The sequence below is a fragment of the Thermobia domestica genome, chromosome 3 (assembly GCF_964235325.1).
Source record: "Thermobia domestica chromosome 3, izTheDome1.hap1.1, whole genome shotgun sequence".
In the NCBI taxonomy this organism is placed as follows: domain Eukaryota; kingdom Metazoa; phylum Arthropoda; class Insecta; order Zygentoma; family Lepismatidae; genus Thermobia; species Thermobia domestica.
The window spans coordinates 47,051,348-47,160,837 of record NC_137456.1 but is presented as its reverse complement, the minus strand read 5'-3'; the positions used below and the strand labels follow the sequence as shown (position 1 = coordinate 47,160,837).

The 109,490-nt window shown below is 36.0% G+C and overlaps 3 protein-coding genes across 7 annotated transcripts in view; 2 read left to right on the top strand and 1 right to left on the bottom strand.

Annotated features, from left to right (window-relative positions):
• The first annotated feature begins 10,847 nt into the window (after window positions 1-10,847).
• On the top strand, window positions 10,848-82,264 carry LOC145680359 (ecto-NOX disulfide-thiol exchanger 2). Its single transcript, XM_081750769.1, has 13 exons — window positions 10,848-10,979; window positions 15,916-15,981; window positions 18,831-19,067; window positions 23,700-24,055; window positions 26,634-26,832; window positions 28,465-28,590; window positions 30,669-30,902; window positions 32,806-33,018; window positions 42,738-42,844; window positions 58,837-58,977; window positions 63,217-63,357; window positions 72,419-72,617; window positions 77,916-82,264. The coding sequence occupies exons 1-13, from the start codon at window positions 10,931-10,933 to the stop codon at window positions 78,128-78,130; spliced, it is 2,283 nt and encodes a 760-aa protein (XP_081606895.1). The 5' UTR covers window positions 10,848-10,930; the 3' UTR covers window positions 78,131-82,264.
• An 11,995-nt stretch (window positions 82,265-94,259) lies between these two features.
• Window positions 94,260-95,826, bottom strand: Alg2 (alpha-1,3/1,6-mannosyltransferase Alg2). The gene has a single exon (XM_081750768.1). It carries the CDS (start codon window positions 95,748-95,750, stop codon window positions 94,521-94,523), a length of 1,230 nt encoding a protein of 409 aa, XP_081606894.1. The 5' UTR covers window positions 95,751-95,826; the 3' UTR covers window positions 94,260-94,520.
• A 1,072-nt stretch (window positions 95,827-96,898) lies between these two features.
• The window catches only part of LOC145680357 (winged helix repair factor 1-like), a 23,619-nt gene continuing 11,027 nt past the window's right edge, over window positions 96,899-109,490 (top strand). The window contains exons 1-4 of one of the 5 annotated variants that reach the window (XM_081750764.1): window positions 97,279-97,498; window positions 98,807-98,927; window positions 102,479-102,759; window positions 107,633-107,862. In XM_081750764.1, coding sequence (XP_081606890.1) covers window positions 102,499-102,759; window positions 107,633-107,862 — 491 coding nt within the window. In that variant the 5' untranslated portion in view covers window positions 97,279-97,498; window positions 98,807-98,927; window positions 102,479-102,498. Of the gene's footprint in view, window positions 96,912-97,278; window positions 97,499-98,806; window positions 98,928-102,478; window positions 102,760-107,632; window positions 107,863-109,490 lie in introns of those variants that run through there. The other 4 variants (XM_081750766.1, XM_081750763.1, XM_081750765.1 and 1 more) reach the window with 4 other exon arrangements.

Below are 109,490 nucleotides of genomic sequence, written 5' to 3'. Positions count from 1 at the left end.
CCTAGTTTGTTGAAAGTCCAATTTCTATGACAGAAGTTATGTGGTAAGATTAATTTAGCTTTATTAAAGGAAGAGCCAACCACATTTGATTTATTTATTTGGTATTTGCTTGTAACTTTTTACTTCTTTCCTTTACTTTTTTTAAATACATACAAATACACTCAGCCAGCAACAATTTGTATAATTTGCGCAAATTATAATACTTTGAACACACATGCTCACACACAGGAAACATACACAAACTATTGCTATTGTTTTGCTTTATTTCTGAAGATCAAGAAAAATTTAAGTATTTATATTGGTCAATCTGTCAGCGCGAGAATTTCCCTGGATTTCTCGCGTTTTATCGAAAAATTCCCTTTTTACTAAATTTACCCATGAAAGTTCCTTAGGTTAGGGAAATTTCCCTCGAACTACGAACACTGCTGGGCACGAGTACATTAACATTATAATCTTATAAGTCTCATTGCGCTATGCTAATAACTTATTGCACCAAATGAGCTGTGGAGTGAATAAACAAGGTGTGCGTGGTTTTTCTCGGGATTCTGTTTCCTTCCACTTTCTTCATTCGCCATTTCATACAGTATCATCATCATCATACTGTCTCCCTTAGTCCCCGTTATACTAGAAAGAAAGAAGAGGATAATATATATACTGTAATTAACGTCAACTATGATAATAATGTATATATTAAGGAGAAATGATGACTCAGTGGTAGAGCACTCATCTGTCGTACGAAGAGTCTTTATTTCGATTCTAGACCATTGAACAACATCGTCCTGCCCGTTGGTTTTGTTGACATTCTCATCTTTCCTCCCACATTCTCATTCACCAATTTTTTAATGAGAGTTCACTTTCATTAACCATCCGTCACCTTTAGACTACAAGGCCTTGTGGGACGGTAAACTAAATATTTTACTTCATTTCGTTTGAATACATCTACATGCAGGTAGTAGCTAAACGGTGGCCAGTGACTATTCTCAGTGGGGCACAGGCTCACTATTCTTAACAAACCTCAGGCTCACTATCCTCAATAGGGCTGCCGTGTCGCGACAAAACGCTGTAACTTGAGTTACATTGTTTTGTCGCTATAAGCATTTTTGAATTTCCCGCCACCGATATTTATGTTCACCAGGATCAGCATTGAGCTGAGTCAAATACTTTTGAAAATATACCAAAGAGAATTTTGATGTAAGTAGGAAATTAGCTGGTCTGTAGCGACTTTACGGCTCTTTTCCTCAAAACTGCTCCGCCAAAGTTACAGCGTTTTGTCGCGACAGGGCAGAGGGCTCAGGCCCACCATATCCATTGCGGTTTCGGTCCATTATCCTCAATAGGGTTCAGGCTCACTATTCTCAATGGTGCTCAGGCTCACTGTCCTAAATGGGAGTGGGGTCCACTATCATGAATGGGATTTAGGCGCTCTATCCTCAATTGAGCTCAGTCTGACTGTCCTAAATGGAACTGAGGCATACTATCCTCAATGGGGTTTAGTTTCACTATCCTCAATGAGACTCAGGCCCACTATCCTCATTAAGACTCAGGTCCTCAATCCTCAATTGGGCTCAGGCTCACTCTCCTAAATGGAGCTGGGACCACTGTCCTCGATAAGGTTTAGTCTTACAATTCTCAATTAACTCGTGCTCATTATTCTAAATAAGTCTCAGGCACACTATCCCGAGTGGCGCACAGGCAGAGCCGTAGCTAGTGGGGAGGGGGGCGAGCGGGACGGTCGCCCCGGGTGCTGATAGCAAGGGGCGCCGAACGAGCAAGAAGAAAGAAAAGATGTCGGAAAAGAGTAAACGCCGTGTTGGCGCCCTGTTAAATCAATATTGTTGGCAGTTTGCAATATTGTTGGCAATATTGTTGGCAGTTTGCAAACAATACAATTGTTAACAATTTTCTTTCTCGCTCCGCTCGCAACTCAAAATTTTCAATAACAATCAGAACAAGCTTTTACTTATAACTTAAAGAAACTTATTATATACGATTTGTTAATGACGATGTGATAGGGCCTATACAAGATCTCAAGTAATGACTTATAGTGTACGCAGAAGCCTTTTCGAAATCGGAAACGGTCAAACTCTGAAATACGTGTTCAGTTTTGTGATGGTGATGAGTTTGCTTAGTTAATCACGCTTTTCTACTCAATTGGATTATTCACGATGTTGAGAATGAAGGTATGAAAATGAGAGGTGTGAACAGACACGTAAGCTGCTATTTGCGCGGGAATATTAAAAATGAAGGTAAGCAAGAGAATAATAACATATTCGAAATCATAGAGTAGGAGCTAAAAGAGTCCGAACTTAACCCGACGAATTTCGTCTTTTTCAAAGACTATTCACTACAGTATCAGTGATTTTTTAAATTCCATGACATACGGAATGCTTCCAATTTAACGGAATTTATTGGGATCATTTCTTGATCAACTAATTGTATCGCCAGGATATGTTTTTGTGCATACGTATCAGTTGTGCTCTATTTTATCTATCTACATACAGACAAAACATAAACATTCTGAATTTCCAATATTTCACAAAATATTTTTTTTTACCGTAAAATATCAAACTAACTAATTCTATGGTGTATAGAACCCGGAGGTTCATAAAACTCCAGTGACTTCTGTCCTTACCCAACTGAATCCAGTTTCTACTTTGTATTCATATTTCTGTGAGATTCATCTCAATATTATCCTCCCATCTGCACCTAGGTCTTCGTAATGGACGTTTTCCGATTCGATTTCCAGTCAAAACTTTCAAAGCGTTCCTACCTTCTTTTATTCTGGCCTGCCCACCTTAGCCTCCTACATTTGATGATTCTAACTATGTAGTTCCTCGTTATGAAGTTTCCGACATTCCCGATTGCCGTTTCTCTTGGGTCCGAATATTCGTCTCGAGCTCCTTCGTGGCTAAGCGGCTAGCTTACGCGCGTTTGGCGTGCGAGACCCGGGTTCGATTCCCGGCAGGAACTCATGTGGTTCGGATTCCATTTTAATCAGTAGGTCCCGTCTCATATAGCCTCACTGCTGAAAGTGATGTTAAACTCAAAATCTACGCCATCAACTCAACGAATATTCGCATCAGGATTTTATTCTCAAATACTTTCGGTTTGCGTTCTTCCCTTAAGGTATGAGACTATGTTTCGCAAAAATACAGTACAACAGGCATGATTATCGTTCTACATGTTTCGAGCTTCAAATTCCTCGACAGAATTCGAGACGACAAAAGATTTTGAACTGAATAATAACACGAATTCCCTGCTTTCAGTCGACATTTAATTTTTTTCGTGGATATGATTTTAGTCTGTTAAATACTTGAAAGTATCCACTTTATCGAAAATATTGTTTGATACTATGACACATCCATAAGTTACAGTATTACGTCCCAGTGAACTTCCATGTATTTTTTTTCTGCATTTACTTCTAAGCCTGCAAGCATGTAATAATGTCTCTGCATTTTTTCTATTGTTCTCCTATCAGATTTATAACATCAGCATACGCCATAACCTGGTGATTAGCATTCAGCTCCAGGCCTCTATCTTTGATCTTCCTTATATCATACTCCCAAACAAATCTTTATCTGATACAGGTAACATATCTTGGCGGCCATTTTGAATACGGTGACCGATATGAAAAATATTTTGCCACATCGCTTCTTAGTTTTAAAGATCTATCGGAGGAGGTGTCACATTCCTCATATTTCCATTTAAAATTTTTAAAAATTGGGCCCCGGGCCCCCTTGAAGAGCGGCCCTGGAGGACACCGCGACATCACCATTCGATTTGCCAAGTGGTATTTCCTATTTGAGTTTTTGTTCAGCTCATTTATGTTCAACCGTTTTCGAGATATTTCCGTGGAAAGATTAAATTAAAATGAGCCACCCTATATATACAGGGTGTTTCAGATAAAACGTCCAGTGCTTATAAATCCGAAACGGCTGAGAATAAAAAGATGAAACAAAAACTGAGATAGGAAAATATCATATGGCGCATCACATGGTGTTGTCGTGGTGACTCACAGGGCCCTCCTTCAAGGAGGCCCAGGGGCCAACTTCAAATTTTCAAATGGGAACACGTATTAAATCATACCTCATTCAATAATCCTTGAAATAGGAAAAAACTTTTGTAGTAAACAATTTTCGATTTGGGCCACCGTTTTCAAAATGGTCGCAAAAAGTCCTGTATCAGTTTGAAGTTGGCACCTGGGTCCCCTTCACGGAGTTTCCTGAGGGTCACCACAATAACACCACTTGATATGCTTTATCATCGTTTCTATCTCAGTTTTTGTTTCATCTCTCTATTCTCAGCCGTTTCTGATTTAGGCCTATAAGCACTGGACGTTTTATCTGATACAGGACCCACTTTTTGCGGGTATTTTGAAAACGGTGGCCCAAATCGAAAATTGTTTCCTACAAAAGTTGTTTCGTTTTTCAAGTACTATTGAATGAGGCATGACTCAATACGTGTTCCCATTTGAAAATTTAAGGTTGGCCCCTGGGCCCCCTTGAAAGAGGGTCCTGGGGGTCTCCACAACAACACCATGTGATGTGCCCTATGACATTTTCCTATCTCAGTTTTTGTTTTATCTTTTTATTCTCAGCCATTTCGGATTTATAAGCACTGGACGTTTTATCTGATATAGGACCCACCTTTTGCGGCCATTTAAAAACGGTGGCCCAAATCGAAAATTGTTTCCTACAAAAGTTGTTTCGTTTTTCAATTACTATTGAATGAGGTATGGAAACACCCTGTATATATATATATATGAAGTTCGTTGAGCGATTATATTATTTGCAGGTGCGAAAACTCTTTCTACTACTCTGGAAGTAATTTGTACTCAAGTGTAATATTTCTTTTCTCAATAAATGACGTCATAAGTTTAGGTACCCAATTGCCCAATAATGGAGAACATTGAGCTATTTGACCTCAAGCCAGGCCCGGACTGGCCCAGATGACTAGGCGGCGATCGCAGCCCAGACAGGGGCCAAATCAAAAGGGGACCAAATGAATATCTTAATAAAGAGAGGTCAGAAGGAAAAAAAAAATAAAATGTGGAAAACGTGTGCGACCACAAATATTCTTGTGAACAATCACTCCGAAATATTCATACATCAAGCTCTTTGAGCGTTTCATTCAAATTTTGTTGCGACTCGTGTCCCCTAAAAGTAAGAATGGACCATGCCGCCTTCAGAGTGTTGTTTAAGGTTTAGTTTCTTGGCCTAGGAAAAATAATTTGAAACCCAGCAGAAAGAGATCTGAGATCATTTTCATGATTTATGATATCACGGCGTCGAGTCGCCGCCTCTGAAATAAGATTCCGTGGTTTTGGCACTGTTTAGTCACTCATGAGTAGTCATCGGATTTTAATGTACTTAAAATTCTTGAAATATATGAAGAAAAATGCTGTTAAATGTGTTAAAATATGTATTTAATATGCACTAACAATACAATAAAAGAGAACACTTTCAAACATACAGCGAAGATGTCAGAAGTTTTGTAGGTGAAATGTACTATGGGAAGTATACTTTACGTTTCAGCGACTTCTCTTCAGAATTTATTATTATATTTACAGTGTATTTATATTCTAAATTTTTTGAAGCATATATAGATGAGATTAAAATGAACACAGTGATATCAAAACACAATTTCTGGTTTTTCTTCACAATTCTATTTTATGTACAAAAAGTATTATACAAGGATTGTATAAGTATTGTATATACAAGGATTTATTTCTTCCCGTAGTTAGCCCTACATCACGAGACGCTTCTTTACATTTTCTGGTGTCAGTTTGTGACATTTATAGCCAGAAAATGACCTGTCAACCACGGGCGTCTCTCCCCCCCCCAATATTTTGGAGTACAAAATATTCGATATTTTATTCAAATTTAATTTATTTACTAACGACAGAATAACATATAAATAATAAAATATATTTATTTGGAATCTAATATTTAAGCTGTGAAACGATTATAACAGAGTTCTTGTTATGCCACAGGGGATCCTTGAAGGTAAGCAGAAAGATAACCAGTGCCGTGCCGTGAAAAATCAGCGCCAGGAACGAGAGTATACGACGGCGCCCCGCCCCCCTACATATGAGTGAGGTTGACAACCAGCCGCGAAGTGTTACCATGGTTTGCGCAAAGCGTAAGAAAATTTTCAAAAATAAACCCTGCTTTTCCTTGATTTTGAGCATTTTTACTACTTCTTCCTTCCATTTTATATATATATCTTTTTTTCCTCCCGAATTTTGCGACCCCTTACTTCGGCGTCCAGGGCAGTTGCTCCGCTCGCCTCCCCCCACGGCACGATATTGAAGATAAGAAATGGAATCGAAGATAATAAACAGGTTGAGCTAGGTAGTATCACTTAAATCACTTTCTTTGATGCCCCACCCCTACATTTTACATGCCAGTGCTGTCAACATGAACAGATGTTACCGAACAACATTTATAGGGAGGAGCAAGATTAGTACCTATATTTTCTGGCAAATTGGGATATACCACGTTATCCTAGAAGGTATATTTTCCATGGCTTCAATTGTTTTGTAGTCGGGGTTTCTGGTAAGAACATTTGTCAATTTGTTTTCCACAGAGCGTCAGAATTCACCAGGAACTGTTCTTCAACTGCATTAACTAGAAGTAAGCATTCACAGAGCAGCATTCCTCACGTCTCTTATTTCTGAATTGATGTCGACACTGCAATTGTAAGCGTCTTTGCTCTGCTGATCGGTTGCTAACAATATTAGTCCTTTCATAATCTAGTTATTCCTCTATCCTCTCATCTAAAAAGCAATTCTGTTACATTGACATTTAAATCCATTGAAAATACAATCTAAAATCGGATTTATTGCATACTATAAGCGTATATCTGAAATAAAACTTACAGAATATGCTGTATATGCTCTTAAGCATTAATATATGCGTTAACCTCCAAAATATGCATTTATATGCGCTATAAAACTTCAAATTCGAAATGTATTATTGTTGTTAGAAACTCCTTCGAGGTTTAACAGAGATGCATATAAGTAAACAAAATATGTATTTGCATAAAAAGCTGATGTATACTCATGAGTATTTGCTTTCATCTCCCAGTAATTGCCAATTTTATTAGGCAGTAAGTCGAGCCGCGATCAGTTAATCAAAGTCACACTGTGAGGAAATGTATATCCTTATTGTTAGGAATGCGCACGAGACGGTCGAAACACGGCTCTTCCAATAGAAATTTTTCGAGTCGAAACATCAGTTTTACAGCACATTTTCGAGTCGAGACAGCCATAAATCTTGTCTCGTGTGCATCCCTACTTATCGTATGTTTCGAAAATTACTGTGGGAATGGAAGTTAGTGCTGTTGTAACGATTGGATTATAAATTCGGACTTCTTGAATCTACAGCATTGATAAAAGAAAAATTAGTAAATTCTTCGTTCGTAGGTGTATCTTTTAAATAAAATTTGGTTGGTGTTGAATCCGGCTTCATGTTGTGTATTCATATACTATAATTCAAGGGCACCTATTTCTCTGTAATTTTTTTTGGGGGGGGGGGGGCATTCAGAAGCAACAGGTATATATATGAGGATGTTAAGACAAATTGCATTCAAATTATGCCAAATATTGTATAATCGTAAATACAATAGAGGGCCCACATGAGTTTTGGGGGATCCCGGACCCCCAGGATCGGCATCCTTACTATAATTGTTATTACAATAAGAACTGGATATACACATAAATTTGGAATAAAATTACGTACATCGAAATGAAAACTCATTACACCAATTTCTGGTAGCAATATAAAGATTTACTATTAATGATTCCTTTCCTGATATTTGATCATGTAATCATAGTAGGTAATTCCATTACGACTACCCTGTAGGCCTATATGTGCACACAATTTGCATAAATACATCCAATTTGGGTACTTGACATAGTTCGTGGACCACAAGTGGTTACTGATATTTACGTCCTTACAAGAAGAGTTTTGTCGTGCTTCTTCCGGAGGGTATATCCTCCCCCCGAAAATGAGCTCCTCCGTGGCTAAGCGGTTAGCGTACGCGCCTTTGGCGTGGGAGACCCGGGTTCAATTCCCGGCGGGAGCTCATGTGGTTCGGATTTCACGTTAATCAGTAGGTCCACGTCTCGTATAGCCTCGCTGCTGAAAGGGACGCTAAACTAAAATCAACTCAACCTCTCCCCCCCCCGAAAAATATTTGAGGCTACATACAGGGACACTGTTTTGCAGCTTATCGTATCCCTAGTTCACGAATACTGAAACCGCCAGTGCTAACTTTAAATTAATTTGTCCATAGTTCTTTATCAACAAATTACAAATTTCACCCATCCCAAAGCGAGATAAAAGAAAAACTATGCTAATGATTACTCTCTGTGTTATTCTCATAAATATCGTCACATAACATATAACCTGATTCTATTATGATCTTTATGGTACAATGTACGGTGTGGCTGTTAAAGAAATGTGTGCTTTATTTCTCATACTATAATCTAAGATTATAGTGTGCTTTTATCGTGAGAAAACAGTAAGCAATCGGGGTAGTGGTAGTTGGGGGGTTTGAGAATTTGGGGCCAATACGTCAGCCGCCGGGGCTAACTAGTAGCCAGTCCGGCCCTGCCTCAAGCTTCATATACTATACATACTTTAAAGGTAATGTGAAAACAAATTATGTCATTTCCTTAATCTTAAAATTTTATTCAATTTTATTTTTTATCTTTAATTTTTTTTATCCTTGTTTTCATAACCTCAATTGAGGCTTTTATATATTTAGGTGCAGATCTTGGTCCTAATTACCTGTATCACTAAATAATTTACTAATAATACTTTCTAGATCAAAAGATCCAATATATTTCAGGCAAAACTTTTCTTGTACACCTTATATCAGGAGAACTACATATAATGTAGCCAAACCCAAGCTGTCACTTAACTCAGTATGATGTGCTTATTCCATAGAAAATACGAAAACTCGATTTAGGGGCCACTCAAAAATTTTTTGTGGTCCCTCATCCAAAAGCTAATTCTTGGCCATGATCGCAATCTTTTGATGTATTTTTTGGGATCATTCCTAAAATCCTTGTTTACCTTTGTAAGTTAGTCGCAAAAGTTGATGGAAATAATAAGTGATAATGAAAGACGGAGGATTAAGCCTTCATTTCTTTTGTATCCTTATGTACAATGAAACTCATCCAATTCTGGCCAAACCTGGCGCGGTGGTAAAACTCAATAACCTTAGAACGTGTATGAAATAGAGATCCTTCTCAGTTTAATGGAAGCACGTGAGAAAAGTGACTCTTACCAGATTAATATGGCGTTGGATCAATAATCGCCCTTAAAACAGCTCTGATGCGACGTAAAATGGACTCATAGTGGTAGCAAGTGGAAAATGACACCATTCCGTGTGCAGTACATTACTCAGTTCATTGAGAGAGGATGGAGGTGGAAATCTCTGGCCTATTCATGTCTCCAAAACGTACTGTAAATGTTCAATTCTGTTCAGAAATGGGGCGGTCTAGAGGAGATGATCAACTTCATCCCAATGTTTCTCAAACCACGTTGCAGTAGCTCTACCTGTGCGAATAGGTGCGGTATCATCTGGAATATGGCATTATTGAAAGAAACAACACCTGAACTATAGGAGCACATGGTCCCCTAAATGGTGAATAATAATCACAGGCAGCGGCGCGGTCGGTAAGCGTCAGCATAGGATCCACTGAAAACGAGGATATTGCGGCATACAGCATCACAGCCTGCTGTCATGTTTCACGCTTGGGTGGAGATATCGTATATCAAACACTTCTTTGGGCGTTTGCCATACTGTTGACTTTCCTAATGTGGTTTTACCATGAGTTCTGTAGACAAACATCACCTTGGGCATTGCCTTTCGCGACACACCGAACACTCTTTCTCCTGTCTTCACGCTCCACCCGAGCACTAGTCTCTTTAGAAATCAGAGATATCCCCCATTTTACACAATCAATTGCTTAGTTCTCTGCACGCTGTCTGATCCACACATGGAATTTACCATAACACGCCACTAACCAACAGCCCGGCACTGCTTTAGCTGACCCTTGCTAACCCAGACATTTGACGTGTTTCCAACTCCAGCTGTTGTCATAAACTTGATAATTCTGTGTATGTTTGTGTAAGGTTGTCAGATTTTGTACACGAAAACTGGCACACCAATCTCAGACTATATATAAGGTCAGGTTTCCTATTTATTTGATCAGAGCCAATTAATTACCTGTCTTTTTCCGGTTAGTACTCACAATTTTCTAGTTCATTCTATACATAGTTAACACAAATGAAGCCCTAGGACGAAAGAATGGATATGATTTCAAACTCCCTGTTTTTTGTTTAGTAAAATTAATTGGCTACACAAATCTTCCGAAAACCTTCCGTTTTTAGGTGATACATACTACTTCTTGCAGGTTGATTTTTCATTCTGAAAAAGGAAAACCGGGACAAACAGGCGTCCCGAAAGCCTTTTTCGGGGCAGTTAATTCTTTCATTGAAAAGGGGACTGCCCCGGAAAACCAGGATGTCTGGTAACTCTGTGTTTGTGTGTGGTCCGTTGTAGTGTCTACCTAATTTTTCATGGCACGGTTCGCCACTGCTCAAAATTTGCAAAATTCAATTATAACTGATATGCCTATTAAATATTATACAAACATATTTTACATTGCGTTGACACAAAATCTGCATTTTAGTTTGTGATAATATGTATAGCAGTTATAATTCTTATGTTTTGCTGCACTTTCTTGCGTTACACGTCGCAGTTTTACCGATGGCTACTATGAATGAGCCAAGAACTCACAATCTTGCGAATCCGATTCATAAGTCAAGTTCATGAACGTCATTTCCGTCCAGGTCTAACAGATCGATAATCGTCTGTTTGTGAATGTTGTCTACTGCGAGTGTGCGTATTGTGTATGGCACGTAGCCGAAATATTTTAAGTGCTGTTCCAGGGCATGCAATGAGTAAGTTTTAAAAATACATTGATCAGTTTCCAACGTAATTGTGCCTAGAAGGTTTATAATTACATAATAATAAGTAATTGGTAGGCATTTGGCGTATTAAGACAAATTATTTGTAGAATTTTTTTTTAGTGGAAAAGCCGACCGGTTAAGTAAACATCCAAAGAATTGTTTTTAACCATTTACAAAATTCCTGTTCGTGTATTGTCTTTGTATTATATATAATTATTGGTACTGATGAAATATGTTACCACCACCAAAGAATAGTCCATCAAATGCAAAATGGATATTTCTGTCACCTTTCCTGCTTCATATGATTCCCTAAGGTGTTCTGGTGGGGCACGGTGGCTCAGTGGTAGACTGCTTACCTCTGATGCGTGGGGTCCATGGTTCAATCTCCAGCAAAGTAAGTTTATGATGGACACCGTGTCGGTGGGTTTTCTCGGGTATTCTCATTTCCTCCCACTTTCTTATTCCACCATTTCTTCCATCATCATTCACTTGCTTTAATCGTTGTCTTCTTTAACCTAAAAGGCATAATCGTGGAACGTTAAACTGAAAGATTTCATTTTCATTTCCTAACGCGTTCTGGACAGTTATTACTCGAGGGAAAATTCGGCCTAAGGGGGGTCTTTTTTTTTTTTTTTTTTTTACAAAAAAATGTCATTTTTCTTTTAAATATTGATTAATTTTGATCAAGTAAGGTTAGTTTATGTTAGGGTAGGTTCGTCGTTTCAATGTAACTCACGTCTTTCCTTAGCTTCAAGGTTTGTATATAGCGTATTTACCGCAGCTTGTAGGAATTTGTGCACTCGGCCTCAGCGGGGCCATCATTTTTAGTATTATTATTTTTACAAAAAATTGTTTTTTTTTTTTAAATATATTTTTTAATTTTAAATAATATATATTTGATTAGGTAAGGTTAATTTTATTATTTCAGTGGGCATTACTGCTGTATCGCCGGACCAATTTAAAAATCTAAAAAATGGACCAAAATATACTGCATTCGGTTATATTTGGTTGGATTACATTAAGTTACGTTAGATTATATTATTAGGTGTGCGGTTTTACCATACGGATCCATAGTATAAGTAGGAGTAGGAGTAGCAGTAGTGATAGTAGTAGTAGGAACGGGTTAGAAGGCCCACAGGGGGTCGGCTGGGTTCTGTTCTCGACATGAAATGGGCAAATTAAATACTTGCCCAAAGTTTTCTGTACATTTTACAATCTATGGATCCGTATAGTAAAACAAGTGTACCTCTTGGCGAAATAGTCCATCCTTCTCCACATACAGTGCTGATTACAACATCAAAAACAACCAGAAAATACAATCACTTCCTGAGCTTTTACTATTTTCGTTACCTGGCTTTCAATCACTCTTCCTCATAAACTTAAATAAATTCTCCTATTGACCCGGTAAATTTCCTAAAATTGGTCCGGCGATACAGCAGTTAACCCTTTCAATATAACTTATGTTTGTAATTTATGATTTCTCCATTAACCTTTTTTTTTTAAACCTATTTTTGGCCCGCCTCTGGAGCATGTACACATACTTGCCTATAGACTGATAATATGTGTTCAAACTGATATACCTTGGGAATGATAACATGCTATCCTATTATATGCAGTTTTATTGTGTTGCGAAATCTATTGGTGGTGCCTTAGGAATTGGGTGCTGGTCAAGTTTAGCAACACCGCATTTTGAAAAATGTATAGGTAAATTTCAATACTCTGCAGCAAAAGACGTGTTTATAGGGAACAAATTTCTGCAGAAGGTCAAATTAAATAGTAAGTAGCACTTAGTTTTTATGGCATATGCCTAGACGCTATATTTATTTTTTACAGCATATGTCCAGACACTATTTATACGGAAATCATGAAGGAAGTCTAATTCTTCAATAATTCTGGTAGGTCTGTTGAACTTCATCGGTGCTAACTGGAATATCATTATAGGGTTCGCTCGAGCAGAAGGTTCTACCAAATAGAAAATTTATAGGTAAAATACAATGTGAAATATTTTTCATGAAGAAACGAGAATGTGAATATAAGTATGGCAGTGTATAGTATGTTGAAATGAATTTTAAGTGATAGTGAAAATATTGCATGTGTAAGTGTAATCTTTTACTATCCTCGCTTATGCGTATACCCCTCGTCTCACGCGCCTGCCCCCTACGGACGCACCCCCTCGCTACAGCTCGGGAATCCCGGTTTCGCTCCGCCCTGACTCGGTTAGATATCATTCATGTTTTTTAGTGGCCTATATAGCACAATTTGGTTCGTGTTTTATGCACTGTTGTTTATATGCTATGTCCATACTGTGTTTACACTGAGCCCTCCTGAAGTCAATCTGCAACTAATAATGCAGCTCCTCATTTAGTGCATACTCTGCTACAATAAATTCAAAGCTTTAACCTAACTTGAAAATGTAAGAAATGTGTCAAAATGTGGTAGAACCCTCTGCTCGAGTAATGCTTTATTATATCGCTCAGCGCAAATTCCTTGGATGACAATACGAAGGAAATTAAAGGAAGGATTTTAATTTTTCAGCAATTATTTCGAGTGGGATACGTAAACTTACTTGTGCCAAACTACTATAAGGATTATAGGCCCACTTAGGTTAAAATAAGTAAGTGCATGTCAAAGACGACTGTGTAACATACTAATTTCGTCATCGAAGTATTTCTGTACGCAGTATTAAACCTGTATTTTGTATTTACAAATATAGAGTTAGTAATGCGATACCGTGTAAAACTATTACGAGTGATCATTTTTTTTTTTATTTTATTTATTTATTTATTTATTTATTTATTTATTTTTTTTTTGCGATATCAGGCATTTTTTACACTACCATTTATGCACGTACATTCCGTTGCTGACTAGCTTGCTCCCTCAGGGTACAACCTGCCACGTTCCTATTTACTACTCGGTTAGATAGCATTTTCGTGGCATAAATTTAGTCAGGGTGCATATTTATATCCGTAAGGGATAGCACATCAGTTTGCACGCATATTATCAGTCTCTACGTAATTCTTTCGGCATGCGCCAGAGTAGGAACAGTCTAAAAAGTCTCAGGGAATCGCTTGAAACAAGAGATTTTTTTTGACGGACTATTGTACACCTACACCTGAACAATTGTGTATTCTTTGCAAGGTGGCGATTAATATACATAGTTCAATATGTATTTATATCTTTTTAAATCTTTAATTTGTGTATATATAAAAATTTGTGTATATATATTTACAGGGTGTGACAATTAATGAACTATATGAAATAAAACCGTCATAATTTCTGAACGGTTCGCATGATGACATCCAAACTGCGTGACTGATTACAGGGCATGATGGAAATTCGTATATGCATACGACGAAGCGCACTTTCATTTGGATGGGTTCGTCAATGAGCAAAATTGGCGCATTTGGGGGACTGAGAATCCGCATTTCGCAATGGAGAAGTCTCTCCACCCTGAACGGGTGACGGTGTGGTGTACAATGTCCAGCCATGGAATAATCAGTGCGATGTTCCTTGACGGCACGATACGTAACGGTTTTGGAAAATGAGTTCATACCCACTATCCAAAGTGACCCTGATTTCGAAGATGTGGTTCATGCAAGACCAGAGCTCGACCTCATCGGACCATGAGTGTTTGACGTCCTGGAAGAGTATTTTGAGGACCACATTCTGGCTCTGGCCACTGAAAGGGGACTCGCTTGGCCGCCATATTCTCCGGATTTGAATCCATGTGACTCATTTTTTGGGGGGCTATGTTAATGACAAGGTGTACAGCAATAGACCCAAAACCATTGCTGAGCTAAAACTGTCATTCAGGAGATCATTGACAGTGTCGATGTTCCGACACTTCAGCAGGTTATGCAGAATTTTGCTGTTCGTCTGCGCCATATCGTCGCCAGAGATGGCAGACATATCGAACATGTCATAACCTAAATCCGAATGTCTGTAGTGCCGTTTACATGTGAAATACAGTTTGTGTAATACGTATTTTGTCACTAATTTCCGTTTTATTTCATGTAGTTCATTAATTGTCACCCTATATATATATATATATATATATATATATATATATATATATATATATATATATATATATATATATATATATATATATATACACTTTTCTTGATAAAACCTTTTGCTGTATGTTGTCTTAGACTAATAGAGTATTCTATTCTATTACATGATAAATTGTATACAACACATATTCTAGATAACTAAACATCGTCCTTAGGAGTCAAAAGTGTGTTGTTGTTCAGAGGCTTAACGGGTAACCCACTAACACAGTGAGCCCGGGATCCTGGTTTGATTTCCCAGCTTGATCGTACACATTTTGACTGTTTTGATTTTAATGAAATTTCCACCTGTAGATAATGACGTAAGAAAGATATAAACGCATTAATGTTGAAAGAATCTGACTTGTAAAGAAAGTAAAATAACTACAATCTTCTGACCCAGCTTTAAAAGAATATTCGGATTCTTTATTTCATTTGCAACAGAAATTTGATATTGGAAATCGTTAAATCAGACTGAAATGAAATAAATTCAATAACACGTTTCAGAGTACTTAATTTATATACTATAAAATATTGTCGACAGTGGAACATAAATATGCAGTTACATTTAGATTTAGTATATACGTATTTCCTAAAACAAACGGATTAAATATAAAATGTTAGCTTAGAACCTAAATGCATTGCTCCTATATGTAAGAGTAGAAATTTTACATTTATTCAATTTTACGTCAAAAGTCAGAGAATATTTTTCGTCAAACTCAGCGTCCTCTTTCAGTGTCAATTGTACAGACTTTCTCTTTTAAGTGGAAAATTAAATTAATTGATGGAGACCTTACAACTAATTGTGAAGCACGCAAAAGTAATTCATATTTTCAGTAGATGTTCATTTTTTTTTTCTTTTCTTTTTTCTTCAGATCCTCCACCACCTCCACCTGCAGTTATGGGACCAGTGCCAATGGGTGTGTTGGGTCCGCAGCCTAGTAAGTATTTGATTTAGTAAAGTGAAAGAAAATTACTTGTCGAATGTATGAAATACACAGTAAAATTACAAATTACTCACCTAGCAATGTTCCAGAGTCAATTTTATGTAATTAATTCTCATTCATATAAGTAAGAACGTAATACATTAATTAAAATTTCAGGTTTGAATGTGGTTACAAAAAAATTGAATAATAGTTTGACTTCGGTACTTTGTGCATTCTGCGATTTTAAGTAGTTGTCTTTTGAAGGGATAGAACTATGTGCTGATAAAGAAAGAAAGAAAGAAAAAACATTGGATGAAAATCCTTAAAACTAAAAATGGTAAAGTAAAGAGGTAGTGCACTATCGTAGGGCATAAATATGTATTGTGTATTAGTCAAATAATAAAAGCAATCTGTAACATATTAGGATATGGGGGTACCGATAAGTATAAAAATAATTACGATATTTTAATAAATTACCATTGTTGAGACACGAAGAAATAATATGACTTCGTAAAGCGTAGTTACTGACGCTCTTACCTTTGGTGCAAGTGGTCTCGAGTTCGGTTCCCGGGTGGGACACTCGGTCGAAAGAGTGTAATAGCTTTCCCAGTCATCCTAAGTGAGGCAAAGGGACATCATACCTCATATAGGACGGGCTGACATGGCCATATTTACCGAAAGCCAAAAATCTTATTCCTAATCCTACGAAGAAATAATCATGTTGTGAGAAGAGATTTAAACCATTGTGTGCGTCTGAGAATGAGTGTCACACCCGAAATATTGAAAGAAAAGTTGACTGAGAAAGGAATGTTGCCTGATGAGTAATTTGAAATCGAAACACAATTGTTTTCTGGTTTCTTCCTGAAGAAGCAGTCCACCAATGCCATATCGGATCCGACTACGAAATTATCATTGTCTTTCCCTTTTGATCCTTTCCTAATCCTTTCGTTTTGGCTCCCAGCGCTCAGTTTGGTGTCCTATAATCGCTCTGTCTCCTCCTGCGATCATTTACACTGCAGTAGACCCATGGGGTTACGGACTGGTTAGTTTACGAATAAATCAATTTTCGAACTATGTTCGTAAAGATAGGCACATTTACGGACAGCATTACAAAACGTATTTGAACCGTATGATACATGTTGAATATGACGAATAAAATGTTTTTACCTTGTGTATCCAGTTCGATGAACTATTTATTAGGTAATTTCAGCGTGTGTTGACGTTTTCTTTACAATAACACTTTAAACCTATCACAACAGACTCATTGTTTATATCTTTCCTTTGTAGAATTATCCTAGAATAATTAATGAAACATGATTAACCGGAAAATAGTTATAGTTGAGAAAAAAATCATAAAGATTTTAAAGAAAACTGATGATCACCTTGTACGAGGAGGTATCGTCAAGTTTTAATTATCACCAGAAAGTTATTCGCACTGGGTTCCTCGTTTGCTGACACCTTTCCAGAAGCAGGCACGGCGTGATCTCAGGTTGTTGGCGACAAAACAAGGGCGTGCGACTTCCAGGTATTGCAGCATCCACCTTTTTTCTCCCGACCTCGCACCCAGAGACTTTTTCTCGTTTCCCCAAATGAAGAATCCGTTGCGTGGTCGCCATTTTGTCAACACAGATGACGTCATTCATGAGGTGAGAGAGTGGTTTAAAAAACACAATATGCAGACTTCTACAATGACGGTATTTGTAAAGTGAAGGAACGCTGGGAGGAATGTGTAGATCTGGGAGGCGACTACATAGAGAGGGTTTAACAACTACAAATCATAACAATCTCTGTATTTTGATTTTTTTTTTTCTGTGATAATTAAACTTTACGATACCCTCTCGCACGGCTAAACCGTCTATTTGTGGAAAACTATAATGTGCAGCTTTAATGCTAGCAATAGTAAGTAAAAACTTTTAGAGAGAAGACAATCGAATAACCAGAGAACCGTTGGTGACGATCCACACACAAAGGGTATTTTTCTTGTCCTATATACTGTAGTCCACATGAGTCTGTGGGGGACACCGTCGTGTCTCTGGGTTTTCTCGAGATTTTCTCGTTTCTCGCTCATTCTCAAATTCACTAATTATTCCATTATCATTCACTTTCGTTAATTATCTGTCTCCTTTAACGTACCGGACACGACGGGACATTTCTAGCCTAAAACTAGAAATTTCATTTATTTCCTGTCGTCCTATATAGAAAGGAGACTTGCTGTTGACAAAGGATAGAAATAAAAAGCAATCAATTGGTTGAGATGAATGTGCTCTTATCATGGCAATTATTGCTTGTAAATTGAGTTTGCTTGATGTTACCTTGTCACTTTTGTCTTAGTCTGCAACAGTGCACTGCGTGATTTCTCTGTCGAGTATTTCTCCTACTCGATTTGTTAACTGAAAAATTTAAAATTCAATCCAGGACAACGCATGGCAGATACGCAGCCTAACTATTCGATGCATATGAACTTACCACCATTTGTAACATGAATAATAGTAATAATAACAATGTTTTACTTTAAACGCGTTAAATTTGAGAGAAGTATATAATACTAAGTGTTGGCCTTCTCATGTATAAACCACTTTATTTTAACGTCTCACGATTATGCACCGAGGCTAAGAGAAACAGTAATAAGGTGGGTGATAATGTTGGAATGACGAAAGTGGGAGGAAACTGGGAAAACTCGAGAAATCCCGCGCATACGGTGTTTGTACACTCAAAGGCCATTTGACGGGAACTTGGATTAGACCAGGGACCCGATTCACCAAAAGTGAGCTCTTTACCACTGAACCACCGCGGCCCCATAAACCTCATTGATTGTCAAGTGCTGTAAGTGTTATAATTGAATGAATATATATTTTCTTTTTCAGGTTTGGGCCCTCCAGGACCACCTGTTAGTATGCCTACTCCTTTGGGACCACAGGGTCCGCCCATACCTCCTCACACAGTGGTGCCACCAATTATTCCTGGAGGTCCACCAATTCCTCCACAGCCAGCACCGCCAGGAGTTCAGGGACCTCCACAACCTAGCCTCGTAAATCCAGCAACAAACGATGCTCCACTGGAGTTTAATTTAAATAAAAACAAACCCCCAATGCCAATAACGGGTAAGTAATTAATAATAATTAAAATTGATCATAACGTGACCATGTGAAAACGTTTAACACAAGATTAAAATGTACAGAGTACCTTGGATCTTAAATACTGGATTAGAGATAAAGGACTGAAATACGATAAAGTCATTGATAAACACACACAACGAAACCGTTAAATAAAAAAAATAAAAAAAATCTTGATTGGCAGGTACTCGAAGGTTTCTGTATTTGGAAAGGAAATTATTGAGGGAGTTTGGGAAAGTTAAGATTATTTTAAGGGACTTGGATGGCAACATTGAATCCCAAATTTTTCTTAATAACTTCCCTTCCAAAGACACTAATGCACATGTTGCATACCGTTGGAAAAACCTTCATCTTTCAAGTGCACTATGTTTCACAAGTAGAATAACTACAGGGTGAGAAGTAAGCGACATAAGGTCAAAAATAGTTTACAACGTGTAGATCTCAAACCATTAAGAATAGGATCCATGTTCATATGAATTTTTTACTTACAATCACCCATGCTACAATTTCCTGGAATATTGCCCCCTTTTTCCTGGGACACGCTGTATATGTATAATCAAAAGCAGGATCTCATCTGTTAAATCCTTTTCGAGGATGAATATGTAAAGAAAGAAGAGCAACTAGAGTTAGGGTTGTTCAAGAAGGCGCCAGAGAAAGCAGAAATGATATAAACATCAAATATATTTTTGGGTATGAGGTGAGAGCCTGGTTTTTAGAGCCTTTCTATTTGAACTGTGCCCCTGCTGGCGCTACTGTCGATATGTGATTTCCCGTACCTCCCTCGAAAGAGGAGGGACAAGTTGCTCCGATATCTTTCAATTGTTGAATGCGGAAGCGTTGCCACAATGAATTATTTCACGAACTTTACTATGCTCTGTCTTGCTAGGTATTCTAAGTAACCTACGATCTTCACTCGTCAAGACCATGCGACTGAATGACAAATTGGCAACACAGCTGAGGTCATTCACTTCTTTTCCCTAAGCAAAGGGAGGGTTTCATCCGCCAGAGGATGGCGAGGGTGGTGCCGAAGTATAGTTCACATAGTTTCCGAGGGCACAGGTGGAATAGACAGGCTCTAGTGAGCAGAACAGTCGCCCAGCAAGCAGGGAATCATTGTTCGACTCTTCGCCAATTCAGTAACTAGACTTATTTTCTTTTTTAAATTTTAACTCCTTTCAAAGTAGCTGGTTTTAAGTTTTTTTTTGAATCGAAACCTAATTTATTTTATAATTATATTTTTGATGTTACGTACTGTATTAATTTATGGTAGCTTTCGGATTTGAATCTTTGATCTTTTTGTATTTGTTTCAAAATATATTTAGTTGTGATATAATACGATTAAAATTAGCAATGAAAGTAAATTATAAAAAAAAAATAACATATTTATTTGTTATTCTTACCATTTTAACCTTATTACATTATAAGTTTCTTTTGCAACAATCTTCAGGGTTACACCGAAAAGTTTTGAAAGTATAAACTAGTGAAAACATTCCAGAAACAAGTGAGATATATTCTAATGTACTAATCTGGGACTTGTAATCGTCCAAATTTGGTGTGTACTAAATATTTCGAATCCAGCACTTTTCTTCGGTACTAATACTAGTTTTACTAAAATCACAATAGCGAGCCTTAATGAGGTTGTAATGTCCGTTATTCCATACCGAAAAGCAATTTTTGAACTCTATTTTTAGCAATAGATAGTTAGAGCGATTATCTCGACCGGGTTCGTTAATGGAATCAATCCGTTAACATCTTCACGGATAACGATGACTCTACATCCGTATCCCATCCATTAACATCTTCACGGGTAACGGTGACTACATCCATATCATCCGTTAACATCTTCGCATGTAACTGTAACTATATCTAGTGGCCCCTCGTAGCGTAGTCACAAATGTTCTCGCCTTCGGTGCGAGCGATCTCGGGTTCGATTCCCGGTGGGGGTACTTGGTCGAAAGTGTAAAAGCGCTTTTTCAGGTCAGCCACCCTGAATGAGGTTTTCCACATTCACACCAGGCAAATGCCGGGGGTGGTACCTAACTTATGGGTCTCAGACCGCTTCCTTTCTTCCCCTTCCTTTCCTTTCCCCGGATTGTGTGACGTCATCCCTCAAAAGTGAATGCCTTAGATGCAGAAAGCCCAGAAATCTAACTCCTGTAACTGTATCCCTGTCCCATCCATTAACATTTTCACGGATAACGGTGACTATCTATATCCATATCACATCCGTTAACATTTTCACGAGTAACGTTACTATCTATATCAATATCCTATCATTAACATCTTCACGGGTAACGGTGACTATATCCATATACCATCCGTTAACATCTTCACGGGTAACAATGACTATCTGTATCCATATCCCATCCATTAACATCTTCACGGGTAACAATGACTATCTGTATCCATATTTCATTCGTTATCATCTTCACGGGTAACCATGGCTATCTACATCCATATTCCATAACTTCTTCACGAGTAACGGTGATTATCTATATCCATATCGCATCCGTTAACATCACGGGTAACGGTGACTATCCATATTCCATCCGTTAACATCTTCACGGGTAATGGTGGCTTTCCATATCCCATTCATGGAAATGGGTCATGAGGTTAAAGTTTTTTGTGAGGTTAAAAGATAAAATATTTATGAGGTTAACATACAAAAATATTTGTAAGGTAAACCTCACATACTTGGAATATGTGACGTTGGAAGAAGATGGAAAAGATAAACTGGACAGAGAAAGTGACAAACGATGTTTTAAAAAAGAATAGGAGAGAAGAGGACATTTTTAGTCAGTAGCATTCGTAGAAAGGCCAACTGGATTGGACATATCTTGCGAAGAAATTTTCTTCTTCATACCGCCATAGAATGAAATATGGGAGGAAAGCAAAGAATAGGAAGAAGAAGAACGTAACTAATCGATGATTCGAAAAATAGAAGAAAATATTGGGAGTTGAAATAGGAAGCTGAAGATCGAGAAACATGGAAGAAACATTTCCAGGGTTAAACAAACAAACAAAACGTTAGTCCCAGGATCTGCCAAAAGGCAGAATACTTAATAATAATAATAATAATAATAATAAGAAGAAGAAGAATGATAATAGGGTATGAGAGATCCTGACCGCTTCAACTCCCAGCATACATTCATTCATAAATGTAAGTTTTCGCGTGTTCCTCTTTAATGTCTTTACCAGAATTTGTTCCGTCTTGTGAAGATAATTGGTCACATATTAAGTTTCTTCAACACCTGTAGGATTATGAAATGGAAAATTATTTAAACTAGGATAATGCTACGTAAATGTGCCAACGATGCAATCTATTATAACGAAGAACATTAATAACTTATCAATACTCTAACAAGAAAATTAGGAAAACCAAAAATGGATCAAAGGATTGCGGTCTTGGCCAATAATTAGTTTTTGGATCAGGGACCACAAAATTTTGAACGGTCCTTAGATCGGGTTTTCGTATTTTCTACGAAATAAGCACATGATATTGAGTTAACTGATAGTTTGGATTTGGCTACACTATATGTAGTTCTCCAGATATAAGGCCTACAAGAACATTTTTGGTTGAAAATTCTTTTGTCCAAAAAATATATATAAAAGTACACTTTTCCCCTTATATGCTCAATACTCTATTAAATTACTTTTATATATTCTTAGAATGTTGATAAATTACCTTCATTCTTTGTTATGCTAAGTGGCTTTATTAGCGTATTGACGCTGCGGTATTCTACAGTTTAAATACATTTTTGATTTCGTATCCATACTAAAGTTCAAGCAACTTAATAAGTGACTTATTTTCTTCAGAAGGTGGAGGAATATGCCTAGTAATACTACGGAATAAGAAATTTCGATTCTAATTATTTAGTATATTCCAATTTTTTGGTGGTTACGACAACATGTCATAAGTAAATACATTAAAATACAATGTGAACAAGTATTCCTTACGTTCTATTAACATGAGAAAGCTATAAATAGATACTATGACGTAACTATTGAGTTGTATTTCTTAAAGCAAAAAGTTATTTCTTTTCCTAAAATACCGAGTGTTACTTCATTAACCGGTTCATTTTACAAGTGACTACTAATGAATATAAAAACCGTTATCCTCTTTCTGTCCACCTTTAATATTTCAATAAACTTCAGATACTTAAGGGAACCCTGTCGCAACCACTAAGGTTCAGTAACACATACTTTCTACAAGCTTATTTGTTGTATCATACAATTCCACAACTTGCAATATCATCCACATTTAACAGAGCAACTATGACTTTAATTTCAGCCACTTTTGGATCTTTTTCCTATAATCCCATCAGCTTCATATGGCTCAAATTCCGATATGAACAAGGGTTTCACTATCATTCATACATACAATAAACATAACATAGTAACGCTATTCACTTGTCATTCAATATCTCAACACTTTGCCCGATTACTCTTAATTAATACTTTGGAAACTGTACAAACCCTTACAATAACTTCTTTTCGTTTGCTTATTTTAGTTGAGCTTTTCAGAATACTTATTTTAAAATGTGTACTACAATGCAAGTTGCTAGTATTGACGCTACCGTGATGTAATGTTTTTGCCATTTTTGTGTCTTTGTGATGTAGGTAAGATTGATTCAGAGGACAAGAGAAATTCCCGAGAGAGCGAAGATGGAGGACGTGATCGTCGTGACAGAGATCGTGATCGAGATCGAGACAGAGACAGAGATCGTGATCGAGATAGAAGGGACAGGAAGGACGAAAGGTGTAAGTCGCAATCGCTGTCGCCGAACGCGAGTGGCCCAGCTCTACCTCCTCAGTCGACAACAGCCCCTGCTACTGTTCCTCCTGGTGGCGCCATGGGGGCTACTACAGCAGCCACCACTAATATGTGGGGTGGCATGATGGGAATGGGGTATACTATGATGGGAATGCTTCCAGGAACTGTAATGGGCGATCCGAGCCTTATGGGAATGGGGCAGGTAATTGTTTAATATTGTCTAGTTGTACTGATAAACTAAATGATATATAGCGTCGACCACAACCTACAGTGGTCCAAGTTACGAGAAAGAAATATTTGCTAGAAATACATCACTTTGAGAGTGAATATTCGACCAACGAGCATGATAAAATTTGTGTGTGAGAACGCATTTTTCGTTATTTTATTTACAGTACTTTTAGCATGCATAATTTTTCTTCAGCATGTGTTAAATTAATAAAGATTACCGTATTGACTGGGCATATCTTAGTATGATATTTTTAGTGTAAAAACAGCCCATCTGCCTCTCATAGGGTATGTGAAGCTGTTAAAAGTATTACTACAAAATACTATTATTAAATATAAATATTTGAGATCGATTACGTGTAGTTTTAACTGAGCGATTAGATTGTGGAAAGGCAGCGTACCCTATAAAATTGATGCATGGCTAAGCTATCTTAGGCACCCGCTGAATTTAATTCCTGGTTCAGTCGCAAAATGCTCTATGTATAATTTCTTTTCTTCGTAACAATTAAAATATATATTAAATTGCATCGTATTAACCAGTATATAGCTTCACTCTTCAAAAATAGTTTATTTCATGCCACACCGGACTAATATCTGTCACTTTCGTGTCGTACTGTGCAGTTGCGTGACGTGTCAAAGTCAGACTGTATAGAAAATAGGTAATGATGATGCGTCATGTTATGGTTTGATATGATTTGACATCTAAACTTTGTATTTTCACTACGCTTCCACGGCGTATTCAAATCAATCAGATTACACACTTCCTATATTCAATACGGAGTTTCAATAATGTTTCAGTGCAAATTAAAATGCCAGATTTCGTTACCTTTTCATATATTCGTGTTATTAATCAACATATTAAGGTCGAGTACTCTTATATATATATATATATATATATATATATTCGATTCACGACGGGAGCTCACGTGGTTCGGATTCCACGTTAATCAGTAGGTCCACGTCTCATATAGACTCGCTGCTGCAAGGGACGTTAAACTCAAAATCAACTCAACTCGTATATATATAAAAGAAATATTTAAAAGGCCTACATTAAATTTTTAACTTTTTAACATTAGAAAAATTACCATATTATGATGATAGCATGCAAAAAAATTAAGGTCTCAAAGAGCAAAGCTATTTTATTCGATCCTACTTTCTAGCTAGATAAGAATTATGATTTAGTATGATTTAAATCTTTGTAAAGAGTAATTGTTAATTTTTCAATTAAAACCTGCTTGTATTATATTCGAATTAATCCGGTATATTGCATTTTATTTAATGTACTCTGTCTGTCTTTGTTATTGTAAAGAAAATTATCACCTGAATAAAATACCAAATTAAATAATTTTTATATTAACATTATTTGGGTGTGAAACGAATTAATGGAAACTCCATTATTTTATATGGGAAAATTTGGTTCGCAGTAGAAGATTTGCTATGGTGCAAGTAATTTTCTAGAACTGAATCGAGTCTCATTAAGTTGAGATAACACTGTGTTTATGTAATAGTGCCTATCGTATAGTATGTTAATTTGTTCCGAAAATTCCCTTTCTCCAAGGCCAGCTGTACTTAACCAGAGACAAAACAGCCAACCGAGTCGAGGTAGGAGAGGATGCAGAGAGAGAGGCATACACCGTATGGATCAGCCACAACGTTGGAGAGACCTTTGTCTAGCTCATGCTTGAGTGAATATGCAGTATGATTATTTGTTTCATTGCTCACAGTGCTGTATCTGTCAATCACAGTGTTAGAGAGAGACCTTTGTCTAGCTCGGGCTTGAGCGAATATGCGGTACGAGGCTTTGTTTTATTGGTCACAGTACTGTATCTCAGTCAATCACAACGTTGGAGAGACCTTTGTGTAGCACGGGCTTGAGTGAATATGCAGTACGATTCTTTGTTTCATTGCTCACAGTACTGTATCTCAATCAATCACAACGTTGAAGAGACCTTTGTCTAGCTCGTGCTTGAGTGAATATGCGGTACGAGGCTTTGTTTCATTGCTCACAGTACTGTATCTCAGTCAATCACAACGTTAGAGAGACCTTTGTCTAGCTTATGCTTGAGTGAATATGGTACGATTCTCTGTTTCATTGGTCACAATACTGTATCTCAGTCTATCACAACGTTAGAGAGACCTTTGTCTAGCTCGGGCTTGAGTGAATATGCGGTAGGAAGCTTTCTTTCATTGCTCACAGTACTGGATCTCAGTTAATCACAACGTTGGAGAGAACTTTGTCTAGCTCATGCTTGAGTGAATATGCAGTACGATTCTTTGTTTCATTTCTCCCAGTACTGTATGTCAGTCAATCACAACGTTAGAGAGGCCTTTGTCTAGCTTATGCTTGAGTGAATGTGCGGTACGATCCTTTGTTTCATTGCTCACAGTACTGTATCTCAGTCAATCACAACGTTGGTGAGACCTTTGTCTAGCTCGGCTGCACTATCCTGTCGTCAAGGTGCAGCCGGCCAAAAACAAGTATGATAGAATTTACTTTTTTTTTTTCGTAAAAGTTACTTTATTTTATTGCTTTTTTTCTCCTTCTCTTGTTTCAGTTTGGAATGATGGGAAGTATGTTACCTGACGGAGCCATGGTGCCAGCAGCACCAGCTGGATCGTTGGTTAAGGAAATAATTCACTGCAAAAGCTGCACGTTATTTCCCCCAAATCCAAATGCTCCACCACCTACGACGCGGGAGAGGCCACCAGGATGTCGGACGGTGTTTGTCGGTGGCTTGCCCGAAAATATTACAGGTAATCATCATCTTGAAGAAAATTATAGCAAACAGTCGAGGAGTTGTTTTCCATAGTGAAGAGTTTATTGTAACCACCACTCTCCTTTATATAAGATTAACGATAACTTGTCCGGCCATATCACACTTTCGCAGTCATCGGCGGTCTAGATTGCGTATTCACGGCACCATTGGCGTCGTGCTAAATCGTTTTGGTCCCTTATCAGCGGTTTCGCCTGTGTAACCCAACCCGTATGTCCCTGTGATACAACTCGCACTGAAATATGATTGTAAACACAGTCTGTAGGTTGTGTTGTTTGTTCAAGTTCCTCCGTCACTTGCACGGCACTCTGTCGAAGATTCTGAGTGACAGTCTGCTTTATTTATTGTTGAGTGGGACCTGTCACTGGAGGTTTTCTTCCGACCACTGCTCCTCTTGGCCAAGTGGTTTTGTAGGCGGCCATCATCTTGGAAATTCTCCCTCGCGATTCACTCATCACACTTCCCACTTTCATCACCACATAACCGAGCGCCAACAATTTGCCCTGTTAGAAATCAGAGCGGTCTCCCATTTTACACTATCACCGTCTGCTCAGCTCACTGTACATTGCCGTTCTACTGGTCCTCACGTAGTATATGGTTCTAACATACCATTCATTTAAAGCTTGGCGCTACGGTTTCTGCCTGACCATTCCCAACCCAGATCTTGAAGTTCTTACGGTAATTACCCTGAACAAGTGCGCCATATTGGACATGAACTTAGTGAAAAAGAAACTACTGCCTTTAACATTCAATAATGTTCACATAGAATTCAATTCATGTTCAAGAACAGCAGACGTAGAGCCAAACAGAGGATGAAGGTTCCGGAAATTGAGGGGAGTCCGACCTTCTTATGTTCGTAAATCATTAACAAAGGTTATATAAAACAAAGGGGCAGAAAAATAGGAGAGCCTGTCCCCCAAAGCTACAGGTCTGATAACCAGTGTAACCATTACTCCAGTCTTTGGATGTCCAAAGATGAATATGAACTCCCGGGAATTTAGATGTGGCATATTGGGAATGTACAAAACTGAAAATGACACTTTATTCAAGAAACATTATACCATGCTTATCTGCAGATAATAACACCGACACAACACAATCATAGGAACTTAAAACTTCTTTATCGATCACCATACACTTCCAAAGAAGAACATATAACTAGATTTAGAAAGAAAGAAAGAAAGAAAGACAAATAAATTTGTAAGGATTACTGGGTAAACTAAGGGAAAAGCTTTAGCGGACCTCTGAAATTATATTATGTAATATCATGATACAAATAAAAAAAAAATGTCTTATTTATAACAACCTAAGGAATAAATATGTTTTTGTGTAATATGATATAATTTCAGTCTTTTTTCTTTCTTTCTTTCTTAATATAGGTTATATATTGGTATAATGTTCTAACGTATATCAAATAATGCATTAGTCAAATACATAAATACCGCAAAGCAAGAGGTTGTAATTTTAATTAATATTTTTGCATTGTTAGTAATATGACAGAATAGAACTATCAAATTCTGTTGTTAAAAGAGTAGAAATCTCAGTGTGATACGGCAATTTTTTTAATACATATAGATTAATGTAGTTTTTGGAATGTTACTTCTATTTTCAGAGGAAATAATCCGAGAAGTATTTGAAAGGTGTGGAGAAATAACGACCATTAGAATGAGTAAGAAGAATTTCTGTCACATTCGGTTTGAGCTGGAGAGCTTTGTGGACACGGCCATTTACTTATCAGGTGCATTTTCTTATTTTTATTATTTCGTATTTCATGTGAGTGTGTATGTTGTAATGAAAAACAGTTTTAGTAAATAATCTATCTTATATTTAAATGAAACCTAGTGATGAGTTTTACTGCTGCGTTTATCAAACTTTTACTGTCTTAACGTGAAAGAAGGAATCGCATATTTTGAAGCTTTTCCTTCCTTCTAGGAGATTATCAATAAATCTCCTACACTGTAGGAGGACTTTAAAGTGATGTATCTCCTCCTTCAACTGAGAATATACTTGTGTACTATGGAAATGAAATCTATATGTTGATGTAACATTGCTCTGGGTACCCTTCATTCTACACCCGTGTTACTTCCCTTTTTATAGGTATTAAGGATCACTGAAAAAGTCACCAACATATTACATCACTATGCGAAACCTATTCATAAATTACCAGAATATTCCAGACCATAGGCGGCCGCAGTGTGAGTGCAGTGGGTGTGCAGCATCCACATCAACTCCGGTCTTCATTTTTCCCATAACAGTTCATCCAGTTTTTAATGTGTGTGCTTTTCTGTGTTTAGCTCATTTTATCCTACCATGTTGCTTTCTATTGAAACGTCGCATGCATTTTGAAGATGTCATTGAGGACCTTCTGGCTATGATTTTATTCAACATAAGAATGTTATAAAGTGTCTGGTACTTGCTGTGCTTACGTAGTTTACATTGTGAAACATGTACTCTTACACACTCAAGTTTTTTCAGATATTTCTTTGAATACATCCATAGTTTACAAATACGTGTATCCATGTATGCAGTTTATTTAAATATGTGCGTAAACATATTTATTACGTACATGTTAGTATTTTTGTTTTACTTAGTCTATAATTATTCCTCAATACACACCCATATTATCAAAATTCTGCATTTGTTACTGTTCCAGACTAGTGAGTACTCGGTTGGAATTGGAGCTTTTCCAATTCAGAAAAACGGTACTATGAATTGATTTTCAATGTTTTATTATTATTATTATTATTATTATTATTATTATTATTATTATTATTATTTTAAATTAAAAGATCAATTCGATGTCTTGAAAATCACTGAATCTTTCTCGAGGCCAAGGATACCTTTGAAGTAAATTGAGTTACCAAATTATAAATACTCCGTCTATGAATTTCTTCATCCAAAAATAATGGACTTGACCTCACTTGAAAACTGTAAAAATCTTCCAGAATTTCAGTCCATTGCAGTTATATTAATAGAAGCACTGGTGAAAATACAGAAATTCACGTGTGAACTATAACGAACTGAATTTCTTCTTCAAACCAATGATTTAAAGTTGCAAGTCACTAGATATGTTAGAATTTTGAGGAGGAGTGTGAAAAATTACTGGGAAGTCCAATATTAGAAAATTTTATGTGCGAGTACTACCAGATTATAATTTATTGATTAGGCAATTTTACATCATGTTACAAAGCTTGATAATCCCAATTGTCATCAAATAAACTGTGATCGAGATTGAGTTTAGGCTTCATAGTCTAATAAAGTAGGATCTTTCAATTTGCTGAGTAAACTTATGGAGCAATTCTACCTTTTTGATGGTGTGCGTAGAGATGGATAAATGCTTAGATAAGCCTGCTATTGTGATCGTAATCCAAACTATGATTAATGTTCTTTAATTGTAGTTTGTACATTCCGTTTAGTTATTTCAATGTAAGTTTGTAGGCATTGACCTGTTACTAAATATATTCCTGAAAGCTTTGATTGTCCAAATAATAATTATTACATTCTATTAAGTTACTTTCTAAATTCATCGTCGATTTAAAAGCTGCTTTAATACCATATTGATCAGAAACCTTCTAAAGTCTGCAAAAAAGATTTGGCCATAATGGAAAAGAAATCCACTTTATTTATTTATTTATTTATTTATTTATTTATTTATTGTTTTATTTATTTATTTTTAATTTTACATATCAGCGTATTATATAAGAAAAGAAAACCGTAATTTCTTCTCTATTTTTATCGGATACTGATTGTGGACAATTACGTATTGAAATGTTTTATTTGTCGTTTAATTTTTTCTCGTACATCGTTGTTTCACAGGGTATAGAATAAGACTGGGGAGCCATACAGATGCTCCTAACACAGGCAGACTGCATGTCGATTATGCTCAAGCAAGAGACGACCTGTATGAATGGGAATGTCGGCAGCGGCAGCTTCAAAGGGAACAACGACACAGGGAACGCTTGGAACAAGAGCGTCTTCGACCACCATCACCTCCGCCTGTGGTCCACTACACAGATCATGAGGCTCAAGCTATCGCCGAGAAAATTAAAGGTTTGTTGCTGTTTTGTACTTTCTGTGATCAAGTGTATGTACATTACAGAATTATTCTTGTATTTAAAATAATAATAATTTAACACCATTGCTATGTAATCCTCGGTGGAAGACCGGCGAATGTATTCAGTTATAATCCGACAGTGATTGTAAACTAAAGCCTCACAAATTAGAATCGGAAACAGAAAAGAAAAAGCGAATTATTTATTAATGAAGCATACAGAGCATAAGGATTAAATTTTTGCCAATATAAGGGGAGTTGTACATAGCAGTAGTGTGTGTTTCATGCTCATGTACAGTCTTACAGTTTGAGCACTTAAGAGTCTTCATCCCGGCGAAATTAAAATACCGCTAATTTTACAGTAATTATGTGATATCTTCAAATAGATAAAAGATAATTGAAATATGGAACAAGAGCGCCCTAGACAATATTATTTTGCGTGAGGTACCGTTATCACAAGTCACCTAGTGGCTTTCCGTTTTCAGCTGTTTAGAAACGCGAAAATAAATGCCGATTTTCAAAATGGCTCGAAATCGAAAGCAGATAAGTGACTCGTGATAACGATTTCTTATGTAAAATAATATTGTCTAAGGCGCTCTTGTTCCACATTTCGATTATCTTTTATCTATTTGAAGATATCACATAATTACTGTAAAATTAGCGGTATTTTAATTTCGCCGGGATGAAGACTCTTAAATATCAATTGTCCACTTTTCTGGATGCGTCAAAAGTTCTCGAACGATAGGTCATGTTAAGGTTCAAGGGTTAAGGCTTCAAGGAAACTTTGAACTTTGTAACGAATTTGTTATAATTTGTTTTTAATCCATTCAAGCATATAAAAAAATTAGAACTACTGTCAGATAAAATGTGGGAATATATATATATATATATATATATATATATATATATATATATATATATATATATATATATATATATATATATATATATATATATATATATATATATATATAAGACTCTAGTCGTTAGACAAATATGAGGGAGGATCAGAAACTAAGGTTACAAGGCCGATATTTCTAGAGTTTCGTCTGTTATAAAGGAATGAGGAATGTGCGGTAATTTTAATATATGGAGTTGGCAACTTGGCAGAGTTTCAGCCACCCGTCACCTACAGCGCTAGTTGTAGGTAAACACAAATGGCGACTCGTTTGGAAAACTGGTCTCGTCAGGAAGTCTGCTCAGTTATTCGATTTCTGTGGGCGAAACATGTAACCGCGGCTGAAATTCACCGGCAGCTGGTAGAGGTTTACGGGGAGACTGTAATGTCTCGTCAACATGTCGCAGAATGGTGTCTCAAGCTTACGGCTGGTTGAGAAAATGTCACCGACGTGGAGCCCAGAATACCACCACGCTGTTAAAGTAGTTTCACTGGGACATCATCGACCCTTCTCCCCCCTACAACCCAAACTTCGCTTCAAGCGACTTTCACCTGTTTCTGCACTTGAAGGAATACCTAGGAGGCCGGTCTCTTCGCTTCAGACGAGGAAATGAAACACTTCATGATAACGTGGCCGAACACGCAAGGACAGTATTTTTACCACAAGGGAATCTTCCAACTCATCCCATGATGCTACAAGTGCCTCAACTGATACGGAAATTATGTCGAAAAATAATCTGATATATGTACTATCTGTTGCTGTATAGGTTGTATGGAATAATATATACACGTTTCAGTGCAGGCTTTGTAACTTTACTTTCTGATCACTCCTCGTATTTAGAGTCGTCGCCATGTCAACCTGGCGCCCCGGATTTTTCGAGCTCTGTACGGCTTCATTAAAAACAGAAAGCAGTGCAAATACAAAAAATTCGACTAGATAATCGATTACACTATATATATAAAATTTTTCAGATATATAACCTTTTATTTTCTTGTATTTCTAGGAGACGATTCGTTCATAAAGGCTGTGCAGGTGGTGATTACGTGGCTGGAACGAGGGGATTGCAACAAACGCAATGCCAATCAATTTTATTCGATGATTCAGTCGACCAACTCTCATGTGCGACGGCTGATGAACGAGAAGGGTCAGTACGAAGAAGAACTCCAGAGGGCCAAAGATCTCATGAAGCAAAGGATGCAGGGCATTCTTATGCAGTGTAAGTAAAGCTTTATCGAGAACTGTCAGACGGCACAGGCAGCAGATGCTCGACGGAATTCTGCGTAAAAGTATCTGATAGGATGCTGATTTCATTGTGGGTCTATTAAGAGAGACAAATCTTGTAAATCTAGTGCTTCTTGCCAGTTGGGGAAGTGATAATTATAGCATGAAAACAGTATCCTGTCATTTACGTTCATATGACACAGTAAGTACCATAGGATGTAAATTTGGAAACTACAGCGCTGTGCATTACGACCTAGTAATTGCGTAATGCTTTACTTGGTACTTGTAACATCAGGTCAGCATGCAGTGGCGATTACGTATGAAGGGAAGATCCGTGGAAACTTTTTTTATTTTTTTTTCTTTCTAATTTTACGATAAACAAAATAATTTACAGTCTAAGAGAAATTATGAACTTACCTAACTTCCGATACGAGTAAACCGACTTCAGTACAATTTCTGTGACTTTGAGAAAATGTTATTGAATTATTATTTAGCGCAGAGCTGAATTCACTTGCAGATTGAGATTTAGTAGTTTTTGGCATTGATTAGCGTTATGAGGACAAGTTAGGAGATAACCAAATTGCTTTTTGGGTTGCAACGCTATAATGTATGTATTGTAATTGAGAACTTAGGAAATTTTGTTATAGGTATCTGAGGTTCAACAAACTCGTAGATTCAAGGCTGCAGCAAAGCTTTTTTTTTTCTTTCTTTCTTTCTTCACTCAAATCAAAATAGTGATAACTCTTCCTATAAGGACTGTTTTATACATGGTACAGTCAAAAATGAATTGAGCATCAGCATTTAGTATATATATATAGAAAGCGTAAATGCTCGTTCTTCGCATGGAAAGAATAGCTTTGTGAAAAATTTTTGAACTATCCCACTAGCCCCTAAAATTTCAGTCGAAGTGAACTGATAAAAACCATCTCAACCCAAGTGCTGTATTCAGAAATTTATTTCTAGCTGTATAGATTTTTTCTTTTCTTTTCTTTTTTTTTTTAAAAAAAAAAACAAATCCTCTTACCCCCATTCAAAATATTCAAAGTGTAATGATTAAAAAAAAAAACAGAGCTAATGATGATCAAAACTTCTTGTAAACGGTTAAACCGTTAGCTCACTTTTGCCATTTTGTGATTACAAAATAGGAAATTAAAAATATTATTAAAAGAGTGCGTGTCTTCCTCCCCCCCCCCCCCCCCCCCGTGGAAGTTAAATTTTCGAAAGCTCTATAGGGGAGCTAGCAAGAGAAGGTCTGTGACAGCTCGCAGTGACGTTGCCACTACTCACATGTCAAGGTTTTTTTCGGTGCATCAATATTGGCAATTTAATTAATAGTGTAAGGCAGAGTAACCGTGGTTGGTAATACTAGTACCAAGGTAGGAGCTGCATTATCCCTCCGCATATGGTAAGAAACTCAGAGACCATCTCTTGTTGGCCCTGCTATAGGAGATATCATCATCATCATAGGTATTCTGCCAGTATTAGGTCACTTGCTGCAATTGAGAAGCTACCATGCTCCACGGTCTTCCGCTAACTTCTCCGTTTTCACGTACAATTTTTCTATTTTGACATCGTCCTTTAGTTGTAGTCTCCTTCGCCCCCTCCCTCTCTTTCCTACCACCATATCTTCCAGAACGTCTCTCATGATACAGTTCCTACTTAACCAATATCCCAACCACTTTCGCTTCCTCTTCTTAATAATGTTTAAATCGTTCTTTCCTCCCCCACCATTTCTAACTCCCTCTCATTTAGCTCGATCCAGCTAATTCTCTCCATTCTCACCACACCCACATTTCGAAAGCTTCCAGTCCTTTTTGTGTAATGTTCATGTTTCTGACCCATACAGAACAATACTCCACACGAAGCATTTTATGAGTGTTTAACTCTTTGTTCAAGATGCCACAAAATATTATTTTCTTTCTCCTAAAGACTTCTTTCGCCATTCCGATCCGTGTTTTTATTTCACGTTCACACTTTATATCACTACTAATAAGACTCTTCACGTATCGAAAACTAGTCACCTGTTCTGTTTTCTCCTTCCTGCCCCCCCCCCCCCTTCTATATTTGACACTGACCGCTTTGTTGCAATCACCATGGCTTCTGTCTTTCTAACATTTATTTTCATCCCATGTTCTTTACAGATGTTCCTCAAGTTTTCTAAGATCTTATTGATTTTCTGTCAGATTCCACAACAAGCACCGTATGATCAGCATATTTTTAATAAGAAGTTTATATTCCGAGTTCCATCTGCCAGGTTTGAGAAGCTCGTAAGATGATATTTCCTTTTTTAAAAAAAAAAAAAATCTTCCGTTTTCCGTCTCCATTTCCGCAGGATACGCATTTTAGTGAGAGTGATACGGTAAGAACCCGTTCGAGATAGGTACCAATCATAATCGAAAATTCATTTCAAACGGTTCAGCTGTTTTCGTATGATATGATCACAAGCAAAATCATTTTCATATTTATTTATACGATTTACAGATAGGTCTGAAGTTTTAATACCTGTTAATTTAATATATATATATATATTAAGTCAGTTGTTACTACATTCGAGTACAATGTAATACAATTAGACATTACAATAAATCTTCTCTTCATCGTATTGCCACGGAATTATTGAAGTAGTGTTACTGGTTGTTTCACGGTTTAAAAAAAAAAAATCTTTTTAATACTTAGTTATGAAAATGAACAATACGAGCAAGGATATTCTAAGTTGATAGTCAGGTAAAATTGTACATCGATGATGCCCTTTGTTGAAGATAACAAAAAAATGTAATAGCATTATGATATGAAGGTAAGAGAAAATGAAAGTAATGTCTCTCAGAAAAGCTAAAAACGTCGGAATGAAATGAACTTATTTTTACTGTGATGAAGTAAAATATTAGTCTTACATCTTAAAAAGCTGATGAAACATTTTTCAGATTAGGATATATTTATTATCTCTCCTAGATCTTTCTGAAAACTATTCAGTTGGATACAAACTTGTTCTGCAAGTAATGAGTTGAAGAAAAGTACATGAAAAGTTACAATTGATATTATTGTTTAGACTAGATTCTTTTTCTCAACAGTTCATGTAGAAATCTTTATCTGGTAGAAACATTATGTACTGAGCAGAATAAATTGATAATCATTTTACTGTTCCGTATCCTATTATAGACTAGTTCAGAAAAGCATGTTAGAACGTCTGATTAAAACGCCGACAACTGTCAACATTTAGAAGACATAGATAAGGAAAAAAAGGTCTTAGATATATATGGTAATTACGTAGGAAGTAACAAAAACCCTTGAAAATATTTACACTATAGTCCGCATCACCTGAGTATGGCGTCAGCCAATAAGCTCGCAGTGCGTTGATTCTAATCCTTCAGTGAGGAATTTAATCTTTCGTAATTGATTTTGTTCATAATTGTGGTCATTTACGAATGGTTAGATACCTCACTAAAGATTTGGCAACAGCGCACTGGAAGTTTATTGGTTGACGCCATACGTCAATTCGAGTGACGCAGTCTATAGTAAACTCCTTAAGTTCTTGAGGCTTCACAATATACAAATCGTATATTCTCTTCAAATCTGTATACTGTAAAGGCTTAATAATTTAGTGTTTACTAGTGTGTGTATTTTCAGTCGTGTACGTTATTTCCTATATAATTAATTTCCGTTCATCTAAGACTTTTCCTTTTCATCTATGTCGTGGCAATGCTGGTTGCGTATTTTTTGAGTTTGTTTATAGAACTGCTCTTAAAGTTCTATATTAAATAGTAAATTGATAGTAGTTCGTAATTGAAGAGCATGTCAAGATATTGGACAAGTCTTGTCTTTCGAATTCATTAAATCGAAATACAGCAAAGCAGATCTGGAATATTGCGAAAACTTGATAACTTACCAAAGCTTAGTAAAGTTTTCTTGTTAGAAGTACTTTGTTTCTTTGTTTAAAATAAATTAATTAATAAATAAAAGGAATTAGCACACCAAAACAGTAATTAAGAAAATGTTTCCCTTTTTAAAGTGAAAATACATAATGTAAAGTGGGAATTGATTCAACATGTAGAAAAAGAATTTAAGAGAAGACAGCTGATCTTAATTGTATACTCATGTCCAAAAAAGGGGACCACCGTTCACTGCAGATGTCTGCAAAAAGTTATTTTTTTACTCATCATACTGGACTTTGATGATGAGTCATTTTCATAACTTTGCTCAGCAACTCACAAGATAATAATAATAATAATCTTGACGTACTTAACTGTACTTCGTAAATTTCAGTCTTGACGTCATATTCATCCATATAAATATCGTAATTTTTTCGTAGTCTAATATTTGAGGCCTAGTTTTCACTAAAAAATAATTTAACGGAAGATAAAACAAGAGAAATCATAACTCATACTGTGATGAAAATAATTCTTTCAGTATTTCACCATTCGTTGACTTAATAATATATTTCATAAATACTTAAAACTACAAAACAAACTGCTACAGACACTTCAACAAATACATTTGCTGTTTCTAAATTGAGAATAGTAGCGCTGTATTATTCCTAATGCAGTCAAATCTCTCGTAAATTGACTATTCACAATTCCTTCGAAAATCATTCAACATTGAGGACTTTAATTTATATAACAGTTCGTGTACGCTTACGAGTTTGCAAGATACCGTTCTAGTGAAAGGTTTGCAAGAAGTTATTGAACGTCAAAAGTATTCAGTTTTAGGGAAATTTATTCTACATAGATATTAATCATCAACAAGAACAATTATTTTAAAAAATTCGTTATGTTAGGCCGAATAGTTTAGTATTTTAGTATTTCTTACGCTAGGTTGCCATGCTGCAAGAATCTTGTAGCTGTCATTAAAAAAATCTTGCAACCCGATCTTTCTATTTACTGTTTACATATTACAACTTTCTAAAAGCAAGAAAGATATCATCACCCATGCAGCATTGCACTCTAGTGGACAAATAATGAATCTCATTAAAAACGTGTATTTTGGCACACCCCCTCCCCCTCCAAAAGAATCCGTCGTTTCGAAGAGGGCGACACTGTTTTTTTTTTTTTCCTTATGTCAGTGGGAGGGCGATAGCAGGTAGCAAGCAAGACGACCCAGAAAGTTGAACATAGTTTGACTCCTTGCAAAATGAAAAAAATGTTGCATGTCCCTTTCAAGATTATTTTTACATTGAGAAATATTCTAGGATTGCAAGATATTTTTAAATAACAACTACAAGATTCTTGCTGTATGGCAACTTCGCTTTATACGTGAGATTTCGCATCAGAAAATTCGTTCTTGTTAAATATTCGTCAAAATTAACGAATATAAATTTATAATTTACAAAGAAAGGTGGGTGTTCATTTTTGTACATGATTGTACAATTGTGGTACATTAAATCATAAGTAGCTTCTCAAAATGACTAGTATTAGTTTCTGTAGTATAAAAAAAGTGCTGGATGGTGTTGAATTGCTTGTTAATATATATACATATATAAGTATGTAATTATTATGTGTTTCAAGTATTTTTATTGAGACTTGGTGAGAGCAGACTAAAGGCTATTTTTTCTTTATCGATGATATTTCATGTCAATCATCTGAATTAGTGGTGAGTAGCTAGTAAGCAGATAACTGCATATATGCACTCTTGTCTCCATTGGCTGTTTATATGTAAACTATGAGGAGATTGACGGGAAATGATACACTTTTGCTCGGAATTTGAATTTGATTCCAACTTTTCGTCTCGTAAGTAATTAGTCAGTTTAGATGAGGCTCTACCGCATACAACAAAAATCATTCGTCTGCAATTTGCCATTATTTTGAGAGAAATTTAATCTACAGTTCTCATAGTACATGTTATCACTTGCCGAAATTCAAACTGAATTACTGTCCTCCGATTCCTCATTATCGTCATTCTGTTACCATTTCTAAGTACCTTGCTGCGTACTGGTATCTTCACTACAATTCCCTATCAGTTCTTTCTCTTGACTAAAGAAATGTTTTCTTTAACATTGTGTTGCAGGCTTATAGATTTTCTCAAGAAATATCTCGTTCAACGGCGAAATAGCTTCTCGGTGCAATATATAATAATTGAAAAATGGCCACATGAAATAAAATAATCTTGAGTCAACAAACGTATAATAACGTAACATTATTTCTAGGTTAAATGAAATTATTATTCCACATACGAAGAGAATATGTGGCATTTATAGTTGAAAATAAGAGAGATATCCAATCGTAAGTTTATAGGCCACTTCAAAATAATATTAAATATTACCTGGAAGCAATCTCCATTCATAGTAACTACAAAACTTAGTGAACACTTTCTCTTTTTCCAATTCCCATTAATCGAAATGTCATTTCATTGTTTTTCACTTTTCCCATTGATTTTCTGCACTTATGACACACAGACTAATGTTTACGTGATATATATTTTTATATATATATGTATATATCATTTATATGTAGATATATTTGTGTGAGATCACTCCGTCTTTATGTAGTCGAATGTTAAATTTCGTAGGATAATACTCCAATACAATTTAGTTATATGGTTTGCTAAGACGATTGATGTTACTTCGTTTATTACTCCATTCCGTTATGAAGACTCGATACACATTTCCTATAAATGTGAATCGTATAGATGTCAGCACCTGTCAGTGACAACCACCTGATTACTTGGAGGCCAAGGTCAGGGTGGTTACATAATAACCAAGACTGCTATTACAGAAAGTAACCAGAACTCTATATCAACTTGATTTTTTTCTACAGATGTTTAAATAAAATCACGTAACAATTGACACTGTAATATTTTTCGAATTTTTTCCTTTCTTGTACACTTAACCACATCCCATACAGCATCTTGAGGTAAATGAGCCCTTGTGCACTCCATGAATGAACAAATAGTGCACCAGTTAGGAGCCGAGTGGATGTTAAGTACATTAGCCTTCAGTAGTCCATACCTTACACGCATTAACTATCGAGAGATGCGCGGCAAAGTCGCAATTTTAATAGCAAAGGTATGCGAAGCAAAATTAACAACAGTCTTGTAGTTAAATATCTCAATTTTCGACTTCATTTAACAACTTCTTTAATGACTGTTCATGTTCGAGCAATTTTTTGAATCTCACGTGCAATACTTCTGAGTCCTTTCGTGAATATGTTAACAATAATATAAAATGGATTGTTTGATGGATGGATTTTTCATTACTTTCAGGACGTAATATCAGACTTTTCCTAAGAAAAGCCGCAGATCACTTATTTTGGAGTAACATGTGATATGTCTCTTCTGCTGGGACTTCGTAAAATGATTAAAACGATAAATTTGATAATGAGAATATTTAAGATTGGTGTAAAGGGACAAGTTTTGCCGATAGATGTCACTACAGCCTTCGTATCCCTCTCATATATTTTTTGCCTTTCACAAAAATTCATGATTCATTTACAAATTTCAACCTAGAAACTCCAAATTTTTAGAGAAGGAACTTCATAACATATCGAAGGCAAGAATCCGTGCCGATTTTTTATTTAGAATTTTCTTCATTGTTGAAATGGCTTGATTGTTAAAATGGACATCCAAACCTTTAACAATATAACTGTTTGAGATATTTAACAATATTACTACATAAAACATTGTAGTAATATAATAATGGAATAAAAATACTGTAATCATAACTTTACCATTTAAATCTAGTATTTGTTCTTACTGACTGACTGAAATGAGGCAGTCATCTTCATGACAAATTAGTTTTCATATTATAGTGTTACTTGTCTAGGTGGTGTAAATTATTTCGAAAACCTAAAATCTACGTTGATGTTTCGTAATGTAACAGATTTATAAATTATAAAACATATTTACCTGTTTAACTAATTGGAAACCTGCATTGGCTAGGAGGTTTAGATGAATATCGTCTATTTGATAATCATTAAAACCGAAGTCAGAATTGAAAACAAAAATATTTTCTTGAAGTTCAATATATGTAACACTAACTTGTAAGAATAAAAATATAAAACACTAAGAATAAAAATAGAACTTCCTTAAAATGAAAATATTTTAATAAAATTTGAATATAATTTAACTGGTCCCCAATATATGTAGAGCCCCAAAATTAAAATACCACTACACTTCACTTGTCTACCATATTCTATGCTTTAATGATTTACAACCAGTTAAGTCGAGTTGTGTCTTGGCAATAATGACATAAGAATGAATCAATGAATTAATAGTACTATTAAATAATATAAGTACTATTAAAAAAGGAAGTGATAAAATCACGTTTTAAACATTTTAAGAATATAAATTAAATTAACAATGTTTTGTTTAGAAGTATAGTTCAGATGGTTGAGCTTATTGTTCAGAGATATCTAAATCTACGTTCAAGTAACTGTCATTTCTGAAATTCATAAATATCTTGTTTGAGATGCAGTCGGCTAGTACGGGTAATGTTTAATATTGTAAAATCTAAAGGAACACATAATAGTCCATCTTAAAAATGGTATAACCACGATTCTATACTGATCACTCACTAAATAAAGATATTTAATTTATCTTCTGTACATTGAATATCTCGTTGATGTGAGTTTGACTGAAAACTTTAGTGTTATACTTAGGGTCCACTAAGATAGTTTTCAGTGATGATCCATCTATTCTTAAACTTCTGTTGTTCCTCTTGTCCAGTTTCATGAGTGTCCTGTTTGTTTCCTAACGATTAGAGCATATAGTTGTTATGTCTTCTTATGAATTTGACGTAAGACGTTCAGAGTTGTGAAGAATGATGACAATTTTTTTGAAGTTAAAAAAGAACTAAATTGTTCCTGGCGACGTGATTTTAGTAACTCTTCTCGGGCTATGAGCCAGGTGAAGATATTGAAATCCGACGTTTCAAATGCAGACATCGCATTCATTTTCACTGATTGTAATGATGTTATTACAATCCCTAAAGATGAATGAGATGTCTGCGTTCGAAACATCAGATGTATATACTTTCACCTGGCTGATAGTTCGAGAAGAGTTACTAAAATTTGTTCGACTTACCGGAAATTACACCAAAATTATGTTGGCCGATATTTCGTAAAGTGGGTGGGTTAGCGTAATAAAAGATGATCTAATTCTACAGATCGTAGACATTAAGGTTGTAGAATTTCAAATATCTCTTAGTACAAGTTTCAACGTACTATACTCCATATTATTGTGTGTCGTGTTCGTCACGTAACTTGGAAATTCTGTTGGGCTTCTTAAGAATTCGTGAAAGTTTCATCAAAATCGGTTAAATAATTATCACGGTCATCATTATATATTTATATTAAAATCGGAAGATAAGGAAAAAAGTCGGTGAGTTGAAAGAAAGCTTAATGCATATAAACAAGCCAATGTGAGAAAAAGGGGGATCTACCTATGTATGGCATATTACTACTATAAGCAATAACGTTAGTTACTCTATTAACTTGAAAGAAACAACCAGTACTTTTAAGTAATCCTTTTTCCGTCTTCTCTTTTTTTATTTATTCGCAATTTCTTATGTTTAGTAGTTGGCTATGGGTTCCTCTTTTAGTTACGTGTCATGAGTTGTGTGTGTGTTTGTATATACCAAGTGACAGGTAAATCATTTTAAAAACAACCAACACAGTAATTGTGAGGTGAAAATAAAAGAGAAAAAGAAAAATACCAAAACAAAACAAATCATCCCGAAAGGCATTTTTCCCCCTTTAGTTTCTAACTATGCTTGTCTTTTCACTGAAGTTGGTCAGATTGAGAGGGTTTTCATGGCCGCCAGTCACCAGAAGGTTTGGGACCATTTCACCAAAGCCCAGCGAAAGAATATAGACATGTGGAAGAAGCAAGCTGCGGTATGTACTTAGTCGGGCAGTGAGCTCTGTGAATATCATGTATTTTGTATTAGGAAAAGCAAGACCAATGATTACATTATTAAGAAAACGATATTACGCTTTTGATAATACATTTACACATAAACGAAAGTTGATTTAAAAAAATATATGGAGAACATTATAACTAGTTATGTGAAACACTAAGGTAATGATTTTTTTTTTTTTTTTTAATAGAAGGCATTATTTCTTTTAGCTTCAGATAACTCCTAAAATTTGTGTTTGTTTTCTTTGTAGATGAGACATAATGGACAGTCAGAATTTCATCCTGCTCCGTCAGTGATTTTGTTTCTTTACACTTTTGGGATTATGTTAGCCACATCAAATTGTAAAAAAATTTCCTTGTTAATATTAGATAAGTTCTCTGGTTTATTTTATCGCTAGCTGAAATGCCCGTTCTTCGCACGGGGAGAATAGGTTTATGGGAAATATTTGAATCCCCTTTTGCCTTAAAATACTTATTTTAATGAAAGTGTAATAATAAAAATGCAGAAGATACTCTACTTTAGGCATAAACATTGAAACACCCTACTACCACAGAACACACCTTTAATAAAATTGATATGATTTTTTTAAAAAAAGCTTGAAGTTGGTACTATCTTCAAAAAGTAATATCAAACGGATCAGACGTTTTCCCGACCCGAAAATTCGACACAAATGTCACTCATTTTTGATATTTTATTTTTCACTTATCCCCACCCTCACTCCCATCCTCTGCTGATGGGGATGAACTTGGATTTAAACGTGGCTCAGTGGTAGAGCGTTCACCTCCGGTGCTTGGGGTCCCGGGTTCAAACCCTGCTCCCGCCAAGTGACTTTGTGGTGGACAAACACCGTGTTCGTGGGTTTTCTCGGGGGTCTCCCGTTTCCTCCCACTTTCTTCATTCCAGCATTTCATTCATCTCTCATCATCACCGTCTCCTTTAGCCTAACCGGCATAAGCGTGGGACGTAAAACTCAAAAATTTCATTTCATTTCATTTTTGGATTTAAACGGCATTGGGAGCGTCACTATTCATTTCAGCGACGCCAAAAACTATAGATTCCACACAGATATAAGTCGTTTTGCATTATTTTTATGTCATTCCTTCTAATTCCCAAACTCATTGGGGTGTCTTACTCCCGCAGATATATATATATATATATATATATATATTAATGTATATCAGGTTTGGTTAAAATTGTTCCAGGCGTTCCGGAGTTACGCTGGAATATACAATCACACACATACATCCAGATGTGCGAGCAACGTGTTCGACGCTGCGACTATAAATTCTCAATCCAGCTGACATGTTCGCTCATGCCTAAATTTGAGATTATGTCATCGCCATTGTAACCTAATAGCTTGATGAAACCAAACTATGGATTCGACACTAATGTCCGTTATTTATCATCCCTTCTCCCCCCCTGTCCCTCCATGCCGATAGGGGGTGATGACTTCGTTCAGTCGTTTGCGATTAGTTTTACACCTGATCTGAAGATGCTGATGGGAGTTAAATCTAGACTTAAATAGTATAGGGAATGTCGCCAATCAACTTAGGGAGCCCCGAAAACTATAGATTCAATACTAATGCCGGTCGTTCTTAGTTATTTTTTTCATGTCCCCAATTTCCCCCCAGGGGTACTGATGGAGGTTTAACTTGGATTTAAACGATATCGAGTGTGTCACTATTCATCTCAGCGACCCTGAAAGCTATGGACTCTACACTAATATCGGTCGTTTTCGATCATTTTATATTACCTTCTCCGACTCTTCCTAGAAATGCTAGGAGGTTTTACCTTTACTTGGTACTGAACATGAACTTAAAGGTAATCGAAATTGCTACTAATCAACTTAGGTACCCCAAAAACTATGAATTCGACACTGATATCTGTCATTTTCCATTATTTTTACATGTCATAATTTCACCCTTCCCCGAGGGTGCTAATATATGAGACCGCAATGGCTCAGTGGTGGACCATAGGACCCCTGGTTCGATCCCATCTGGATCCATGTGCGCTTTGTGGTGAACAAACACCATGTGCATGTGTTTTCTTAGGATTATCCCATTTCCTCTCGCTTTCTTTATTTCACCATTTCATTCATTCTCATATCACCGATTCCTTTAGCTTACACGGGATAACCACGGATTATAAAACTAAAATGTTTCATTTTCGAAAATCTATATAGCTATCAAGGCATATTTTTTTTGGATACATTATGTTGTCACTCGTATTGAGTGGGGAACGATTTCTGTAAATCGGTGTGGCAGAGTTATCCTGGAGTTTGTAAGGAAATCAAATCGCTGATTGTGAATGTAGTAGGATATAATTTTGGCAATCTTGTCTTGTCACGCATGGAAAAATGAAATGAAATGAAATTTTGGAGTTTTACGTCCCACGATTATGCCGGTTAGGCTAAAGGAGACGGTGATGATGAGAGATGAGTGAAATGGTGGAATGAAGAAAGTGGGAGGAAACGGGAGAACCCCGGGAAAACCCACGCACACGGTCTTTGTCCACCACAAAGTTTACTTGGCGGGAGCAGGGTTTGAACCCGAGACCCCAAGTACCAGAGGTGAACGCTCTACCACTGAGGCACCGCAGCCCTTCCTTGTCACGCATGGAAAAAGAAGAAGTTAAAAGAATGAATCTCTAACCTTTCCTCGTCAGATTTTATTGCCTGAGTGTTTCACATTTAAAAGTGCTTTGTCCATTAGTTTTGGATCAGCCTTTGTAATATTTTCTTAGTTCTTCTGAATTTGTAAATATCTTCCATTTGTATTATTTCTACCAATATGCAATTCTCAGAGTACTGTAAATAAATGTCAAATCTTCCTATCTTCCTCGTCAAAGTAAGATTCCAAAATTCAGTCCTTTTTTAGATAATTGTTGAACTTTCGCTGCCAAACTGTCATCATTTACAAGAATTTTATTAGAAAAAATACTGGGGACAAGACAAATGGAAAATGTCTTAAATATAAACTAATGTAAATACTAACACATAGTAATTGAAAGGTTCTCTTAACGTCTTCCGTGTTTGTGGTTGTATTGAAGTAATTTTTCATTTTTATTGATGCTCCCTCTTTTTCTTTTCTTGCAATTCTGCCAGTATGACAGCCAAAATAGGACAATCTATTAGGAGTAGAATTTTGAAATCACAGACGGAAAAGCAAAATCAGTAATTTTATTTTTATGGAATCCAAATATACTTGGAGTACAGCTCATGCTGTAGCTCTACGAGGAATGGGGGCACGGTGGCTCAGTGGTAGAACGCTTGCCTCTGGTGCGTAAAGTCCCTGGTTCAATCCTCGGCCAAGTATGTTTGTGGCGACATCGTACTTGGGTTTTCTCGGGTACTCCCGTTTCCTCCCACTTTCTCATTCCACCAATTCTTTCATTATCATTCACTTGCTTTAATTATCGTCTCCTTCACCCTAACGGGTATAATCATGGGATGTTAAACTCAAAGATTTCATAGATTTTCGTAGCTCGTAGGTGTAGCGAGAATAATAAGGAAATAGATGTTTGTTTTAAGAACCTGGTCTCATTAGATGGCGTGATAGTGTAGGGGTAACGTAATGACTTTATAAGCAATACAGCTATTGAACGTAGGTTCAAATCCTGATCACGCCAAAGTTAAACTTTTACCGAGCGAAGTAGCTCAAGTGGTAGAATGTTGGCTTCGCATTCGGGAGGTCGCGGGTTCGATTCCCGCTGCCGACCATCTTGATTGGGGTTTTCCAGGGTTTCCCTCAATCCTACCAGGCAAATGCCGGGATGGTACCTACTAAGACAGGCCCTGGCCGATACCTTCCCAAATCCTTTGCATTGTTGTTGTTGTTGCTGTTGTTAGATATCCAGTATAATGGCTTCTGAGCTGTATCTGGTGATTGTTAACTAAATAAATAAATAAATTTATTCTTGATAAGTGATATTTCACTCACTTTCTTCTGCGAGCATCGTCGGAAGAAATAGCCGTTTTAAACATTAAATTGAATATGAATTTCCATTAAAACTATGTAGGTGCATGAGAGGATGATTCAAATGAACCAAGGATGTTATAAAATAGAGGATCTGCCAATATATATCTTCATCCTATTAAATCAATGAAGCCAAAAAACAACCGAGCATCGGCACTTCTGATTGGATACTCTCGTTTCCGCCATTGTCTGATTGGCTACTTGCGTTTCCGCCATGATTGTTGGCTCAAAACATTGCGATCTTATTGGACGGAGTGGGCAGACTAGGGGTGGCGAAACTGTGACGTATGGCTTCAAGATTTTGTTGTAAGGGCAGATCCTCTATTTTATAACATCCTTGGAATGAACAAAGAATTTGTTACTTACCAATATATCCTCCCGTGGGAAAGCTAAATATTCTTCAGACGGATCGGAACAACAAGCTAGTTCCATCTTCACTAGTAGGGTAACAAGGATAAATGGATAAGAGAAATATGGTATGGGAACAGGAATACATATCACCGAATGAAAGTACCGTGAAAAAAATGATCACTAAATAAAGTTCCATGTTTATTTGTTCCTTCCTCTCATACACTCCTATGAAGATAACGTCTCTGCAAACTCTTAAACACTTCAACTAAAATACTAGCAGAGAAATTATTTCGATTTAATCTGCATAGAGACTGTTTCCTTCGACGATCTCGCAGAGGGAAGTAAGTGAAATATCAGGAACCAAAAATAAACAAATGTATCTTACTGAAGCAACAAAATTCTTGGTTCAACTTTTTTTTTTTTTTTTATTATTATTATTATTTATTTTTAATAAAGAGTTGTTAAGGTTAATACGCGATGACTTTTGCTAGCATCAAGAACCTCTGATTCAATATTAGGCTGTGCAGATTTGTGATGACCAACATTCGTGACCTTAAGTATTCTGGGCATCCTTCGATCTTGTGCTTTATATTTCGGAATCTTAAATCGTCATTATATTGCACCAATCTCTCACCGTCTCCTTTAATCTTCGAAACATAAATCGTGAAACGTTAAACTAGATTTCATTTCATTTTTAATTTTAGTAGTATATCAATCAATCCGTTAATGGTTAAGAAATCAGTTACTTAAGTCTTGCTTTTCCCACAGACTCACTGTGGTTAGTGGTACAGTCTGTAGGTAGCACACTAGGACTACAATAATTTTGGCTTGAGTAGCTTACCTGACCTGTACGAAAAGGCGCTAGATGGCTGTAGAGTTGTTTTAGAGGTATTGTTTCCATGTGCAGACATCTCGTTATCGTCATATATTCATTTCGTTCAAAAAAAAAAAAAAAAAAAAAAAAAAAGCTAGAATAATAGGAACAAAAGATACGAGGGAAAAAAATATTCACCTTATAGCTTGAATACAAAATGTTTGGTTTTGTATAATTCTACAAATCAAAAAGCGGTTATTAAGCCTCCCCCTCCTAAATATGCTTTATTGCTTCCAGATAATACTAAAAATAAAAGGGATGTATTTTTTTCAAATTTTAATATTAATCTATTTTTAAGGAAAATAAACGTTCGTAAATCAAAAAAAAAAAAAATAAATAAATAAATAACATGAGTAATTAGAACGGTGACATGAGCGACAAACACAGTGAAGTCGTTAAATAAAGGCATTAAGTGTCTACCTTCACTCCGTTCGTTAAGAAAAAAATAATAATACAGAGATATGATTCTATGCAACTATTCGTCATTTCGAAAGTTATTTTTTATGTTACCTGTGTTACTAAGTGCTTAAAACCAGTTATCCGATACTAAGTAGATTTAAACCTATATACTTTGTGGTCAGCATGTTTAGGATAGAGCATTGTCGTACAGTAAATTTTCACAGCAAAATGTTATCATCTGCATCTAATTTTCCTCGTTAAGAGGCCTCATCCCGGCGAAATTAAAATATCGCTAATTTTACAGTAATGATGTGATATCTTCAAATAGATAAAAGATAATAGAAATGTGGAACAAAGAGCGCCCTAGACAATATTATTTTACATGAGATACCGTTATCACGACTCACTTATCTGCTTTCGATTTCGAGTCATTTTGAAAATCGGCATTTATTTTCGCGTTTGTAAACGGCTGAAAACGGAAAGCCACTACGTAACTTGTGATAACGGTACCTCACGCAGAATAATATTGTCTAGGGCGCCCTTGTTCCACATTTCAATTATCTTTTATCTATTTGAAGATATCACATAATTACTGTAAAATTAGCGGTATTTTAATTTCGCCGGGATAAGGCCTCTTAAAGGGGGAGGTAAATAAGTACTATCGCTCAGAAACGCTGGATTAGAAATGCCTTTCTTTGGATATTATTACTAAGCTAACACTAGTAGCATATATTGATGACTGACGTATATCCATAAAAGCAAGAGAAATAATAAAAAAAGGTGTATATGTATATACATGAGAGAGATGTCTGCACAGTGTTGAACTGAACCAGGTCAGGATGTAGTTTGTGGTAAGAAGTGTGTGTGACAGATAAGGTATGTTGAATAGAAAGAGGCATATATTGGATATAATAAAGAAGAGCATGCATTGGAACCATACTTTTCACATAATTAAACTTAAAATATTATATGTTACTTCTCAAATTTTCTGCTGTTACATTTAAAAAAAATAGTTTTTATAAATAAGATATCGATATTACTACACTCCTTTTGATATTTTTGCTGTAAAACATGTTGAAATAATGTGCAGAGTATGGTTTTCAGAATTTGTGCTTCTTTTCCTGTGATATCTACAAGTTCGAAAATGCCTTTAACATCTAACGGTTAGTTTGAAAGATCAGTTTTCTTGTTGTGTCTCTGTTAAACTGTTGATTATAGGGTTTGATCACTTTCTTTTTCGTTTAACACACAATTAGTACACTTAAGAGTTTTTATCAATTCGGGTTTAAATAGTTTTGCATTAAAAAACGTGTCTTGTTTTGCAGATTTTGAAAAAAACCTTGCGTGACAAAAGACAACTAATTTTACATATTATTCCAGCTAGATAACAGATAACTGTGATGATAAATGCAATAATATAATGAGTACCCCGACTCGCAAGTTAATGAAAACAAAGAGGGTTGTTGTGAGACATGCTTGCTAGTAAAACAGAAAAGGATCTTACATACGCTGCGAACACTACTGAACAAAATTATTTGACATAAAAGAAAATTTTTCACTAACACATTATCTCCTGAATCCTACAGAGACTTAAAATATGCTTCCAATTCTTTCTTAGAATCTTAGGTTAAAGTATTTCGAGAAGTCGTGCAAGCACAGATGTGATCGTTTGCGTCTTACTTAAACTATGGTTAGACTATCGTGCATTGTTATAGGTAGTTTTGAATTATTTATAAAGGGTCATATAAAAAGTCTCCGCGGTTTTTTGATACATTTTTGAACAAAAAAATTCTTTATTGAAAATCAGTTTTAATCAAGTACATATTGACCATTATTATCTATGACCTTTTGGCATTTTTCGGGTAGCTTCATAATTCCATCGGTGTAGAACTTCTGTGGTTTATCGTCGAAAAACTTGGCCAAGTTATTTTCAACGGCGCTTCGGTCCGCCATTTTTTTTACCATCACGAGAGTTTTGCAGAAACCAAAACAAATGGCAGTGAGATGGTGCAAGGTCCGGGCTATACGGCGGATGCATCAAAACTTTCCAACCAAGTTCCGTCAATTTGTTCCGAGTCATCAAAGATGTGTGTGGCCGCGCATTGTCATGATGAAACACAACTTCCTTCTGTTGGTCAATTCTGGTCGCTTTTTCTGGATTGCTTCGTTCAAATGGTCGAGTTGAGCACAGTACAGGGCCGAATTGATGGTTTCGTCAGGTTGCAGCAGCTCATAATGGACAATTCCCCTCCAATCCTACCAAACACTCAACCATAAGTTATGACACAGCATGACCACGACAATCCATGAGTTGTATTCCATCATGATAATGCGGGGCCAGATACACCTTTGATGACTCGAAACAAATTGACGGAAGTTGGTTGGAAAGTTTTGATGTATCCACCGTATAGCCCGGACCTTGTACCGTCTGACTACCATTTGTTTGGTCTCTGCAAAACTCTCTTAATGGTAAAAAAATTGGCGGACCGAAGCGCCGCTGATAATAACTTGGCCACGTTTTTCGACAATAAACCACATAAGTTCTACAGCGATGGAATTATGATGCTACCCGAAAAATGGCAAAAGGTCATAGATAATAATGGTCAATATGTACTTGATTAAAATTTATTTTCAATAAAGATTTTTTTGTTCAAAAATGTATCAAAAAACCACGGAAACTTTTTATATGACCCTTTATTAATGTTCGATAACTTTCGAATGGCATCAAGGACTTGCGATTCAATGTTAGGCTAAACGAATTTATGGTGGAAAAAATATCGTGTCCTTAGATTTCTGGAAGTTCTCCCTTTCATTCGGGAGAATGAAATCGGTGCGTCGGATTTCACGAGTACTGAACTGTAGGTACGACTTTCCATACTGAAAAGGGATAATAAAACTCCAAACCAGCCAATTAATAAAAATAGATTGGTTATATATGTAATATTCTGTTTCCTGTGAGAATACATTTGGTTCAGTTCTCACTTGAAAGTGTAAGTCTACGTCTCATAAAGTATTGGTACTGCAACAGAGCGTTAAAACTTCAAAGTAACCAATCAGTTGAGTGCTTCTGGATTGCTCTCCATATAAAAAAAAAAAACAATTTCCGTTGCGAACTTGCTCGTTTTCGTCTTCGTGCTCGGTTCGAACTCATGTAATTCGGATCCCACTTTAAACTATAATAGAAAAGGCCTCATATAGTCACGGTGCTGCAAAGGGGCGTTAACCTACAAACAAAACAAACGAGTTTAGTTATTCATATGTTCTTGTTTGTGCAGAATTATGTTATAGGTGTTCGTTGGCATTTTCAAAGTTGTAGATCGTTTAGGTGAATGAGGTAAGTAATAAATAGAACAGAAACAAAATGTATATCATGAATCTTTATAGAATTCCAAATACAGAATGAATGAAAGTGTTTGTGTATGAGTGAGAAAACAGTATAAATACTTTTCTAAGTGGAGTGTCTATAAAGAATGCACTATATCTTATGTAATATTATTAGATAATTAATTTATAACAAGCTGTTTTCCTTTAACCAGTTGTTACGTATAATGCATGTATGTATTGTATATCTATATATAGGTGTATTGATCTACTTGGATGAAATGCTGTAAAGTTGTACTTATTCAGTACCTTTTGCGGGAGATTTTCTTTTTTTTTTTTAAATACAAACAGAACTTTTCGTGATCTTTCTTCAAAATTGTTTCATAGTTGATATGCTCACGTACTAGCAACGTAATTGTGCCCAAATATTTAAAAACATAAATAAATAAATAAATAAAAAATTGAAGCACCTAACTCCTAATGCTCCGAAATGCTCGGTTTAATATTCACTTCATACAAAAGAACGCTTTAGGTACTAAATTTTAATTGCAGTATTACCTTCCGAGTAAACTGGATTATAATTATTTATCTTTTTGTTATTGTATAGGATGTCCCAACTTTTAAACCGTAAGTGCAAATGAAACGAAACTGCCACTCAGGTAAGGTGTGTCTGTCTATGTGGATATTTTTAGATGTAAACTATGGGGAAAGGGTTCGACATTTGTCCTCACTTCTTGTTTATATTATTATTATTATTATTATTATTATTATTATTATTATTATTATTATTATTATTATTATTATTATTATTATTATTATTATTATTACTAAACGTGAAAAGTCAAGTATAGGAAACAGATGTGGCATTATTTGTGGATAAATAGAAATGTTAATGGATAGGCTGAGTGGAAATGCATCGTTCTGAAATAAGAACCTCAGATTGGCATCAAGTGCAGGCATATCACGGCCATGGTAATGGCATACCTTAAAAAAAAAAAAAGCCATTGTTGCGTAATATGACAACACTGACTGTACCAGATGATGTCAACACATGTGGCTGGTCATACAAACTATACTGCGCATAGACTGTTACAAACAAACAAGGGCCTTACAAATGGTAAACGAAAAGAGATAACCTACCAACCACTATCTAATTTACCTACCTACATTTCGTAAAAAATTTCATCACTTTCGTATGTTTCTGGTATTCGTGAGGACAAATGTCGGATCCCCCCTCCCTCTCCGTAATTTATATTAAAAAATCTGTACAGACAGGTCTCCCCTGGGTGACAATTTTATTTCATTCGTACTTATGGTTCAAAAGTTCGTATACTAAAAATTTAGGGTTGCGTAACTTTCGGGACATTCTGTATCAATATGGTTAACGTGCGTAAGCATTTGTTGAATTCTCACTAGGTACAGAGTTTTCATTATTGGCTTAATATCATGAGTCAATTAGAGGGGGAAAAAGTGAATTGAGAGAGAACCATATTCCAGTCTAGAAATCAAGAATTTAAAGCAATGAAATTCGATGTGACCCAACAAAAAAACAGTCTCGTTGACCATATCCGTTTGTAGACTATAATGCTAGGGACGTTAGTAGAACACAGTTCTAGATACAACTGTGAAGCCATTTTGTGCTGGAAGTAATTAAACACAATTCCAGGTATAGCTGGGAGTCGTTTCGTACTGAAAATAAACACAGTTTCAGATACGTGCTGAATGTTAATTTCAAGTTAAACATTAACCTGTGTATGGAAACGCACTCGTTATCTTGGACAGCCTTAATCTCTTTGTCTTGTGCATAGACTGCCATCGACGGTCATTTCATTTGAATATTGCTTGCCATGAGAAACCATAGTCAATTATATTGTCGTTAAAGTAAACTAAATTAAAAATTACATGATACAAAAAGAGTGAAAAAATGCGTGACTGGACCGGGACTCGAAGGAGAGATTTTCGGCGTACCGTGCCGATAGGTTAACAACACGCTACCCAGTCCGCTTCCTGAAGATTCGTACACACTCCCTCTTGAAGTCGGTGTTCTTTCACTTAGCCAATATGGCTTGTAGTACAACTTCCTGTTGTGCTTGGGTAATCCAGTGTCCACATTAGAACACTTCTGACAGTCGTATTGTCATTATACTAACGAATGGAAGAAACAATCGATTTCCAATACACGAATTCCCCTATAGGTGAGAATTCAATGATACACGCACCTATAGAGGAAATAATGTGTTGAAAATCAATTATTTCCTCCATTCGTTAATATAAATTAGAAATTATAGATGTAAAACCTCAAAGTTGTTAACACTTTAATTATTCAGAGCTGTGAAACAGTAACGTGGACAATTGGATTTGGGACTCGAGTACCCTGTCGCAAGCCTTAAAGTGAATTAAAAAATGAAGTTGTCTCGTCAGCACAGAAATGTATATCTACTTGGAGTTGTATTTACAATAATCTGCGAAAAATGAAAATATATTGGCCTTTAAATAGAATTTTATCACAAGCGTCAACAATATAGATTAATAATGCATTTTCATTTAGAAGAGCGCTTGTATAGTGCATATGAAAGGAGAAGCCCATGTTTTGTTTATTGGCTTCCGTAATTCTCAAAGGCGTGAGTGATGTGATTAGTATTTCTTGATTTGGTTCTTAATGTCAAACTAGAAAAATATTTATGTATACCTAAACACTTAGCAACCTCATGATGATCGACATAACCAAAACAAAGATCACAGGTAAATGATATTGCGGTAGACATGGTTTGGTGTTGGGAACAGTCTTTTTACAGATAGCAGCAGTGAGATGAATATTTTTGCCTTCTTATTAGTCTGGAACTGACAGGTAGGTCACTGGCCGTGGAAGGAATTGTAAGTCTTGCAAATTTTATAAGATGAGCAATTAATTGTGGTTCTGTAAATATACAATATATATTTATACATTTTAATTATTTACTGTTAATTATCATTCCAAACTTTGGCTGCAAATCCACTAAACTTAAGCGTTTGTAGTGTTTGACGTGCTTGTTGTGTTAATATGTTTTGCTGTTATTAGTATTATTGTATTTTAATTCTAGTCATAGATATTTTATATTCATTTTGTTCCTTCTTAGTTATTTGGAAAATATAGAGATTGCTAAGTTTACAACTTACTAAAATATCTTAGGTAAGATAGTTGGAACAAAGACATCCCAGCATTAACATATAAAAAAATAACTAAAAGGTACATACGTGATCGTTATTAATAAAAGCAATTTGTAAGAACTAAATATTGAACCTTAGTTCTCAAGAATGAACGTCTTGTGTTTAAACTGGAGAATAGAAAACGAACACGAAAAATAAAATCTAATCTTGTGCCACTGAGAACCTTTTTATTCATTCCTATATACACACCCATTGGTTTCTATATATACTACTAGCTGAAATGCCCATTCTTTGCACGGGAAGAATGGTTATCCGAAATATTTGAAAAGAAATAATGACGAACAGTGCCGAATGCTTATCTTCGCATGAGGAAAATAGACTTACGTAAACTATTTGAACCCCTTCTCCCGTAGAATGCGCATTTCAATGAAAGCGCTATTCTTGTTACGTAGGCAACTAAGATTGTTTTAAGTTACCAAGTGTTGCCTAACGTATTGGAGGCTGTTGTAAAGACGTAACCGCCTTTGTAAGCACCCCTAGGATGTCTTACTCCCACAGTATTTTCCAGGTGGCGTCTTACTCAAGGCATTTCAGAGTTATGCTAAAACATACATGTGTACATACATTCTTATATATTTAGATTCTTCTTTTTTATATATAGTTTAATGTCCCATGATTATACACAGAGGCTAAGGAAGACTAATAATGGTGGAATGACGAAAGTGGAAGGAAACTGGAGAACTCTGAGAAACCTACACGGTGTTTATCCACCACGAAGCATACTTAGTGGAACTTGGATCGAACCAGGAACCCCAAGCGCAAGAGATGAGGACTCTACCGCTGAGCCACCACACAAAAAAAAAAAAAACAGAAGGCTAAAGTCGTACTCCAAGTTTATATACGAGAAGGAAAGTTAGAGGAAAACAGTCCACCGATGCTGCAGATGGTGAAACTTTTGTGGTTCCAGTCTGTAGTTGATGATGAACAACCATATTTAAGGTAGTGTACATAAGTATGGATAAATTACTTGTATTGTATTGCGCAAATTTTTCATATGTGTATTGCCTGAGAACCTTACCTTAGCTTTCTTCCTTCGAAAATGATTTCAAATTGATCTGAAATACAAGGGTGGCCAGTGTAGGGAGCAATGAGCAACGTGTTTCTTACCTATAGAAAAGCTGCAAATTAATTTCGTTACAATATTAACCGTAGATCTCGGTATACTTGTTCGAGCTGAATTTAATGGTAGTACATTGAGCCTCCAACAGACAAAAGTCTTTTTCTTTCTTTCTTAATGTGCAAGACAAGTGGAAGCTTTCGCAATGTGCGTGTGGAGTAGAAAGGGACTAGGGACTAAAGAGACTAGAAAGGGAATAAAGGTTCCTTAAAGGCATAGCAGTAGAATGCTCACTTCTACTGCGAGGGCAACCTTATTCATCCCGGCCCACATGAGTTCGTACTGCACAGTCATGTTGGGTTTTCTGTTTTTCGTTCTACATTAACATTCCACCAATTCGCACATATAAATCATTCACTTTCGTTAGTCATTGTTCTTTAGTCCAAAGGTCAAAATTATGCACGTTAAGTTATGAAGATTTTTTTTTTTTTTTAATCAAGGCATAGAGCGTCCCAGCGGTTGAGAAATTCTTTTTATATATAAGTTGGAAGTGATCCTTGATGACATTTGTATATGAGTTACAAACCATAAAAGAGAAAATGTCTTATTGTCTTAACGATATAATGTATTTTTTATTCATAAGTTCACTAATAAGTTTTTCGTTTTTCTTAGTCTTGTATTACGTCCTTTTTATATCCTCGTAGAAATTGCTGTAAATAAACCCTAAGATGCTTAAGTTTACAAATAAATAATAAATCATTGTTTCTTTTAGCAGCAACCATTTGCAATGTGGCATAGTGTCTGCTTTACTTAGTGTTTGCGGGAAAAAATAGCTAGCAAATTTCGGGAGACGATACTTTATATTAGATGAAAGAAAATAAATCAAACGTGAATCAAAAAATTCATCTGTCGAGGCCTGCCATAGATGCAGAAAATCATATTTTGAAGTTCTGTAGCAGGAAACCATAGAACCTGGCTAATACGGTTCGAGAACTAATAAGGAATCTAGTGCAAATGTTGCCTAAATACCTAAGTACACGAACTGTGTTGGATTTTCGAAGAGTACTAAGTTGAGTAAGTGGTTCTGGTATTGAAATTCTTATGCCTGGCCTTTATCGTAAAGTCATTGTATGGATACGACACGGATCGGACCATAAACAGAGCCCTTCCCGCTGACCTTTGGTTCACGTGGTCTCGGGTTCGATTTCCGATGGGAAAGCACAAGAAAACTGTTATACAATCATTCGTTTTTATTATTCACCCGTCTCCTTTAACCTAAAGGGCATACGCGTGGACGTTAAACTAAAAAGAATAATTCCATTTTTCACCATAAACAGGGATATTTAGGTAATATTTGTATTATTGCGTCTATTATAATTTCTCAAAAATAGCTTGAGCTGAATCTTGTAGTTCTCAAGCTAAGATTCTTGAAAATTCATCTTTTACGTTTTCGGCAGCTGAATACCACTGAAAGGTGTTTTCATTATTATTTATATTTTTTGATTCATGCTTGTTATAGCCATTTTTTCTTTCACTTGAAATAAAGAATTGTATCTCGAAGTTTGGTGGAATTATTTTTCTCCCCATTATATATATAAAATATTCCGCCTTCAACCTCATGATACTGACTGCACTTGACTACCCACTCAGGTACCAATCATAGATTTAAGATTTAAATGTTTCAGAAGTCTGGACTTAGTAATTGTTATAAGAAGAGTAAGCCCTTATTTTGTAAATAAGTACATGGACACGACTGTTGTTCGTCCAAGGAAAAAAAGAGAAAAATTTGAAAACGGTTTTAACCTAAAAAAGAACCATTAAAAATAATTAAGGTTAGAAGAAGCACGAAAGATGCGAGAGGCATTCCTTACTGTGAATTGTATTTGTCTTAGTACTGTTCATAACAATCTACTTTAATCAGCAGCAAGATTGATGGGTATTGTAGTCCGCGTCACCAGAATTGGCGTGTGGCATCAGCCAATAAGCTCGCAGTGCACTGTTACTAAACCTTCAGAGAGGTATTTAAATCATTCACAATTGTCCACAAATAAAAACAAAATCAATTATGAATAATTAGATTCCTCTCTGAAGGTTTAGTAACAGCGCACTGCGAGCTTATTGGCTGATGCCACACGCCAATGCGGATGACGCGGACTTTTTATAGGTCTTGGTTCTGTGCGTAGCCAGAGTGCGGGTAGTTTGACCGCACGACTGGTATATGTATAATTTATCATAGAAATTTATGCAATCGGCTCGCACTATTCAAAATTCCCATCACCATCACCTTCTGCTTTCATGGGAGAAAGAGGTTCGTATTATATATTCTCGCCACCAGTACTTTTTTTTTTTTTTTTTTTTTTTTACCATTTTGGGAACTGACTTGTCCATATGTGTTGGGTAATGGGAAGACTCGACGAAGAACAACAGCGAAAGAAATCATTCTGATGCCGTTGTTCTTACTTATTGTTGTTATAATAAGAGCTGAGAGGTCATGGTGAGGGTGGGCCCACAGTGTGTACATTGCGCTGTTGACAAAAATAGTCCCGAAGAAGAGAGTAGCAAATTGTAAAGTATTGTAGTTCAGACTTTTTGAGCCTCAAATCTATGAATATTTGTGTAACCATGTGTGGTCAATCTCGTTAAACTTAGGGGGAGAACTCTTTTTACCCTGCCCTTTAGAGCTGATGTAAAGTGAACTTAATCCCACCCTTCCTGTAGAAGTGAAATGCAGTCAAAGTTTGGTTTGTAAGAAGTAAAGTTCTAATATACATCTCTGCTTTCCTCAGGAGATAAAAAATATGCAGCTGGAAGAAGCTCTGAATGAACGCGCGGATGAAGAAATGGAAGTTTCTGACTCTGAGGAGGAGGTGAATGTGCCCAGGAAGAAATCTCGGATGGATGACGATAAAGGAATTGGTGCCCTGAAGGTAAAGTGGGCAACTATGTTGAAATTACTGTTACCATATATACATATATCATTATTATTTCAGACCACTAGACAAAGGAATTTTCATATACAGTAAAGCTCCCGATTATCCACGAGTATCACGAAAAAAAAAAAAAAAATGTTAACTCTTGTGCAGTCGCGCTCAATCGTTTTTCATAAATAGTCGCTGCGAACTGACACTCTGCATGCAAATAAGTACTGTATGTTGTAAAATATAAATAAAAATTGCATTTTAAAAATCAATATTTCCAACAATAGTGCAGAATTCGAAGTGAAACTCTACTCTGGTAAGCAAAAGCCGATTGTTGTAAGCTATGAAAAGCAGGAATTAGGAAAAGTGGTTTGCGTGGTAGCAAATTACATTCATTGTTCTATTGCAGAATGCGAGTCCGTGGGCGACCACTAGAGAGTTAATTATGAACCGAAAAAAAAAAAAAAAAAAATCCAAGCTAACAACCGGAAAAATACAATAGGCCCGACAATGTGAAGGTCGAAAATTATTGACAGGTTTATTGTACATCGTAATCCTATAGGCCTTTTCGAAAGTTGTGGATGACTCACAGGCTCTTGTTCTTTTGTTTTAGTCATGGCTTTCACATTCTGTGATCATTGACCTTGACGACCCGAGCAATACAAACAACTAAACATAGTTTTTATGCTAAAATACCGTATTTTATGTGTGTATGTGTTTGCACATTATTTTTAGGCCTTTTTTTTTTCGGGTTATCCGCGGTGCCCTTGCCACCCAATTCCGCGGATAATCGGAGCTTTACTGTATAACGTTACCATATTCTCTTCTATGTCTTGATATGTAATACAGTTCCATCAAGCGGTCATTTTGATCTGTCTTGAGATGTCAGCGTTCGCACTAGTATGGTAGTATGGTCTTAATTTACTTCATACTTCGTTGTATTAGCATTCAGGATAACAAATAAGTTGATATAGCAGCCAAGCATGATGCTTTGGCAGGTGTAGCCTCAGAAAACCAAATATTTAGCTCTAATGTTTGTTTTTCATGTGAAATGCGCTGTCACTAGTAAGTGGATTGAAATTAGAAAGTCCATAATAAGTTTGATTCTATAGAGACTTTTTTTTTGGGGGGGGGGGGGGGCTAGACAGGCATCGCATAGTGGCCGTAGACATGATACGATACTGACGTACTTGCATACCGTCAATTCTGGTGTAACACTAAGTAATACACTAACTTTACAGTGCCAGTGTGTTTACAACGAGAATATTTTCAAAAGCTGCTGTTCTTGCATCCTGAGTCACTCCAAGTACGGAAAATGAATACACTAAATTCAGATATTTATGGGTCCTTAATTGTCATTAGATAAACGTAAATTATGATACGTTGCATAACGTATTGTGAAAATAACACAATAATTCAATAACCAAAAGAAAGAAAGAAAAAAAAAAACTTGTAGTTTATCTATTATCGAACCATCCCTTCACTAAATGGATTCGACCATCCATATTATGAGGATTGTATCGTTCCTCTAAAATCCGGCGTAGTCTACTGGAACTCGAGTCTTCTGGGGAGTAGTGTCATTCTTATATAGGGTATCCGAACTGAAAAGCCCTAATTTTAATTGACTGTAGCACCGCAGGTATTTAATGCATTAATGAGTACAAATAGACATGAAGTTTTGTCTGTGCAATCAGTAAATTTCTGTGTGTGCCGTATAAATGGCACCGAGGGTGTCCAGGCGATATTCAGTTTCTATCCAGATTGTCTACAGCAAATGTTGTTCGTTTTCGTTTGTCGTCGACTTTCAGCTCATGTAAAATGTGTAATTTGTATGCACAAAGCTTTAGTCGCATGTGGAATACATCGTAAATTGTAGATTTTTGGGAGAGCAAGGTCGCTTGACGCCATACGAACGGATTTCTTAGGTCTTCTTGCAAATGTAGCTCTAGTTCACTGAACATTTCCCTCTCATGTCCATGGTCAGCCACCACTGTCCCTCTTAAGTTAGTGACAGATCCTGTCTCTACAAAATAATGCTTTCCACGCCTAGATTCTCCTGGTATCGGGAGGATTTGTGTGATACTTTGCATTGAACCGTTATTGAACAGCAATAATAGATCCTAGTTCTGCGTACCACCAGAGGGCTTTTTCAGCATTGGTTGATATTTTCAGGGGCCCGCGGTGGCTCAGTGGTAGAGCGTTCACCTCTGGTGCATGGGGTCCCGGGTTCAAACCCTGCTCCCGCCAAGTAAACTTTGTGGTGGACAAACACCGTGTGCGTGGGTTTTTTCGGTGTTCTCCCGTTTCCTCCCACTTTCTTCATTCCACGATTTCATTCATTACTTATTATCACCATCTCCTTTAGCCTAACCGGCATAAACGTGGGACGTAAAACTCAAAGATTTTTGATATTTTCACTTCTCACCAGGTGAAACGGTAATATATATAGGATGTAACATAAATGCATGGCCAAAAGTGACGAGGTGATTGCGGACATCCAAATGAGTAAAAATGTTCCTATAAACATGAGTCTGAAACCGCTTCGCTTCCGAGATACAAGCTGTTCAAATGTCGAGTCCCTCCAATGGCTCACTATAGGAAAGTGAATGGAAATGCTCAATATTACAGGAATAATACAATCAAGTGGAATTATGCCTGTGCAAATACATTTACACTAACATAGAGAATGAAACTAACCAACATTTGAGGTTATTGGGTTGTCAGTGTTGCCAGCCTGGTACAAAGTATTATGTTTTCAAATAGCACCAGACGTCTACACGTTAGCATATGATTGCTGATATCGAAACTTTACTAAACGTGGGACACTGTTTTCTGAAGTTTATGTGTGGTATAAACGCGCGCTGTGGCGTTCATCGAATACTTTTCTCAATTAGTTATCTTTGGAAACTTGCATTAGTTGTGATCTATGAGTTGTTGTGAGCCGTTAATTGACTTCACACTTAGACGCCTTGTCTTTCGAAAATGAAGCGGAATCTGCCCCATGTTTAGAAACATTTTGGTGCAAGGACTTATGCTAACGTGTGGACGTCTAGTGCTATTTGAAAACATAACACTTTGTACCAGGTTGGCAACACTGACAACCCAATAACTTATATTGTTGATTAGTTTCATTCTTTATGTTAGTGTAAATGTATTTGCACAGGCATAATTCCACTTGATTGTATTATTCCTGTAATATTGAACATTTCCATTCACTTTCCTGTAGTGAGCCATTGAAGGGACTCGACATTTGAACAGCTTGTATCTCGGAAACGAAGTGGTATCAGACTCATGTTTATAGGAACATTTTTTTACTTATTTGGATGTCCGCAATCACCTCGTCACTTTTGGCCATGCATTTATGTTACACCCTGTATATATACTAAATAAAAAGAAAATAAATAAAATAAACGAATCCTTATTACTGATTATATGTTTAGAATTTCTACAGCTAAGCTACCATATAGACCACCTAACAAACTGTTCGTGTCTGTTTATTATTATAGTATTTGAAATTAGGGAGCTTCAGTTTGGATACCGTGTGTATAGTGTGTGTGATGTTTACCTTTCTTTTAATTTTAACTTAGTTATTGTTTATTGTGTTAATGTATGGGTCATGTATCTATATGTATTGGAGGCAAATAGCATACATGCTGATGTCTCATTAAACACCCCCCAATCCATTTATTTAACTCTTTAGCTCCTCCCACTCCTTACAGTACAGTTGTTGTCATAGCTTTCAAAATACAGGTTTTTCTTAAAACTACTCGCCTAACTACTTGGGTTTCCTCTTTTTAATTATCTCTAGTATTGTTCTTCACTTATTTATTCTGGTATTCTTTCTATCCAGAATCTCATCTTAAAAGAAAAAAGTAAATTTAATCCTTACTTCAAGAATTTTTACCTTGATTGTGATTATTATTATTATTATTATTATTATTATTATTATTATTATTATTATTATTAATAGTAATAAATAAATAAAAAAAAGTTATAAGGCGTAGAAATGATTACACTTTTTTTTGAAGAAGGATATTTCCACGTATTCGAAATGTAGTTGTCACATTAAACTTTTGGTAAAAGTGTAAGGCAAGGTTTTTATCTCTAAGTATTAAACATGTATCTCATAGCTACTATTTGCAAATACAAGGATAGAATAGTTTGATGAAATGTGTACAAATCCATGAATAGTATGTTGCGTAATATACATTTTACGTTACTTCTATTTACTTAATTATTTTTTAATAGGAGGAGAATGACAGCTTAAGATGTCAGTTGGAAGCGTACAAGAATGAAGTTGAAATTATTCGGTCTGATCTTCGCGGTGAAGTGGAGCACAAGGATAGACAGCTGAAGTTATTACAACAGACTTTGCAGGGAATGCAACAGGTAAGTCAGGTTACATATTTGAATATGCTACAATCGATGGAAACCGGTGACCGTGAGAGCTGTGCCAAAAATAATGTAAAGTCGGGGCCATGGATAAGCGACTATTTTTCCTGGAAGAAGGAAGACTTTCCTCTACCCCATGTGGCTTAGCAACCGCAAATTGCACTGGAGGTCGCGAAGGACTCAATGATGCCAGATTTCTAAACTGAATGAACTGGTTCCTCTCTGTTTTGAAGGTTTCCATTCCAGATTGTCATATGGGAACAGCAGAAGTAAAAACTTATTTTTTAGTTCAACCTAGACACAACTTGCATTATGTTAGTATTCGAAAGTTTTCGATAAAGTGATACGTTTATTTATTGCCCATAAAAGATCTGTAGGGAAAATGAGCTAACGCAGTATCTCATTTTTTAAAAACTGATTCTATTTTCTTCAGGATGACATTTTTTTAAAGGAAAAAAAGTATTGAAAGGGAAAAAATTACGGGAAGGTATTTATTCTCAATTTCTGCAAGAGCCTAACTTTTGGCGCTATAGTTTACAACTAAAGGCAGGTAGTAGGGTGATTTTCCTTTCTTCCCCTTATAGTTTTCCGATTTTTGCAAGCTATAATAAAATGAATCATATATTTGTAAATTTAAGCATGTTTTTTTGAAGTTTATATATATATATATATATATATATATATATATATATATATAAAAAGAAAGAAGGAAAGACAGTATGTCTTACGTCTTCATCCACGATTGAGTAACAACACAAAAAGTTAAAACTTTTTTTTTTTTGTATTGTTTTGCAAATTAAAGAAACGAAGAGAAGGAAGTGAAAATCTTATCTTGGAATGCTTTCTCAAAAAATTTCATTCCTTATAGAACGCTTCAATTTATTGTTTATGACCATCAATGTTTTTCACAGTTGTCAGTTGGTAAGTTTTAGTTCTCTACTTTTCCTTGAGATTTTGTTCGAAGAGATTGTAGTATGCTGGTGGTGTCTATGTATTTTCTTGCTGATTGGAAATGTCTTAATTTATTTCGGCGGTACCAGATGATAAGCAATCTGGTCCTTCTGGCCAGAGAAGTCTAAGTAACAAATAAAAGAATCGTGTACTTGGAAGTGAAGCAAAGCAGAGGAAGCAAAACACGAAAGTTTCAGGGGGCTGAAGGTGGTCGAAGCTACCCCTAGCTAGGGTCTGGTTTCGATATGAATATTGGTTAAGAAATCCGGGCGATATGAATCTTTTTAATTAATGCTAATTATTCAACACTTATCCCCACAAAGCATTTAATTTTCTTATTACTAAGTGCAAAAATTGACGTGCATTACTCTCAAAAGTCAAGGATATAAAATTACTTAAAAAACGAGAACATTTTCGAAAGAGAGGATAAAGAATTATTTGAGAATCGAGACAAGACGAGACTTCTTCAACCTTAACAAGACGTCTCCTCTCGTGGACAACACTAGTCAAGTCTGAGTTAAATAGTTTTTGCGCGTCCCAAACCAGTGACCTTACTTTAATCAAAGAAGATCACATATCGGAACAATATAAAATAATGCTAAACAACATTTATTTAGTATCACCAGTTTATTGGCTTCAATTATGAAACCATAGACCCAGCCCACGTCACTAACCTTAGGATATGTTTTCATGTAAGATACTTGCACTCAATTGAATTACATTGATTTCAATACGAAAGTAAAGTATTTACAGATATCATTCTCAACAGCTTGTTTTCAATTTTATTTTAAGTTTCGGTACTGACAGATTTATCAACCGAGTGCTAATCAAATTTGCAATTTTGCTGACATTTTGCACTAATTTTTGTTTCTAATTACCTGAGGATATTTCTTTAGTAAAACTAAAATTATAGTATTATAAAAATTGACCCCATTTCCCCTTCTCAAGAACAGAATTTTTTAAAAAAGAAAGAAAATCCGAAGGTCGCGGCCTGTATTTTTTTTTTTTTTTTTTTTTTTAATGAGAAGTGTATGTGCTGAATTTTACTCCTTCTTAAGCGAATCTTCACATTCGGCATCTTCTAAACAAATAATCGGAAATTTGAATATTAATACAAACCCCTTCTTTTCTCCTATAGGAGAGAAGTTTTCGCAATCATTGAAACGTGTTTTCTGTTAATTTTAATGAAGAATTTATCCCCTAGTTTCATCTTCTTAACTTCAAGAATTTATAATATATTCTATTTTAAGTAAAAAAAAAAAAAAAAAAATGAACTCTGTCTCCTATAGGACATATATTTTTAAAATTGTTTTTTTAGCCCTTGCCTTTTGACAAAGGAATATTCTGTACAAATCCATGTTTCTATCTATAATAGTTTGAGTAAAGTATTGATGAGTAAGTCACTTTAGATATTTTTTTTTTTTTTAAATTTTTAAAATATAATAGTGTATATATCTTTTTAAAAACTCAAAAATAATTCGTGTTAGGTTTTGGTATTTTCGCCCTATTTGAATTATGTTGTTGGCACTCGAGATCACTTTTTATTACACAATTCACGAGTCAATACGTTTCTACTACGGTTTTCTCAATGGCTCTCTCTAGAAGAAATAACATATGGTGTCCAGACATTTTCAAGAAAAAATGTGACAACCTTGTCCCTCAGCACGTGCAGAAAACACTTTTGTGGTCACTTGAGGTCATGCTTGTGGAAGGAGCTGTTTCTTACGAAGGGTATGGGTAAGGGTCGCTTAACCGTGGCCGCGACTGTACAAGTAGGCATAGCTATGTTAAAGCGTGTAGGTTGTTGAAATTGCATGTGTTGGATAGACTAACTCTTTCTCTATCAAAGGTTCCTCTCAGCATAGTCTCTGTGAGAAGTTGTGTATTTGTAGAGCGCAATTCTCGAATTCTGTTTCAAAAGATAGAAGTATGCACTCCTGTACGTCTTCTTTTATTTCGCTGTGTCGTCAAATCATCGTGCGGCATTTTGTATGTTAAAACATATTTTGTCATAAGTGAAATTAGGCGTAATTTTTTTCATGAGTTTTCTTAAGATAATAATTGTGATCTTACATTTTTCAAAGTGCAATCTTCGGGTTTGTGACGCAAGATACATTCATGCCATTTTGTAATCTTTTAACCGGTAAAAGATACTATCTTATTAAAGTTGTTGAAGCAGGATGTTGATTGCAGTTCCGTAATATAAATCTTATACCTAATCTTACCATAAATACTGTCCCAGCTTTTGAGGGTGGCTGTCCTTCCTCCCGTACAAGCAAACGATGTCAAGAGCGATATCGTGAAGCGTGAGTCATTGTTGAATAAGCTGAAGAAGTGCAAAGGTATCAGTTGTAAATGTTCAAGAAAGAATGGGGTGAGTATAAGAATCTGCCGATGATAGTATTGCACAGGGTAGACAAATCACCAGAGGAAATTTTCAAACCCTCCAAAAGCTTCAAATTAATAAAAAAAAAAAAAAAAAATTCATTTACCATAGTATCCAGCGCTTTGTTGAGATTGGAACTGTGAAAGATCGCCCGCGGTAAGGAACACCATGCATAGTACGAACACCGGAACTTGTAAAGGCTGTGCCGGCACGTGTCCGACGAAATCCAGTTGGGAAACAGTCAGTTATGGCTCGTGAGCTAAAGATATCGACAATGTCTGTCTCGCACGTTAAGCAGTAACCTAGGACTCTATGGTTACAAACAACGCAAAGGACATCTGCAGACAAATGAACTGAAGCGCCGGAAGCTTCTAAAAGCAAAGCGTTACGCAGCAAATAAGCACCATCGAATCCTTTTCACTGATGAAAAAATTTTCAGTATTGAGAAGATAACAGGATATATGCCACATCCTTTAGAGAAGCTGGTAAATAGGTTCGCAGAACTCAGAGGCGTCAGCATCCTCCCTCAGTCTGATATGGTGTGGTGTGAGCTACGAGGGCACAATGGAGCTCCATGAAAAGGGGGTCAAAACTCAGCCAAAGTGTACCAGGAGACAGTGCTTGAGAAACTAGTCAAGAATCTCATTTATGGTAAGACTAGGTAAATGAAGCTGAAAGCACGGTTGTTGCTGTGTCTGTTCGCTATATTGTTGGTTTGGCATACTTCTAAGCAACTGTAGGGAAGAGACATTTAAATTATTTGGCTGTAGTACCAGTAGTAAAGTCAACTCTTCGTATTAACAGTATTTTTATTCTTAACGAGTATATGAGATCGAGCTGCACTGCAGACCTTTATTCCATATTCTTCCTTGCGACGAACAGGCACTTCCTGTTAGTAATAATTAAAGATTACACACCTGATATTGGACGCTCCTTTTAAATATTAAACTCTAGTATCAAAAAGAAAATGGTAAATTATAGTAATGAATGAACAGTGTGATTATTCAAGTAATATATACAATAGAGAATAAAAATATAATAAATATAGAGATGAATATACGGAGGAACAAGATGAAATTGCTTAATTATTGCTCGCTGCTACATGGGGGGTTCGACAAGCTGATTACTGAGAACATTCTTCAAAATTTGATTTTTTTTTTATTTATTCAAATCGTATTCTTTGTTTAAGGATCTTTTTAAGTTTATAAAAAGAAATATTACCGTTTTTATTACCAATATAGTACCATTAAGAGTTTATTGCAAAAAAAGACCATTTTTTTTTAAGATTCTAATTATTTCAGAATGAAGTAGTGATTAAATACTGAAAGATAATATTGCATGAGAGCATTTATGCAGGGTGTTTCAAAACAACACTGACAACGTTGGGAGGTGATTCCTGACACTAAAATAAGACAGGACCAACCTGGGTGCACAAATGCTTCATTTTGGAGTTAGAGGCTGCTGAAAACATGAAAAACTGAACTTTAGAAGTCCATAGCTTTAAAACTATGGGACCTACTGTAGTCGGGTCAAGACTTCGTTTAGGAACTAATATGTGTTCTACTCAAAAATACATGTTTCAGAATTTTAAAGTACTCACGAAGCAATTTTTGTAGAGGGAGTTTGCATACGGGCATATAATTTGAAGAACTATATTTGAATAGGGTACATATTAGTTCCTAAGTGAAGTCTTCACCTGACTACGTAGGTCCCATAGTTTTGGAACTTTGGACCTTTAAAGCTATTTTTTTCATGTTTACGGCAGCTTATAACTCCGAAAGGAAGCATTTGTGAACCCAGATTGATCTATACTTTTTATCTTATCTTCGTGTCAGGAATCGCCTCCTAAACGTTGTCGATGTTGTTTTGAAACACCCTGTATATATTTTTAGCAGAACATGAAGGCACTACTTTATGGCGATTAGTAACCGTAAAAAATTGTTTTCTCCTAATTTACTGAGAATTAAGATTTAGGATGTTGTATGTGTTGTACTGGTTGTACTGTTGTACTATTATTTATCTGTACAGGTCTTAGAAAGACGATCAGAGGTGCGACAACGGAGCATATTTTGTAAAGAAAAAGAAAAAGGAAATTGTAATGATCATTATTGCTCCTTAGTTACTGTAATGAAAAAATAAATAAGAGAGGTTGTAGAGTGAAAGATTACGAAGTTCTCAGAAGAATTGATGTTCAAGAAATTAATGGTTTGTAATAGGAATATTAAACGAAGGTATAAATAAATAATATTTACGTTTCAATGTTCTGTTATAGATATTGTGGCTCAAAAGATATTTATTAAGAACCAGCAGTTACATAATTAAATGGTGCCTTCATACCGGGAGTTAGTGTATCGTTCCGAAGTAGAGTAACAACGAACACAATTGAGCCCAATATTTATGTTACTATACTAAGAAGTGGTAAACGCATAAACCGAGGTATGTCGGAAACTGAAGGTGTCCAAGACAGACTTATACAAAGTGGTAGTCCTGCTCCTGAAACCGTGACAGATCTTTTAAAGCAGATATCATGCCAAATGAACCAACTTCAACAGAATATGGTGACTCATCAACAATTTGAGGAGTTCCAACAAAAAATGGTTACTCAACAACAATTTGAGGAATTCCAGAATGTAACCCATCAACAATTGGAGTAGTTCCAACAAAAAATGGTTACTCAACAACAATTTGAGGAATTCCAGAATGTAACCCATCAACAATTGGAGGACTCCCTAAAGCAGTTGCAACTTAAAATTGAGGAACGACTGGAAGATAAAATGGATCAATTACAATGCAAAATAGAAGGTCAATTGGAGGAACAAATTTCTACGAGATTTAAGCAGTATGACCAAAAGATGGAACGAGTATCCCAAAATTATACTGAGATGCAAGATGTGGTTAAAGCAATGGAATCGATAATTAACGAACACACTTTTCACATCCGAGAACTTCGAGAGGATATGAATTGTTTACAAGAGTGGTACCATGCTACTAAGGAAGAGCACGACGGTGGACATAGACACCAGTCCCACAGTGGACATAGAAATCAGGCTGCGTATAATGGATTAGAACCAGTAATCCCTCATGATGGTGGATATAGAAATCAGTCTCTTTTTAAGGAACCAGAACCAGTAACACCTCATCCAGTTTTGGAGGATAGTGAGTCTTCGGGATATAGTGAAGGAAGTACCGAAGTTGGAAGAAGAAGGAAATATTCATCCTATAGGAATTCAAAATATTATGGTAAATATTTAAAATCCCATAATAATGACAAACCTTTGCGATTTAACGAGGTAAAATCATTGACCAAATTTAGCGGTGGACCTGATGATATTCCTGCACGGGTATTTATCGAGAAGTTTGAGGACGAATGTGAATTGATAGGAATAAAAGAGTCAAAATTCTTGAAGATACTTCCGCACGTGCTACGGCCTCCATGTTTAACGTGGTTCAAAGCAATCCGAGAAAATCTCCATGCTTATTCAGATTTTAAAGCTGCCCTATTCCAATTATGAAAACGACTTTATGCTTGCCAACAGAGATGCTTTATTACGTACCAAAGTTTTCGATCCCCGAAGCCACAAGAATGTCACGGAATTTGTAGTATCGACATATAATGAATTAAAAGCTCTAAATCCTAATCATCCTGAATCGCGTATAATTGCTTCTATTCGCATCCTATTGCCGTTCCGATTGCAACAAATGTTAATGTCTGCACAATGTGTCAATTTTAGTCATATGGTCATGCTAGTGCAGAACTTTGAGAGTCAATATTTGATGCAGAAGAACAATAAAAATCCCAATAGAGGTCAGGGTAATGTTAGCCGCAATCCTATTAATTATGCTCCTGTTCGCAATATAAGTGTACAGAATGGAAATAGCTCCCACACACAAGGAAATGGCAATCGTCGTTTTAATGAACGAGCGTGTAATCTAAATAGTACCGGTAATTCAACTCAACCTAATGGTAGAAATAGTAATAGGAATTTCAGAAATAATCACCGAAATTATAACCGTACTAACAATTACCATAATTTTGCACAAAATCGTTTTGCAAATGGCAGGAATTTCGTAAATAGGAATCAAAATATGGTAACATCCTGTGAAAGACAAAGAAGTACTATAGATTGTGCTATCCAATGCTGCTTAAATGCGCCCTTTGAACGAATAACTTGAACCATTAAAAAGGCGTCCGACAGATTTGTATTAGATCGACCTTTGCTTACGTCTATGGTTAATGTGTTCTTTATTCAATTTATTATTAAAATGTACGTTAAAAATATATGTAATTTGTGAAATATTACGAAATGCCGATGAAATAAAGTTATGGTAGCCTACAGAAAATACTAGAAAGAAATGGATGGACTTAGTCAAAAATGTAGTCCCTCCTGAAATCATAAGTAAAGTTAATATAAATAATGTATAAAAGAGGGAACTTAATCTCAAATGAGATAAATGCCGTATTTTATAATAATACAACTTATTTATTTTGTTTTACTTTATGTTATTTTATCTTTAACTATTTATCTAGTAAAACAATTATTTTCTTCAATGTTAATGTATGCTATATTGTTTTATTGCGTTCGTAACATTACAATTACTGCATAATCACTTTATGTGTTTATGTGTTCTATATGTATATTCGTGTAGTATGTTTATTCCGTGTTTACATCCTAATGATGTCAAAGGAATTAAAAAAAAAAAAAAAAGGATCAATTTTAATAGAGAACATATTTATATTTAACTCTATGTAATTATGCTCAATTCCATGAGTTAAACTATATACATTATAGTAAATATATCCCAATGAATCTAAAAATAATTGTGGGACCGTATTATTATAGTTATTTTTCTGTTGATGCACCTTGTTATTTATATTATAATGTGAGGCCAAAGAATATGCTTAATTATGCGATTAATATATGATATTGATATAAAATGTAATCATATATATATATATATATATATATATATATATATATACAAAGGTTGTTCAAAATGTGTATTCTAGTACGGTCCAGGATTCTTTTCATTTATTGTTAATAAATAAATGAAATCCATGTTCGTGACGCCAGATACAACGGTATGTTGTATGTGTTGTACTGGTTGTACTGTTGTACTATTATTTATCTGTACAGGTCTTAGAAAGACGATCAGAGGTGCGACAACGGAGCATATTTTGTAAAGAAAAAGAAAAAGGAAATTGTAATGATCATTATTGCTCCTTAGTTACTGTAATGAAAAAATAAATAAGAGAGGTTGTAGAGTGAAAGATTACGAAGTTCTCAGAAGAATTGATGTTCAAGAAATTAATGGTTTGTAATAGGAATATTAAACGAAGGTATAAATAAATATTTACGTTTCAATGTTCTGTTATAGATATTGTGGCTCAAGAGATATTTATTAAGAACCAGCAGTTACAGACAAAGGGTTCTATAGCAATGGCTGATTCAGTCGTTGAAAGCTGTGTGATTACTTAGAATTGAGGAACACGCAACTTCCATAGAAAACTGATCACATTGCTAAGAACTTAGTGGTAGATCATCTGTTCAGTGAGTAGAAGACCAAGATTCGACATTCTGCAAATCCAGTGATCACATTTTTCTATCTTTCCAATACTGGGTACCAATTTTTTCTCTCTCTCTTTTATCGTATTAGTTCATTAAATCGAATTAATTGGTAATGTTATTTTTTTTTCTCTTCTTTGTTTTCGTTTGTGTGCAGCAACTACTGGAAGCAAAACGACGCCAAGTGGATGACGAAAGAAATACTCGAGAGTTAGAAGCCCGTCTTCGGGCTGCTGGCGTTGCAGATAGCAATGATAAGTCTGGCTCGCAAAATGACGATGATGATAGTCGTATCGATACCACGGATTCTACTCCTCATAGTACTCGCATTACGGAGAAGGAGGCGCGGCTTATTGGTAAGTACTTCATACTGTTTATTCTGTTTTCCTTGAGTAATTAATGTTAATTCCAATATACAGTAAGCTAGCTCATAAAGATTAGACCCCATCCTCGATTCAAAGAATTACTTATTCAAACCCAGGCCATGGGAATTTGTAGTGGGTAACATTATGTTAGTGAGTTTTGTCGGAGTTCTCTCATTCCCTCACTCAAGGGGGCATGGTGCTCAGTGGTAGATCGCTTGCCTCTGGTGCATGGGGTTCTTAGTTCGATTCCCGGCGAAGTAAGTTTGTGGTGGACAACATCATGTCCGTGGATTTTCTGAGGATGCTCCGGTTTCCTTCCACATTCTCATTCACCAATTTTATCCACTTGCTTTATCATCGTCTCCTTTATCCTCACTCACTCACTCACGCTTTCTTTCTTTCTTTTATTTATTTATTTATTCATCCATAATAATAATAATAATAATAATAATAATAATAATAATAATAATAATAATATAATTCTCTGGTATTTATCATTCGTCTTTTTCTCTAGCCTATAGGATATAAATATGTAATGTTATATTAAAGAATTGATGTTACTTTGAACTAAGTAACACGCTGAGGCTGAAAAGATGTTATAAGATATTACCTCAGATTTCGTTAGTGTGATTGCTTCAAGAGTCGTTTCATTTTGACCATTTGTGATCTTTTCCAAAATCACAAGGTTTTGATAAATAATGAGGAGAGTATAATGTGATAAATGGAAAGAGAAATTTTTAAAAAATACACAAAATATAAGTGAGCTCTGTAAATTAAAACAGGTATATGATGGTCACTCCGGATGTGAGCGATGTATGGTACATGCCAGCTGAATTTTTAGCGTAATTGTGCATGGTATGGACACTAATAGATGGAATCACTTCTTCATCTGTGATTCACGAGCAAATCTAGCGTGAAAAGCTTCAGGTTTCCACCAACTGGTTTGAATCAATGAACTTTCACGAGAGCATTTTTGTGCGATTATTTTGATAGCATTTGCAGGGAACATTTTCAGATTGTGCTCCGTCGCAAACGTTAGTTTCGGAAAATTTTTGTACAGCGGAGCATCTTTAAATAATGAAGTGAGGCCTTGTCTGTGACGTCCGGTCCATGACGCTCTTCTGGAATCAAGCTCCATTTACTTCGGTATTAGAAGACACATCGACGAGTGGCAGCGATCTCCGACTGCAATATCCCGCTACCACCAGAAATCCCTTGGTAAACTTTTCCTTGAACTAAAACACAAAGTCAGAATGTTTTTGTGGTCTGTTTGACAATAGAAAATGGATCATCAAGGCTCATCAAGGGTACACATCCATTGTCGAGGTATGTTTCATAGTTGCTGAGTTGATTTTGAGTTTACAGGGTGTATGTGGATCACGAAAGTCACGAAAAAGTCCCGAAATCAGAAAACGGTCATGAAAGTTAAGAAATTTAGATTTTGGGTCACGATTTTTCTTAATCTGTACAAATATAAGAACAGATTGGAAAATTTTGTTCTATAAAACGTCAAAATTCACCACCAGAAATGTCTATGATCGGTTTTAGACGCTACCAAAACACACAAAGCACACTTCTATCGCATGCATGAAAATTCGGCCTAATTCGCTCTTGAGAATGTTACGAAATTTTATGGTTTGGAAAAGAAAAAGTCACGAAATTTCGTTTTGGAATTTTAGTAGACACCCTGGTTTAACGTCCCTTTCAGAAGCGAGACTATATGAGACGAGACCTACTGATTAAACGTGGAATCCAAACCACATTATCTTCATCTGGGAATCGAACCCGGGTCTCCCACGCCAAAGGCACGTAAGCTAATCGCTTAGCCACTCTGTTTCATAGTTGCGTAGCGTTTGCAATTCTGATTTGGCGCTCTGTGAAGCGGTATCTGCGCTTTGTCATGCGTTTCCAATATGAGGTTCTTTAGGATAATATTGGAAACTGTGTCTTTTGAGCTGCCTTGTCGTATTTCCAAACTTCATTTGCGGTAGGAGATTGTCCTATGTCATTGCTGTCGTAATGATGCGCACTGTATTCGGGGTTCGAGCGGGCTGGAACCGTGTTCTCATAATGTCGGGACGACCACGTACTGTAGGGACGTGTCGGGCACATATCGGACAAGGAAAGCACACTAGCTTTCCTTTTCTGTACACTTTTTACTATTGCTGGGTGGCTATATTAAGCAACAAAATGTCCGCAAATGAATCCCTCTCAGAAAGTTTTCTCTTCAGATATTATCAAGTACAAGCCCCAGTAGACCCAGCAATGTATCGGGATATAACACAGGAGGGCCAGTAAAAATAGGTTATTTTTATCGTAGTAACTTTCTACATGTAAAACTATTCTTCACATGTAGCTATTAACGAGTCGAAGTTAATATTAACATTCATTGAATAGTGTGTAATCGGTATACTGTACCAGGTTATCCTAAATAATTAATCGGGTTTCAAAGCACTGTTTAATGACAAGTATACGACGTACAAAGACGGGTGATACATTAAAAGATAGATACACTCACCAAGTTTAAAAAGCCCGCCTCTTTGGCTCATGTGCACCCTAGATGGCAGGCCTATGACGGCACTCTACAAGATGGCGGCAGTACAGGAGGAGAGTTTTTGTATTAGAATATGCGAAGTGTTCATCCATTACGAAAGTTTAGCGTGCATTCGTTGTAACAGTTGCAAACGGTAGGGTTTGAAATTGAAACGCCGCCGCAAAACATTCCACACTCTTTTCTGTGGAATGTCCAGTTTACGGCTTGCACGAACGGTTGATTATTCTGGGCAGCGCACGAAGCTCTGTCTCACGCGCTCCACGATTTCCTCTCAGATGCGCGGTTGCCTGTGCTTTTCCTTTATACAGACAACTAGTATCACGAAACTGGCAAAACCAGCGCAAAATGCTCTGGTGACCAGGTGCAGCTTTTCCGTATTTGCATACGAATTGTTCATATTTCAATAATAAGTAATTCATTAATAACCTGACAATATGGCATAACTTATTTGTCCTGAAACAAATCCACAAAGGATAGTCTACCCTTAGAACTGAGTTTATTTCGGAGAATTTTCTCCAAACAACTTTTGCAATTTTGTTCACATTTCACAAATAAATATCTCACCTGATAATATGAGATAAATCATTTGTGTGTAAAAAATACACAAGGAATAGTATAGGTGTGAGTTTTCGTTGAACAAAGTTTTTCCGAAAACATCTTAAAATTGTATTCGTATTTCAAAAATAAATATTTCAGTAATAACTGAAGCATAATGTGATTTAGTGCGTTTTGGAAAGTTTAATGCTGTGGCCCATACTTTTTGGTACTATTATTATTATTATTATTATTATTATTATTATCGTTAAATGCATGTGTAAAATATAAAGTCTTTGTTAATATTTATTGTTATATATTTGCTGTTCTCATATATTTATTATTTTGACTCTTGTTGTTGGTTTTTATTTCTGTTTTGCAGCAGTTTTTTGTTTCTTATATTTTGTATATTCGGTTTTAAATTTCATTTACGGCAGTCCGTGTTTGAGCAATCGTGTTGATCGTGACGGGAACAAATGGCCTGTATGCTGACGTCCCTATTAAACCACAAAATATAAAGTACAAATAATCAACTTCATAAGTGGGTTGACATCAAGAACGATATAAATAAAAAATAATAATATTTGCAGCAATAATGTATCGGAAATTTTAAACGAATTCCTCACTTCATATCAAAAATAAACTAGAAGAAAACGCGAAAAGAAATGTGTAATATTTTTTCCAAATTGTAAAAAGAATGAAAGGTGTGCCTAAAACACATTAAGTTTGGCACAAAATAGGATAAATGGGTTATTAAAAGAAGAAAGAAAAAAAAAAGGTATTATTTGCTCAAGTTGCTAGAACAGCATCGTAGATTGTACGTGTCCTCGACCAGGAATTAGATCACTTAATTACTAAAGGAAAAGATATGCTACAATTTGCTTTAATGATACGGTCGTTTCCCCGGAAATAATAAAGTCTCCACCTGTTTCTAAGCTACCTTCAGTTTCCTTGAAATGCGATATGGTGGAAGACGACCTGATGGATACTGAGTGCCCACGTGGAAAGGTTCGCCTCAAACTTTGATTTCTGATATTTTATTTTTTCACTATTATTACTTTAGTAATATATTTGCTTCATTGTTACTACTATTACAGGGCTCATAGCGAGTCACTTTTTTTTTTTTTAACTAAAAGTTACTATGTTTGAAGTTGATCACTAAAAGTTACTTTTTTACAAATTTGTCACTAAAAGTTACTTTTTTTGGGAGGTAAAGTGACTTTTCCGTGTGATTTATGTTTTGCATTGGCAGTTTTCTAAGAAAAATATAAAAATAAATGGAAAAAGGCAGAAACTTGTTACTCATTACTCTTCTGAAAGTTTCAGCTGCCACATATGAAACAGTCAGCTTTATTCTCGCTTCAGCTTTTATTCTTTCTAAGCACAGTGGATGGTTGGTGGATGCTTAAGCTCTCAAAGTGGGGTTGAGAACCCTTCTGTGTCTATTCTTTCTTCTATCATAATAGTCTTTAAGTTTTCTCCCGTGATAGTTAACGCTCCATTCAACGGTTGTGGGTTTGTGTTTGTGTGGTTCATCATGTTCATCTTGTGTTATGCTTTTGTGTGTTCTTAAGAGTAGGTGATGAATTTGAATATTTCATGGCTTTGAGAACTCTCAATGCTAAGTTAAATATAATGTCTGGCGTGAAGAAATTCGGAAATAGGCCAGAACTGGTTCTACTTACTCAGAAGCTTTTTTTACATCTGTTAAGTCTGCTTACCGTAACTACAAAGCATACTTAGAAAACCTAAGAAAGGAGGAAGCTCAAAAAGAAGAAGTAAAGAAGAAAAGATGAAACAAAACAACAAACAGAGAGAGGTGATGGAGAAATTTACAAAGGAAAAAAAGGGGCATGATGAGATTTTGCTCACTTTTTCGTGTGCTTTTGCTCACTTTTTCGTGTACTTTTGGTCACTTTTCAACTATTTACAAGACACCAGACCACTATGAGCCTTGTATTAGTATTTATAATTATATATTTGTTATTCTCATATATTCATTGTTTTATCTCTTGGTTTGGGTTTTTACTTCTCTTTTGCAGCAGTATCTTTCTTATATTTTGATATATATATATTTTAGTTAGTCATATTGATCGTGACGGGGACAAATAGCCTCGTTGCTGACGTCCCTATTAAGCTTTCAATCAATCAATCAATTGCTTACAGAGGTTTTAGATTACCATGCTTGATGTCTGTTTCAGGTCTCATTTCAACGTTTCTTCATGTCCACCCTTTCGGAGCTGGAGTAGATTATATTTGGTCTTATCTCCAGAAAATAGAGCCTACTCTACGACCAAGTGATGTTGAAAGCCTTATGTCTCGGTTTCCTGCTGTGTTTCGTCAAGAACTCTCTGGAATTGGAGCCAATATGGAAAGAAAATGGCTGTTTGCTGGATTCCAGAATTCCATGAGTTAGCGTGATAGTATTTCTGTGTAGGCTAGTACCTGCTTATTTTCTTCAAATACAAAACAAAAAGGTATTTATTCTGGAAAAAAGATACACGAGTGTGCAAAAAATTTTCATATTTTCTTTTTTTTGTCTTTTCTTTTTTTTCGTACTGGTAGAAATTTTAGTTTGCTTTCGCAGTAATTAAAAAAAGAGAAACCGTAACTTTTTAATAGATTACGAAAACTATTTTCTTGTCTGCGGTAAAATATATACAGTATATATCACTTTAAATAGATTTTTATATATTCAGAGGGCGGATGTAAGAATTTTGACGTTTTTGTGTGTGCACACGTGTAAATTTCGTTTTTATATATAAAGAAGGGAAATAAACAAAATGAATAAATTTAAGCTTTGTGCCAATCGTGATGCAAACGAAATATAAATGAAAGGGTGAACTTTCAAAAAAAGAAAAAAAAATGTATAGAGCTTTTTGTTGAATTTTTTGGGGGAAAAAATTAAGGATTTTCATAGTAGCAAGAAACATTTTGGGTATAGTAATCTTTCGATCGCTTTTCTTTCATCTAAACTCGCCTTTTGAACCAACGAATATATTTTATTTTAAATGTGTTTGTTCAAAAAGTACTTAAGACGGATTTCTCCAGTGTCAATTGAAGTCTGAAAATTCAATCTTAAATAATAATAATAATAATAAAAATAAAATAGAAATGTAATTCTTATGGATAAGACATTTCAAGGTATTTTCTTACTTTTTTTTCTTTTCAACTGGTAGATTGGACACTTTCTTTAAAGGAAAGAAAAGAAAAATTAATATTAACTAAGTTTGTATTTGATGAAACGTAAAACAAATGAAAATAAGTTATAACTAATAAATATATTTTAAACATGTCTATGTAGAGCATACTCACAGTGCGAAATCCTAAATTCAACACAATTTCAACACTATATTTAAAGTACAACTCCATACAGACTATCTTCCTGTTATTTTTTTAGTTTTTATTTCTACCATTTGCGTAACCAAAGCTGATGACCTGCAGCCAAAATATTAGATCCGAAACCAGTAACGCAAGGATTTTTAAAATGAGATTCTTGTTAAGCGTATGATTTATTTTATTCACGTGGATTTTCTAGCACGTAAACTATTTTTTGTTCTAAAATTGTTGAAGCTTATGCCAGTAAGTCGATAATTAGTGATTTATATAAGTTATAAATTGACTAAGTTTCGGACGGTGCACAGTCACCAGTAAAGTATATATACCTAGTCAATACATTTTCTTTGGTCAATAATTTAGGGAGAAATGAAGCAGTTTTAGAACAGTTTCCGTTAATTCTGTAAGTTTCCAAAGAAAAGTACTAGAATGGAAAAGTACTAGTTATTGCCGAAAAAGCATGTATTTAAGTAGGTAGGGTGAGGTAAGATCCCAGATCTGCAAAACTAACCTTTAAATGGTTGCTGTTCTACGAAATATGTATGATACCCAGTTCCATTCTTTAGGGATATATTAAGGTAGATATTTCCACAAATGAATGAATAACGTGCAAGTTTTTAAAGAATAGTTACCAATACTTTTGCTTTGGACATAGCACTCTGTATGATGGCGCTGGCTGCATATTCAAGCAATTACATTTTTATTTATATCTTTATGCCAATGATTGCATTTATTATATTAGTGGGGAAATTGTTTTTCAAGACTTTAAAAAAAAATATTAAAATAATGTTTTCTTGGAGACTTGCGCATGTTCCTTTTCCCCACCATGTATGTATCACTGCCTGAAAGTAAAAAAACAACCGAAATGTAAATGAAATAATCAAGATTGCTTGACGTAGGCATCACTTGTGCCCCAGTTCACATTCTGAAAGCACCAAGTGCAACTCCAACATAAAGGATTAATTTCGAATTCTCTTCTTTTAAAAATGCCGATATTATTAATAAAGAATAACTGAGTTTTGGAGTGGCTTTCAAATGTCAACACCATTTTGAGTATAATTTTCATCATAAGCTGGTAGCAGGTCTGATGACAGAGAGAGTGTGTTGTCGTTGTTCATTCATCCGCCATGAAATTTGTAAGGCACTCTAGCGGTAATAATAATCAACAGAAATCCCTCTGTCTTTCTGACTGGTATTACGATTAACTAGTTAAAAACACTTGTATATTTAAGGGAACGTTCTTGCCTCACCCGACCCTATTACTTTAATTGGCAATTGTGAGGATAATAGAATAGAGTGGATAAAGGAACTTTGTGGGGCTAAGATAAGTATGAAATAAATATGATAGCAATACTAGATTAAAGTTAGTAAATAAATATATGATTCGTAAGTGAAGTATAATACTTTTTATCACGCTATGTTCAAGAAAAAAATGTTCTACTGTTGTCCTATTAGAAATTATATATATTTTCTGTCTGAGACAATGTCTGCTAACAGTAACATGGTATTTATGTATTTTTCGTTATTTCCTATTTATGTCAGAAACAGTTAAATGCTGTGAGAAGATAGCAGAAAAGAAATCATTTCAAACCTGTTGTGTTGCAATACCAGTAAATGTGTAGTTTTATCGTAATGGTATAGTTAAAATAATTTGGTCGTCGGGTCCAGTGTGGGTTCATGTTTTGTGTAAAATTATATATTTTTCTTTATTTGTTATTCTTTTGTCTCTCAGTTTTTGTTTATTGGGTGTTATTATATTTATCATTTTTTTTTTAATTTTGATAACACTGTCCTATTATTGGTTCCCGATTCTTTTCTTTTTTTTCAATTGGTTAATGTAAGTGATGAGTATTTCCTGAGTACTTAGCAGATTATTATTAATCTCTTTCCACCATAAATAATATCGCTGCCAAAATTTTTAATAGTGCAGTTTAACTTGCTCGCTACATGGCTTCGTGAAAGCACAAAAATGCTGTCAGTGATATTTATTGTATGTGAAGTAAATCCAACCAAACTTCCTACAATCTTGTTTTCAAAGATTCAGCTTTTTAAGTCATCGTGTCACATTAATATTGGCTTTCCGAAAGGTATCTTTCCTCAGAAGCATTCTAGCTGTAACTTGATATTTTCTGTTCGTGTTACTCAAATGAGTAATATAGGTGCAGTATGCTGTGCATTTGGACTTTGATAAGTAAAGTCTGTTCTTTTTATTTTTCTTTCGAAACACCGCAAATGATTCTCGTCCCTGTTAGATACCACTGAACTTTTATTGTTCTGCAGAGTAACCAGTATAGAATAGGTTGATTAGATTTGTAACCAGTAACGAATAAAATGCATTGAACAAGCGTACTTCTTGTATGGCATGGCCGCTTATGCTACAATCGAATCGAAATACCTTATAGGCTTCCAAACATTACTGTTCATATGACTTCAGATATTCATGTTTCAGCAGAATTCTTAGTTTATAGTAAACTGTAAACTTCCCGCACGTTATAAATATTCTATTGAGAACTACGTTGAATATATGAGATGCTGATTTATCTAACATACCAAGTTTATAATAATTAGTTGGTATTATTTCCTAGAAGAAACAAGTAGCCATTTTTGCAATAGGTTATACGTGATAGGTATACCTACCCAAGTACTGTGTACCACCATTTCCCTATCTGTGGTCCGCTGATCCTTCGTTCATATTTTTTTTCAATCTGTGTATTAAATTTACGCACTCTCTGTGTATATATGTTGTACAACTAAACGTACTTTATTTTCTCTTTTGGGTAGCCATGTAAGCAAATATATTATTGACCAGTCTTTATAGTCTAAGCACTGCTGCTACGTATTGATATTACATTACGAAATGACGACCAAGTTCTTTTTCTCTTTTGTGAAGTTATTTCAGATGGAATTTTGTAGAGCTCAACATACTTTGGTGTATATGTTTGATAAAATACTTACTTCTAATTATCTCTGTTAACTATTTTGAATATGTCAACTTTCAAAATGAAGTTCTCAGTGTTCTTTCACTTCATAGTATTATTGAAAAAAAAAAATGTTTTAAAAGATGTGTATCGCTTCATAGAATTAGCACATACAAAAGCAAAGGAAGAATCTTCGTGATGGAAGTATATTTTCCATTAAACTATAATATTTGTCAAAGTTGGGTATTACAAACGTTATGTTTATATACAAACAGAAAGAGTCGTTTTATTTTCTACTATATTTGTTTTTATAGACTTAGTACAAAAGTTTTGTGTGGTGATGATAATTATACGTGTACGTGTGTGTGTGTGTGTGTGTGTTTGGAAGTCAATTGTCTCTTGCCAAGTTTTACATTTCTTGTTGTTAATCTAAAAAGAATGCAGTTGGAAAATGTTGCAAACTCCTTTTTTGTAAATAAAAAAAAATGTTCCACAAATTTTGTTCGTTATTTCTAAAAGTTCGTGTTTCCTGGTAGATATAAAATTTGTTTGTTTGCAGTTACTTGCATACAAAAGGGCCATTACGGAAGTGTTAGTGTACAGATGGTTGTTCGACCATTTTCGAATCGGTGCTGCCACCTGTCGTATCGTGCTGGAACCATGGGTTTGCTGGTGGGAGATTGTTGTGTCGGACCTTGTAGGTGCGTGTTATCAAATGGCATTGAAGATCAACCGCTATTGGGAGGGTTACGTTATGGCCCTTTTGTATGCCAAATTTTCATTCGTACGGATTGTGCAACACTGTCAGGAGAATAGGTTAACACTCGGGGGATTACTACTGCGGAAGCTATTGTGTCCCGTTACACACAACAGGCTCCCCTTGCACCCACTAAAATCACCAGAAGAAGGGCTGCAAGCAAAGTTACACTCGCTAAGAGGGATCCATCAATTGGCGTGCCAAGAAAATCCCCCGACGCAACGTGATATATGGGTCACAGATTCCACCTCGTACCGCCTACCATAGATGACCATTTTGCAGTGGTCTCGCTCGCTTCTTCCAACTGGGCTCGCGATCACACCCCTCAATTGGGCTCGCGCTCGCAATCATTTATCATAACAGGGATCGCGCTCACTTCTCTCGACTGGGCTCGCATTCACTCAGACTCACGCTCGCACTCGCTTCTCTCGACGGCTCGCGCTCACGTATTTCATTGCGGCTTGGGATTACTCGGGCTCAATTATTGAGCGCGAATGCCGAGCTCGCGAATTGGGCTGATTAATGGCGTACTCTACCCTCCAATTTCCACTCCCTGATAGTGTTGTTAAAATTAATCGAAAGTTTCTAACTTTTCCTGTTTTTCCGACAGCCCAAACTATTATTTGAATCGATTTTTGTTAAAATAGTGACAGTAAAGTCGCTTCAATCTTCTTTTTCAAGTCTGCACACGGATTTTTTTTCTTATCTTTTAATCTCAGAAACAAATGAGTCCACGTGAGCGCGGGCTCGCACTTACTTCTCTCAACTGAGCTCGCGCTAACCTCCATCAACTGGGCTCTCGCTCCTCTCAACTGAGCTCGCACTCACTCGGGCTCGCGATCACTTCCCTCAACTGGACTCGCACTCAATTCTCTCGAATGGGCTCGTGCCCTAATCCCAAGTAGGCTCACACTCACTTCTCCCGACTGGGCTCGCGCTCACTCGGACTCGCTCTCTTATTTCATTAAGGCTCGAGCTCGCGCTCAATTATTGAGCCCGTGCCCGGTTGAGTGCGAGTTTCGAGCTCGTGAGTTTGGACACCTATCCTCCTACTGGAACAAAACAATTTGCAAGCGCCTCAAGTTCAAGAGTGTGGAAGACCCGTGTACACTACCTGCTACCTCGTCACATTGCTGACCGTAAGACGAACTGCAGGAAACCGTATGAAAAATATCTGTCGGGTTCCAAATAGAAGAAAGTTGTCACGATGGATGAATAATATGTCCATCTCTGCTAATGGTCACATTCGGACGATCACATACCGTGACATTAACGGCAAGGGGCACAGCAACTTAGTTCGTTATTGCAGCAGAAGTTTCCTTCGTAGCTTTATGGTTGTTACGGGATTCGGATATGAGGGTAAGTTGCAGATACACAAGATTGGCAAAAACGTGAAGGTGAATGCAAGATACTTCCAAGAATCCATTCTGACACACATCTGTCGGAGAGACATATCACAATTGTTTGGAATGAACGTGGACTAAGTGATTATCCATATGGACAAGGCTTCGGAGTCATACCGCCAGAATACCACTATGTTTTTATCAGGGAATGGCAAAGGAATTAGGAATTCGTATCATTCTGTTTGAAGACATTCCTGTAAAAATCCCAGATGCCAATCCAATGAACTTTTTGAGAATTTAAGACTGTTGAAGTGACGTCTTCAACATTGCCACTCGCGCACCCTGGATGGTCTATGGGAAGCATGCAGGGGGGGGAGTCCTATCCCATGCCTGTCCTGTGCCGGAGCTTGATGCAATGGAAACTGCGATACCATGTGATAGTCCACAATACTGGGAGTCCAATAGAACATGATCGGTGGTGGAGGCGCGGTATCTCTTAAGATGAGAACTCGTCAAAAATTGTCGGATATAAAGCGAACAACCTTCTGTAATTAACCAGATAACAATATACATTGAAAGTAGAAGCAGTTCCTTAATTATATTGTTAAACTAAAATAATATTTTAAGTATTTCAAGTCATAAGAACGATGTCTATGGATAGAAAATCCCCCAAGCGTAATAGGAAAATCCCCACGCTACTGAAATAAGGAAGTAATTCTTAAATGGATTAGTGAAAGGCACACATCATATTATTTTTGGTGTGTAGACATGTATCATATCTGAAAAGACCAATACAAAATTCAAGGAAATCTACGCCTATGTAACAGACAAATTATCAATAGGATTTTCGGTATTAAGATACATTAAACCATATACAAAATAGATAGAAAAAAATATTTGTTGGTTTAGTTCAGTTTGTCAATATGATGCTTACGATATTCAACAATCTGTAAGACAACAAGTTTTAGTTACGTATTATCGAACTTTCCGATATTATGTGAGTCCATCAAAAGTATGTATTAGATGGTATGTGCGTATTGTTTCCGAAATTAAATCATCACAATATGAAGTGTGGTGTTTCTTCAACAGATTTCTGAACTCTCGTGACCGTAAAATTTGACGTACGATAGTAAAACAAAATGACCGGGTGCATGCGTGACATTTGAAGAATGGAAGTTAATTTTAAAGTAATATATCAAGTTTCAGAATTTAATATATCTGAGCTTTTTCTCTTTGGGGAACCTTAAAGAATGTTGTGTATTGCAGGAAACAGGCTGCACTACAATACCTTTGAGAAGAAATTATACCGGCATGTAGAGTAATACCCGCAAACACATTGACCGACGTTGTTGAAGCAACCGCTCAGAGCTGCTTCTGTACAGATGCAGGAAAAGTTTATTTTGCTGTTTTCTACAGAACCATAGGCACTATGGTTCATTGTATAATTTTAGCCCCGGCCCTCGAGTCGCAAATCGAAAAACCTACTTTGTACGCGATTAGATCTGTGTACAAAGTTCATTGGTTCTAGGTTATATATATACACGAAAATCTGATGACAGACACGGTCTTTTATATATACAGTGGGACCTCGATAGCTCGAAGCTGAAGGGAATAGACAAAAATTCGAGTAATCAAGGTGGCCCAACAAAAACTCAAAATGCCAGAGTTTCACGTTCCTCATTAAAAGTGATATATAACCTCTATAACTCGAAGTTTTATTCGTTCAATCTCTGTAACTTGAAGTTCTGAAAGTTCCTTAAATTAAAAATAAAATACTAGACACAATTACAGTATACAATGATAGGACTGGCAACAATGACAATTACGAAAAAGCATAGAGCTATAGCTTGGAGTTGGTGAGATCACATTATTGAGAAATCCGAATTATAGAGGAAAACGTGTAGAAATTCGCAGATACGAAAGTTCGAGTTACCGAGGTTTTTTAAATATGATTATGAAACATATTTAAATATGTTTCATAATGATTAAGAAGAGATTATTTTAAATATGATTATGTTTTATATGTTTTAAATATGATTATGAAGAGGTTATTTTAACATTGAGTGTTATTGAAGAGTTCGGAAATCTGAAAAAAAAAAGTTATCGAGGTCCGACTGAATAAAGAAGTACCTACTATCCTAACAGCAGTTAAAAAAAAAGGACGACGCAAATTACGACTGTCAGATTTATCCGCGCTGAAACAAACTGAATCGAAAACCTTTAAATAAGTGCGGTTATTTTTACAGTAGATAAACAATGAAGATATATATATATATATATATATATATATATATATATATATATATATATATATATATATATATATATTGCTATAATGTAAGTTTGAACACATTAATTAGCTCAAATCAGTTGTTGTCACTGTTGTTCGGCGGGATTATAAGTTGCTATTAAATTGATCTGTGTGAGTAATTAAGTGAATTTGTGGTCCAGTTTTCTTGATTGACAGTAAAAAGAAATTAAAAAGAAGTAATCCTAAAAAAAAAAAAAAAAAAAAAAAAAAAAAGTCAGCCCCTTTGCTTCATTAGCTTTTCCGTTTCCTTTCCTTTCTTGAACCGCGCTACCAGGGCAATAAGTGTTAGTAGCAACGTCACTTCCGTTTTGTTACTTGTAAGATGGAGCTTAATGATGTTCCTCGAACATGTTTGGGATGCGCTTGGTTGGCACTTCGTTCGTCGGAAGTGTTGTGAACTCGCATACGAACATCGCAGTAGGTGATTCCTCAGGAACACTTTCAGCGCCTGCTTCACTCGATTTTATGATTATAGAAACACGTGAATACTTCACGCCGTACTGATTCATCACAGAAGAATTGTAGCTTCCTGAAATTGTAATTAGTTTTGTATAATTGGTGTGATTTTTACAAACAGCTGTATGTTATACTAAGCGCTGTGGGTGCTTTGTGCGGTAAATAGGACCACTACTTGTGGAAAACTACTGGAGAAAAGTCTCCTGCTTTTCTTACTGAACACTTAGTTTTAAATTTAAAAAAAAAAAAAAAATCGTGGAAGATTATTGGATTATATCTTCCATGACGTTTTCCGTTTTCCTACTTGGTGAAGCTCTCGAAATTTTTTCAAAAAGTCACTAGCTAATATTTTATGGACAACGGACAAGTTGACTTGTTATTGGTTCTATTAATGATAGTATTTCCCATCAGAAAAGGGAAAATACGTCACTCAACTTTTAGCTTATGTAATAAGTAAATTTCGTTTTTTTTGTTTTGTTTTAATGGTAGTTATTCTCTACTTGAAGAATCATGAGTATCCCTTTGTGACAATATGGCTAAATCGTGGTCTTTCTGTGCGCGTAATCCTGGTGCTTTTCTCAGATAGAAACTCTATTATTTGAAGCAGGAGCTTTCATTTAATATAGCCTTACTAATGAAAACGTAATGTATATTTCAATCGAAGAATGATTTAGTTTGACTATTTGTAAAATATATAATTCGAATATGAAATTATTCGCACATTAACAACACTAATTACTACGATAACAGAGAAATAATTGTAGTTCACTTTTGTTATGTCTTCTACGACCGACTGCTGGGCAAAGAGGAACAACTATGAGAAACGATGAAGTACGAAGTACAAGGGTTTTGTATTAAAAAAATAAAATGTAATGCTTAAAATATATACCGAAGTGCCGTATTTGCTGGCGTATACGACAATACAGAGATTTTCATTATTTCAATTTCAGTAAGTATCCCCGGTTATTCTATGTTGTTTGATATTTTCATTATTTCCTTCCGGTATGCAACATCATTCCAGGTATACTCATGTCCAAAATTATTGTCGCATGTCTATAAATATGATGTTCTACGAATTTAATTTGATAACGAATTCACCCGGTATGTCCTTTAATGTTAGTATGTGTATAGTCGGTAAAGACATGTATGTGGCAAATTTCATGTCAAAAGAGCAGTAAATAAGAACAATGAAACGAAAATAAAACTTTCTTCTCCATTTAGCAACATTTTGTTTTACTCATTCTAATTTTCATATTTATGATTCTTTTCCTATGAAATTTACCACAAATATACATTTCCCGATTATACACATAGTATCAGTATTAAAAAGTGTCCTGCAACATCATCATCAAATTATATTCTTACAAGAAGACAGTTATAGATATGCGACAATAATTTTGGACATGAGTGTACGTACGGTTCAAAGGCTTAAGTGTATCTCTATCGACCAAGCACATTCCGCCTTTTCCTTTGCTAGTACTTATTATGTTGACATGCCACTGAATTACCCACACTTACCTAGTACCGTGTAATCCTTCTCCTGTCCTTAAGAACTGCAGCGACAGGGTGAGGTAATAATTCTATCGGCTTCTGGATGTCGTCTGAAGGCATTGCAAGCCATGCGTTCTTCCACAGCGAGTTCATGTTCACTGGTGGAGGCTGTATGCTCCGTACAGTCTTTTCGATGACATTCCATAAATGTCATACTGGACTTCGGATGGGGGTCTGCATTAACTGGAAGTTGGTAGAATGTTCCTCAAACCACCCAACTGTGCGTAAACAATCTGAGACCTGTGGACTGGACAATTATCTTGCTGGAAAAATGCCCCTACCGTTGACGTGAACGATAGTCCTGAGCAAATGTATCGGGTCCCCCAGGATGTGTACATATTGGTTGGCATTCAGGAATCCTCTTACGCGAACTAATGATTCAAATGATGCCCAAACTGAAGATACCCCAGGGCATAATAAACCTACCAATCTGATATGCGGGATCAAGACTTCACGCTGTTATCGCCCGATTCGGACTCTCCTATCAGCGCGATGCAACCGGAATCAGGACTAAGCGCTGAAGGCTACCCGTTTCCACCGTTCCATGGTCTTGTCTTCGAGCTCATGCAAGGCAGTCTGTGAGCAGAGGCACCCGAGTTGGTCTGCGGCTCCTGAAATCATGACGATGCAGGGAACGTTGAACTGTCCATGCACTAACACTTCCGATAGAACTCTCATTCAACTGGGATTTGATTTGGGACAAAATCTGGTCCTATTGATCCGTATGATATGAATCAGCTGGGGCAAACCACGTTTATCGACGGTCTATTAGCCGGCTCCCAGATATCTTTATTGGATTTGCATAATCGTGCCCCATTCGTCGAGAACCAACAATCTGCTCTCGGTCGAAAATCGGGGGAACGTACATGTGGACGTGGCAATGTGAGAACTTACCTAATGTAGTGTTACGTCCTGTATAAAGAGTGCTTCTGTTTGATTCTTATAGTATACCCTGAAAATTAGAATAGTGTGGTCAGCTCTCGAAACGTTGGACGACATTGAATTTAGCTGGTTGTTACCCAAAGAACTACTGTATTCATCACGACATCAGGAAAGCTTTAGTTATTTCAATTAATGTAGTTTGGATACAATTGTTTTATTTACTATAGTGGCAATGCACTGCATGCTTTTCGATTTACTTACCGTTTCATAATATGTATGCAATCCTCTGGACACAAATGCGCTATGGACACTCCCAGTCATGCATACGATTCTACACTTAGTCAATTCTGCTTAAAATGTGAATTTACATAAATAATAATAATAATAAAATAAATAAAAATGGAGTGAATGGTTGCGAAACGTGATCGCTTATCCTGAGTGAAGAACGCAGACTGAAAATATTTGAGAATAAAATACTAAGGCAAATATTTGGACCTTACGAGCAACGGAATGGCGAAAACTTCATAATGAGAACTGCATAATTTATACCGTTTGCCTAATATTGTTAGGGTCACAAGTCTAGAAGGCTTAGATGGGCAAGTCATGTAGCCAGAATGAAAGAAAATAGTAATGCATTCAAAATTTTAACTGGAAATCCAATCAGAAAATGACCATTAGGGAAAGCAAAATGTAGATGAGAGAACAATATTAGGATGGATCTCGCAGAAATTGTAATACGAAATAGAAACTGGATCCAGTTGGATAAGGACAGAAGACAAAGGAGAGGTTTTGTCAACGTGGCATTGAACCTCCGGGTTCCATAGACCATAGAGTTAATTAGTTTAGTGAATTAAATACAGAAAATTGGATTAGTCATGCACGGCGGCCAATAGGTATAATACAGTGACTATTACGCGTAGTTGTTCGGTTAACCGTTTGGAACTACCTTTTCACGCAAATATACGGGATACTGGACAACTATCCAGAAAATGAAATACTTAGTTCTACGTCTTTCAACTATAGTATTTAAGATAATGATCTTACATGTAGGGGAAGTACACGAAATGAACACCAAAAGGAAAGAGAAATATCTATAGATCACAGGTTAGGATCGAACAAGACAACCACCACAAGACTCTACATCACTGAGCTTTTTAAAGATAGAGATTACACAACAAATGGTAACAATCATTTTACGATTATAAAAGTTAAAAGTTTGCATTTTAATATTAATTTATAATAAATATCAAAACAGTTGTTACCTTTAAGGGCATTTTACGTACTGTACACTCATGTCCAAAATGATTGTCGCATATCTATAACTGTCTTCTTGTAAGAATATAATATGATCATGACTTTGCAGGGTACATTTAATACTGATACTATGTGTATAATCGGGAAATGTATATTTGTGGTAAATTTCATAGGAAAAGAATTACAAATACGTAAATTAGAATGAATAAAATAAAACATTGCTAAATACACAAAAGTTTTATTTTCGTTTTATTGTTCTTATTAACTACTCTTTTGACATGAAATTTTGCCACATACATGTCTTTGCCGATTATACACATACTAACATTATATAAGAAAAACCGGGCGAATTCGTTATCAAATTATATTCCTACAACATATTATAGACATGCGACAATAATTTTGGACATGAATGTACATTTTATTATCTAGCTTCTAGTGCTATATTTTTAATGTTCATGGAAAAACTACACAAAAAGAACTGAAGTTTCTTTCTAAAATATTTTACTTTATTTTTCTAATGGTCCCTTACAAAAATACCACGTAAGTTTGACATTTATTAGGAAAACTTCGTTTCCCTAATTTTCATATTTCAGTCAAAAATTGAACCTTGATACAAGAAATATTCACTGGCAAGTTGTACTTGTTTGTAATTACAATGCACATTCATCATAACATAATACAGGTACACAAAACATAATTACTGAACTTAACACATCTTCATGAAATGAACTTTTTTTTTTTTTAATGTCCCACATTTTTTATGCTCTCCCACAGGGAATAGAACTCAGGATCTCCTGTACCAAAGGCACAACTCGTTAGCCACCAGACAAACGGGCAAAGCCAGTCAATTTCATATTCCTTGTAACAGCCAAATAATTAGTAGCTCCTATATACTTCAAATAATCCGGTTCGAAATATATAGGAGCCACTAACTATTTATAAAGAATTGCTGTTATAAGGAACATGGAGATGAATAAAGTTAAACTTCTATCACAGCACCTTACTACAGGATTATGTAAATAAATTTTCAGAGAGGGGGGTATTAGAGGCGGAGCCCCCTATCAAGCACACGTCTCAAAAATTTCAAAACGCATAGGTACTAAACAGCCACTTATACTCACGAAAGAGCTTTTCTCAGCAGGAAATGCACTCTTAGTACCTTAGAAAGTGTTTCTTAATGGAGAAGTTACATTAATGGTTGCCGATTGACTTTAGAGAAGCTGAGTATAACTACAGCGTGTGCACATATAGCACAAAAATTGCAGTGCATGAAACACAAACCAATCTATGCTGTGTGTCCACTAAAAAGCACTATGTTATATAAACGAGTCAGGGCAGAGACACAGCAGACGGTCAAGCAGTAGTGAGGGGATATGTCCATAAGGAGCAGGCGCATCAGCGATCGTGGATATACCCATAAACTAGGAAAGTGGAAATATAAAATCACGTGCCTTGCGTGTGGTACAGCTTTGCGATTTTCTATGGTAACTTCGTACACTGCGTTTACATAGTACTTCACTTCATGTCTTCCTTATAAAGTATTATGTGGTAAAGAGCACACTTTCGATTTCCAATTTCTATCTTATTATAAATGTAAGAGATAAGATTGCGATATTTTTTTCATTACTTTTGCAATCATACCCAATATCTCTATATTTGGTTAGATATTATTCCCCTTTCATTAGTCTTTGCTTTACATTTCTGTTTTCCCTGTATTACTGCAGCGTCCTAGGTTAGTTAATAAGACAGGGAGTTTGAAACACTACCATATTATGCCTATTTACCTATTACGTAAATTCATATAGTCCAGAATTTAACTGTTTTTCTCTCTAATCACTCTACACTGATGACCTTTATTACCTCTTTTGTTACTCTCATGCTGATATTTTGCCTGATGCTGTTTATTTTTCCGCAAATTTTGTAGTTCTGGGCCGCCATCTGAGGCAGTTAACCCAAAAATTTAATTGTCTAAATTTCCGATATACTGAACTTCAAATCATAAAAACCTAAAAGCTAAGGGGGTGCTGGTGTAGTTTTGGCACACCATATTTTGGAAGATTTACAGGCAAAATTCAATATTTTGCATGAAAAGACATGTTTATAAGGAATAAATTTCTGCAGGTGACAGAAATAAACACGAAGTAATACAGCTGCATTTTAGTTTTACAAGTGTAAAATCGTTACAAGTGCTTCACGATGGATGAAATAAATGAGTTCATATCAATTAGGACTCCATTAGATGCTATGTCCCACCGGCTGTATATTCTGCACAGTGTACAAAACTTGTGCTTGACGTTTACGTATGAAGCGCTAGCAGTATGAAACCATGACAAGTGCTATTGAAACTCGTATCACTGCAAAAACACACTTCTTTCCACTACCTCGGTCACTCTTACCATCGCTGATGCGCCTGTTTCTTTCCGACGAACCACACGCTAACAAACGGGCCAGCCAGCTTTTCCCTGCCCTGACTCGATATCACTCCTGGTTTTTTAGTGGCAAGGTAGCACAGGATGGTGCATATTTTGTTGGACTGTAGGTATGCCACACATGCAGAAGTTGTATTTATACGGAAATAGTAAACCAAAAAAAAAAAAAAAAAAAAGTAAATTTTCAACAATTACTTTTGGTGTTCTTCTTGAGTTTAATCAATGTCAAGTGAGATATCTTCATGTCGCCCAGCGGAAACTTTTAGGCGGTAATAAGATGGAGATTAGTGAAAGAATCATAATTTTTAACAACTCTTTCTAGCGATGCGCCAAAAGTAAAGCAGTATGACTAAGGGCACGCATTGCATGTAAGTAAATTATATCCGACCTTTACATTCTTCACCCAGCATCATACCGTTTGGAATCGTAAATGCAACTTTTAGAACTTTGCACATTCGTAGTTACAGGAAGTGACGATAATATTCGACCTGTGTTAACTGCATTATTACCGGACCAACTTTAGAAAATTTACCAAATGAATTGAGAGAATTTAATTTGGTTTGTGAGGAAGAGTGAATGAAAGTCAGGTGAGAGGAATAGTTGAAGTTTAGAAAATACTCGTAGTTGTTATTATTTCTGTCATAAGTGGCACTATATGTAGAGGCGGAAGGGGCTTTTTGGCGGAGAGGTACACTTGTCATTTATGGGAAAGACATTGTGGAAATGGTGCGTAACTGACAAGATTGTCACATATCGTGTTTGAGTTTTATCGGTTTGTACAAAAATAAGGAGTGTCAGTTGTTGAAATTGTGTGAAAGGCATGTGGTCTACTAAACAGGCGAACAGTCTGTCGTAAGTGTAGAAAGGAATTGAAACTACAGAAAAGAAAAGAGACGTTTAACCAAACCTAATCTAATGTAATTTGAAGTGCGTTTTGATACTTTTTTGGATGACATTTAGTACCTCCTCCAAAGGTGTGGAACACATAAGCGATGCATTTTATGACATAAAATGTTTTCCATTAGTCTTTGGCATGTGTACACCCACCGCTGCTGACGCGCCTGTTCCATACGGACGCACCCCGTTGCTACCGCTCAGGCCCTCCTGCTGTGCTCCTACCCTGACTTGATTAGAAAGTAGTTGTGTTTTTTTAATGGCCACGTAGAACAAGTTGGTTTGCGTTTTATTCACTAGTTTTTATCCCACACATCCACTGTAATTCCAAGAATAATCACTACCAAATGAAACAGGGTCACAACCTAGCATTTTGGAGGAGAAGCCAAATAACATGTGGTCCGGCGATACAGCAGTAATGCCCTCGACTTGCCCATTAATTAGTCTACAACGCCAATGATATACAATCAAGTCAGATACTAACTTTGTTTCCATAGTTTAGCAGGATTAGAAGGAAAAATCAGAAAATTAAATACCGGTACAACAATGTATCACGGAAAACAAAGTATGTGTGATATGGACATGTCCGCACTTAACAACAAAAGACACTTGTAATGGCTGAACCAGGAAACTACTATTTTCTCTTAGTGAGTGAAAAATACCACTGACTCATCATCGGGATTTGTGAGAATCAATTAATTCTTGCACAACAGACTCCAACTGTTCAGTAAATGCTTCGAAGGAGAAATTATTCTTTACCCTTACTCTTCCCGCCTGTCCAAGTCGTTTCCTTAGTCCTTTACTATTTTTCACACATTCAAGCATAGCGGCTGAAAATTCAGTCACGTCATTACACAGGAAACCTGTTTCATTATTCACTACAGTTTCTTTTGGTCCACCGCTATTGGATGCTATTACTGGCTTTTCCATATACATCGCTTCCAAAGGCACAATCCCGAAATGCTCATTTGAAGGTGTATACACTAACGTATGACAACAGCGCAATAATGTTAGCTTCTGACGATCTGATGGTGATCTCAAAAATGTCACATTTTTCTCAATTCCCAAATTCTTCGCTTCTTCTACTAGCTCCTGAAAATATTCTACATTTTCAACTACTCTTGTGTCATATCCTCCAGCCATCACAAAATGAACACATTTCCATTCCTCGTCTGTCAAGCTTTGTTGTAGTTTGGCCATGGCATGCAAACCCAAACCCAAATTCTTTTTCCGTTCGTATCTGTTAATTGAAAGAAACACAACGGTGTCTGGAAACAACTGCTTATCAAGAATATCTTCCAATTTATCAGTTTCATTTTCTTGATCAAAGAAAGTCGTGTTTATAGAGGGATACAAAACATCCGGAATAGTGCGTATTCTTGTAAATGTTGATCTAAACACCTGTGACGTAAACTTGCTATTAACCAAAATTTTATGGGCCTTGCCAGTTGTATACTCTTCCATTTTATCCAACACAGCACGATATATACTTTTTAAGGCACCACCTTTTTTACTTAGTAACTGGTCAGGAAAATGACAATAAAAAATTACACTTGCACCAGTCATCCGTAAAACTGGAATGCAGACCGACACAAGATCACAAAACACAATGTCTGGCTTCAGTTTACTGCCTAATACTAAATATAATGCTACATATATCATTCGTATGTAAGCACATAAAGCATAAAAACGACCAAATATCTTTCGTGGAAGCCAATCACCAACTACAGTTACAGGAAGTGTACCGTCTTTGGTTTCTGCAAAACAATGAGATGGGTCATGATGCGATGTAATTAAATGCACATTATGTCCTTTAGATTTCAATGCAAGTGCTGCATCTACAACAAGCCTTTCAGCCCCACCAATACCTAAGTCAGGATGTACAAATACAATTCGTGACATCTTGTAATCTTCAACGTGGCACACATTTGCATCAGCACGAAGCAGACGCCCACCAACTTCAGTTCATTACTACAATGATAAAGTTCCGTTTTAGCTCCTCAGTAACAGTGCCAGTTGAACAAGTTCGTTTGCGAATCATTTCCTTTGAATCAAAGGAATCAACGAAGACAGTTCCAACTAAAACTAATTTAATTAATAAGGTAATCAAAATACATTCCGAAACAAGCTTTTGCTTTAACTCTCCTCTGAAAGAAAACAAATTTATATTACCGAAGTGAAAACGGATCACTAATAAATGTATTGGTAATTTATTTATTTATTTAACAATAACCAGATACAACTCATTGGCCATTTTATATTGGATATCTAACTACAACATCAACGATGGAAAGGTATTGGCTAGGGCCTGTTTAGTAGGTACCATCCCGGCATTTGCCTGGTAGGACTGAGGGAAACCCTGGAAAACTTCAGTCAGGAAGTTGACTTTCTTATCCAACAGGTAATTACATATTTGCATACTTATAAAAAAGAATCAAGCATAGTTCCGTAACAATTCGTGACAACCAGTGGCGGACCTAGAAGTTAAAAACTGGGGGCCGCCAGAATCCAGACTATGATAGATATATCATTAGTTTACTATAAACTTTCACAAATATATAAATAATACATTAAATTATTTTTGTCACTCAAAAAAGTGAGGCCTAGGTCCCCGGCTCCGGGCTAGATACGCCACTGGTGACAACGCTACGCAATATATGCGATTCAGCGTTCATAACCAGCATAGTAATTAATGGCTCTTTTTTATTTTTGTTTTTTTTTTATTTATTTGCATTATGCTGTTGTACGTAGAATTTAGGGAATACTGGTATAGAACGTGCTCGAAAGTCATGGTGGTTCTTATTTCATAAAAATATTCGCAAAAATTGCGGATGCATTACGTAACACAGACCATGAAAGAGTCAAATATAAAAGCTATCACTACTATCGCAAAGTAATTCTCAGATTTTGCATTTTGTTGACGGAATCATTACGGTGTGAAGCTCAGAAACACATGTTGATTTTAGATATGATAACCCAATTTGGTCAATTATATTACAATGAGAAACTTGAGAAAGTAGTCTGCACAACTCATACCAAGCGATGTTTTCTGTTTCAACTGTGGTTAGTATCCCTCCGAATTGTTTCATTTTCTTGTTCCTAAACTCAAAAAGGGTAAACTTTACAATACACGCTCCAGCTGAGAATCGAAAAGTAGGACCACTTTAAAAGGGTATAGTTGAGTAGGGCCAGGTAGTTTTGGGATAGGGAAGTGTGAACCCCCTTCTCTTTAAAATTAAACGAGCGTAATTTCTCGTGCCTGTGAAAATGTGACAGGACACGCTGCCCCATCAGCATTTGTATACGTGTTGTTTTCGCAAGTTTTGCGTTTCGCTCACTTCGAGCAGTGTGACTGAGCGCTCCGCTCAGTAACCTTCTGAACTCCACCAATGTCTAAACTTCACTGGCAACACTGTCAAGGAAAATACCTTGAACCTGAACCTGAAGGAAGCAGCAGGTTGAATCGAGAGCAAGAGGAGCAGGTTGCAGGTTGACAGAAGAGGAGAAATGCAGTGTAATAAGAACAAGTGGGAAAGTATAAAGAAAAGAATAAGATAAAATTGCAACTATGAAGAAGTATTTGTAGGTGAATTAATAGAACAAGAAGTGTTTAAGAACTTGTTTTGTTTTGTGTTAACCTATCAGTCAAGGTAAGAAACTAACAAGTAAGCCATATTCGTGAAGAAGCCAGCCACTGCAAGTAAACATCGCATGTCACGTACTAATGTCAACGAAAAGAATTAAAACAAGTGGTATTTGTATACAGTATACGACACACTAAAGCATGCTTTGCACTCGTAACCTTATAGAATTCTTTTGATATTACCGTAATAACATATGCGCATATAAAAAGTAAAACTGCAATATTGATACATTATTTATGTAAGCCGATGTAATATTATTCATTTCAAATACCTCACTCATAATCTAATCTATTTTATTGGATACTGCATATCAGTGCTACAAAAAGTAAATATAAAGTTTCTTGCGCCAGTCTATATTAGTAGAAGTTAATAATTTGTAGACACTCTAAAGGATCAGTAAATATAGAACGTCGTGCATATAATGAGCGCACAATATGAACGCATTCCTTTGTATTGAATTCTTTTAGTCTTAAGCTTAAGTTTGAAACATATGTCCACAAAAAGCGCTTGAAAGAAAATCAATCTATATTTGATATAGGCCTATATAATAGCGGAATATTACTTCAAATTATAGCTATAAAAATATCTAACAACCACAATAGTGATATAACATCGTTAAATAACTGCATTATTTCTGAAAACTGTGCTAACTAACGTATTTGTCTGTGAAGAATGTTTGAAATATCAGTAATAAGTTGAATTCAATTTAAATAAAAGTTCGTCAGTCGCGACTATCAAGTGTCAATCAGTTAGTCACTTTACATTCAAATTAGTATTTCACTAGTGAATCATCTGTTCAGGCAAAGACAGAACTGAAGGTAGAAACAAATATACCAAGCGGCAAGTATAATATAACAATTTAGTGCATCTGTAAAAAGGAAATAATTAAAATAATAAATATAAAAATAAATAAGAAATCAAGCTTCTCTAAAACAATTCTTTCTGGAATTATGAAATAACATAATTTGCTACTGTCGTCTGGACTTTCATTTATTCTGAAAAGACTTAGAAGTATAGTAGAGAAACCTTATTGCATGTATTATTATTATTTTTGTTGTATATAGTATTTTGTGTTTCCTTGTTCTAAATATCATGTTTCTTTAAATTACTTGTCAATCTCGGTTTTATGTTGAACGGTATCAATAATTGGAGTGAGTGACGTTACCAAGTCATTATTGAAGCTACTGTTTACGTCAAAAGATTGTTCGTTTGTGGTGAGCATTATCTGTTGTGTATATGAATACTGTTTTGTGATAGAATGTGGTATTATAGAAACAAATATAGTAAATAAATACGTATGGTTTTTAATAACAGGTTTACGCAAGTGTATTCTGAAACTTTTGAGTCTAGCTTGCATTTTCTCTCTACGTCCACGCTACGTCTGACAACTTCGTGAATTACAACATTGTGGATATTTGTATTGAAGGCTCGAATGGTAAGTTGTCGATTACGACCCAAGAGTGTTGTAGTACTAATATTAGTATTCTTATTTGAGTTCACTATTTCTTGATACACTGTTTTCGGAGCGTGCGCTCCTGCTACCGAGATTCCAGATAACGGGAGGTTATTAAAGATTTGTTTCATATTTTAACCACTAATGCCCTCCACCGTTACCGTCACCGTCACAAAAAGAGGCCAAATGGAATGGGTGTTGTAAATTTTACCCGATACTCAGCGTTGCCAATTTAGTTCTTTTCCAACAACTTCAGTCTTTTTGGAAGGTTGTCTAGTTTGTAAATTAATGCTTTAGTTCCTAATGGGAAAATGTTTGTAAATAATAGTCAGTGAACTTTACAATACACGCTCCAGTTGCACATTGAAGTAGGACCGATTTAAAAGGGTATAGTAGAGTAGGATAGAGATAGGAACGTGTTAACTTATGGTTTGGGATATTTTGAGCCGTTTTCATAAAATTAAAAGTGTAATTTCTCGTTCCGAGCGAGTATACCAGCTGGAGCGGTCATTGTAAAGTTAACTCCAAATATTTAATGTGAAGTTACCGTATTATCACATTCAACGGGGGAATATTTATATTCGTAAAATATGAACTTCCCTTATCAGCAAATTCGGCTTAAGTTTAGAGTTACCGCTCCAGTTTCAAACTTACAAAAAACAATTAAAACATTAAACATCGTTAGGTTAGGCTAGGTTACCCGGTTCTGATAGAAGCTTTAATTATCACTTAAATTCAGTAATCCGTGGTTCTCAAAAATTTAGTAGATTCTCTTCATTACTCTTATATAATTCTGTAAAATTCTGTATAATTCTGTAAGCGTGTGCACATATGACATAAAAACTGCAGTACATAATACATGAATTAACTTTAAAACAAATCAGCTTGTGCTAGGTCACCACTAAAAAGCACGAAAGCTAGCTAACCGAGTCAGGGCAGGAGTGAAACCAGGTGTCCGATTGGAAACGAGGGGATGCGTTCGTAGGAAGCACTCGTGTCAGCGACAATGGATTTACGCATAAACGAGGGTAGTGAAAAACAATTCATATGATATAAAAAAGACACGTGTCTTGAATGTGACACAACTTTACAACACTTCTATGACAACTTCATACACTGTCTACACATAGCACTTCACTTCATCATGGCTTGCTTATGGAGCACACTTTGTATTTCGTATTTCTACCGTGTTAACATCTAACAGATTTCTTAAAATGTTAACGTCTTATACTTTTCACTGCCCGGTAATTCAAGCTGCTTCTTCAGTTTTCTCTGAGTTTGAATACCAGATCACTGAATTTGATATTCCCTTAGAATTTCTTTCGGACAGTATCATCATTGCCAGCACGTTCCTTCAGAACGCTCACTGGAACGCGTAATACAATTTTGGACACCTTTCAGACACCACGATCATTAGCGATCACGATTTAAAACACTTCTTGGTATGGTTTCCGTGTTTACCGTAAGTTCTTATGTGTTTACAAATGCAAACTTTGTATTATATATATATATATACAATAGTAGACGTAATTGCAAAAAATCTCTTGTAAATGAACGATCATCGCAGCTTAAAGATCTTAATATTCCAAAATGATACTCTAATGGATCTTGGTTGAGCTTTCCAGTTAAAACATACTTATATGTTGTAAAACATAAATATATGCAGGGCCGTGCCGTGTGGGGGGGCCACGACCCCGGGCGCCGAAGTAAAGGGGCGAAAAATTCGGGAGACAAAAGGAAAAAATATAGGAAAAATTGCTTGGAATATATGTATGGGGGCGCCGTCGTATACTCTCGCCCCGGGCGCTGATTTTCCACGGCACGGCCCTGCATATATGTTTTATGTATCTTCATGATCGATTGGAGAAAGTTGTTTTGGAGGATCACCGGATGAGTGTGGAACACATCGCCTGTAAAGTTGGCATTTCCATGAGATCTGTGTACACTGTCATCAGACCGGCTTGTGCGAGACCGAGATTATCTTCGTTTGTTGCCACATGACGTTCTGCCTTCTTTCAACTGTCGCATCCAGAGAAGAACATTAGACATATCCATGACACCATCATCACATGTCTCACTCAACTGGCGATAAATTTCAAGCGGTGTCACTCACACAAATGGAGAAAACGAATGATTACACGCTGTTCTTGTAATGAAAACTTCACCATTTTACGAGTATCTATATATTAAAATGCTAGGTTTATGTGTTTGTCCGCAATCCTTTCGACAATGAGATCTCGAAAACCACAAGTGTTAGAAACGTGCTGTTTTCACTGGTCGATTCCAAATTTTGTGTAGATTGTCCAGTTCTCATTCAAATTTTCAAAAATCCTGTCGTTATTGTTCTATTCAACATTTTAGGGATCGTTTTGAACCCATAAGATTAACATTGTTTTTGGCCCAATCTATGGTGTTGGGCAACCAGTAGAGAAGTTATGTATGACGGGTTGACGAAAATTGCAGGCGCTTTGCTTAAATCTGGTTGGCGGAATTGCATGCTGACAACTTCAAAGACCTCAAGAGACGCAATGAGGCGTACTCGGACGGATATGGATTTATTAGAAAAAAATATTTCCACTTGATATCGTGTTACTTATTTCTACAAATTTGCTACAAACTCACTCCAACATCTATACATAGCAATTCACTTCCTTTGTGAGTCTCCTATTCTTTACTTGTGTAAGTAAGGGGACGTGCACAGTGGGAAGGAGATTCATGATCATAACAGAACGATGCGCTGAGTAGACAGCGTGCATGTTCAGCTAGCCGTAAGTATCAAAAACAGTCATATTCGTACCGCTACCACTTTTTGTGTGTCGTACGGTATTGCCATCTCTGTCATGCATTGACAACGAGTGCTTGCGTATTTTAAAACAAATAGCACTCGTCAGTCCTGAGAATAAAAAAATTGGCGGCGGTAAAAAAAATTTTTTTAAAAATGGTTAACTTGAATGCACCTCGTATTTGGAAGTTCAAAGTTTTTGTGTTCTGAATAAATGTCCTCTAGGTCGTGAAACATCCATCAGAGCACAATACTGACTCTGTGAAGATTGAAACCTGAAAAAAAGTACTGTTTATTTCATAGCGTGGAAAGTAAAATTTAGTGAAAAAATGTATATGGTACCATACAATACACAAAGAAATGGATGTCAGGTACTACTGCATAGGAGGAGATGGGGATTTATTTTTTAAAAGGGGTTGATGCTATAACAGGTCAAGAACCGTTACCCTTTCACACTGTACAGTATTCCTGCAAATCCCGTTACACAAGATCAAATATTTCTAAAAAAGAATTTCATTGCCAATACTGTCAAGTATATTTCTGACCAGTAAGTGAAACAACTAAAATATGGTTGAAATATGCATTTCTATTATCAATAAATACAATATTTTCGTATTCACAAGAGTTAGAAATGTGTTTGAATTGGATTAGACATGTAGGATTCCGAGTCTTATTCATAAAAGTTAACACTTGGTATTACCTAATTGTTTAGGACTTTTTTTATATTAAAAGCATATAAATCTCATTTCAGGTAAGATGTGAAACTGAAAAATGAGTAAACGACTCACCATTTCCAAAATATATGGACCAGTTAAAAAGAGTAAAATCGAAGTGAGCAGAAATGACCAACATTTTGACGGAGAAGAGAAGGACATTGTACTGACCGATATTCCAAATGATACAGAATCAGCTCTGCTCTATTTCAAAAGTCTTTTCCCATCCGACAGATTTGAAGATAAATTGCCACCAGTGATATTAGCAAATCAGATATATAGCATCGTGAAAAACAGAACGCTAGCTGACAAAGAACTGGTAAGTATCATAATGCATCATACTAGCTTATGTTCTTAAAAATCCTGTTTTTTAATGCAATTTTAGTTGGCAAGAAAATAAGAAGCTGTAATGTTTATTTTACTTTGAAATAAAACTGAAATGTTTGAGCCTTTCAGGCCTAAGATGACAGATGATTAATAAAGGTGAATAAGAATCTAGGAAAGAACGGGAGAAGAGAACTGAGAGAAAGGCCACGTGTGCGATGTTGACCATCACAAATTCACATTGCCTGAGTTCAAACCGGGGACCCCTTACACCAAAGGTAAGAGTTGTACCCCAGGACCACCATAAGATGAGAGATGGGATTTATTCCTGGAACGCTGAACCCATATCAGAGTAGTTCTATAGCTTCCAGCTATAATACAAGAATAAAATCAGAGATGGAACTTACTTCCGGAACGCTGAACCCATATCAGAGTAGTTCTATAACTTCCAGCTATAATACAATAATAAAATCAGAGATGGAACTTATTCCCGGAACGCTGAACCCATATCAGAGTAGTTCTATAATTTCCATCTATAATATAAGAATAAAATCATAGATGGAACTTACTCCCGGAACGCTGAACCCATATCAGAGTAGTTCTATAGCTTCCAGCTATAATACAAGAATAAAATCAGAGATGGAACTTATTCCCGGAACGCTGAACCCATATCAGAGTAGTTCTATAACTTCCAGCTATAATACAAGAATAGAATCAGAGATGGAACTTATTTCCGGAACGCTGAGCGCATATCAGAGTAGTTCGATAACTTCCAGGTATAATACAAGAATAAAATCAGAGATGGAACTTATTCCCGGAACGCTGAACCCATATCAGAGTAGTTCTATAATTTCCATCTATAATATAAGAATAAAATCAGAGATGGAACTTATTCCCGGAACGCTGAACCCATATCAGAGTAGTTCTATAGCTTCCAGCTATAATACAAGAATAAAATCAGAGATGGAACTTATTCCCGGAACGCTGAACCCATATCAGAGTAGTTCTATAACTTCCAGCTATAATACAAGAATAGAATCAGAGATGGAACTTATGCCCGGAACGCTGAAGCCATATCAAAACGCCATTTCTTGTCCTCTCCTCCGCTTATGCTATATGAAGATGAATATTCAAACCAGAAATAGTAGTAGAGTTGCCAGATTTTGTAAACGAAAAACCGGGACACCAATATCAGGCTATATATAAGGTCAGGGTTTCTACTCATTTGGTCAGAATCCAATAATTACCTGTGTTTTCCAAGTTAACACAAATGAAGCCCTGAAAGGGAACTATAAAGAATGTGGTAAGGGAACATAGGAATAGCTGCCTGGTGTCCTTTATTCTGAATTCTGATCTGTTGTGTTTAACAGGTCCTAAATATTGCACCAATTATGATACGCCCTCCCATTTATGATTGAAGAGATACTTTTTTCTTTGTTGCATCATCACCTAAGCCAGAAACACTACCATAAAAGAAATAGAAATTTAGCATTTAGTGAGAATAAGTTCATTTTCCCTAAATTCAGAACGATAACCAAAAAGTAAATCTCTTTTAAGGATTTAAGCAGGCTCTTCAAAAGTTTTAGCAGAAAAAAGTCCAGTATTAAAATTAAACAAGACACATCCCTTTATGTGTTTAACTGCCACTTCTTGTGCTAGTGTAAGTTGTTACGGAATTTTAACCTGAAAATTATTGAAAATTTGACTTCACTCTACACCAAGAAAGAAATTCAATTCACTTGCAAAGGTATACACACTGAATAAACCGCTTGATTGTGAAATTGTTTCTTGGAAGACGACATACAGGACGACTGAGAGCACTATCGCCATTATTGATAAAACATCTAACAATGATGCAGTTCTGCGCTGCCGATTGAAGTATAAAATAACTAGTAGTTAAAGCTCGTCAGCGAGAAAAATACGCTTTTTTTTATTATTGAAAGTGATATTCAAGAAATTATTGCTATAACATATGCCCCCCCCCCCCCCTCTTTAATATATATTTTTTTAAAGATCCTCTTCTCCCCTCTGCAAGCTAAAGAACCCATAGGACGAAAGAATGGATGTGATTTGTAAACTCCATGTTTTCTTAGTAAAATTAATTGGCTACAAAAAACTTTCGAAAACCTTTCGTTTTTAGCTGAGACATACTAGTTCTTGCAGGTTGCTTTTTTCAATCTGAAGAACGAAGACCAGAACAAAGAGGCGCCCTGAAAACCGTTTTCGGGGCAGTTAATTCTTTCATTGAAAAACGGGGACGTCTGGCAACCCTAAATAGTAGTCTATTTCCACTACTTGTTCACGGTTGCACTATAGGAGTAAAGTCGGAGATGAAACATACTCTTGCCGTACGGAATCCGTTTCAAGAAACTGTTTCTCGCTATCTATTAACGTTCTTACACTAGGGCAACCAAGCTAAATACAACAATACACTGAACAAGGCTATGTGATAAAAATTTGTAAAAAACACAAACATATAAGAGTTTCAACACACTAACTGTGTCTTCATCCCGCGTTCACTTCTTCTCTTCTGATGAAGATACAGTTAATGTGTTGAAACTGTTACGTGTTTGAGTTCTTATCATATAGCCTTGCACAGTGTGTGTTGTGTTTGTTTGACAGTATAGAAATAAGGCCTGATAGAATAGTTATATGGCAACCAGTGATGAAATTTAAAACCTTGCATAATCTCTTTCCACTCTCTTTCTTAATGTTGAAACCGAAAATGTTAGTAGATTCTCGTAATGTTGAAACCGGATGTGGTAATAAATTTCTATAACGATCAACGTTAAAACTGGAAATGGTTGATTTATACCACTTCCGGTTTGGATAGAGCGTTAAGAGAGGTTACAGGTCCATTTTTGGGGGAGGGGGGACAATGAATTGGTTTCAAGAAACCGCTTATCGTTATCTCTGACCATTTCTGCACTATAAAGAACCAGCATTGAAACCAGTGGAATTCTACCACATCTGGTTTTAGCAGAAAGAATCTGCTGATGATCGAATCTTTTCTTCAGATGCTGAGTCGATACCAAGAAACCACTTGACGCTATATATTAGTGTATTTGTTCAATAGGGATCAACATTGAAATCGGAAATAGTTAATTATACCACTTCCGGTTTGAATAGAGGGTTAACAAAGGAAATGGAACGTATTCTTGCGACCAGGGATAGAAAAAAGTCTTTTAAAAAAACAGTTTTTAAAAATTATTCTTTAGGTGAGAGTTCAATTGATATTCTGATTACTATCACTCGCTGTATTTGTTTTACTTCCATATTACAAAAGTTTAATTTCTATATTTCTCTTTACAACTATTTTAAAGAAAATATAGATTTTGAAGTAATTTATGGATTAACATAATTTCTTGGTGCTTTTTAATTTATATATACTAGCCTTCGGCTAGCTGGGGACTTCGCTCCCAAACCCCCGCATTTGCTTAACGTGCGGCCTCGCACTTCTCACATCTCTAACAATCTCTAATCTTAAGGGATTTCGAGATATGGCCATGCTATTCAACAATTACAACCTAAGTCTTTTTTTCTTTTTTCCTTCTAAGAGAAACATAAATAAAATGCTGAAACACAATTTTAATTATTTTCAATTAAAAGCTTAAAATACACCAATTTTCATGCTTCTAACCTGAAGGGATTTCGAGATATAGCTATCTTATGTTAGCAATAGCAACCCCGACTCTCTTTCTTTCCTTAAAGTGAAAATATCAAGAAATGTTTTAAACACGTCTTTAATTATTTTAAATAAAAAAAATCTAAATAATAAATTAATGTCTCTAACCGTAACGGATTTCGAGATATGGCCATGTTATTTTAACAATTGCAATCCCCATTCTTTTCTTCCCACCTTTTCCCTTCCCTTCTAGGGCAAATATCAAAAAAACGCTGGAACACATGCCTAATTATTTTAAATGAGAAATCCAGATGTCTCTGATCTTAAGAGATTTCAAGATATGCACATCTTATTATAATAATTGTAATTCTACCCGTGTTGTACTGTACTTTCACAATTGCCTGAAGGGGGACGACACGTGCCTGGGGTCCCTGGTTCGATCCCGTGTCAAATGAGTTTGTGATAGACAACATTGTGTCCCTAGATTTTCTTGGGGTACCCCAGTTTCCTCCCACAATCTTATGCCACCAATAAGTTCTTCGTCGTTCAATTGCCTTAATCATCCCTCTCCCTAGCTTAAATGATATAATCGTGGGACGTTATGCTGAAAAATTTCACTACATTTTGTAAAGGATAGAGAGATGCAATTCTTTTTTGGGAGGGGGGGGGGGCAAAGAAACAATACAGAGTGAAATTCACAGGAAAATGGTGTGCGTGGTTGGGGAAGACTTCATGGACCGCATCATGTCTAGTAGATGTAAATTTTTTGAAGAGGATCGCATGAACCTTACAGATTTGCCATGTGCTGGATATCTACTAACATTATCAATTCAACAGAATGCCATGGCATTGGAATACCAAAGCATCCTCTAATGACTGACGAATTTATTTTCTTACGATACTTTCAAACATATTTTTCGCTCTATGAAGAAATTCTTGGCCGCCCAACGTCTCAGCTCCGATGATGAAGTCACATTGGTTGTGCGCAGGTGTCTATACTCCCAAAAACACTGACTTCTGTGAACAATTTACTTTGAAACTTGTGCCATAATGGATGTAATGTTATGAGGGACTTGGCGGCTATATTGAGAATTAGTCTTCACTTTGTGCATATATTTGTCATGTGTTACGCATTACATGTTCTTCTGTACAAATGGTTGTGTATTACTTACTGTTCTGCTCTCATACTTTATACACTCGTTCAGCAAGAAAGCTTAATCCAATTCATTTTCCTTTTGTCTAGAATCAGCTTCAAAAGCAAGGGAAGGTTCGACTTTTTAAGCTTGGTGGAGAGTTGTCTGTAATAGTTGCAATATTTACTGAGGATTTTCAAAAGCATGTAGCCAAATGCTGCTCTGATGAGAAGCCAACAATTAAACGTTTTATGACCAACGTAATTGCAGAAGTGCAAGATATTAGTGTTGATAAGAATGTGCTTATGCATCGATTTTCCTTTAACGAAAATGATCTAAGGTAAGTGCAAGTGAAATTCTCATTTGTGAAGGGTATTTTATAATTATGTATTCCATACATGATATATTTGTGCAGATGACATGATTGCGAATTTATTTTGTTTACAAGTGACTTGAGGCATATGGTAGTATTTCAGAGGTAATACCTCTACGTGATGCAATATGCAATCATGCCTCTCATTGGTGTTAGTTCTAGGAAATGTAGTTGACACAAAATCGAGTGGTCATATCAATGAGAAGAACATCTTGTCCCCGGATGAACATCGATAAAGTAATTTAAGTATAAGAGTTAAGTAAGAAAAAACAAATTTCATTTCAATATATGTTTAATACGAGGCGCATCCAGAAAATAAGTTCCCACGCGTCCCATAGCTAGGGAACCGTATGTTGCGCGAAGCGACTGCGTGTACGTGACAGATTAAGGTCCTAGCATGGCACATGCACTAGCGGAACTTCCCTAGTGCTCTCAGTAGCGCGTCGTGGCAGTGATTGAAGATTGGCGTTCCTATTCCAGCTCCCGCCGCGTGTGAAGGTTCCTTAGCTATGGGACGCGTGGGAAACTTACTTTCTGGATGCGCCTCGTATAAACAAGAATCATGTTTGTGTGTATTTCCTTAGTGTACTCGTTGATACGTGTTGCATCTGTAACATTTACCTTGTTTTTCTTTTCAAGTGATTGATGTCCCAAGATTGAAGTCAGGCGAGACCTTCAGCTCAGAGCCCTTTAATGATGATTTATAGTCTTTTCTTGCTTGAGATAGCTTGTTCTGTGGTTCCGTAATAAACTAGCTACATTTCTACTAATAAGATTAGCATAAGCTAAACCGTAAGGTGCTTGTGGAACTTAATCAATGAGGACCAAATCGGGTTTCGACTGGTTGCCCTCCAGCTTAAGAGTAGTAGATAACGAGAACTCACCCCCACTCGTTCCTTAGTTGATTTCTTAACAACTTTTCTCTGTCAGTGTTTACTTGTGTCCGCCATCGTGATTTTAAGGGTCTTATACTGCAATTACTGCTGAGGTATCTAGCCTTCTGTGACAACCTCTTGACGCAACTTTGCACGTTTCACGATGAGTCCACAGATTTCATTATAAAAGAATTTTCAAATCATGAAGACTAAAATGTGCCTAAACAAATATTTTACGTAATAAACAATTGCTATCTATTTCCATTCTCGATATATTTTTAATAATAAAATTATGAATAATAATTATGGATCTACTACGTGTCCATAAGTTTTCCAAGAAAATAAAAAGCATAGTCCTATTTGTTCCATATGAAGAAAGAACCTGAAACATAATAGAATATATATATATATTTTTTTTTAAAAAAAAAAGGCGTTACATTATTATATCTGCGGTGCAGGACGTTTGCTTCTCTTCAAAATTTCTATACTTTATATATATATATATATATATTTCTCCAGTATCGGACCTAATTTCTTTATGCAGCAATTTTATTGACGCTTGGCGTTTCTATTTTCTTCAAATCACAACGAACGTAAACAGTAACAAAAGAAAATGAAAAATGGACTGTATCTACTGTCTTTTACTGTTCTCACTTTCTGACAACCCTGTAAAGTAATGTAGAAAACTTCCCTCCCAACCCCTGCTTCATCCAACAACAC

Excerpts from the sequence above, each read along its gene's own strand:
- LOC145680359 (XM_081750769.1), top strand. The coding sequence starts at position 10,931 with ATGGCACGTAGCCGAAATATTTTAAGTGCTGTTCCAGGGCATGCAATG. Across the intron at positions 15,982-18,830 it reads TGTGTTGGGTCCGCAGCCTA|GTTTGGGCCCTCCAGGACCA; the intron begins GTAAGTATTTGA and ends TTTCTTTTTCAG. Across the intron at positions 30,903-32,805 it reads TATCGCCGAGAAAATTAAAG|GAGACGATTCGTTCATAAAG; the intron begins GTTTGTTGCTGT and ends TTGTATTTCTAG.
- Alg2 (XM_081750768.1), bottom strand. The coding sequence starts at position 95,750 with ATGTCACGAATTGTATTTGTACATCCTGACTTAGGTATTGGTGGGGCT.